Source organism: Callithrix jacchus, chromosome 6 (assembly GCF_049354715.1).
Source record: "Callithrix jacchus isolate 240 chromosome 6, calJac240_pri, whole genome shotgun sequence".
In the NCBI taxonomy this organism is placed as follows: Eukaryota; Metazoa; Chordata; class Mammalia; order Primates; family Cebidae; genus Callithrix; species Callithrix jacchus.
This window is the reverse complement of record NC_133507.1, coordinates 108,429,578-108,573,756: the sequence shown is the minus strand read 5'-3', so window position 1 is coordinate 108,573,756 and position 144,179 is coordinate 108,429,578. Positions and strand designations below refer to the sequence as shown.

General features: G+C 35.3%; 1 pseudogene; it reads right to left on the bottom strand.

The window, feature by feature from the left end:
* Nucleotides 1–42,329: 42,329 nt before the first annotated feature.
* On the bottom strand, nucleotides 42,330–122,286 carry LOC100388454 (26S proteasome non-ATPase regulatory subunit 14 pseudogene; annotated as a pseudogene).
* Nucleotides 122,287–144,179: the final 21,893 nt, after the last annotated feature.

Here is a 144,179-nt window from a genome sequence, read left to right as displayed (position 1 = left end):
TGTAGAGTTTCTGCCGAGAGATCTGCTATGAGTCTGATGGACTTCCGTTTGTAGGTGACCCAACCTTTCTCTCTGGCTGCCCTTAGTATTTTCTCCTTTATTTCAACCTTGTTGAATCTGACGATTATGTGCCTTGGGGTTGCTCTTCTTGCAGAATATCTTTGTGGTGTTCTCTGTATTTCCTGGAATTGAATGGCCTGCCTTGCTAGGTTGGGGAAATTTTTCTGGATAATGTCCTGAAGAGTATTTTCTAGCCTGGATTCATTCTCTTCGTCACATTCTGGTACACTTATCAAACATAGGTTAGGTCTCTTCATATAATCCCACATTTCTTGAAGGCTTTGCTCATTCCTTTTTGCACTTTTTTCTCTAATCTTGGTTTCTCATTTAATTTCATTGAGGTGGTCTTCGAGTTCTGATATTCTTTCTTCTGCTTGGTCAGTTCGGCTGTTGAAACTTGTGCATGCTTCACGAAGTTCTCGTGTTGTGTTTTTCAGCTCCTTCAATTCATTCATATTCCTCTCTAAGTTGTCCATTCTAGTTATTATTTTCTCGAATCTTTTTTCAAATATATTTTCAAGATTCTTAGTTTCTTTGCATTGATTTAGAACATGTTCTTTTAGCTCACAGAAGTTTCTCATTATCCACCTTCTGAAGCCTAACTCTTTCATTTCATCACACTTATTCTCCATCCAGCTTTGTTCCCTTTCTGGCGAGGAGTTTTGGTCCTTTGTAGGAGGCGAGGTGTTCTGGTTTCGGGTGTTTTCCTCCTTTTTGTGCTGGTTTCATCCCATCTTTGTGGATTTATCCACCTGTTGTCTGAGTAGTTCCTGGCTTTTCGATTGGGTCCCTGAGTGTACGCTCAGATTGTTGATGCTGAAGTATTTCTGTTACTTAGTTTTCCTTCTAACAGTGTAGCCCCTCTGCTATATGACTGCTGAGGTCCACTCCAGGCCCTGCTGCTGTGGGCTCTGCCCTGCTGCTGTGGGCTTTGCCCTGCTGCTGTGGACTCTGCCCTGCCATCCTGGGCTCCGCCCTGTTTCCCATGGGCCCTGCCCTGCTGTTGTGGGCTCTGCCCTGTTGGCGGATTCCCTCTGTTGTGGTGGGTTGCCTTTGCAATGGCAGACTGCATCAGCAATGGGCGTGTACCTCAGTAGGGACGCCCCTCCCCCATGGAGCTGGATTCAGCTGTGCCGGCAGTGAAACTCTCAACCCCGAGTGTTTTGTTTGTCCCTGTGGGGGTGGGACCTGCCGAGCCTAATCACCTGGCTCCCTGCCTCAGAGCCCTTTCTCCCTCTTATTTTTTTTTTAAGTTGAACGATTGACTCTCTCCCAGGTGTTTTAGTCGCCTGCTGGTAGGGTGCCGGGATCTGTGTGATTTCCCGTGCAGGGGCCCACTGCACCGGCTCAAATGTCACTTCCTGGGAATCTTCTTGTCTGGCTCACTGTCCAAGTCCCATTTAATCAGATGGATATGCTAATCTGCCCTCCCACATCTCAGATTGCCAGTTTAATAGGGCACTCAGAACAGCGCGTTTTGTGCTGGGTGTCGCTGCGCTGCGGCGCCGGCCTAAATGGCCCACACTAGCCGGGAGGGCTGCGCTGGCTTCCCGTGTCTCTCCTACACCTGGGAATTGCCCCGTTCTGTGGGCAACAAAGATCCGTCTGGAAATGCAGCTATGACTCACCCTCTGCGCCTTCACTGAGAGCTGCAATCCCGAGTTGTTCCTACTGCATCATCTTGGAAAACTTCAGAAAACTGCCCTTATACAATCTGATCTTTGTTGGTTTAAAGTCTGTTTTCTCAGAAGCTAGGATGGCAATCCTTACTTTTTTCTGTTTTCTATTTGCTTTATAAATTGTTTTCCATTGTTTATCTTGAGCTTATAAGCCTTTGCATATGAGATGAGTGTCTTGAAGATAGCATACTGATGGGTCTTTGCTCTTTATCCAGCTTGCCATTCTGTTTCTTTTATCTGGGGGCTTTAGCCTATTTACATGTAAGGTTAATATTGTTATGTATAAATTTGATCCTGTGATCCTGATCCTAGGTGGTTATTTGCAGACTTGTGTATGTGGTTGCTTGGTAGTGTCACTGGTGTGTGTAGTTAAGTGTGTTTTTAAAGTGGTTGGTAATAATCTTTCCTTTCCATGTTTGTTGCTTCCTTCAGGAGCTCTTATAAAGCAGGTCTGGTGATAATAAATTCCCTTAGCATTTGCTTGTCTAAAAATAATCTTATTTCTCTTTCACTTATTAAGCTTAGTTTGGCTGATTATGAAATATTGGGATGCAATTTCTTGTCTTTAAGAATGTTGAATATTGACCTCCAATCTATCCTAGCCTCAAGGGTTTTAGGTGAAAGGACCACTGTTAGTTTTATGGGCTTCTGTACCTAGGTCTTAAGTCATCTAACATTTCTCTCTAGCTTCCTTTAACATTTTTTCTTTCATTTTGACCTTGGAGAATCTGATGGTTTCTATGTATCTCAGAGATAATCTTCTTGTGTAGTATATTACTGGGGTTCTTTGTATTTCCTTAATTTGAATGTTGATCTCTATAGTTAGGTTGGAGAAATGCCCCTGAATGGTATCCTAAAATATGTTTTCCAAGTTGGTTCCATTCTTTCCATCTCTTTCAGGTACACCAATTAGTTGTAGATTTGTTTTCTTTACATAATCCCATTTTTCTTGAAAGTTTAATTCCTTCCTTTTTTTCTCTGTTCTTGTCTGCTTGTCTTATTTCAGAAAGGCAGTTTTCAATCTCTGAGATTATTTTCACCACTTGGTCTATTCTCCTATTCATCCTGTGATTACATTATGAAATGTTTGTAGTGTGTTTTTCAGCTCTATCAGGTTGATTACTTTTTTTCTCTACACTGGTTATTTTGCCTTAAAGCTCCTGCAATATTTTATATTGATTTTTGATTTCTTTGCATGGGGTTACACTGTACTTCTGTAGCTCCATGAATTTTGTTTCTGTCCATATTCTGAATTCTATTTCTGTGACTTCAGCCATCTCAGCCTCAACCCAGTCTCCAATCCCCATTGCAGAGGTGATGTGGTCATTTGGAGGAAAGAAGGCACTCTGAATTTTTGAGTTTGCAGTGTTCCTGGAGAATGATGCTTTCTCATATTTGTGTGCTTATCTACCTTCAGTTTTTGAGGTTGCTGACCTTTGTTTGTTTCTTGTTTTTTTTTTTTTTCTTCTTCTATTTAATGACTTGAGGGCTTAATTGTGGTATAAGATGAATTCAGCCACTGGCTTTATTTCTGGAATACTTTAAGGGGCTGATGGTCAGCTCCCAATTCCTAAACTGTGAGCTCTAATTCTGGGGTACTTTTATCTAGCCCCCACTCTGTTCTCTGGCTTTTTGAGATTTGGAATCTACTATGCTGGGGGTTCCAAGGCACGACAGTAGCAGCAGAGTGCTAGTAGTTGCCGGGGTACCTGACTTTCTGTGTACAAACACAACAGCACACACAATCTCAGGCAGGGGACCCCCACTCCCCTCCCAACTTCACAGTGGTGAGGAGAGGAAGTTGGAAGAAGTGGGGGTCCCCTCCCTGAGACTATGTGTGCAGTTGTGCTTGTGGTGGTGTTGATTTGGGGCAAGGTGCTAGAAGCACATGTCTGGTTGCCTTCTCTATGCCCTGAAAGCAGGAATGATCACTTTGGGTATGGGAGTATTCTCTGTTCTCTAGAAGGCATTACCACAAGGGTTGGTTGCTGGCAGGGTTGCAACCTGCTGGCTTTTTACCCTCCAAGGTCCCATCTGCAATAGAAGTTGGTTGAAGTGGCAGGAGGCTTACCACACTATCATGTGCTGTCTGAGCAAGTAAAGAAAAACGTTCCATGTAGACACATGCCAGCAAAGTGATGTAAGGAGTTTCCATGAGCTTAGAGAAGGCTGCACTATGAGGAGGGAACTTGTGGACTTGTGTGCACAAGTAGTATAACCTCACTGAATCTCTAGCGCAAAAACTATGGTGTGGGCCCTCAGTACACACAAGACTGCTCTGTAGGTCAGGTTGTGGCCCCAGGAGAGGCCAGCAGACCAGAGTTCTCAGGTTGAACCAGCCCCATCTGATATGCAAGACAACTGTGCTGACATAAAGCCCAGCAGTTTCCCTAGGGCTAAAGTCTCTTATGAAAGCAAGTTGAGCCCAGAGGAATGGTTGTTCCTGGTCACAAACTGCAACAGACACTGCCTCACCAATCTCTCTGGGCTCCACATCAGCTGGCTTGCTGCCCTATCACTTTGCTTGTCTCCTGGGTACACCATCCCATATAGATGCAAACTGGCTAAAATTCCAAACCCATGGGTCTTATCCTGTGATGCACCATGGAAGTGCGGCCTGCAGACCACCGCTGCTTGGCTCCCTGGATTCAGCCTCTTTCATTGAGGTATGTATAGAGGTCTAGACTCTTGTTTGCTGGAGTTGCAGCTACTTCTGTCAGGAAGCGCAGATAGTAACAAGGGCTTCCAAGTCTCTGTGCATGACTGAGCAGCTGCCCTGCCAAAACTCCACGTAGCACTATATGTCAGACTAAAGGCCCTGGTGGAGTGGGTTCATGACGGGACTTCCAGACCCAAGAGTTGGGAAGATCCATGAGAAAAGCATGGGTTCCTGGGGTCACACATTCACTCTCCATTTCCCTGGGTTGAGAAGGTTTCCTTAACTCCACTTTGCTCTGGGGTGGGCTGTCATTCTGCCTTGCTTTTCTTTGTTCTCCATGGGTTGAGTTGTTTCCTTGATTAGAAGGTGCTGTATTTTCTCACCCCTTCAATTCATCTCCATGAGAGCCACACATGCTAGCTGCTTTTGTTGGCCAACTTGGCAATTCCCCCTACCTTTTCATTTTATTTATGATGTCTTTTGTGGTTCAGCTGTTTTAGTTTTTCATATAGTCAAATCTTCTAATTTTTTTTATGTCTTTTGAATTTTTGTATTCTTGCTAAGGTCTTATTTGTTCTAAAACATGACACAATATACAAAATTTTTTATGTTTTATAATTCTGTTTCTAACATTAGATATTAAACCCATCTGCCATTTTTTTGGATTAGGGTGTAAAGTATTGATTTAATTTTTTAAAAAATATTTAGCTAAATATCGCCATGATACATACTGAAAATTCCTTTTATTTGCCAATAAATACAGATGTCACCATTTTGTGTAACCAAATCTACATATTTTCTATTCCCTAGTTTGTTGTATTGCTATATTTGTCAATTTTTAAGCAATATCCCACAATTGTAATTAATGTAGCATTATATTGTGTGTTAATATTTTATACAACTATTATATTTATTACTTTCCTTAAGAAAACTTGAATATTCTTACATAGATAATCATACAAATTTCATAAGTGAATGCTACAAAGATTTTAATGTGAATTTCATAAATTAATAGATTATTTTGGAATTCTTAATATTTTAGTATTTAGTCTTCTCATATAGAAACAGTGTTTTCCCATTTATTGAGTTCTATTTTTAGTATTTAGTAGCTCCTTAAACTTTCTTTTCAGTTTATTCTTATGCAATTTGCAACATTTGAAAACACTAATAATTTTAAATTTACTACAAATTGTGTCTTTTTGAAGTTAAAAATTCTAATTGGTTATTTCAGTAAGAGAACAGTTGATTTCAATTTGTTTTATAGACCGGTAATTTATTAAATACTCATTAGTTCTAATGGCCTATAGTTTACTGCCTTGGATATTATAGATGACAATTATAACAATAGCAATTAATAATGATAACTGTCTCTTATTAACATTTAGACCTCATTTCCTTTCTTCTCTAATTACATCAGTTAGCATTGCCAAGCAATACTGAACATCTATGTGAATCAACAGATTCTTTCTTATTATTTTGGAGGTTTTCTACCATTTTCTGGCTTAGTATGCATTTATTGTGAAGTTAGGATGATAGTCTTCATTAAGTCAGATGAGGTTTAAGTATCAGTTTTCCTCACTGATGAATAAACAGTGACAATTTCCACAATGTTGCATCTTAAAATACAGCTTAAATCTGCCTCCTATTTCCCCAAATTAAACTTACTCATCATTACACAAGTGAAGAAACTGAAATACAAAGAGTGAAAATAGTATCTCCCAAATGGAGAAATAAAAGAAAAAGTACTATTTTACCTGAACATATGCATTTCATAAAAACAAGGGCATACGTCCCATGAGAACAGTGACCTTTATGCAGAAAATCTTTCCTGAGCACATGGGGTGAGCCACATACTCTCCTGGGGCTTGAAAACATGATGTTAAAAAGACATTGGATAAAACAGGGTGAACAAAACTGTCATTTTAGAAAAGTTGCAACAATAAACACCTAAAAAGATAAATATACAGGAAATGACTAGTCTGAGAAAAAAAAATAAAGCTGTGTAAGAGCATGCATGCCCACGGAGAGTATGTGATATCATTTTATAAAAATGGGCCGGGCAGTGGTGGCTCAAGCCTGTAATCCCAGCACTTTGGGAGGCCGAGGTGGGTGGATCAGGAGGTCAACAGATCGAGACCATCTTGGTCAACATGGTGAAACCCCGTCTCTACTAAAATTACAAAAAATTAGCTGGGCACGGTGGTGCGTGCCTGTAATCCCAGCTGCTCGGGAGGCTGAGGCAGGAGAATTGCCTGAACCCAGGAGGCGGAGATTGCGGTGAGCTGAGATCGCGCCATTTTACTACAGCCTGGGTAGCAAAAGCGAAACTCCGTCTCAAAAAAAAAAAAAAAAAAAAAAAGACAGTAGATCATATATCTGAACAAATTCAAAAGTAAGCAGAGGAAAATGGAAGAATAGAAATTTCCAAGTTCTCATTCTTCCACAGAATGTAAAATATAAATAAAATAAAAGATTACAACAGGGAGACACTGTCTCAAATAGTATAATAGTTTTGGAACTCGAGAATCTATTTGAAAGCCTTCAGTTTCCAAAATAATAGTTTGAATGAAAAACCGTTTTTTATATTGGTCAGTCTTAGCCTCTAGCATGGGAGCACCCAAACAGCCCTCACCCCGCAGCCCAGTAGCAGGCAGCTATGGAAATAGCAGCTGCGTTTCAGCCACATTGAGCCAGAATGGACAATAAGAACTTTGTCATACAAATATCTCAGCTCTGGGTTCTGAGTGCAGATTTCTGTTTCTGTTTATTGTTGCAAAGATGCAGAAGTTCTCTGTCATTGTTTTTCAAGAGGCCACATCTGTTTTATTGCCTTTGCTTTTTAAAAGATAAATGTATGTAGACGTTTTAGAAAACCATAGTGTGAACTATGGTTTTCTAAGAAAACATATATCTTTAAGAAAGAACCTAAGAAGATTTTAACCTTTCATCTCAGGCTGCTCCTGGCACAGAGATATCCTAAAGAAATTTAAATAAAAAGCAAACTATGAGGAACTGGGAGAATATAATCTCTAGTGTTTCCACACTATAAGAGTCAATGTTCAGTTTTCAACAGTAGCAACAAAATTACAGCATACGCATAAAAAGAAGAAAGTTTAGCCTATTCTGAGAGAAAGAATTCAATAGAAAATATACCTGAGGAAGCTGAAATAATGAACTTACTAGAGAAAAATTCTTAAACAACTGCATTAAAGATGCTTTAACAGCTAAAGGCTCCAGCCTGGGCAACAAAATGATGCATGTCCTGTCCAATAAAAAAGAAAGAAGAAGAAGCTAAAAGAAGAGAAGCAAAATGAAAATATCAATAAAATGATTAAAAAAAATATTTTTAAAAAAACAAAAAGAAATGCTGAAGCTTAAAAGTTCAATAACTATAATAGAAAATACATAAGAGGAGTTCAAAAGATTTAAGCAAGCAGACATGAATATAGGACAACTGAAATCACAAAGTTTGATAAACAGAATCTTGGTAATATGATGCATCTTTATTGCTTCTGGGATAACTTGTATGCATATTTTCATTGTAAGTGACTTTGAACCTTTGGTGTTTGGCTTCTAGAGTTTTGGTGGCTGTGTTTACTCTCAGAAATTGTATTATGCTACTAAAAATAGGGTTATCTGAGATACAACTGGATCTTAGGTGCTAGTCAGAAAAAAAAAAATTTGTCACAACTTGGACCAGATTTGACCTGTGGGTTGCCAGTTTGCAACCACTGATTTAGTCCTAGTCTTACTGAGTTACTCACAGACATATAATTAGTTGGTGACAGAGGTGGATCAAAAACAGAGATTGCCCTAATTTTTAAGCTTAAATTTTCCCCACCATGTCATGCTCCCAATTTTATTTTATGTATTTCTTCTCAAATGGCTCTGTACCATTAAATTTTATTTTTAGAAAAATCAAATCTATCTGTGTTCCCGGTTGATTTCACTCAATAAAACTTGGGTTTATAAAAAAGAAAAAGATATGGAGAAAAATGGAGAAAGCCTAAGGAACTTGTGGGATTCCATAAAGCAGACCAATATATGCACTGTAAGTATCCTAGAAGAAAAAGTGAGAGATAACAGAACAGAAAAATATTTGAAGTAATAATGGTTAAAAAAAATTTCCAAATTTTGTGAAGGACATGAATCTACAAATTCAAAAATCTCAACAAATTTTAAGTAGAATAAACTCAAAGATACATGAAAACACATTATAATCAAACTGCTGAATGCCAGGACAAAGAGAATTATCAGTAACATTATCAGACAATTTCTCATCAGAAACTTCAGAGGCAAGCAAAAGTGAGATGATATAATTAAATAACAACACTGAGAACTCTATATCTAACAAAAGTAGTCTTCATAATTGGGGGAGAAATTATAACATCTGAAATAAATACAAGCAAAAAAATAAAGCAAACCAAATGTAAAGTTAGCAGAAGAAAGAGCACAATGAGAAATAGACCAAAGATAAGTGAAATAGAGAGTATAAAAACAATAGAAAAAATGAACAAACCAAAAGTTGGTTTTCTGAAAAAACTCAACAATACTGACAAACCTTTAGCTAAACTGACTAAGAAAAAAGGAAAATGATTCAAAGTATAAATCAGATATAATAGTAAATACCTTATTTCTGACCTTACAGAGATAAGAAGTATTCTAGGAATATACACTTATAGTATATTTTACTCCAACAAATTGGAGACTCTAAAAGAAATAGACAAATTTCTAGCAAAACACAGTCTACCAAATCCAATCATAAAGTAGAAAATCTGAATAGACCTATAATTACTAAGACATTTGCATTGAAATTTTAAAATAATTTAATAAAGGAAAGCTTTGGACCGAATAGCTTTACTCGTGAATTCTACCAAATATTTAATGAATTAGCATAAATTTTTCTCAAACTCTTCTAAAAATTCAGTGGGATGAAAAACTTTATAACTAATTCCATTAGGCCAGAAATAACTTGATATCAAAACCAGACAAAGACATCATTACAAGAAAAGAAAACTACAGAATGATATTATTTACTGAATATTGCTGTAAAATTCTCAACAAAATGTTAATAAGCAAAATTCATTTGTATTTTTTAAAAAATTATGCATCTTGGTCAAGTGGAATTTGTTTCTATAATACAAGGATAATTTGGTAAATGAAAACTCAGGTAATACATCCCATTAATAAAATGAAGGCAAAAATCCTACATGACATTCTCAATTTATGAAGAATAAAATACTTAACAAGTTTTTACACCCATAATAACAACAACAACAAAACTGCCTGACAACGTGAGATTATAAGGAAATACCTAACATGATAAAGACTACACATAAAAACTGACAACATCATGCATAATGAAGACTGAAACTTTTCCTTAGCTTCAATAACAAGACATATATGCCTACTTTCACACTTCTGTCCAATATAGTGTTAGAATTTCTGACTTTGGCCATTAGGGGGAAGAAAAAGAATTATGAACGGGAATAAAGGAGAGGAAGAAAAAAAGGCATTTGAATTAGAAATAGAGAAATATAATTATCTCTGTTCACAGATGGCCTGCTTTTACATCTACAAAACACTAAAGATTTTATAAAAATATATACACACAAAACTAAAGAAAAAAAATAAACTGTTGGAGCTAATGAAAAGGTTCAGGAAAATTTCAGGGTATAAATGTAAACACAAAAATCAGTTATCTTTCTAAGCACTACCAAGAAACAACCTGAGAAAAAAATGAAGATGTCAAAAACTGGTACACTGAAAACTATAATTTCTTAAAGATATTAAAGAAGGTATAAATAAATAGAAAGATATTTTACATTCATAGATTGGATGACTTAAAACTGGTACCATAAAATTATTACCACTAATAATCTACAGATTCAATATAATTCTTATCAAAATTCCAAAAGCATTTTGTGTAGAAAAATATAAAAACATTGTAAAATTCACGCAAAATCTCAAAGTACCCAAAGTAGCCAAGACAGTCTGGGAAAAGAGTAACAAAGTTAAAGAAACCATACTTGCAAATGCCAAAACTTATTACAAAGCTATAGCAGTCAATGCAATGTGGTACTAGAATAAGAAAAGTCATAAATATCCATAGAATAAAATAGACCAGAAATAAACCCTCACATATACGGTCAAATAATTTTTAACAAGTGTTAGAAGACATTCAAGGCAGAAAGGATAGTCTTTTCAACAAATGAGGTTAACAACAAAATGAAACAAAACCTATATATTCTCATGTAAAAGAATAAATTTTGATCCTCAACCAAAGGCATATACAAAATGTAACAGGAAATCAGAGACTAAAAACGAAAACTGAAAATACAACATTCTTAGAAAGAAACAAAAGAAAAAGTGTTCATGACATTGGACTTGGCAAAAATTTCCTGGATTTGACATCTAAAGCACGGACAGCAAAAGTAAACATATGAAAGTTGGACTTTACCAAAATTAAAATCTTTATATGTCAAAAACTACCAAATGAGGGAGAAAACAATCCACAGAATTGGAGAAAATATTTTCAAATTATGGGTATAATAAGAATTATTACTTAGACCATGAAAGTTTAATCTTTTGGCTTCCCTGGGCCACATTGGAAGAAGAGTTGTCTTGGAATGCACATAAAAGACACTAACTCCAGTGATAGCTGGTGAGCTAAAAAACAAACAAAAACGAAAAGGCCCATGCATAAATCTCATGTTTTAACAAAGTTCAGGAATTAGTTTTGGACCACATTCAAAGCCATCCTGGGCCATATATGGCCTGCAGGCCATGGGTTGGACAAACTTGGTCTACACTATATAAAAACTCCTACAACTTAACAACAAAACAGCAAACAAATGAAATTAAAAACTGACAGGTGTTTTAATATGCTTTTATAGAAGAGATACAAATGGCCAATAAGTACATCAAAAGATGGTCAACATCATTGGTCATTAAGGAAATGCAAATAAAGACCGTAATGTGATACTATATCATACTCATTAACATGGCTATTATCAACACAATGGAAAATAACAAGTGTTAAAAAGGATTTGGAAAAATTTGAACTCTTGTGAAGTTATTGTGAAAAACAATTTAGTTGTTTATCAATGAGTTAAATTTAGAATTACCATATGATTTAGCAATTCCGCTTCTAGGATATACCCAAAGGAGTTGAAAGCAATGAATGTGAATGCCCATGTTCATAGCAACAATATTCACAATAGCCAAAAGTTGGAAACAATCATATGTCCATCCACAGATAAATAGATAAATAAAATGTGATGTATACATACAGTGGAATACTATTCAGCCTTGAAATGAAATTCTGATACAAGCAATAATATGAATCAACCTTGAAAACATTTGCTAAGTAAAATAAGCCAGGCATAAAATATCCAGTATTGTGGGACTCCACTGACATGAATACATATCTAGAAGAGGTAAAGTCATAGAGACAGGAAGTAGTAGAGATTATATGACCATGAGGAAAAGAGGAAAATATACTGTTTAATTTGTGCAGTCTCTGCTTTAAATGAAGTAGTTTTGAAAACAGAAATAAGGACAGTTGCATGACATTCTGAATGTGTTTATTGCCAGTCAATTGTACACTTCTAAATGGTTAGAATGGCAAAATTTACATTCTGTGTATTTTATCACAACAAACAAAAAAAAAATCATTTTTTAAAACGTGATTGAAGAAGATACTCCCTGTGGAGAGTTTCCAGGCAGAGAGAACAAAATATGTAAAAGCCCTGAGGTGAGAGAACGCCTGGCCTGGGAAGCCAGAATAAAAAGGATGGTAAGCAGAAAGGAGATCCTTATGAGTGAAGTCAGAAAAGTAGGCAGGGACCAGGTATTTTGGAGGCTTAGAGACCATGATAGTGTCTTTGAGTAAGATCAATGTTTTAAAAGAGTTTTGAGCAAATAAATTGCATAATCTGATTTATGCTTTTAAAGCATAGTGTGAGATAATATGTTGAGAATAGATTGTAGGATGGCCAGGTTAGAAACAGAGATGTGTTTTCCTGCCAACAGTCCCGCAAAGTAATGGTGAGGTTTGGGAGTGGGATAGCAGCAGAAAAGACAGTGAAGAGTTGGCAGATGGAGGACACTTTTTGAGGGTAAAGGTGACAGGATTTGCTGATGGTTTTGGTGTTGGTTAGAGAGAAGGAAAAACTCAAAAATAACACTGTGTTTTTGGCTTGAAGAACTGGTGCAATAGAGTTACTTTTTACCAAAAACAGAAGGGAGAAGAATGGCAAAGGGAGAGTTACATTAACTTGTAAAATATTATCTACTGATGTTTATAGACTACAAACACTCATCTTAGTCACAGCCTCTTCTGTTGTGAAGCTTCAGTGCATAGTAGAAAAAGAACAGGACATGGTCAATCATATGTCCTGGTTAGCCCCTCTGTAGTTCACAGTGATCTCCACAGAATTGCAATTATGGACAAATTTTTTTAGAGGCTTATAAATGTTATAAATAGGCTTTCTTATTTTCTGAAAGAAAATAACATACAGAAGGCAGAACATAGCATTGGGAAGCAGTGGCAATTGATAACAGTTACTGGTACAGGTAAGTTTTCTGTAGCATATAAGGTGTTATTTAAGTCCCAAGGATAAAAAAAATGTTACTGTGTATGCAAGTTACACACAGAAGCCCACAAAGACTGTCAGTGTCAGAAGCTAGTCAATTCTCACTGCAGGTAACCAGAACTCAATCACCAGTCAGAAGCTTAAAGGTAGGACTCAAAACTCGGACAGGTTCTGGATACAGTGTGGCAGCCCATCATAACAAGAAAAAGCATAGAAACAGACAAGGATAAGGCTTGGGATTCCCTGACTTTTCAAGGATCTCTAACCTCATGTGAAAAAGGACTTTAATGTTATTCTTAATTTCTCCAGCCTCATTGCCCAGGAGCTCATGAAACACTGTGACTACATAACACCGATAACTGAGTTAAAAGAAAAGCAGATGAGACGTGTGTCTATGAGAAAGGGAATCATAGTTGTCTTTGGCTAAGAAAGAATATAAGGGAAAACTTTGGAATAGAAAATGGGAGAGCTCCACCCCTTAGAAGCAAAGGAACCAGAGGTACTACTAAGAGATGACCTTTTGTATTTTTCCATTTCATTTGTTTTATGTGCAATCAAGAATAATTCTAGTAACAGATCAAGGCCCTTTATCTATTTGATCCCTTGACATAAAAAGTTCCTTCTAAAACATTTATAGCTATTTAGACTTCTTAATTATAATGGCAATACTTTCTGTCTTTGTATGTATAGTGTGTATGTGTTCTAACTGCCTTCATTTGTTGTATTTATATTTTATTTATAATTGGGTGCTTGATATTCTTATCTGTAGAATGCAGATGGTGTGTGCAGAGCTAGTGAACTCCCTCTTCTGTAGATGCATCTTATCTCCTTTCCCTTGAAATAAAACAGCTTGGTGTTATTAATGGTAACAGCATTCAGCACAGAATGCTGCATGTCTAGGAGTGGTGCTATCTTGCAATGGCTGATGGGACTTAAGCTTAGGGTCTCCATGCAGTTACCCCCCAGGGAGGCTTGCTATGTCAAATACCAGCATAATGCAAAAATGCCACAGCTGATCTTTATAATGACAAGGGAAATAAGCCAGTGGGCATAGCAGTTGAAATTATGCAGCTGCTTGATATTACATGGCTTTGAACTGATGTCTCTTATCTGATGCCTGGCTATGTCACTATATTTACCAATGAAAGATCAACTGATTCAATTTTACTTGTTGTACCACTGGCTTTGTTTCCAACTTATCTGCCTGAACAATATTTCTTTTTGCCAGGCATGAAGTTAGTCAGCATTACTTATTGAGTTTCCACAGTGTGTACAGACACTTGAAGTGATATATGAGGATTAATCACAGTGGGTTTCTTTGAAGGAGATACTGAATAAATTATTATTTAATTAAAACTCAAATCAAGGCTGATAATAAAATGTCTGAGCAGTTGGACATTCCCTTCCTGAACCAATGGGGCTATAATTATACTCAACCATGGACAAATCACTTTACTGGAAGTCAGTTCCTGTAGAAGTGACTAGCCCCAACTAATGGCTATTGTAAATCAAGGGATGGTGATAGCTAATCAGATGGAGGCCTCCCCATGGTAGGAAGTTAAAGTGGTATGAAAACAATTTCCAACACTGGTCCAAATAAAACAGATTGTCTTCTGGTGAAACCATCATGAATAAAGTCTTAGGCAATGTCACCTTGAGTTTCCTCAACATTACCCTGAAGACATTGGCTTTTGCATGAATGGATAAAAACTGAAGCAGTGATTCCAGAGGGATAGGGGATTGGACTTGACATCACACAAATATAGACTAGAATCCAGGCTTTACTATTTATTTGCAGTGTAATCTTGGGTGATTACTTAAGTTTTCCAATACTCAGTTTCCACAATTGTTATGGAATAACAATTATATGAATAAGTGGTAACATATCCACTTATGATATGTTAGGCTCTGAATAAATGATGGTCTTGCTTACTGTGACTACTGTCAATGACAGTATTTATTGCTGAAAGTAGTCTAATAGTCTAAAATTGCAACAAAGTTCTATGATATTAAAACTCTGAGATTTGGAAGGTGATTTGGACCAACTCCTTCAGTTAGTTTAAGATATTTTAATAAAACTCATATTACATTTATTATGTTGTTCCATTACTATTATATATTTTATTAAGTACATTTGTTAGAATAATTGGATAAATACTCTCAAACAAAAAAATACTGGTTTAATGTCTAAATACATTCACTTTAATATTGTGACCTTCTAAATTATATGCCATAAGTATGTTCGTTATCATATGTAAACATCATTTGTGTCACCAGCCTAAGTTTATTGATTGCATATGCTGTAAAATATTTTTATTCTTAGACATTTAATTTATTTATACTCTTTATTATTGCTAATAATATCCCAAATAATCATGAGATTAAAAATATACTTGTTAAATAGATAAGTATATATTTAAAAATATTTTACGTATAAATATATTTTCTATCATAAAATATATTTGTTGAATTCATGAAATAAATATATGTTTTTGTATGTGGAAAAGTACCATAGTAGTAAACTACCCTTTTCTGGGGCTGTATTAGCTTTAGCTGCAAACTCTTAACTTTTGGAACAGAAGAAAAAACTGAGGATGGGATCTCTTCTTTCCTTCGGAATAATTTCCTTAGTATTTACGTCTTTCTCCACACCTTCTCCATCGTTATATCGGAAGTTTACCCACGTACTTCCTGATTTTCTACCCCTTCATGTCTTTTCACAGTTATACCTCCAAAAATATGTCCAATTTAATCACTACAGTTGACCCCAAGACATTTTCATCCTTGATTTGTCAATCATCAATGTTTCAGCAGTGTTCCTGTTACTGTTTCTATATTTGATAACTGTTTTCAACATTTTATGTTTTAAATGTTTTATCTAGATCCTTAAGTTCTTATGGTACCCAAAATCTCTTGGGGTCCACCTCCAGGTTAAGGGGGCTCAGCAGGCTCTGGTTGACCGTGACGGTGGTGATTCCTCCCATGCCACTGGCTACAACATAGCCTCCACCCAGGCCACCCTGGAAGCTGCTGCTGCCCACTCTGGAGAAGCTCGAGGAGCTGACACGAGCACCCGGCCCACTCGTGTAGGAGCGGCTGCTGAAGGCCTGGGGGCTTTTAGGACTGGATCACCCTGATGGAAATGGTGGTGGCAGGAGTTGAGGCCCGAGGGCTGAACCAGACTGAGATTCCAAAGGGAGCAGAGAAGCTGCTTCTTGGTCAATCTCTTTAGTTTTTAAGGAGATAAATATAATGTGCTTATCTATCCTGCCTCTTAAAGAACTTGGTAATGTAAAAGAACAAATATACTTTCCTACGTTACAATTCTTTTTTTTTTTTTTTTTGAGACATAGTTTCACTCTTGTTCCAGGCCGGAGTGCAATGGTGCGATCTCAGCTCACGGCAACCTCTGCCTCCTGGGTTCAGGCAATTCTCCTGCCTCAGCCTCCTGAATAGCTGGGATTACAGGCATGCGCCACCATGTCCAGCTAATTTTTTGTATTTTTAGTAGACACGGGGTTTCACCATGTTGACCAGGATGGTCTCGATCTCTTGACCTCATGATCCACCCGCCTCAGCCTCCCAAAGTGCTGGGATTACAGGCTTAAGCAACCGCGCCTGGCCACGTTACAATTTTTAATTTTACATCGGAAGGGAGATAGGCCTCACCCCTTCGTGTACTTCAGGACACTCCAACCTTAGTTTGTGCATATGGCACAAAGTAGGACAAGCATGGGTTGCCTTTAAATTGCACCAGAGTTGCCTAGTGCTGGGCAGCCTGCCTGCTGCTCATGGCTCTGCCTCTTTCCTGCTGTGCTCCAATACCTCCTGTAATGAAATACAGTGAAAAATGATTTACCAAACAGCACACTCAACAGAGTCTAGGAAAACTTGTTTGAGGTTTATAATAAACTAATATGAACATACCTGGCCAACTTAAGATCAATAATAATAATCAATCACATAAATAAAGAATAAACATGTTTCTCTTTAAGTTCTAAAAATAAACTACTTTCCTTAGTCATTGTATTTCTTTGCCCTCTTTCCAATATGACCTAAAATTAAAAGTTTATATAAAAAATAACTCTTCTGGATACATCTATTCTTGGAAGGAGCCTTCTGCCACAGTAGAAACAATAATACTGATTTTCAGGCACAAGAGGTTATTAGACTAAGAACATCTGGTGTATTTTGTAAAATGTCAGAAGATTCTGAACTGATCTTTCATTGTACAGGTCTATTAAGAATGATTAGCACAACATATCAAATCATTAAAAGTTTAGATTATTTTTCAACAAAAACAAATGCTAAATTTGCTTTTCTATTATCATTATTATGCTCTATCAGGAAAAAATGTGTTTATTTCAAGGTAAAATAATTTTGCTCAGGGAATAGTTTCTGTAATCAAAAAGCAACCAACCTTTGGCGTTTATATGATTTAGACACATAATCACAATAGTTTTAATATAAGAAAAGTGTTATTTTGTACCAAGTTACTTTAAATAACTTTACACCACAAGGCAGTAGATACATTATTGGCTTGATCTTTTAAGAAAGCATGGTAAAAGTGAGATGTATAGCAACACATGGAGTAAATGTAATTTAGAAACAATAAATTCTAGAACAAATTATTGATACTAGATTTAGTTCACACTATTAAGAGTAAGTTATACCCACTAATAAAAATCATATAATTTTTCTTTACAATGAAATAATTTAATTTACACTGTGGATATTTTTAGAAAAGTTTATTTTACTCTAACCAAAGCTATTATTAAGAACCAAAACTTATCACTTCACAAATTTCTCAATAAATAAAATTTAAAAAGGTGGTGATATTGATATCTAGAAATATAATGTAAGGCAGAAGGGCTCTTGTAACATGGTCTGACTTTGTCTTTCTCACTCAAATACTTATCTCTTCCATGGATATGAAGGGATATAGATTGTATTTGTCTGTTCTCTTACTGCTACAAAGAAATACATGAGATTTATAAAGAAGGGATATTTATAAAAAAGGTTATTTATAAAGAAAGGGTACTTAACTGGCTCAAAGTTCTACAGGCTGTACAAGAGGCATAGCAGCATCTGCTTCTAAGGAGGACTCAGAGAGCTTTTACTCATAGTGGAAGGCAGAGTAGGAGCAGGTGTCTCACATGGCAGGAATACCAAGAGAGAGCGGGGGAGGTGCCACACCCTTTTAAACAACCAGATCTCATGATACCTCACTCACTGTAAAGTACCAAAAGGAGATGACACTAAACTATTCATGAAAACTCTGCCCCGATGATCCAGTCACCTTCCACCAGGCCCCACCTTCAACACTGGGGATTAGAATTTGACATAAGATTTGGTGGGAGCACAGATTCAAACCATATGACTGATTGTTTTAAAAGTTACCAGAATAATAAAAATAGAGTAAACAATAAATCACAATGAGCTGTAAGAGTGAATATAAACCAACCCATTGACTTACATTGACACACATTATTAGGAACATAATTTTATTCATTGGCATAAAAATAGACTACATATAAACAAATACAAATATATATATTGTATATACATATACTATGTAAATACATGTCATATATTTATAAGCTTAGGTAGGGAAATAGAGATCCAATGAGAATGCTGAAAAGCAGATACAGATTCAGACTTGAGGAAAGCTTGGATAAAAGCATATGATGCCCTTATTTCCACCTCTGCAGCAATAACAAAGACAATGTGAACAGAAAAATTCTTACTCACTATTGAAAAGGTGGGAAAAGTGATATTGAGATGTTTCTACCTTTGAGGAAAGACGGACTGATAACTTACTTCTGAAAAGGCAGCTTGGTCTTTCAGGAAGTAATTCCATGAGACCTCTAAAGTTTGAAATGGAGAGAGGAGGCTGAGTTATCTGGAGAAAGTGCCACTTGGATCCAGTGGACAAAGGGCTATGAGTGGTAAACATGAAACTGAGAGTATATTCCCATAGTGGAAATGTGCTGTCCCACAAAAAGCAGTGCTCAGAGGGCTGTTTACAGTAATGTACACCAACATTCAAAACAAGAGATTTCAAATAAACAATCCAATTATACACTTCAAGGAATTGGAAAATCAAAACCAAACCAAATCCTAAATTAGCAAAAGAAAACGATAAGGAGGATCAGAGCAGAACTAAACAAAATAGAGACTAAAAAAAATAAAAGAATAAAAAAACTACAAAATTTGTTCTTTGAAAAGATAAACAAATTTGATAATTCATTACCTAGATTAATCAAGAAAAGATGAGATCTAAATAAAATAGAAATAAAAAAGAGATCTTTACAATACCACAGAAATAGAAAAGATCATCAGAAACTATTATAATCTACAATATACTAACCAAATGGAAAACCTAGAGGAAATGGGCAACATCCTGGAAATGTACAACCTACCAACACTGAATAAAGAAGAAATTAAAAACTTGAACAGGCTAATAATGAGTAGTCAGTTAATAATCAATAATTTTAAAAAAAGTCTGACAACAAAGAAAAACCCAGGACTGAATGTATTCACTACTGAATTCCATCAAGCTTATAAAGAAGTACCAATTCTCCTCAAACTATTTTTAAATAGTTGAAGAGGAGAAACTTCTCCAAACTCATTCTGTAAGTCTATGGTATACCCTGATACCATAACCAGACAAGGACACAACAACAAAGAAAACTACAGGCCAGTATCCCTGATGAATGTAGATGCAAATGCCTTTAACAAAATGCTTACAAACAAAATCCAACAGCACGTCAAAAATATAATACACCATAATTGAGATTTATCCCAAGGGTGCAAGGACAGTTTAACACACATAAACTCATAAATGTTAGAAATCACAACAATAGAATAAAGGACAAAAAACATATGATAATTTCAGTAGATTCAGAAAAACACATGTGGCAAAATTGATGAGCACTTTTACTCCTATTCAACACAGTACTGGAAGTCCTAGCCAGAGCAATCAGGCAAGAAAATAAATAAAAGAAATTGTAAAAGAGAAAGTCAAATTGTCCCTTTTTGCAGACAATATGATTTATATCTGGCAAAACAAAAAGACTCCACCAGAAATAAATTAAGTTTTAGGATACAAAATTATCATACAAAAATCTGTAGCATTTCTATACACCAATAACAAACTAGCCAAAAAAGAAATAAAGAAAGCAATCTCGTTTACAACAACTACAAAAAAAAAAAAAAAAAAAATCCGTCTAAGAATAATTGTAACCAAGTAGATGAAAGATCTTTACAAGGAAAGTTACAAAACACTGTTGAAAGTAATTGATGAAGACACAAACAAATGGAAAGACATTCTATGATCACAGATTGGAGGAATTAATGTTGTTGAAATGACCATACTGCCCAAGCAATCTATAGATGCATTGCAATTCCTTTCAAACTACCAATATCATTCTTCATAAAAGTAGAAAAAACAATTCTAAAATTTATAGAACAAAAAAGAAGGCCAAAGTGATACTAAACAAAAAGAACAAAACTAGAGGCATCACATTACCTGAGTTCAAAATAGATTACAAGCCAATAGTAGTCAAAATAGCATGATATGGTATAAAAATAGACACACAGATCAATGGAACAGAATAAAGAACCCAAAAGTAATGTCACATACCTATAACCAATTGATTTTTGACAAAGTCAGCAAAAATATACATTGTGAAAATAACACCCTGTTAAATAAATGGTGTTGTAATAATTAGAGAGCCATATGCAAAAGAATGCAACTTGACCCCTATATCTCACCATATATAAACATTAAGGTAAATAAAAGACCTAAATGTAAAACCTGAAAGATATTCCATAAGTCTATACAAATCCTAGAGGAAATCCTAGGAAAAGCCTTCTAGACATTGGTCTGGGCAAATAATTTATGACTAAGACCACAAAAAGAAATGCAACAAAACCAGAAATAGGCAAATGGGATTTAATTAAACTAATAGGTGCTTGAAATGTGAAATGGAATAATGAACAGGATAAATAGACAACCAACAGAATGGGAGAATTTTTTGAAAACAATGCATCTGACAATGGGTTACTATTCAGAATCAATTAGGAACTTAAACTCAACAATAAGAAAAGCAAATAACTCCATTGAAAAGTGAGCAAAGAATATATAGAAACATCTTTCAAAAGAAGACATAAAAGAAGACAACAAAACTGTGAAAAAACGCTAAACATAGCTAGCACAGAAATGCAAATTAAAACTACAATGAGATACCATCTTATACAGATTAGAATGGCTATCATTAAAAAGCAAAAAATCATCAGATATTGGTGAGGGTGTGGAAAAAGAAAATTCTTATTCACTGTTGATGAGAATGTAAATTACTACAATTTCTATGGAAAACAGTATGGGGATGTCTTAAATAACTGAACATAAAACTTCCCTTTGATCCAGCAATCCCACCGCTAGGTATCTCCTCAAAAGAAAATAAATAAACACTAACAATGTCACCCGTACTCATATGTTTATTGTAGCACTATTCACAGTGACAAAAGTCATGAAATCAACCTATGTGTATCAATGGATGATTGATTTAAAATGTGGTGTCAGTATATATATATACTAACATTATGGAACACTACTCAGCTGTAAAAATGAATGGAATAATTTGTTGCAGCAATAGGAGTTGAACTGAAAGCCATTATTTTCAGTGAAATGAGTCAGAAACAAACAATTAAAAACCACATGTTCTCACTTAAAGTGGGAGCTAAATAATGGTACACATGGACATACACCATGGAATAGACATTGTAGACTCCCAGACGGTGGGAGGGTGGTAGGAAGGTGAGGGATTATATACCAACCATTGGGAACAATGTACGTTATTTGAGTGATGGGTACACTAAAAATTCAGCACAATATATACATGTAACACAATTACACTTGTACCTCTAAATCCATAAAAATTTAAAAAATAATAATTTTAAAAAGTGAATGTCATTCCCTTACCCTAAAGGTGACAATACCAAGAAAGCAGATAAGCCTCATGACATTTGGTGCCTAGCAAGGGTCATGTATTTCCCCTTTTGTATTCCCCAAGTCCCTGTCCCATTGCATATGTCTAGAGTGAATATTCAAGAGAAAAAGCTAAACATAAATGTGAAGGGTCAAGGACAATTATTTTTAGTTTGTTTTAGAATAAACAGTAAATCTTACAGTTGTCTCCTTTTGATTGGATAAAGACAGGAAAGAGGGCCAGACGCGGTGGCTCATGCCTGTAATCCCAGCTACTCAGGAGGCTGAGGCAGGAGAATTGCCTGAACCCAGGAGGCGGAGGTTGCAGTGAGCCGAGATCGCGCCATTGCACTCCAGTCTGGGTAACAAGAGCGAAACTCCCTCTCAAAAAAAAAAAAAAAAAAAAAAGCAAATCAGTGATATAATGGACATTCGTGTGTGTGCATTTAAATTTGGGAGTGTCTAGCCAACAGGTGTGCTAGCAGTGACAGAAAGCAAGTGTTTGAATATTCAAATGAGTTTAGAAAGATTTGGATGAAGAACAGTTCACCAGGTTTCTCAAATACAGAGCTGCTCTGCCTTGAAATGCTAGTGTGCCTGGTGGTTCTTCAAGGATGATAACAATATATTCCACTTACCAAATTATTCGACCATGAAGACTTTTAACAAAAATATATCACTTGAGTATACTGTTTTACTTAACATATCAGCAAATGCTAAAACACACATATTTTTGTGAAAATCATCACCTTCAAAGTTAAGTAATTAATTCTTTTAGCACCAGACATAAAAAAGGCAGTACATTACAGAAAAAAAAAAAAAAAAAACACAGTGACATGAGACTTTTCAATAGTTTCACTGTCAGGAAAGCAATTAAACCAATTGTGAATTTTGAGAGGAAAATAATATGTCTCAAAAATGTTCTACCTAGTCAAGTTGTCATTCATATGAGAAAGGTACAGAGGACATTCTCAGATTTGAGCATTATCTGAAAATATAACACCCAACTACTGTCTCATATATTTGCCTGTCTGTGAAAGATATGTACAACACATTTTAGATAATCAAGGAAAGGCTTTATGTAATTGAATAAAATCACATATGTTATGGGACTCAATATATGCTGTAGTGATAGGGAAATTCAAAAAGTGATAATGCATCAGCCAGAAACAAAGCCACACACGCCTTCTCTTTCATGGGAAAACAAGACAATGGTTTGCTCACGTGGTCACGGCTAGGAGATGAATTAAGGGAACATTATATATCATTAATAGCCTGTGTATAACTTTAAAGACCCCTAGGCAGTATAGAAAAGGGACTCTGAGATTTAATACATCCAATAAGGGTTTGCTGATGCCAACTATCTAAGTAAATAGCATTGTACTATGCGCTATGAAAAATGTAAAACAGGTTGAAGACAATTTAAGTACCTCCCCTTGAGTACTTGAGAGGAGTCAGTCTGCAAACAATCATTTCAGCTACTTTCCTATATTAATTGCATTTTTAACAAATTGAAATGATGTAAAAATATATACAAATATCTCTCAAATTAATAAATTAACAACCTTGCAAGCTCTGGAGCACAAAAATGTAAGCAGATGGCTCAAGCATAGCCTTGTAGGCTGGTCTAATTTCCAGTTAGACAATCTCCTGACCATATGTAGTAGTCTCCCTCAACTCTGTTTTTATCTTCCTTTAGCAAGATATGACAGTCATAACAGACTTGTTTATCCAAACTGCTTTATCAGAGTCATAATTGATTATAACGAGGTTAGGCCAAGGTTGATGTTGTCAACCAAATTGAAAGTTAACAATGATCTGGTGCTAGATGATGTAAGATGTATATAAATAATCATTTTCCTGTTTGAAATGAATTTAATTAGATATTTTGACTATATTCCTTGCTCTGACTTGGATTATAATGTTATTAAATTATATAACTAAATAGCACAGAGATGTACTTTTTTATACAAAACTCTCAGAAGCAGAAGTGTTTCATGTATATATATATTATATATATATAATATATATTATAGTATACCTTTATGTACTAAAAATAAAACACAATAAATACAAATGTTATCTAAGTGAAAAAACTTAAAATGATAAATACTTTACATTATTTGCAGTCAATTTTCAGCACAAATGAGTTCAGATAGGGTGAGCTTCTTCGATTATCAATAAAAAGATGAAAGAAAATCTTCTAGTTTTCTGAGTTTACGGATTTCAGAATTCTTATAAATGGTTGTGGGCCTGTAATAAATTTTGGACAACTCTGTCATGTTCATGAGTGTACACATATACCTTATTTTATGCAGCAGCTATGTTACTAAGGAATAGTATCTATATAAAAATCTTTTCTTATACATTAAATTATCAACTCTTCCTCTCGCTTGCAACCAGAACTATCCAACCAGTTAACAGGGTATAGAAATTTTCTCTCTGTAGGTGCTTAAACTCCTATAACTTTGCTGACATGATGTTTTTCTAAAACACAAATCTGTGCACAGAATTTTTCTATGTAAACTATGTCTCTAACTTCTCACAAATTTGAGAGGTCCAGAACTTCCCTAGAACACAATACACTTTTGTAAATTGCCTTCATCACTTATGCTCTGCTACTGCTGGACCATGAACTTCTGACCTCAGTTTTAGCTTTTGTTCCTTTCCCCGCGCTTGGTTTTCTTCCACAATAGCGCTTCTATTTTCATCTGTTTCTACTGATTTAGAGTCATCTTCTCAATCATATTTGCAGTTCCCATTTCTGAGCTTCCATAGAAATGCATTTATCAAAATACTTCAACTTCAACTGCATATGTTTTTGCTCTTTCTCCTCTACCTTTGGTTTTATGTATGGTATTATATACATATGGCTAATGAAGATTATTATATGCCAGAAACTATTGTATATTTTTCATTTAATCTATGAAGTTGGTTTCTATTATTGGCTTTCTCATGCTGTTGTGCAAAGAAGAATTTGAAACTCAAAGAGACCCCAAATCATACAAGTAAATAGCCAAATTTGAATCCAGGTCTTCTCTCTCTAAAGCTTGTGACCTTAATTACTATATTGTTCCTCTCCATGAATACTCTATAACTGACTGCTTGATTAATATTCTCAACCAGAGGACATGATAATTGGTTGAAATGGAAATAGCACTATCTTTATGTAATCCCTAGAAGGATATTTAAAACTGTATATGCCTCCTAAAAAACTTTAAAATATTCCGTGTTTTATGGTGAGGCAATAAATTGTCACAAAACTGATATCAATAGATCACCCTTTGCAATGTGGTTCCTTCCACATTGAACCTTGGCTGATATCAAAACTTACTTAGATGAGTCGAATCTAAGTGTTTCACTGTGAAAGTTGCAATGCTTGGCCTTAAGAGGCATTGTACTTTATGCTTTGGTTCTATGGCTGCTCTGAGATTTCGTTTAAAGAAGTTCAGGCTAGCCTCCTGAAGGATGAGAGGCCATATGAAGAGGTAAGCCCTGGAAAAATAAAAGAATTAAAAAACAAAGAAAGGTCCAGCCAGATCCCAGCCATGCCAGTCATACCAGCTGAGATAGTAGATTTGTGAATGAGGCCGTCTTAGATGTTCCAGACAATCACTGGAAAAGCATGAATGAGCCAAATAGTAGAGAGGTAAGACCCACAGTTAAAACTGAATGCAAAATTGTGAAGACACAACTAGCAGTTGTAGTTTTAAGCCATGGAGTTTTTATGTTTTTTATGTGCTGTTACAGTAATTGGTGCCAGTAAATGAAGTGTTGACCTATTAAAAATCTAAAATGTTCCCTGGCTTTGGGAACAGGAAGTAGATAAAACCTGGAAGGATGGTGACAAAACTGATATTAGAGACTTGAAAAGGAGCAACCAGTAAAAAATAGTGGCAGAACAATTGGAAAATTGTTTTTGTGTTAGTGCAGAAGCTAAAATATAAATTTAATTGATGTGTGAAACTAGCTAAAGAGATTTCCCGACAACCTACTGAAACTGGCAAGTTTTTTTTCTTTCCTTTTTTTTTTCGGCTACAGAAATGATGCATGAAACAGAAATAAACTTATTTAAAAATGGTTTAATTTTCTAAATCTAATACATTTTTGATATATATTTTTTAAAAAGGTGATGTTCTGGAATGTCCCAAATTGGAAATAAAGCTGTTTCTTATCTAGAAAATATTCCCAAAGTGAGAAATGGCCCTGAGACAAAAAATAAATTAAAAGAAGCAGAAAACTTATTTTCAATATTCTGAATGTGTGAAAAATACCCATTAGAACTTCATGGCTTAAAAAAAGAAAATAAATAAATGAGGGTTTAATAAGACTAGAATGTCATGCTGCAGCAGTATCACTCATGAACAAAGTAGAGATGGTTTCCAAAACAATCATGGCTCTGTCTGTCAAGAAATGAAGAAAATCTCAACCATATTCCTAGAGCCAAGTTTCAAGAAATCAGAGCCAGAACCATTTACAATGTACTAAAAAATCACTCACAAGGAAAAAAATAGATCTTTATCAAGTACCATGCCCTGCTGTCAAGGTTGTGGGAACTGCCAATGTATGCCTGGCTGAATTTCAAAATTGCTACAAATCATTGATGGTTATGTGATCCCATTCTTCCTGTTTTTTAAATGTGTCTGATGGTTATGCTGTTCTTGTCTCATCATTGTGCATTGGGTGAAGAGATGACATAGGTAACCTGTTTTTCTAATTTGTAAGCCTCTGGATTAAGAGGAGCTGTACTCAAGAAGCCTATCTACATATAAGTCAAATTCAGATCATGACATCCTGATTTTGAGCACGATGCCATCATTAGGTAAAACTTTTGTGGTCCTAAGAGTGAGTGAGAGTGAGCATTGTGTGTGTGTGTGTGTGTGTGTGTGTGTGTGTGTGTGTGTGTGTCTGGATCTTGCTTTGTCACCCAGGCTGAAGTGCAGTGGTGTGATCAAAGCTCACTGCAGCCTCAAGCTTCCAGGTTCAAGCAATTCTCCCGTCTCAGCCTCCTAAGTAGCTGGGACTACAGGTGTGCACCTTAACAACGAGTTACTCTTTTTGTAGAGATGAGGTTTTCTTATCATGCCAAGGCTGGTCTCAAATTCCTGAGCTCAAGTGATCCTCCTGTCTTGGCCTCTTATAGTGCTGAGATTATAGGAATGAGCCACTGCACTGAGCCACAGTAAGTACATTTTTAGTGATAAAGATATGTGAAGAGTTCTAGTGAGATAAGGTTTAAAGAATATTTCAAAATTTGGTCACAAATTCTTCTCAATTTGGTATGCACAACCTTTTAATTCTGATTTGTTATTCCTCCAATCCAAAGGTGGAATCTGTTTACCTACGCCTTAGATATGGGCTGACTTTGTCACTTCTTTTAATCAACACTACTTAACAAATGTGATATTGTGAAAGTTCTGAGACTAGACCTTGAGTGGCTTTGCATATTCTGTTCTCAGTGTCTTGGAATGCTGTCCCAATATGCTCATGTGTAATGTATTGAATTACGAAAGGCCACAGGGAGGATAAACTGAGGCTCATCAGCCACTCGCCAACAACGACTTTTGGATATGTGAGTGAGGTCATCATTCCAGAAGCTACATGACTAAGCCCAAGAGAAACCAACAAAAAACTGACAGAACTGTAAAAGATTTGTTCTGTTTTTTTTTTTTTCTTTTTTTGTGGGAAGAGTATTATACAATAGAGAATATTATGTGAAAAAGGTAGTATCTTTGGCTAAGAATCACTGAGATTTACAAGAGATGTTGCTGGTGAGACAATGACAGAAATGTGAGCCAATTGTGGAGGTAGTGAAATAAAGTTGATGACTGCTATGCTCTACTGGGGCTGTTAAATTTGGGTATCTCTATGAAAGCGGCATATACTCTACCCTAACTAATACTATTTCAAAATTCTTCTAAAACTTAAATGTGATAATTTCTGACAAATGCTTGGCAAATAGGTACTCAACAAATTTAATATTATTATTTCACATCCTGCAGTTTTTCAAGACTCAACTAATTTTTAAAATTTTTATATAGGATTTCATGTAAAAAGTGTGGGCATTATAAATATAACAAATGTACAAAAATTGCTTATATTTGAGGAAACAAAACAAGCAACACTTATGGTCAGAAGTATTAGCTTAATCTTCCTGGTTATGTCTCAGGGAGAAAAATGAAAATAGCAACTAGAATACAGAGAACAGATAGGAGGTTATTCCTATATTCAGAGAGCAGATGGAGACTTTCAGAGATAGACCATTGCAATGTCACATGATGGAAAGTTCTAAAATAAGTGGTTTAAATAATATTCAACACAGAGATATAAAAAAAACTGACAATATCATTCCAAACAGGTGGACATTAAAAGTATGCTTTTGTGATGGTGCCAGTTTATCTAAAAACATACCCATCTAATTATTGCTAAGATGAAATATTATTTTAGAAAACAATTTTAAATATATAATAAAGCCTAACATTTCATAATTTAAAATTTTGATTTTTGACTTTTATAATTTTATTTTTATATAATTTAAATTTGGAGAGAACATTGTTTCCTGCTTCTCTTGTAGACATGTCTGTCACAATATTAGATATAATAGGGAAAAAATCAGATCCAGCACAAATCCCAAAAGCAGTAGCTATTTCAAACATGCTTTACTAACACTAGTAAATGCTATGGAAATATTGCAAACTGTGTTCCCAGCCATTTTAAATGAATACATTTTATTTTTAGTATAAATTAAAACGTGTTAAATTTAAACAGAAAAAATCTATAAAGACATACTTATCAACATTAATGGTAGATACTTCTGAATTATGAGATCATTGAATATTACTTTTCTTCTTTATACAAATTTAACAGAAATTAATACATGTATCTTCCATAATAATTTTTGTTGAATTAATTTAATTGAAAATAAGAAAATAATTTGTAGCAATGATAAAACTTAACAACAACACATTCCTAAGAATCTGAGTAAGTGACCAAACCTAAGGAATAAACAGAAATGAAAATTTTATCAGGAAAACAATTCCTCTTCTTAAGATGCAATATATTATGCAAGAAGTAAAATAGGAATTTCCAATAAATAATATCTCACATTTGTGAGTACAAGAGCTGGAGTAAAGGGTAATGTATAACAGAAATCCAGTGTCAATGGGAAGCTCCACAGAGACAGAAAATAATTTGTTGGGTATAATTTTTACAATTTTAAAGTAAGAGCAGCAAAGTTTATTTCATGCTGACAGCATATGCTATCCTCAAAGCAAAAAGACAGGAATTATCTTATTTTTCCCTGACTCAATTTCTCATTAACATAACTGGGTCATACAAAAATAGGAAATAAATACCAGTGGGTTTGGATGCTCATTAATATTTGCAAAGCTGACCCACAGTTAATTTAACAAATATTAATTCAACCATGGTGGAAGACAGTGTGGTGATTCCTTGAGGATCTAGAACCAGAAATACCATTTGTCCCAGCTGTCCCATTACTGGGTATATACCCAAAGGCTTATAAATCATTCTACCATATAGACACATGCGCACATATGTTTATTGCAGCACTATTTACAATAGCAAAGACTTGGAACCAATCCAAATGCCCATCATTGATAGACTGGATAAAGAAAATGTGGCACATATACACCATGGAAGACTATGCAGCCATAAAAAAGAGTAGGTCATGTCCTTTGCAGGGACATGGATGAAGCTGGAAGCCATCATTCTCAACAAACTAACACAAGAACAGAAAACCAAACACCATGTGCTCTCACTTATAAGTAATAGTTAAACAATGAGAACACATGGTCCCTGGGAGGGGCATAACACACAGGGGAGCCTGTTGGGATGTGGTGGGAAGGGGATGGAGAGCATTAGGACAAATACCTAATGCATGCAAGGCTTAAAACCTAGAAGATGGGTTGATAGGTGCAGCAAGCCACCATGGCACATGTATACTTATGCAACAAATGTTCACACTCTGCACATGTGTTCCAGAAGTTAAAGTAAAATAAAAAATAAACTCAAATAATTATTTTTTAAAAATGAATGACTTTAATAAAGATTTCTAAGTCTCGGATTTTTCTCAACTCCCACAAAAACTGATGAGTAGATGAATAGCATGAATTATAGAAGTGGTTGCTGCCATCAAAATTCCAACTTTGGATTTCATGCATAGCATTTACTGAGAAATGGCTGCCCACCCAGATGCTATATTTTCCTGGTCTCCTCCTGTCTAAATGTTGCCATGTATGAACAGAAATGGTATGCTAATAGCAGCTATGCCAGTTATCAACTCATTACCTCTCAACTGGGTCATTCAAAAATAGGAAATAAATAAATATAAATTCACTCTTTTTGCCTTTTTTGTCATGATAAAGCTAGGTTCTGAAAATATTTTCCCTGCCGTTGGTACAATGTCATCCTTTGAGTAAAAACTACAAGAGAAAACACTGGAGGAGAGAAGGGCTTTCTCTTCATGGCTTTAGAGTAACACACACTCGGCTGCTATAGGGCATACTTTTCTCCACTGACTAGCTCCCAGTTCTAAGTGTAGGCCACAGTCTTTCCATCATTTGGATACAACACTTTTACCAGCTCTTGACACAGGCATTTATAGAATACCCAGGGGACCCAGGTAGTAGGGATCTGTGCCACAGTCAAAGTTATTGCTTCTCATACCCTCTCCTCTAGCAAGAAGAAAAGTATCACAGATGTTAAGTTGGAAGCCTATCTTAATAAAAGAGTAAAATATTTAGTAAAAATTTGCTTGCTATAACTTAAATAACAGGTCAGATTAAGAGTATTGTCTTCTCATTATGGCCTATTATATAATCTATGTGACCTATTAGTTAAGCCCTATGAGATAGGGGAGAACAAAAAAAAAGGTTAAGACCTTAGTTTAGGTGTAAGTTGTAATTTTCAGCTTGGTTCCTTGGACTTTGAGTAGATTGGATGCAACTAGATCAAACGCCTACATTGCTCCTAAGGAAAATACATTATTAAATAAAACATATGCCCACTTTAAAAATCCTGTGATTTAATGTAGGCATTCTGCCTTTTTTTTTTTTTTTTTTTAAGAATGAATACTCTAGGTATGCATTCAGAAACTGGGGGAAGAACCACGAAAGGGTTCTGTGGACATACTACACTTTCTTTTATTTAAATTTGGGTTAAAATTCTATAATAAGCTCCACTGTAATTTGTGGGTCACAGTGTCCAGGTTCCAATACCCAGGAAGTAGTGACACAGAACCATTGTCCAGTAATCTCCGGAAGATCCACATATATCTTTTCCTTAGGCATGGTGCCTCAAGTAGTTGGCCACAGGCTGCTTAGAGAAAGGATTGCAGGATGATTTACGATAACACAGATACAACAAGAAGGGAATTGGCCTCTCCTACAATCAAGATCTCTGGTCTGCAAAGTGGCTTAGGTTTAAAAACAGGGTGAAAAGGTATGATATTCTGTTGTGTGACTCAAACCACATTTCTGGACACCAGAATAGAATTTTCCTGTTATAGCAAGAGATACTTATCTATCTAATTCGTAAAATTGCTGTCATAAAAAATAGCTACTGCCAGTCACTCTGCTCTTCAAAACATTGTGACAACCATTTAATCTCTGGTAACCATTAAGATAAATGTATTGGCCATATCTTTAATAGCTAAACACTGCCATTTGGGCTCTGCTGCTCTGAGATCTTGTCATTCCCATTGATATTGATAAGATCACTAGTGCCCTTTGACACAATAACCCCTGGCCAAGACAAGACAACACCACAGAACTTTCCAAGCACATCGATGGTCCCTTCACTAAAGGATTTTTAAATGCCTCAGTGAATGAAGTGGTCTCTGGGCTTTCTTGGGGAATGAAGTAGAGGATACATGGATCAACGCCTTCCAACGTTTCTTTCTCCATTAGCTGTTCATTTTCTTTTTCTATGTTTTGCAAAGGAAGTTCTGACATTGTAACTGCATTAACTATCAGTCATTTTTAAGTACAAGTTTCAGTCAACTAACCAACTAAAATGTTTGAACCACTTCCAGAGTACTTAGTAAGTGCATTCACGTCAATAAAATAGACATAATCCTTAGCTGCCAGCATTACCATACTATTAACTGACCGTAACCTGTTGAGGTCTGTCTCCCCTGTCTAATTCCTCTTGAGTGCATTGCATACACATTTTTTGGGGTTTTTTCTCATTTAAGTTAATAATGGCTTGCAATAGTTTAGAAGTATACACTGCTTCCCACTAGATCAGAATTTGTACTTGACCCCTGCAATATGCTTACCTCTGACTCTTGTTGTTGATCCAGTGGCAATAAAGAGTTGTTAGGGTGGAATCTTGGGGAAAATTGATACCTGTATATTAAGCAACTGGCCTATATAAATTTATTACAGGATGGTAAAGAAATAGAGGGCTAGTCTTCTTAGACTTGAAAAGGGAAAGGTCTTTCTATATGCAAGGAAAACTGAGTGACTTGGGATTTCGAGTCTTAGCTTCACATAAACCCAACCAGATGATTCTATTTCAAGTTTTAGGAATGCCCTAACTTCTACATGGAAGATTGATGAGGTTGTGAATTCGGGATAGATCATAATTCCATTACCGCACAATTCAACTGGTTTTGATTTTCAGCGAAATTATGTCTGTGGCCACACGAAAAAAGGGCATGTTTAGGGTTTTCTTAGGAGAATTCTGGTTCCTGTGACTTGAGCCCGAAGGCTAGTGACCTGAGCTTGTTATTTCCTTTTGGAAGATGCTCCAGTGTAATTTATGAGAACTGACTCTGTACCAAGTTTGCATTCAGCACAACTGCCATGAGTCAATGGTACCAGCCCATTGATTACTCAAGTCGCCTTCTCTAGTTAGACTTTACTACATTCAACCACAGATGAAAGTTTGATTAATCATAGTGCTGTGATATTCCATGAATTATCAGAATCCCATAACCCTTTATTAAAGAGTCAATGTTGTGTGCAAATACAGGAGCACAACCCAACCTATATCTCCAAACCGCATTGCAGAGGTTGTTTTTCCTAATACTTCTTCTGGCACAAATTGTCTGTGTTAGGCAAGGCCCAGGCAGGAAATGAAAATCACAGGAGTTATTTTACTAGAGAAAATGTAAAGAATGACTAATCAAGTAAAAAGTTGTTAACTGGCTAATTTAAAGGATTAAAAAGAGATTAAGACAAGATATCTCAGAGACAGTCATTTCAGGGAGCAGCTACTCTCACTAAAGATGGAGAAACAAAGGAGAGAGTCTGAATTTTTTAAATCTCAGAAGTTTTGTGAAGGGGATTTATTGAGCAATAAAACTCAGACCTGTGACCCTGAAGAGCTGCTCTGCTGGTGCTTGTGCCTCTGAGGGATGTGCAACATAGCTAATTCTGCAAGCGTTAGACAAAGCCCAAACTAGATTCAGCTGTCCTATAGGAAGGACTTGCTGCAGATGTGGTGAAGAATCATTAGTGTGGCATGCAGACAGTTAAAGAGCAAGTCTTTTCTCTCCCCTTTTTCCTAACAACTTATCTTTAGTGTCACTATTGGCAGAGAATAACAAGGGCTCAGCAGGCAAAACAAAAATTTGGTTTGTGTAGTTCCAGAATCAGTTTCACAGACAGGAAACAGAAGGTCAGCATTGGATTGAGAAGCACTTTTTTGGTAGTTGACATAAGGAGGGAGCAGTATATTATCCAAGAAATGCATATTTCCTAGGGATCACCAGAAAGATGGCTGGGGAAGAAACAAGGCAGCCTATCCAGGAAGGCAGAGCAAAGGCCATCTGGAGAGCCCTGGAGAAGGGAGTTGTTCCCAGGAAGCACAGCCAGCATCTAAACAAGGAGCCCCCACCCCTCAGCATTGCCAGGACAAAGGCTGTTTATGTCACCTGTCCAGCAGGTATTTATTCTCACTATGGAGAGGTGATGCTTACATTTCCTATGCTTCCCTTTTCTGAATGGGAGCTTTCATTGCACTTACTTTTTCTTCTTTCTACTACAGTGGTTGGGAAAGAGTGAAGGGGCAGACTCCACATTACCCAGACAGCCTGCACCCTGAGCTAGATGTTGTGCTAGATGAGGCTTTGAAGTGACTTCCTTAGAGAGGGTTAAATATGTATTATATTTGAGAAGGATCTTCACTGATAATTCTGCCAGAGGCACAGAAGATAACAAAATGCTAGCTATCCCTCAGCATATGCTCTCTCCCTCCTATTGCATAGAGAAATACATATAAAGAAGTTGCTCTGGCAGACATTACACTTACCTGCCCCCCACCACACTCCCATTTCTGGATGTCATTATTGGACTAATTTTGTCAATAAAGTGTTAAGGAATTTAATAAGTGCCACTCTAAGATGGCATTTTTAGCAGCATCTGAATCTCTATTTTCTTTTTTTTTCCTTCCCCATACTGGATGAATAAGCTATACAGCCTTGGGGAACAGGATCCTACAAGATGGAAGAGTTCCAGGTCCCTTAATGACCTAAGACCGGGATCGCCTACATTGGATTGTTGTGTGAGCAAGAAACAAGTTTCTTTTTTGTTGATCTGTTGAAATGTTGGGCTTCGTTTGTTGTACCTGATAGTATTGCCCTATATAATTTAGAAATGCATGGCCTTGTACTATAGTTGTGTTTCCAAAGGAATTATTGACATGATACAATAGTAAAAAAAGAACCAAGAAGAATCTTTTCAGAGAAGAAAGGAGACTTGAATAGAAATGTTCCTACTCAAAGATTAATAATCTAAACCAATAAACCATAGGACCTGTGAACATCTTTATAGAAAGAAAAGAAAAGAAAAAAATGTTAAGTAAAAAGAGAAATAATGTTAAGTAAATTTTTTAGAGGTGAATATAGTTAGAAAAAAAATCAGCTCTAGAAAATAGCATAATGGTAAGCAGAAACTATTATACTCTGTGAAGAAAAATAATTAAAATATTAATGCAATGAATCAATAGATAAAAGTTAAAATTTAAAAATGTAGACTAAAAGAGGAAGTATATGGCATTGAAAGTAACGAAGTGCTACAAGGAAGACAAAGAATTTATGAACTTGGAACTTCTCAGAGGACATAATTACAAAGAAGATAATTTTATAAAGCAAAATTAGAGAAAAAAAATTCTATGCTAAAGGAGTTTGTAGATATACATGGTTTAGTACGGCCCCAAAATAGATAGAGGTAATAGGCATGTAATTATATTTTGAGTATTTAATTTTAAGCACAATATTAAAAAAAATCCTACAAACATTTAATAATCAACCAAAACATTAAAGTAATAAAAATCCAAGGCTACTCTGACTTCTAAACAACATCATATTCATATTCCAGAATAAGAGAGAATATAGTCTTTGACTTTGAAAAGAACTCTGTGTTGCATTTAGATATTAATATATAGGGAAGTTGTTGTACACATGTGGACTGAAGGCAAAGACACCTCAGCTATGACAAAAACTAATTTCTTTATTGGAACTAATTTGTCATGAAGAAAACAGAACTAAACTGACAAATATGCACTTCAAACTGTGATTAAAAAATAAATTCTGTTCAAAGAAAAGTTAGAAATTTGCATATGAAAGAATTTACTGAAAACATTTTTTCATTTGAAAATGAAACCGTTTATACAACTATTATATAGTACACAGTGTAAATGTTACAGTTCTTAAAATAATAGTTATATGACATAAAAATAGTTTAACAATTAATACTTTGGCCAAAAAAAATCTCATTTGACGCTCATAAAACCAGGAGGTGTGGGGGTAGAACAAGTGGGAAGAATTGTAAATGTGCTAATTTCCTCATCTTTTATGAAGGGTAGTCAACAACTGTCATTCCATTTATGAAACTGATAAATGCAGAAGCATAAATTTAAAACTTTTCATTAAGGCCAGGCTCTGTGGCTCACGCCTATAAAATCCCAGCACTTTGAGAGGCCGAGGTGGGTGGATCACCTGAGGTCAGGAATTGGAGACCAGCCTGGAGAACACAGTAAAATCCTGTCTCTACTAAAAATACAAAAAAATGTGCCAGATGTGATCGTGTGCTCCTTTAATCCCAGATACTCAAGAGGCTGAGGCAGGAGAATTGCTTTAACCTGGGAGGCAGAGGTTTCAGGAGCCGAGATCACATCACTGCACTCCAGCCTGGACAAGAGTGAAACTCCATCTCAAACAAACAAACAAAAACCTTTTTATTAAAAAGCTTATCTAATTTAGTTTCAAAACAAAATTAATAACTTGCTTACATAATTGGAAGACTTTGGAGAAATACTGCATTATTTTTCTTTAAGAATCAGTTTGGATAAATACAATGACAAATTATAATTTTGAATTATTTATTTCATTTAGATGGTGTCAGTTAATAACAACATAATGCATTATGACTAAACTGCCCCGTTTTCACAGCTGCTCGTGGAACTCTCTTCAGCCTCTTTCCCTCTTCTTGAACAATGATGTAGAAGTAAAGATAATATTGTTGAGAAGTGTAAGACCATTACCCTATTTTAGTGGTTCTTTTCCATTTTTTGGTGAACTGTATGAATTTTACCAGTTTAGATGGCTGATCTCATAACACAGATACTGGGGAGATGTTAAACAAATATATGAACATATTGTGATATGATTTCCCTGCACTGTGGAACTTGACTATTGGATTTTTAATTCAGTTCAATGAACTCAAGCATTACATCCTTGTCATTTCATTATAGGCTCAGAAAGCGCTTGTGCTTTAAAATTTCAGTTTTATTTGCTGGCTTTGGTCAATTATTCACCGGCATGTTTCTCTACATGAATCCCAGTTGTAGTTCTATTTTCTTTCCTGGTAATCCCTAGGATTTTTTTTTTTTTTTCTGTGAGTTTAAGCTCTGTGTGACTTTTTCAGTCCTGGAGCCTACACTTTCATAAGGCTTGACTTATGCAAAAGTAGTTGTTCTTTAAAAAAAACTCTATTCCCACCAAAAATAAATGAAAAAATAAAGGAAAGAAAGAGGTGGAAGGAAGGAAAGAAGGAAGAAAGGGATGGAGGGAGGGAGGGAGGAAGAAACAAAAGAAAAGGAAGGAAAAAAGGCAAGGAAGGAGGGAAAGGGAAAGGCAAGGAAGGAGGGGAGGAAGGAGGGAGGGATGAAGGGAAGGAGGGAGAGAGAGGAATAAAGAAAAGAGAAAGGAAAAGGAAGAGAAGAAAGGAAGGAGGAAAAAAGATTAGAAAGGAGGAAAGAAAGAAAAAGGAAGATAAAGTAAGGGAAAGAAGGTAGGGAGAAATGACAAAAAGTGAAAAAGAAAGAAATAAGGAAAATACACTAATGATTTTGGCATCTTTTTATATACTTTGGGCTTTTTTGCATTTGGAAACATGTATATTCAAGTCCTTGTTGACTGTTATTTGCCCTTTTTATGATGGATTGTAAGAGTTCTTTATGGACTCTGGATACTAAACTACCTTAGTCAGTTGGGCTGCTATACCAAAATACCATACACTGGGCAGATAAATAAGAAGTATTTATTCTTTCAGTTCTGATATTGGAAGGTCCAAGATCAAAGTGCTGGCAAATTAGGTATCTAGTGATGGTCCCCTTTGATTGCAGTCACTTTCTTGCTCTAGCCTTACATGTTAAAGAGAGAGAGGGCTCTGATTTCTTTCTTTTCTTATAAGGATGCTGATCCCACCAACAGAGTTTCATCCTCCTGATTTCATCTAAACCTAATTACCTCTCAGGGGTCCTACTTCCAAATACTATCAGGATTGGAGATTCAGACTTTAACATATGAAATTTTAGGGGACAAAAACATTCAGCAAGATCTTTATTAAATATATGATTAACAAATATTTTATCCCATTTATAGATTTTGCTACAAAAAAAATTTGCAGGATTCACAGGCCCTCAGTTTACTTTGGGGAGCTGACTGAAGTTGACATGGATGCATTGCTCCAGAGTAAAACCCACATTATGCACCCCACTACCCTGTGTGGAACAAAGCTGCTACATCATGTTATCATCTTGAAACCAGAGCCACTGGTTAGACTGCACCCTGCTGTGGGGGCCAGTTTCTATTGTGTTTCTTCATCCCTGAGTGTTCACCATTATTTCATCATGCTTACACAGGTGGCTGCAAGTGCCATGACACTGACTTCTTGGAGCCTAGGCACATACAAATGGCTGTGATTCTGGTTCCTGAGCCCACACAATACCATGCCCACAGGAACAAGTGGTTCTTCACAGTGCTGAGGCCAACTCCAGGCTGGCTGAATCACCTTGAGCAAGCACCCACATCCTGAAAAATCAGTCCAGTAAGTCTATCTCTGGCAAGCTTGCCCCTCAACCAAATGAATGGCCATGCATGCACAACCCCAGCTGGAGTGCCAGCCTAGTGGTCTGAACCACTGAGCTCACTCTAGAGCCATTTGAACTGTTGCACACATACATCTCCAGCTTGAGAATCAAACTTGCACCTTACAGCCAGTAAGACCATGCCACTGACACAATTAACTCCTGTGTTCTAGCTCAATGAGGCACTTATAGACATTGCTGGTGTGTATTATAGGTGAAGAAACTGCATGGAGACCACACTGCTACTTTCACCAAGGATCAAAGTCAATGCACCATACCCAACAGACACCCTAGGATTCATCTAAAGGAAAAAACAAACAAACAAAAAACCTCTTTGCCTACAAGTTGCTTTAGGCAGTTACCCAAAGTGGACTTGAGGGCCTGTTTGGTTTTTGTAACAAACTCTAAAAAATGGGAGAAAATATTTGTTAATCATATATTTGATAAAGGTCTGCTGAAGAGACAACAATCGTTGGGTGAGATATGAGCATCCAGATCAAGGATGCACAAAGATCCATGAATACACAAAATTCACAAAGGTCCTGATGTAAGCACATTATAATCAAACAGTAAAAAGTCAAATATATGAAGAGAATTCTTAAAGCAGCAAAAGTATCAAGTCACATGTAAGAAAAGACTATTAGACTATAAGAATATTTCTTAGGCTATAAGAATACTTCTTAGCAGCTAATTCTCAGGATGATAATTCCTATAATGAAAACATGTAAAAGTGAAAATTCCAATAGTAGAGCTAAACATAATCAAACAGAATACTTCAGTACCATAATCATGCTATATAAATATTTCAAACCTCTACCATAAAGGCTACATGTCAGAGTAGTAAAAAATAATTAGAGCTACAATTCCTATGAAGAAACACACTACAAATAAAGATGTAAATTTAGATAACAAATATATAAATTATGAGGGCAGGATTAAAGTCTAAAATATTTTAGTTTAACCCAAATTAAGTTAGTATTGGATTACATAAGTCTATTATAACTACAGATTTTCTTATGTTAGTTTGTCAGTAACTACAAAGAAATAAATTGCAGCATATACAATAATAAGAAAGAGAACGAAATCAAAGCTTAGCAACACAGAAAAATACCAAACCACAAAGATAAACAATGGCAAACAAAGAGAGAAAGAAAAGACCAAAAGATCTATTAAAAAAAATAAACAGAAAATAATTAGCAAAATGGCAGAAGTAAGTTCTTACCTATCAATAATATCCTAAAATGTGAGTGGATTAAATTATTCAATCAAAAGATGTAAAGTGGTTGAATGGGTAAGAAAACTAAACCCAAAACAAAAATGAAACTTAATTATATGCGCCTACAAGAGAATTGCTTCATGGGTAATCACTACACAGACTGAAAGTGAAGAGATGGAAAAGAAATTCCATGCAAACAAAGACCAAAAGTGAGCAGCAGTAGCTAGAGTTACATGAGACAAAATAGACTTTGGGTCAAAAACTGTTAAGAGACAAAGAAAGTCACTGCATAAAGATAAGTGGATCTATTCAGCAAGATAATATAACATTTGTAAACAGATATCCACACAACACCTGAACACCCAAATGTATAAAGCAAATATTGCTAGATTTAAAGGGAATAATAAACCTCAATATAATGATAATAGGGAACTTCAACACTGCATTTTCAGCAATGCACAGATCACCTAGACAGGAAATCAACAAAGAAACATGAACCTTAAACTACCCTCTACACCAAATGGACCTAATTAATATTTTCAGAACACTCTATACAACAGCTGTAAAATACACAGTCTCCTCAACTGACATATTATATTTCCTAGAATAAATTATATACTAAGCCAAAAAAGACTTTACAGAGTCACAGTTATCATGCATTTTCTGACCTCAGTGGTATAAAATTAGAAATTAATAACAGAGAAAACTTCAGAAGTTTTACAAATACATGGAAATTAAACAACACTCTCACATGGCTCAATAAAGAAATTAAAAGATAAATTCAAAAGTTTCTTGAGACAAACACAGATGAAAATATAACACACTAAACAAACCTACAGAATACAGCAAAAAACAGGTTGTAAGAGGAAAGGTATAGCAATAAACACCTACATCAAAAAAAGTGGAAGGACCTCAAATTAAAAAAAACTTAGCATTTAACTCAAGGAACAACAAAACCAAAAGCAGGCTAAATCCAAATTAATAAAAGGAAAGAAATTGTGAAGATCAGAGAATAAATTAGAGACTAAAAAGCATTACAAAATATTAACAAGAGTTAGGTTAAAAACATAGAAAAAAAACCTTTAGTTAGATAGACAAAGAAAGAGAGATGACTCAAGTGAAGTCAAGGAAGAAAATAGTAATATTAAAATTCATACCACAGAAATGCAACAAATCATAAAATAATATGAACACTTAGAGTGTGAAAAATTGGAAAACACATAAGAAATGGATAAATTCCTGGACACATACTACCCACCAAGATGGACTTATGAAAAAATAGAAAATGAAAATCTAAAGAAATTACGAAGTCCAACATTACCCTGCTATCAAAATTAGACAAGGATACAAGAAGTAAATAAAACATAAATAGAAAAATTCTCAAAATAAATATGAGCAAAATGAATTCAGCAACACATTAAAATGATCATTCACTTATTATCAAGTGAGATTTATTACAGAAAGGTAATCAGCTTAACATATGCAAATTAATATATATGATACATCACATTAACAAAATGAAGGATAAAAACTTACGTTCGTGTCAATTGAAGTAGAGAAAGCATTTTTCAAAATTCAACATTCCTATACATGAAAAACTCTCAACAAATTAGAAATAGGAATTATATACCTCAACACAATAAAGATCACATATGATAAATCCTCTGGTAATGTTATATGAAATGGTAAAAAGTTATAAACCTTTCCTCTAAGGTCTAAAACAAGACAAGGATGCCCACTTTCATTACCTCAATTCAACACAATATCACAAATTTTAGGCAAGAGGAAGAAATAAAGGGTATTCAAACTGGAAAATAATAAACCAAATTACTCTGTTTTCTAAATCTTATATTTAGAAAAATCTAAACTGGACAAAAATTTCTTAGCTAAAAACTTATTCAGTAAAGTTGCAGGATACAAATCAACACACAAAATCAATAGAATTTTTAGACACTAACAGATTAGAAAAAATATTTTAAAAATTCCAATAGTTACAAAAGAAAAAAGATACCTAGAAATAAATTTAACCAAGGAAGTGAAAGATCTCTAGACTGAAAACTATATAACATTGATGAAAGAAACTGAAGAGAAAACACATAGTAGAAAAATATTCCTTGTTTATGAATTAGAAGTATTAAAATTGTTAAAATATCCATACTAGTTAGAGTGATTTATCACTCTCTATCAACTACTAATGACATTCCTCACAAAAACATATTTTTTAAAATCTTAAAATGGTTATGAAACTAATAAAAGCCCTGACTAATCAAAATAATTTTGTGGGTTTTATTTTAAGATAAACATACAAAAACAAAGCTAGAAGCATTGCAGTACCTGATTTCAAAATATACCACAAAGCTGTGGTAACCAAACAAAGTGGTATTGACAGAAACAGACACACAGATCAACAGAACAGAATAGAGAGCCCAGAAATAAATCCACACATCTACTACCAACTGACTTTTATGTTTTCAAATTGTAGATGTATTTTATTTTTTAAGCAACAATCAAAATATACTTGTACTACTGATTTTTTCAAATATTAAATGAAATATTTACAAAATGTGTCTACTTCGGTGTATTCTTGTATAACTTTAGAATCTGCAAAGGCCCTGACTAAAGAAACAGAAGTAATTGCATAGCTGAGACTGAAGGTGTTACCATGCTACAAATGATACCAAATGTCTCACATTTAACCAAATACATTTTCAGAGGTCCATTAATTTTGAGCATTAAGAATAACAGAGGAATGTATACTGAAACCATCACTAATAATTTTTTTGTTGCTTCACTGAAACACAACACTATTCAACATAGCTGCTAACAAATATTTGAAGTCATGACTAAATCCACTTGTTCCTCCAAGTGGTATTAGTGTTCTGCTAGCCAACACTCTTTATTGCCAGCTGTTTAGGTGTTATCTTCTTCATCTACAGCCTTTATGTGATTCTTGGCTAATTCCAGCATATATTTTCATGCTGATTCATTGTGTTTACAATGTTCATAGTAGTCCTGAAGTGTCAAACCTCCCATTAAACGCTTCCTATGAAAATTTAGCAATATCTTCTGTTCCAGTTTATTTGTTTTATAATTAATAGTAATAGAGTAATAATGTCCGTCCATCCATTAATTAACGCCTGGATAGATGGCTTGTTTAAGTGACCCATATTTGAATTTGTTAGTCTTGGTTCATGTAATAAGACCATCATATTAGCATTGATCAATCTGAAGGCATCACTAACAACCTTTCTTTTTACAGCTCCCTTTGACGAGGCATCAAATCTCTACTGAGTGCTGATACCCACCTCAGAAACCCCAACAACCAAGCCAAAGTTACTGTGAGGCCAACCAGTAACCATCTCAAGCTTTCCTGTCTGATTCAATATATGCACCATTTTAGCTTGGAACGCTAGATCAAATGCCTCCACACTGACACCGGTAGCATAGCAAACATGTCAATCACTCTGATGGTACAATAATCAACAAATTCTCCAAGCATCAGAACCATAATTTCCATTGGAACTCCAGCAATGCCATGCTTTAACATTTTTAACAGTACCAGGGAAAAGCTGTAGACTTGCTCTGCTGTTTCTACTGCAAGAGCATCTGTAGGTACCCACTGTCCTGTCCAGGCATACCTTCTCCAAGGCTAAGAAATCTGTCTGTGTGTCTGGACAGTAATTACAATGCCTAAGTCAATCAGGTTCAATGTCTTGTTCAACAAATTTCTTCTTAACGAAAGCTCTTGCTAATTCTGGCAGGGATAATTTGCCCCCAAGAAATAACTCTCCAGAAGGCCAACAGGGGTGCGATGTCCTGGTCTGGACTGTTGTCTTGCTTCTGCAGCAGTTCAGACTTTACCTGGCTGGCTCTTACTCCACAAACCAGAGATGAATCAGTCCAATACCATTCAAAAGAGAGTTGCCCAGGTTTTCCTAATTTTTTATATATATTTTGTCAATAAATATCATATGAGCAAATCAACATATCTATGCAGAATCCTCTCTATATACATCCTAGCTTTCCATTGGACTCTGGACAGATTATTTAGATTAAATGTAATGATTTAATATTTTAAGTAAAAAAATTTAAAATATATTTTTATTCAGAACTATTATTGCTTTTCACTATAAGGTTTGGTACAAATAGCCCGACTTGACTTACCACTAGAAATTGTTTTAACAATAATACTGTGACAGAATTTACATTTGCATATTAATATCATATAGGTAATGTTTAAATGGAAACTTCCAGACATTACTTATTCTTTCTTATAAATGCATAATAGTATATTATTTGAATTATTTGTGTATATTTAATTAGTGGAGTATTAATGGGGAAAGTCCAAACTATTTGGAAAGTTTTAGCAATGTAAGTCATTTAAATAAATAGAAAAAATACTTGAAGAAATATAGAACATTACTTAGAAAATTATGTATTATCATTATGATAAAGATGTAGCACAATAGCCAGCCAAAAAAAAAATCACTGCAAATTTAATATTAAATTTAACAGAAAATTTAAAGGAGAACTTATATAACTAGAAAATATTTGCATTACTTACTCAGAAATTTTGAACAACATTGTATAATTTCTCTAGAGAGAACTTTTCTATAACCATTAAATATCTCTTTAATGGTTACACTCAAAATAATTTCCTTGAACATATGGAAACTTTGCTTTCGATGGCCATGAAGGATGAAAAGGAATGAGCAAAGTCTCCAAGAAATATAGGACTATGTGAAAAGACCCAATCTACGATTGATGGGTGTACCTGAATGTGATGAAGAGAATGAATCCAAGCTGGAAAATACTTTTCAGGATATAATTCAGGAAAATTTTTCCAATCTAGCAAAGCAGGACACTATTCAACCCCAGGTAATACAGAGAACACCACAAATATATTCCTCAAGAAGAGCAACCCCAAGGCACATAATTGTTAGATTCACCAGGATCAAAACTAAGGAGAAAATACTAAGGGCAGCCAGAGAAAAAGGCCAGGTTACCCATAAAGGGAAGCCTATTAGAGTTACAGCAGATCTCTCAGTGGAAACCCTACAAGCCAGAAGAGAGTGGGGGCCAATATTCAACATACTTAAAGAACAGAACTTTCAGCCTAGAGTCTCATATCCTGCCAAACTAAGCTTCACAATTGAAGGAAAAATAAAATCTTTTATGAACAAGCAAGTACTCAGAGATTTTATTACCACCAGGCCTGCTTTACAAGAACTTCTGAAAGAAGTATTATACATAGAAAGGAACTACCAGTATGAGCCTTTCTAAAAATATACCAAAAAGTAAAGAGCATCAACATAAAGAAGAATTTACATCAATGAAAGGATAAAATAGCCAGTTAACATCAAATGGCAGTAACCCTAAACTTAAATTGACTAAATCCCCCAATCCAAAGATAAAGCCAAAACCTATCGGTATATCCAAAGATACAAAAAGACTCAAAACAAAGGGTTAAAGAAAAATTTACCAATCAAATGGAGAGCAAAAATAAATAAATAAACAAAAGCAGGAGTTGCAATTCTCACATTTGATAAAATAGATTTCAAAGCAACAAAGATACAGTGGTAAAAAGATCAATGCAACAATGAGATCTTAATACCCAGATACATAAGACCCATAATAAGATTTAGACTGAATGAGACAGAAAATTAATAAGGATATCCAGGACTTCAACTCAGATCCAGAACAAGTTAACTCAATAAATATTTATAGAGTTCTCCATTTTAAATACATAAAATATTGATCGGCCATTACTAATACCCATTTTTAGAATGAAGCAATATTCCTGTTCTCTCTCCCTCTTTTTCTTCCTCTTTCTTCCTCTCCTCCTCTCCTTTTTTTACTTTTCAACATCCTAGTTCCTCACCTCTACTCAATACATTCCTCTGAACACCTGATTCCTTGTGATTCTCCCGTCCCACTAAAACCTCCAATCCTTTAAAAAAAAAATAATAAAATAGTTAACTTAAAATTCCTGTCAGTAATTCTGGGCTTCCTAAGGGGTAGTTTCTATTAATTTATTTGTTTTTTTTCCTGTTGGATCAGTCATATTTACTTATTTATTTGCATGACTCTCAATATTTTGAAAACTGACATTTCTAATATTGTAATGTAACAAACCCAGAAATAAAATTATCTTTTCTCCTTGGTGATTATTTTTTCTGCTTGTTGTAACTTGTTTGGTGACTTTTATAAACTAATTCAGCAAAGCTTGTATTATTAGTTGTATGTGGCCAATGAATAGTAAGGTAATGAAATTTTCTCTAAGCTTTAAACAAAAGGAATAATAAAATAGAAAAAGGGAAATAAGGAAGGAAGGAAGGAAGGAAGGAAGGAAGGAAGGAAGGAAGGAAGGAAGGAAAGAAGGAAGAAAGAAAGGAAAAAAGGAAGGAAGGAAAGACAGAAGAAAGAAAGGAACAAAGGAAGGAAGGGAGGGAGAGAGGGAAAGAAAGAAAAGGAGGGAAGGAAGACAGAGAGAGAGAGCAGAAGGGAGGGAAAGAGAGGATCTTTCCAGGTGAACAGGAAGGAAGAAAGGAAGGGAAAGAAAGGATCTTTGCAGATGTTGCAGATGGGCTTGTTGGGCACATACCTGCAACATTTAGTCAGGCATTACAATTTTCACTTAGCCTTCAATTCCTGCCTGCGATAAGGCTGAGGTTTAACGAGAAGCTAGGGCTTAGGATGTTTTCAAGGATTTAATAAGCAACCAGCGCAAGGTATGCATATGTCATCTAGATTCCTATAAATTTTGGTCAGTTTTTAAAATATTTTAATCTTCAAATAACCACATTATCCACCTTTTCTTTGTAACTTCTGGTTTATCTATTGTTTGTTTCAATCATTATATCTTGTCCATGTAGCAGCAACTATATATGCCTTTAAATTTTTTTGACGAATACCTCAGTTATACTTTTCTAAGCCCTGGATGAGATCTGAGTTAGGCAAAATCAAAATTAGTTTTTTGAGTGAGTTCTTCAATAAGGCACCAAACATAAAAAGTAACCACAATTCTTTGAGAATAAATCTCGTCTGTTACCTTTAGTGCTAGTAACCTATACTGTATTTGGGCTGTTGTCTTCAAAGCTACTGTCAAATGGGGAGAAGATCATACAACCAAACTTAAAAAAATAATCCACAAAGTTATCTTATTGAGTTTTAGTTATATCTTTTTTCTAGATTGAAAATTTTATTGACTGCTGAATACTGTTGATTATTCCACAGAAATAGTTTTCAGTATTCTGGTAAAGTTGATTCTATCTTTTATCAACTTATTAACTGCTTTTGTGGTGGTACAATACTCTTGAATTTCACATGCATAAATTTTTGCTTATGTCATCAAATTATTCTTTTCAAAATTAACAATTTATTTTTATTTATTTATTTATTAATTTGAGACAGAGTCTCGCTCTGTCACCAGGCGCCAGGCAGGAGTGCAGTGGTGCAACCTCGGCTCACTGCAACCTCCACCTCCTGGCTTCAAGCAATTCTCCTGCCTCAGCCTCCTGAGTAGCTGGGACTACAGGCATGCACCATCATGCCCAAATAATTTTTGTATTTTAGTAGAGATGGAATTTCACTATGTTGGCCAGGATGGTCTTGATCTCCTGACCCCGTGATCTGCCCACCTCAGCCTCCAAAAGTGTTGGGACTACATGCATGAGCCACTGTGCCCAGCCAACAGTTTCTTAAACACCAACAAAATTACTTAAATATCAAGCCATTGGGAGTCATCCTAGGAATGCAAGAATATTTTAAAATTACAAATATATTTTATTCAATTTGCCACAGTATCAGAATGAGAGAAAAGCTAAATAAAATACAAATAGATTGCAAAGGTTGTTGATGAGATTCACCACCTATTCATTATAGAAATTTTTTTTAGAAAACTGGAAGCATTCTCTTTGAAATCTGGCACTAGACAAAGATGCCCTCTCTAACCACTCCTATTCAACATAGTACTGGAAGTTCCAGCCAGAGCAATCAGGCAAGAAAAAGAAATAAAGGGTATTCAAATAGGAAAGAAGGAAGTCAAATTGCCTCTATTTGAAGGTGGCATGATTGTATATCTAGAAGACCCCATTGTCTCAGCCCAAAATCTCCTAAAACTGGTAAGCAACTTCAGCAAAATCTCAGGATACAAAATCAATGTGCAAAAATCACAAGCATTTCTATACACCAATAACAGACTTAAAGAGAGCCAAATCAAGAATGAACTGCCATTCACAATTGCTACAAAGAGAAGAAACCGCAGCATTTCTGGTTTGGGTGTACAGTCCTGTGTGCCTGGTGAGAAGAGTATTTTCTATATTTTTAAATCATTTCATGTTTCTGTGTGGGGAAGGTGAGTTCAGTATTACTGATGGGGTTGAGACCAGCACTCTGTGAAACCTTGAAATGAGAAGTAAAGGCAGATGAAAAGAGAAAAAAAAAAAAAAAAGGAGAGCTACAAGCCACTGCTCAATGAAATAAGAGAGGACACAAACAGACAAAGAAACATTCCATGTTCTTGGTTAGGAAGAATCAGTATCGTGAAAACGGCCATACTGCAAAAAGTAATTTATAGATTCAATGCTATCCTCTTCAAGCTACCAATGACCTTCTTCACAGAACTGGAAAAAAAACACCTTAAACTTCATATGAAACCAAAAGAGAGCCCGCATAGCCAAGTCAATTATAAGCAAAAAAAAAAAAAAAAAAAAAAAAGAAAAAGCAAAAAAAAAAAAAAAGCTGGAGGCATTACACAACCAGACTTCAAACTATACTACAAGGCTACAGTAATCAAAACAGCATGGTACTGGTACCAAAATAGAGATATAGACCAATGGAACAGAACAGAGGCATCAGAGGCAACACAACATATCTACAGCCATACAATCTTTGACAAACCTGACAAAAACAAGCAATGGGGAAAGGATTCCCTGTTTAATAAATAGTGTTGGGAAAACTGGCTAGCCATGTGCAGAAAGCAGAAACTGGACCCCTTCCTGACACCTTACACTAAGATTAACTTCAGATGGATTAAAGACTTAAACATAAGACCTAACATCAGAAAAACCTTAGAAGAAAATCTAGGCAAAACTATTCAGGACATAGGCTTAGGCAAGGATCTCATGACCAAAACCCCAAAAGCATTGGCAACAAAAGCCAAAATAGACAAATGGGACCTAATCAAACTCCACAGCTTCTGCACAGCAAAAGAAACAGTCATTAGAGTGAATCGACAACCAACAGAATGAGAAAAATTTTTACAGTTTACCTATCTGACAAAGGGCTAATATCCAGAATTTACAAAAAACTATAACAGATTTACAAGAAAAAACAAACCCATTCAAAAGTGGGCAAAGGATATGAACAGACACTTTACTAAAGAAGACATACATGAGGCCAAGAAACATGAAAAAATGCTCATCATCACTGGTCATTAGAGAAATACAAATCAAAACCACATTGACATACCATCTCACACCAGTTAGAACAGCAGTCATTAAAAAATCTGGAGACAGATGCTGGAGAGGATGTGGAGAAATAGGAACACTTTTACACTGTTGGTTGTAGTATAAATTAGTTCAACCATTGTGAAAGACAGTGTGGTGATTCCTCAAGGACCTAGAAATAGAAGTTCCTTTTGACCCACCAATCCCATTACTGGGTATATATCCAAAGGATTATGAATCCTTCTACTATAAGACACATGCACACGAATGTTCATTGCAGCACAGTTTACAATAGTAAAGACCTGGAACCAATCCAAATCCCCAACAATGATAGACTGGACATGGAAAATGTGGCACATATACACCATGGAATATTATGCAGCCATCAAAAACGATGAGTTCATGTCCTTGGTAGGGACATGGATGAACATGGAAACCATCATTCTTAGCAAACTGATGCTAGAGCAGAAAATCAAACACTGCATGTTCTCACTCATTGGCAGGTGTTGAACAATGAGAACACATGGACACAGGGAGGGGAGCACTACACACTGGGGCTTGTCAGGGGGAAATAGGGGAGGGACAGTGGGGGTTGGGGAGTTGGGGAGAGATAGCAGGGGGAGAAATGCCTGATATAGGTGAAGGGAAGGAAGGCAGCAAATCACACTGCCACATGTGTACCTATTTAACAATCTTGCATGTTCTTCACATGTACCCTAAAACCTAAAATGCGGGGGAGGACTCAAGATGGCGCTGTGAGAACAACCCAGGATTGGAGTTCTCGTTGTGTCTGCGGAGAGGTGAGTCTGAGCTGCATTTCCAGACTGATCTTTGTTGCCCACGGAACGGGGAAATTCCCAAGTGAAGAGGAGACGCGGGACGCCAGACAGATATTCCACCTGGCGAAGCCGGCAGCCGGGGTGGCGGCAGCCGGCCCTACCCAGCGCTCCCCACAGGGCGCGCTTGTCCGGGTGCCCTGTTGAACTGGCAACCGGAGACGTGAGAGGGCTGGACTTGAGACTGAGCTAGACTTGGACAGTGGGCCAGCCCAGGAGATTGCAGGAACAGAGCGTTAGGGGTGGACCAGTGGGATGAAAAAAACCGCGATTTCAAACAAGCCCCGTGCAGACGGCCCAAGACGCTCTGAGGGGGAGGGGCGGCCACCATTACCGAGGCAACCCGCCCCAACTGAGATACACGCCCATTGCTGACGCAGCCAGCCATTGCCGAGGCAACCCGTCTCTACTGAGATACACGCCCACTGCTGACGCAGCCTGCCATTGCCAAGGCAACCCGCTACAACAGAGAGACTCCGCCGCAGGGCCTGGCAGAGAACAGCAGAACAACAGAGCCAGGGCGAGCCTCACAACAGCAGGGCGGAGCCTCGGCAGGCAAACAGTGGCTAGTCTGCATCCTAGCTGGACAGGACCTCAACGGACATCCACAAATAAAGCCCAAACCCCTCAACACAGAGCATTTGAGAAAAAAAAGGGTTTTTTTAATGAGCTCTGTTGCAGCAGAATCGAACATAGCAGCCTAACAGCCCTGAATGAACAACAGAGCTCACAGCTAAGCAATTAAGCCCCTATAAAGTACAAACTGTCTCCTCAAGCAGCTCCCTGACGCCTCTATATCCAAAAGACTGACATTAGGCAGGCACCATCCTGGGACAAAGATAGCAGAAAAAGAAACTGGTAGCATCCCTCTCTGTGCCACAGCTGCTAGAGGTGCAACCCAGACAAGCAGGGTCTGGAGCGGACCTCAGCAGTCGTACAGCGAAGGGGCTAGACTGGTAGAAGGAAAACCAAGCAACAGAAATACTTTATCATCAACATTCAGGGTGTCCACTCAGAGACCCAATCGAAAAGTCAGCAACTATGCAGACGACCAGCAAACAAATCCACAAAGATGGGAAGAAATCAGTGCAAAAAGGAGGAAAACACCCGAAACCAGAACACCTCACCTCCTAGAAAGGACCAAAACTCCTCACCATCAAGGGAACAAAGCTGGACGGAGAATGACTGTGACGAAATGACAGAATTAGACTTCAGAAGATGGATAATGAGAAACATTTGTGAGCTAAAAGATCATGCATTAAATCAATGCAAAGAAACTAAGAACCTTGAAAAAAGATTTGAAAAAAGATTTTAGGAAATGATAACAAGAATGGATAACTTAGAGAGGAATATGAATGAATTAAAGGAGCTGAAAAACACAATACGAGAACTTCGCGAAGCATGCACAAGTTTCAGTAGCTGAATTGACCAAGCAGAAGAAAGAATATCTGAAGTCGAAGACCAACTCAATGAAATAAAACGAGAAACCAAGATTAGAGAAAAAAGCTCAAAAAGGAATGAACAAAGTCTCCAAGAAATGTGGGACTATGTGAAAAGACCTAACCTACGTTTGATAGGTGTATCAGAAGGGGACGAAGAGAATGAATCCAAGCTGGAAAATACTCTTCAGGACATCATCAAGGAAAATTTCCCCCACCTAGCAAGACAGGCCAACACTCAATTGCAGGAAATACAGAGAACACCACGAAGATATTCCGCAAGAAGAGCAACCCCAAGGCACATAATCGTCAGATTCAATAGGGCTGAAATAAAGGAGAGAATACTAAGGGCAGCCAGAGAGAAAGGTCGGGTCACCCACAAAGGGAAGCCCATCAGACTCACAGCAGATCTCTCGGCAGAAACACTACAAGCCAGAAGAGAGTGGGGGCCAATATTCAACATTCTTAAAGAAAAGAACTTTCAACCCAGAATTTCATATCCAGCCAAACTGAGCTTCAGAAGTGAAGGAAAAATAAAATCCTTTGCGAACAAGCAAGTACTCAGAGATTTTGTCACCACCAGGCCTGCTTTACAAGAGCTCCTAAAAGAGGCACTACACATAGAAAGGATCAACCAGTACCAGCCATTCCAAAATCACACTGAATGCTAAAGAGCATCAACATAATGAAGAATCTACAACAACTAACAGGCAAAACAGCCACTTAGCATCAAAATGGCAGTATCAAATTCACACATAACAATATTAACCCTAAATGTAAATGGACTAAATGCACCAATCAAAAGACACAGACTGGCAAATTGGATAAAAATCCAAAACCCATCAGTGTGCTGTATCCAGGAAACCCATCTCACATGCAAGGATACACAAAGGCTCAAAATAAAGGGATGGAGGAAGATTTACCAACCAAATGGAGAGCAAAAAAAAAGCAGGAGTTGCAATTCTCATCTCTGATAAAATAGACTTTAAAGCAACAAAGATCAAAAGAGACAAAGAAGGCCATTACATAATGGTAAAAGGATCGATACAACAAGAAGAGCTAACGATCCTAAACATATATGGACCCAATGCAGGAGCACCCAGATACATAAGGCAAGTTCTTAAGGACTTACAAAAGGACTTAGACTCCCACACAATAATAGTGGGAGACTTTAACACTCCACTGTCAATACTAGACAGATCAACCAGACAAAAAATCAACAAGGATATCCAGGGCTTGAACTCGGACCTGGAGCAAGCAAACTTGATAGACATTTACAGAACTCTCCACCCCAAATCCACAGAATACACATTCTTCTCAGCACAACATCACACCTACTCTAAAATTGACCACATAATTGGAAGTAAAGCACTGCTCAACAACTGCAAAACAACTGAAATCATAACAAACAGCCTCTCAGACCATAGTGCAGTCAAGTTAGAACTCAGAATTCAGAAACAGACCCAGAACCGCACAGCTTCATGGAAACTGAACAACTGGCTCTTGAATGTTGACTGGGTAAACAATGAAATGAAGGCAGAAATAAAGAAGTTCTTTGAAACCAATGAGAACGAAGACACAACGTGCCAGAACCTCTGGGACACATTTAAAGCAGTCTCTAGAGGAAAGTATATAGCAATAAGTGCCCATATGAGGAGAATGGAGAGATCCAAATTTGACACCCTATCATCAAAATTGAAAGAGCTAGAGGAGCAAGATCAAAAAATCTCAAAACCCAGCAGAAGATAAGAAATAACTAAGATCAGAGCTGAGCTGAAGGAGATTGAGACACGAAAAACCCTTCAAAAAATCAATAAATCCAAGAGCTGGTTTTTTGAAAAGATCAGCAAAATAGACAGACCACTAGCCAGATTGATTAAAAATAAAAGAGAGAACAACCAAATAGATGCAATAAAAAATGATAAAGGGGAAATCACCACAGATTCCACAGAAATTCAAACCATCATCAGAGAATATTACAAACAACTCTATGCGCGTTAACTAGTAAACCTGAAAGAAATGGATAAATTCCTGGATTCCTGTGTCCTCCCAAGCTAAACCAGGAGGAAGCTGAAACTATGAATAGACCAATAACAAGGTCTGAAGTTGAGGCAGCAATTAAGAGCTTACCACACAAAAAAAGCCCAGGTCCAGATGGGTTCACAGCCGAATTCTAACAGACACACAAGGAGGAGCTGGTACCATTCCTTCTAAAACTATTTCAAACAATCCAAAAAGAGGGAATCCTTCCCAAATCATTTTATGAGACCAACATCATTCTGATACCAAAACCCGGCAGAGACCCAACAAGAAAAGAAAACTTCAGGCCAATATCCATGATGAACATAGATGCAAAAATTTTCAATAAAATATTGGCAAACCGATTGCAACAGCAAATCAAAAAACTTATTCATCATGATCAAGTAGGATTCATCCCGGGGATGCAAGGCTGGTTCAACATACGCAAGTCTATCAACGTAATTCACCACATAAACAGAACCAAAAACAAAAACCACATGATTATCTCAATTGACGCAGAGAAGGCATTTGACAAAATTCAACAGCCCTTTATGCTAAAAACCCTCAATAAACTCGGTATCGATGGAACGTATCTTAAAGTAATAAAAGCTATTTATGACAAACCAAAAGCCAATATCATACTGAATGGGCAAAAACTGGAAGCATTCCCTTTGAAATTTGGCACTAGACAAGGATGCCCTCTCTCACCACTCCTATTCAATATAGTACTGGAAGTTCTAGCCAGAGCAATCAGGCAAGAAAAAGAAATAAAGGGTATTCAAATAGGAAAGGTGGAAGCCAAATTGTCTCTATTTGCAGACGACATGATAGTATACCTAGAAGACCCCATTGCCTCAGCCCAAAAACTCCTGAAACTGATAAGCAACTTCAGCAAAGTCTCAGGATATAAAATCAATGTGCAAAAATCACAAGCATTCGTCTACACCAATAACAGACTTAAAGAAAGCCAAATCAAGAGCGAACTGCCATTCGCAATTGCTACAAAAAGAATAAAATACCTTGGAATACAACTCACAAGGAATGTAAGAGACCTCTTCAAGGAGAACTACAAACCACTGCTCAACGAAATCAGAGAGGACACAAACAGATGGAGAAACATTCCATGTTCATGGTTAGGAAGAATTAATATCGTGAAAATGGCTATACTGCCCAAAGTAATTTACAGAATCAACGCTATCCCATTCAAGCTACCATTGACTTTCTTCACAGAACTGGAAAAAACCACCATGAACTTCATATGGAACCAAAAGAGAGCCCACATAGCCAAGTCAACTCTAAGCAAAAAAAAACACAGCAGGGGGCATCACACTACTGGATTTCAAACTATACTACAAGGCTACAGTAATCAAAACAGCATGGTACTGGTACCAAAACAGAGATATAGACCAATGGAACAAAACAGAGGCACCGGAGGCAACACAACATATCTACAACTATACAATCTTTGATAAACCTGACAAAAACAAGCAATGGGGAAAGGATTCCATGTTTAACAAATGGTGTTGGGAAAACTGGCTAGCCATGTGCAGAAAGCAGAAACTGGACCCCTTCCTGACACCTTACACTAAAATTAACTCCAGATGGATTAAAGACTTAAACATAAGACCTGGCACCATAAAAACCTTAGAAGAAAATCTAGGCAAAACTATCCAGGACATAGGAGTAGGCAAGGACTTCATGAACAAAACACCAAAATCATTGGCAACAAAAGCCAAAATAGACAAATGGGACCTAATGAAACTCCACAGCTTCTGCACGGCAAAAGGAACAGTCACTAGAGTGGATCGGCAACCAACAGAATGGGAAAAAATTTTCGCAGTCTACCCATCTGACAAAGGGCTGATATCCAGAATTTACAAAGAACTCAAACAGATTTACAGGAAAAAAACAAACAAGCCCATTCAAAAGTGGGCAAAGGACATGAACAGACACTTTACGAAAGAAGATATATATGAGGCCAACAATCATATGCAAAAATGCTCATCGTCACTGGTCATCAGAGAGATGCAAATCAAAACCACATTGAGATACCATCTCACGCCAGTTAGAATGGCGATCATTAAAAAATCTGGAGACAACAGATGCTGGAGAGGATGTGGAGAAAAAGGAACACTTTTACACTGTTGGTGGGAGTGTAAATTAGTTCAACCATTGTGGAAGACAGTGTGGCGATTCCTCAAGGCCTTAGAAATAGAAATTCCATTTGACCCAGCAATCCCATTACTGGGTATATATCCAAAAGACTATAAATCGTTCTACTATAAGGACACATGTACACGAATGTTCATTGCAGCACTGTTTACAAGAGCAAAAACCTGGAATCAACCAAAATGCCCATTGATAATAGACTGGATTGGAAAAATGTGGCACATATACACCATGGAATATTATGCAGCAATCAGAAATGATGAGTTTGTGTCGTTTGTAGGGACATGGATGAATCTGGAGAACATCATCCTCAGCAAACTGACACAAGAACAGAAAATGAAACACCGCATATTCTCACTCATAGGTGGATGATGAAAAATGAGAACACATGGACACAGAAACGGGAGTACTAAACACTGGGGTCTATTGGGGGGAAAAGGGGAGGGCCAGTGGGAGGGGGAGGTGGGGAGGGATAGCCTGGGGAGAAATGCCAAATGTGGGTGAAGGGGAGAAGAAAAGCAAAGCACACTGCCATGTGTGTTCCTACGCAACTGTCTTGCATGCTCTGCTCATGTACCCCAAAACCTATAATCCAATAAAAAAATAAAAAAATAAAAAAAAATACATAAAATGTAGTTAAAGAAAAGGATTTTTAAATAATTAAAAAGAAATCATACATTTTTTAAAAATACATAATCATGCACACAAATACACACTTCTCCATCTAGAATCAGGACCTTATGGGTGGGACATTTTAAATAATCTCTCATTGAGATCATGAACACGCAAAGCCTGTCATCACCACTTGTATTCAGTAGTTTTTGATTTGCATAGTAGAATTAGAAAAAGAAATATAATATACAAATATTGTAAAAAAGAAAGTAAAATTATCATCTATTCTCAGACTATTACATATGTAGAAAAATCTAAGATTAATGTATTAAGAAAATAAATGAGAGTCTCACATATGCTAAACAGTTAATGCAAAAATCCATTTCATTTATATATATAAAATATTTACAAATAAATATTTAATTAATTATTTATTTTTAAAATGTCAGTTGTTTTCAAAGTACAAATAACTTTTGGCTTCATGGATGACTTGTATGATGGTAAAGTCTGGGATTTCAGTGCAATAGGTTTTATTTTCATCCTTTCTGACCCTTTGATTCTTCCCCCTTCTAAGTCTCCGGTATCCATTATCCCACTCTGTATGCCTTTGCATACTCATAGCTCAGTTCACACCTATTAAGTGAGAACATACGATATTAGGTTTTTGATTCCTGAGTTACTTCACTTAGAATAATGGCCTCTAGTTCCATCCAAGTTGTGCAAAAGACATTATTTTGTTTCTTTTTGTGACTGAGTAGTATTCTATTCTCTCTCCATATAATATACATACATATACACACATATATATATATATATAGTTTACATGTATATGTATTTATATAGAAAGCAAGCATAGATACATATATCACATTTCTCTATCCACTCATCAGTTGATGGGCATTTGGTATGATTCCACACCTCTGCAGTTGTGAATTGTACTGTAATAAACATACATAAGCAGGTGTCTTTTTGAGATAGGGACTTATTTTCCTTTGGGTAGATACCCAGTAGTTGGATTGATGGACTGAGTAATAGATTTAGTTGTTTAAGGAATCTGCATATGTATTCCATAGATATTGTGCAATTTATTTTTCACCATAATTCCTTTTTCACCACATCTACACCAGTATCTATTGTGTTTTGACCTTTTAATAATTACCATTCTGGCTGAGGTAAGATGATGTCTCATTGTGGCTTTAATTTATATTTTCCTGATGATTAGTGATATTGAGCATTTTTTCATTTGTTTTATGGCCACTTCTATATCTTCTTTTGTGAAATCTCTATTAATGTCCTTTGCCCATATTTTAATGTTTGTTTGTTTCATTGCTCATGTTTGAGTTCCCTGTAGATTCTGGATACTAAGCGTTTGTCAGATGTATAGTTCATAAATATTTTCTCCCATTATGAAGATTTTCTGTTTATGCTGAAGATTATTTCTTTTTCAATGCAGAAGCTTTTGAGTTTAATTAGGTCCCACTTACTTATTTTTATTTTTGTCGCATTTACCTTTGAGGTATCAGTCATAAATTCTCTACCTAAGGCAATGTCCAGAAGAGATTTCTTAGGTTTCTAGAATTTTTAGGATTCTGTTCTTAGATTTATTTTTAATACATCTAGAGTTAACTTTCACGTATGCTGAGAAATATTCATCCAGTTTAATTTTTCTATATTTGGCTATCCAATTTTCCAGCACCATTTATTGAACCGAGTGTCTTTTCTCCAATTTAAGTTTTGTATGCTTTGTTGAAGATTAGTTGGTTGTAGGTATTTGGTTTCATTTCTATTTTTTTAAATATGCTTCTATAATTTTTTATTGCATTTTAGGTTTTGGGGTACATTTTCACAACATACAAGATAGTTGCATAGGTACACACGTGGCAGCATGATTTGTTGCCTTCCTCCCCTTCACCCACATCTGGCATTTCTCCCCATGCTATCCCTCCCCAAATCCCCCCTGCTGTCCCTCCCCTATTCCCCCCAATAGACCCCAGTGTGTAGGGCTCCCTTCCCTGTGTCCATGTGTTCTCATTGTTCATCACCCGCCTATGAGTGAGAACATGAGGTATTTCATTATCTGTTCTTGTGTCAGTTAGCTGAGAATGATGTTCTCCAGATTCATCCATGTCCCTACAAAGGACACGAACTCATCGTTTTTGATTGCTGCATGATATTCCATGGTGTATATCTGCCACATTTTCCCAGTCCAGTCTATCATTGATGGGCATTTGGATTGGTTCCAGGTCTTTGCTATTGTAAACAGTGCTGCAATGAACATTGGTGTGCATATGTCCTTATAGTAGAATGATTTATAGTCCCTTGGATATATACCCAGCAATGGGATAGCTGGGTCAAATGGAATTTCTATTTCTAGGTCCTTGAGGAATCGCCACACTGTCTTCCACAATGGTTGAACTAATTTACACTCCCACCAGCAGTGTAAAAGTGTTCCTATTTCTCCACATCCTCTCCAGCATTTGCTGTCTCCAGATTTTTTAATGATCGCCATTCTAACTGGCGCGAGATGGTATCTCAATGTAGTTTTGATTTGTATTTCTCTAATGACCAGTGATGATGAGCATTTTTTCATATGTTTGTTGGCCTCATGTATGTCTTCTTTTGTAAAGTGTCTGTTCATATCCTTTGCCCATTTTTGAATGGGCTTGTTTGTTTTTTATTGTAAATCTGTTTTAGTTCTTTGCAAATTCTGGATATCAGCCCTTTGTCAGATGAGTAAACTGCAAAAGTTTTTCCCATTCTGTTGGTTGCCAATTCACTCTAATGACTGTTTCTCTTGCCGTGCAGAAACTGTGGAGTTTGATTAGGTCCCATTTGTCTATTTTGGCTTTTGTTGCCAATGCTTTTGGTGTTTTGGTCATGAAGTCCTTGCCTACTCTCATGTCCTGAATGGTTTTGCCTAGATTTTCTTGTAGGGTTTTTATGGTGCCAGGTCTTATGTTTAAGTTTTTAATCCATCTGGAGTTAATTTTAGTGTAAGGTGTCAGGAAGGGGTCCAGTTTCTGCTTTCTGCACATGGCTAGCCAGTTTTTCCAACACTATTTATTAAACAGGGAATCCTTTCCCTATTGCTTGTTTTTGTCAGGTTTATCCAAGATTGTATGGTTGTAGATATGTTGTGTTGCCTCCGATGCCTCTGTTCTGTTCCATTGGTCTATATCTCTGTTTTGGTACCAGTACCATGCTGTTTTGATTACTGTAGCCTTGTAGTATAGTTTGAAGTTCAGTAGTGTGATGCCTTCTGCTGTGTTCTTTTTGCTTAGAATTGACTTGTAGTACAGTTTGAAGTCCGGTAGTGTAATGCCTCCCATTGTGTTCTTTTTACTTAGAATTGACTTGGCTATGTGGGCTCTCTTTTGGTTTCATATGAAGTTTAAGTTAGTTTTTTCCAGTTCTGTGAAGAAGGTCATTGGTAGCTTGTTGGCGATAGCATTGAATCTGCAAATTACTTTCTGCAGTATAGCCATTTTCACGATATTGATTCTTCCTAACCATGAACATGGAATGTTTCTCCATCTGTTTGTTTCCTCTCTTATTTCATTGAGCAGTGGTTTGTAGTTCCTGAAGAGGTCCTTTACGTTCCTTTTTAGTTGTATTCCTAGGTATTTTCTTCTCTTTGTAGCAATTGTGAATGGCAGTTCATTCTTGATTTGGCTTTCTTTAAGTCTATTATTGGTGTATATAGGAATGCTTGTGACTTTTGCACACTGATTTTGTATCCTGAGACTTTGGTTTCATTTCTGTGTTCTCTGTTCTGTTTGGTTGGTCTCTATATCTACTTTTATACCTGTACCATGCTGTTTTGGATACTATGGCATTGTAAGATAATTTGAAGTTGAGTAATGTGATGCTTCCAGACTTGTTCTTTTTTCTAATATTGCTTTGGCTATCTCTGCTCTTTTTTGTTTTCATATAAATTTTAGGATTGTTTTTCTTATTCTGTGTAAAATGATGTTGGTATTTTGATAAAAATTTCATTGAATCTTTACATTGCTTTGGGCTGTGTGGTCATTTTCACAATATGGATTCCTCCAATCCATGATTGTGAGATGTATTTCCATTTGTTTGTGTAATCTATTATTTCTTTCATCAGTGTTTTTTAGTTCTACTTATAGAGAGCTTTCACTTGCTTAAGTATATTCCTAAATACTGTGTTTTTATTTTTTGCAGCTATTGTAAATGGAATTGAATTCATGCTTATATTCTCAAGTTGGTTGTTGGTATATAGCAGTGCTACTGATTTGTGTACATTAATTATGTAACCTGAGACTTTACTGAATTTATTTATGAGATCTAGGAGTTTTGGGAGAAGTCTTTATAGATTTTTTATTAAAATATACTAGTAAACAGAGATATTTTGACTTCTTCTTTTCCAATTTGAATGCCCTTTATTTTTTTCTCTTGTCTGTTTGCTCTGGCTAGGACTTCCAGTACTATATTGTGAATAGAATTGGTGAAAGTGAGCAATCTTTTCTTGTTCCAGTTATTAGGGGAATTCTTTCAACCTTTTCCATTTAGTATGATGTTGGTCATGGGTTTGTTCTATATGGCTTTTATTATTTTGAAGTTTATTTTTCCTGTGACTAGTGTGTTGCGTGTTTTTACCATAAAGTAATGCTGGGTTCCATTGAATGATTTTTCTGTATCTGTTGAGATAATCCCATTGTTTTGTTTTTAATTCTGTTATGTCATGAATCACATTTGTTAACTTGCACATGTTGAGCCATCCTTGCATCATGAGAATGAAACCCACTAAATCATGTTGGATTTCAAAAATTGATTATTTTTTTATGTTCTGTTGGATTTAGTTTGCTACTATTTTGTTTACATTTTTTGCATCTATATTTCATCAGGAATATTGTCCAAAATTTTCTTTATTGTTATGTCCTTTCTTGGTTTTGATATCAGGGTGATATTGGCTTCATAGGATGAATTAGCGAGTGCCCTCCTCAGTCTTTTAGAAGAGTTTAGTAGGATTGATACCAATTATTGCTTCAATATCTGGTAGAATTGGGTTGTGAATCCACCTCGCCCTGGGCTTTTTATGTTGGCAGTTAAAAAAAAATATTGATTCCATCTTCTTTTTTGTTATTGGTGTGTTCAGGATTTCTATTTCTTCTTGACTTAAGCAGGGAGAGTTGTATGTTTCCAGAAATTTGTCCATTTCCTTTAGATTTTCTAGTTTGTGTGCATAGAGGTGTTCATAATAGTTCTTCAATGATCTTTTGTACTTCTGTGGTGTTAGTTGCAATGTTTCCATTTACATTTATAATTGAACTTATTAAATAAATATTTTAAAAGAAGATATTATCTAAAATATCATCTGAAATACCATTACCTAGTTCAGTCTAATATAAGATATGGAATACATTGTCTTGTATTGAAAATATAAATATAATTAAAATAAAATTAAGTGAATGAAACTATTGAGGCATTATAGATTATCCAAAATATAATGCATAAAAAGATTTATAAATTTATAGATTATGGACTAAGCATGATGAGAGCATTAGTTCTCTCAAAATTGATTTATAGATTCAGTGTCACTACAATAACTTGTCAAGTCAGGTTGATATCAAAGTGCAAAAAAAAAAAAAAAACCCAGACACATTTGAAGATACAGAATAAATAGGATATGTGCTATCCTAGATTACACGAACTGTATTAAAACTCTATTGTTTAGATGAATTGGCATTGGTTCAGGGAATATAAAAAACAATGGCACCTCCCCTCTGCCCACTCCCCCACTCCCCCACACCTCTTTTCTCCCCCTCCCCAACACTTTCCACCTTCCCCTCTCCCCTCTCACAAAACATAATAATAATAATCATTATAGTGGCACAAGAAAAGAGTTTACATGGTACCACATACTTAAGAACTTTGTTAATGAGATATGTGGCACTGGCAGTTACTAAGAAAAGGACAGAGAAGCCTTTCTATAAATATTGATGAGGTATTTGTCTATGCTTATTTGTCTACTAAATATAATCTGAAGTTCATACCAATACACAAAACTCAAGTCCGAACAGACTGCAGAGCTAAGGTGAAAGAAAAGCTACAAAATAAAAAGAGAATATAGGAGAATATCTCATCACTGTCACATAAGGAATAATTTTTTTAAAGAAATATAAAAGCAGTAAGCTATCAAATGTGATAATAAATTCAGCCATATCAAAACTAAAAACGTTCTATTGATCAAAGGATCCTCAACAGAGTAAAAATATTCAATGACCAATATTCTACATAAGTATTTAAATGTATATAATATATAAATGTGTATATTGATATAATCACATACTATAATTCATTATATAAAGAACACAAAGAAATCAATAAGAATAAGATGGATATTTTAATAGAGAAAGTGGGCAAAGAAGATGTACAGCACTTCAAAAGTAGGACATAAAAATTGCCACAGACTGTATTAAAATGAAACAATACTGTGCACCAAACACAGAAAATGAAGAATTATGTAGAAAGGAAAATGGTTAGAATTGTAGGAGACTGAATTTTATTTTAGAGAATCTGTAGAAAATAACTTCTATATAAGAAATTAGGCACAATTTCAAAAAGCTGATAAATGCCATAAATTATATCCAAATCCAGAAAAAAATACATTATGATATGGTTAGGATTTTTGTCCCCACTCAAATTTCATCTTGAATCTCAATCCCCAGGTGTTGAAGGACAGACCTAGTGGGAGGTGACTGGATCATGGTTGCGGTTTCCCCCATGTTGTTCTCCTGACAGTAAGTGAGTTCTAGAGATCTCATGGTTTTATACGGCAGTTTTCCCTGCTGTTGCTCACTCCCTCACCTGACGCCATGTAAGATGTACCTCTTTCCTTTCCGCCATGACTGTCAGTTTCCTGAGCCCTACTTACCATGTAGAACTGTGAGTCAATTAAACCTCCTTCCTTTGTAAATTACCCAGTCTGGAACTAATACAGTGTGTGTTGTGTGTATGAACTAACTGCCTGACACACGAACTGTACACCATTTTTTCTACATGTTTTAGCTACATGCTTTTGATAGACTCTTATATGACATGGATTTTGAAACACTTTTCTGTAGATTATAAACATGATTCTATGTTTTCTGTGGCATTATTGATAAGAAATTTAGTTGATAGTTTGAAAATGCTTCTTTCAGTTTTATAATTTTCATTGATAATATTAAGTCCAAAATGGTAGATCTCTATTAAGTTTCTTTGATACATTAGCTATAAGACTTAAGGGCATCTTAAGACTTAAGGGCATCTTAAATGCACTTGCTGAGGAACATTTTTTTTCTACCATTTGTTCACTGATGCCCTCGTGGTAGCGTATTATAAAGCATTTTCTTATGTCATTATTCCAAGTCAAATTAATAAGATAGTTATCTTTTCTCAATGTTTATATGATTTGATATTTTTATTAATTATTTAATCAAGTAACCAAAAACCTTATTTATTACTTCTAGTGAATTCAACTCTTCCATTTACTTAAATGTACTTGTTAAATTAAAGATGGTCTCAAAGTTACCTCTTAATGAATTGAGGGAAGGTGTTTTCTTTCCGGGTCCACAAGGGGCAGAGTTTTAAGGACAAGAACTTCCCAGCACCATGCCCCACTCCCATCTCTCTCCATCCAGGAGATTTAATGCTTTCTGTTTTACATTTTGTGGGTGCAGGAAGAAACTAAGAGTCAATCACCACAGCGGAAGTGTAAAGAAACTCCTTTCATTGGCTAGAGGAACTTGGGGAGGTGGGAATTTCTCCCAGTATAAATTCTCCTGTTCCTTCACCCACACCGGATTTTCCAGCTCTCTGAAATCCCCTCACACATAGTGGGAGCTCTCTTTCCCCTCCTGGATTTCCCCTCTGGAATCCTCTTTCACACTCTTCGTGGAAGTTTCCTCTCTTCTCCTTTTTTTTTTCTCTTTTCTCTACCTAAATAAAATCACCTTTCTGCAACACTTCTTAGGTCTGGTATTTATGAGTTTACCGTGCACCTGCAGTGCTCCCCTTTCTTATTCTTGAGATAGTGGAGACCAAGGACCTACAACATTTCTTGGGGAAGCTGTGCCTCCCCGACGCCACACCCCCCAAAAACCCAGTTACAGAATCATCACTTTTGGTATAATCTGAACAAAAACTGGTGTTACAATATGCTTTTTGATATCAGAAAAATATGTATATATTTATTTAAACACCCATTTTCATTACTTTATTGTTTTGTTTACAACCAACATTTATTTCTGTTTTTAATTTTCATATTATTTCTGTTTTTAATTTTCAATTAACTTTTTTTTGAAATTATTCTTTATACACTTTAAAACACATGTAACACCCAGTGTCAGCTGTTTAGTACATGCTCGTGGTAATACTTTTGACTCAGTGTCCTCATGATGATCCAGCATCTACACAATGTGGTACAGGTAAATCAGTACAAAGTATTCATGAAAGTTATTTTGTACATACAGACAGCTAGCAATCACCTAATCCATACATAACAGTGATGGTCATCAACATGAAACATTTCCTTTGAGCATGAAAACTCATACTTCATTAGCTGCAAGGAATACCTGCCCCAAAGGATGTAAAATAAAACCACAATAATATACACCAAATTTGCAATAACTAAATTTTCATAGCAAAGGAAATTCTCATGCACTATTAGCTGTGAAAGTTAGTAAAAAAAAAAAAAAAAAAAAAAAAAAAGAACAACATTTGATTACTTAGTGATCTTAAAGATCAACTCGACATATTGGGATAGCCAGGTGGAAGGGTTTCCTGGCAGAACCTCCAAATGACCTGCACATACACAGGTGGAGACACAGAAATTCATTCTGCTCTTAGCAGGTGGGAACCTGGCCCCTTCTCTTCCTGGGTGGAACCTGAAATTGAGTCTGTGAGGCAGGAAGCCCACAGGCCGGAAGCATACCCTCTTGCTTCACTAAGAGGCTCTGTTCCCCCTTTTCTTCTTTTCACCCAATAAAACCCTGCCGTAGATCATCTTTTTAAAAAAATTTTATTTATTTTTTATTTTTTATTGCATTTTATGTTTTGGGGTACATGTGAAGAACATGCAAGATTGTTGCATAGGTACACACATGACAGTGTGATGTGCTGCCTTTTTCCCCATCACCTATATCTAGCATTTCTCCCCTTGCTATCTCTCCCCAACTCCATCTTTCAAATCGTCTGTGAACTTACATTTTTGCGGCCTTGTGACTAAGACATTGTCTTTAGCTGAACTACGGAAAAGTCCTACAACATTATGACTCAGCAATTCCAACTTTTAAGCCTCAAGATAACTAAATATATGACCACTAAAATACTTATACAATAATGTGTTTGGAAACATTGCTTGTAAAATCAACACTGAACGTAATATATATCATCTACCAAATGTCTATCCACATTGAATAAATAAACTGAAATAGTACATAGAGGAAAATAATGAACTAAAGCTATATACAACAGCATTGATAAGGCCCACATACGAATGTCGAGCAAAAGAAGCAGGTTGAAATTGCCTACGCATAGTGATTCCATTTAAGCAAATTTCAAAAGCAAGCAAAACTAACGTGTATTGGTTAGGAATGCATCTGCAGATATAAACATGAAGCAAACAAAAATTTAACATCCCATTTTATTTCAGGATTGTAATTTCCTTGGTTGGATTTGAGGGAGGAGTTTATGATTAGATAAAGTATATTGGGTGAGGAGATTCTAGGGTTCTGTCAATCTCCTGTTTCTTTATCTTGATGTAAATTGGTGTTTGCTTTATGGATATCTGTTTAAATGTACATATATATTTCATGTGCTTTTCTGTAAGTATATTTCACATTAAAAGTAAGGTAAAAATACACTCTGGGAATATGCTGATACTATCAATTGCTTTCCTGACCTTGTCTATCTATTTTTCATCTCACCAGCTCTTTGTTTAATAGGAACCTAAAAATTCATAGGCTCAAATCTCAACTTCTATTTCTCTCTATATACTGTCTTTCCCCCAGCCTGTCCTATCTCAGTCAAAGACAGTAATAATTCAGATCTCTGGCTCAAGTATACAGAATCATCTGTGATTATTCTCTTTTATTCATAGGCCACTTTCAATGTGCTAGAACATCCTTTTGGCTCTGCCTTAAAAATCTATTCTGAATCTGACCACCACCTATCATCTCACTGTTAACTTCCCTAGTCACTCAGTTAGACTTTTGTGATAACATTCTTTCCAGAGAGTAGAAACAGTGCATTTATATTTCTTCATTCACTTCTTTAAATATTCCTTAATCTTCTTGCCCTCCTTCATACTTCCATCTCTTGAAGACACCACATCTCATTTAGCCCTTGAAAACTTCAGTGTTCTCTCTCTCTCTCACTTCTTCCACTGGCCTAGTGAAAGAGCAGGTGCCCTTCTTAACATTTACACTGATTCTAAATCACTCTACTCCTTTTCTTAAAAAAAAAAAGAAAAGAAAAGAAAAGAAAAAACCACTTGGTTTGAATTGAGAGGAGACTCTGCCACTCAGCACTCCACATTTATTTAAATATCTAGGTTCATTAAGATTCTAACTCCTTGGGAGGCCGAGGCGGGTGGATCACGAGATCAAGATATTGAGACCATCCTGCTCAACATGGTGAAACCCGTCTCTACTAAAAATACAAAAAATTAGCTGGGCATCGTGGCGCGTGCCTGTAATCCCAGCTAATCAGGAGGCTGAGGCAGGAGAATTGCCTGAACCCAGGAGGCGGAGGTGGCGGTGAGCCGAGATCGTGCCAGTGCACTGCAGCTTGGGTAACAACAGCGAAACTACGTCTCAAAAAAAAAAAAAAATTCTAACTCCTGGGTGGCTGGGACTTCCTCCAACTAATACTGTGCAGATTCTTGGTGGTTTCACTGTTTTTGTACCCCCGCCCCACCTCATTTCCCCCACTTCTTAATAGTTTAAATCTTATGGTCAGCTATTACAGTCTACTACCTACAACATTAGCTCCTGTCTAGTCTTCATCCATTCAAAGAATTTCAAATCTCATTTAATCCAGTTTAAATCTTAGTGCTCCATATGATCGTCTGAATGCAGTGATTCTAAATGATTTTATCTTAAGCTCACACTAACTACCATAAAGTAGTCTCTTAATTCTTAACTCTATTGTCCTGATCTGCTATAGCTTCCAGTCTTTCAGATGATTATTTAATTTTTTTTCCTTCTCTTCAGTCCCCCAGAACCTCCTCTCACGATCTTCACTATTAGTCATTGACCTTATTCCTTATTTTGGTGAGAAAACAGAAGCAATAAGAAATTAACCATGATACCTCTTCCACACATATAGCCACCAATATGAATCTGGATCTGTAAAATCTGTATTGCCTTCTCTTCCCATGGATGAATCGTCTTTGCTCCAAGTTAAGTACTTTTTTCATATATTACTTGACAGCTTCAATATCCATTTTTGTAAAGTATCTTTTTAAGTATATCGACCATATTTCATTAGACTTCTTTCTAAATGTATAGACATGCTTTATATATTTTGTATATAAACTTTGTCTTTTAGTCTTTAGTCTTTTTGATTTATGCTTTGAACTTTATTTCATTGTCTTTTTGAATAGACAGGATTTCTTAAATTTCATGTAAAAGTAGTATCTAGATATAAGTTATGATCCACGCTGTTTGTATCCTATTTTAGAAATTGTTATTGTTTTGCCTTTTATAGGTAGTTCAGTTTGGGGAATGTGTAAGGTCAGTCTAAATTTTTTATTTTCCCCATACAATATCTAGTTGTCTCAGTATCTTTTTTCTTTTCCTTTCTTCTTCTTCTTCCTCTCTCTCTCTCTCTCTCTCTCTCTCTCTCTCCCTCCCTCCCTCCCTCCCCCTGATTGCTATTTTCACTACTATGCACAGGTATCTACATCTTTATGTGTCTACTTAAGTTTGGGTCTGTTTCTAATCTCTTTATTCTGTTTCATTGGCCTAGTTGTCGAACTGGTACCAATCCTATTTTGTCTTAATTAGTGTAGCCTTATGAGAAATCATTATATTTGACAGAACAGATTCTTCCTCCGCAATCTTCTTCATTAATGTCTTGGCAATTTATAACTTTACACCCCATATTGTTCTGGATCCACTCTCCACTTTTGATCATGCTGTTCTTTATCTTGAGAAATTGCTATGGAATACAACAAAAGCTCCCATGCTGTCTAACTTCTGGTTAGGTTTAACTACTTGGAGGGGCAGCAGAGTAGAATGTCTCAGAGTAGAGAATAGGTGGTAAGTGAGATTTGGGTACTTCTTTTCCATCATTAGTGATTTGGCTGCCTCCCCCTACTTACTGCCTCACATCCAATAGACAACTTTCTTATATAATTGCCCTTTCAGGAATTCAGTAAGTTTCTTCCCTTTGCTCTTTCAGGAAAGTTTTTTGGAGACCTAACCACAGCAACAACATCTAACACAAAAATTACAGCCTCATCTCTATATCTGATACTAGAAACACATAAATTAATAAACATTTAAGTGTTATGTTTTGTCCTTCAGGATAGTTGATTCTTTCAAAATTCACTGTCTTCATCCATTCATTCATTGAAGGCCAATATTCTTTTTCCTTAGATTCATGTTTTTTGTGCTCTTGTTTAAAATATTTTTATTGTATTGCCTTTTAAATTTAGATTTACAGTTTATCTACCTAAAATTGATTTGGGGGATAGTGTGAGGTAGGAATAAATTTTTATTTGTTTTTATGTTATATCTAATGATTCCTATGACATTTATTGAAAAGATTATCCTTTTCTTCTGTTCTTAATTCTATATGTTTCATACCTTGTTTACACATGCCTATATTTATTACCATAAGTGAAATAGAAAATCATAGAGGAATTTGGTCATTTATAAATAGGTGAAGTTTCAGGACAAGCTGAAAGATATAGAAGCAGCATCTATATGAGCAAAGGGGCAAAAAGTAATTAAACTGAGGGACTGTAAGTAGGTCCACAACATAAGTTTCTGGTGCAAATTGTTTCAAAATGAGGTTCAAGTAGAAAACCTTGTGAGAGATTTTATTTGCAGGTTCCTTATCAAACCAGTGTATACTATAGACCAGTATAATGCACTGGGTTTCCTTTTTGATCTCATAAATCCACCTGTATATATGTGAATATATATATTTATTCTCTTTACCCTCTTCATTTTAATACTTTTTTATTTGCATTGATATGCTTAGGTCTTACTTGAAATTTTATTGTAAAGTCCATTGTTGGGCAAATGGTATAGGTTAATCAATAACGTAAAAATAATTTTTTAAGTATTCAGATTTTATTCCAAAGTTTCTAGTTCTTGATATTTATTCTACAGTGAAAAAAATGCAGTTTGTAGGAAATAAATCAACATTTCAATCACTGAGCGTTTAGTTTCAAGGTAAAACAGCTTAGCAGTGTAATCATCTGTCTACCCAATGTCTACAATGTAACAGGCTGGCTGGTTTGTTTACATGGTTATTTCTGAAATGTTAAATTTGATTAAAATGAATTCTCCCTCTGGGTGACCTTGCTTGCCATAAAACGGGTACACTGACAACGATCAGAAAGTCAAATTCTATAAATAAGTTTAGAGTTACTGAAAGAAATACTGGACACTGTGAACATTTTATTTTAATATTTTTTTGCTTGGTGGCATATCTACTTATTTGAAGAAATCCATGTTTCTCTAAACCAGGCAAACATTTCATAGCTAATCATTTAAGACTCCTTTTATATAAACAAATGTTCTTAGGCAATTAACAAATAAAGAATATAGATCTTTGCATAAACCGTAAGAACATAAGATGTTGAAAATAAATACTTTCAAGCTCAGCAAGGAACTGGAACCTGAAAATATCAGAGTGGAACCATTCTATGTCTTTCTTTGTGTGTGTGTGTGTGTGTGTGTGTGTGTGTGAGAGAGGGGGGGGAGAGAGAGAGAGAGAGAGAGAGAGAGAGAGAGAGAGAGAGAGAGAGAGAGAGAGAGAGGCTCCCTTAAAAATGTATTCTATATTATAAAATGGAAATATTTTACAAAAAATTCTGATCGATTAAAAAATAATCTGCCACTGAATTTCAGTGAAATGATGTTGAAAATTAATTGATTTTTCTGCAGGATAAAACTTGATAATACTTAGAATTATTGTACTTGTTGAGGCTGTTGAGGCTATAAACACATTGTCAATGCCTGCCTACAAAAGAGTTATAAAGTTTACTTCTCAAAACTAGGTCTGTGTGTTTCGTATTTTTTCAACACTCTTGTTTAGACCTTCCAAATTCTATGCTATCATTAACAAGGTGAGGATCAGGAGAGAAAATCAGTCAATCTCTGGGTGTGTTAGTTGCTTCAGTTTAACATTACCTTTTCAAAGCTTCCAGCACCCCAATTGAAGGTTTGCTTTTTACTAGAGAAAATGAAAAAAATAACAAACTTTGAATGAGATAAATACAATTTCTGCATATTGTAACTTTACATATAACCTTAACAAATCATTGTGTATTTCTGAGTCGCAGTATGATTATGTGTGAAATGGAGATTATATTACTCCATTTATAATATTTTAATATTTATAATATTTAACATATATACAATACTAACATTTGAACATCCTGCCCAATATATAATATTAATATTTTTGCTTAAGTGATGAGTCTTAACTGTAGTACCTTATGTCCATAATCCCAGGAAATAGGTTTGTGCTGGTACAATGATGCATTGATAAGAAGAGAATAAAAACGTGTTTAGTAGATTGTCAGAAACATACACTACATGTCAGGTCTGACTCTTAAGCAGCAACTTGTTCAAGTTCTATATGAAAGAAAGGGAAATAATTTGCCACAGAAACCATTCAAAACTTTCATTTATTCATTGTTTACACATTCAACAAATATATGAACGTCTCTCAAGATTCAGGCTTTGGTAATAGTGAATAAGGCAGAATTCAGATAGTTCCCATTATGGAGGTACCACATACAAATACTTTATCAATTTATTATTCATAAAATAATATATAATGCACAATGGTGGATATGCCTCTGTTCATTAATTAAACTTGCTAATATAATTTTGAGATGACAATTATTTTAGATTAATCCTGAATTTTATTTTTATATTTATTTATATATTAATTTTATATTTATATATATGTTTTGAGATTTTTTTAATATCAAAGATTTAAATCTGAGCTATTCGACTTTTAAAATATTTTTGTTTGTTTTTTTGACTATCACAAAGTCAATAAGAATTACATATATTACTAGAAGAGGACCAGAAAACTCATCCTCAATGCAAATCTTAGCATGCTATTGAGCACAGGAGCACAGATTCCTTGTAAAAACCAAACATTAACAAGTATAGCTCCGCTTTTCTTTTAGCTATAACGAAATTAGGAGAAACAAGGTAATTTTATAAATCCATTGTAAGCTTGGAAACTTTAAAGAAATTGGGAACTAAGATGAATTTTCTGCTAATCTGGTAACAACAGGGGGGTCTCCCCAACTCACAAACACACTCTTCCCAGATGCCGATGTCAGAAAATACGCCTCTATATATTTAAAATATATTGCAGGCTTCATTTGTACAATGTGAGAAAAGAGCTTGCCCATTTGTTTCTGTGTAGTTGACACAAACATTGTTCTATGACAGTTGGCCATATTTTCAGATATTTTAGCTGGGAAGTTTCACAAATACTGCAATGATGATCTTAGCTACTAGTGAATAACTCATTAATGTCTTTTTTCTCATTTTCCTCTCAAATTAGATATTCTTAGACTTACTTAAAGTTGAGGTAATTAACCTATTTTTAAGGCTGTCACTTCAATTTTGTTGTAGTTATCCTGTAAATAGGATAATTACATGGTCCTAGCTTCCTTGGGACAGTTCAGTTTTTCTCCTGTCCAAATATTTTAACTGATTTAATATTTGTTTCATCATCTTTTACTCTTAAAAGCACCGTGTCTTAAACAATATGGGCTATATTTGGATCATATGATCACCTTATGACAATGAAGCATAATTCAAACTACAAATTCTTGGACCTAAGATATTAATTAAATCTTGTAACCGAATATGTTATATAATTGACATCTTAAAATAAGGGTTCTGTAAGTCAGACTGCATAAACTTGAATTTTCAGGACAAAAGAGATCGACTGTCCCTTGAGGAAAACCTGCAGGGTTATATGAATTGAACAGTAAGACATAATCTTATAAAGGAGATTAGAAATTAAGTCTCCTGACTTTGCAATAACAAGTTGCATGACCTTCACTTCTCTGAGCTTTGTTCTATCATTTGTAAAATGTAAAATCTCAATTATTAAATGGCAGATGTGCTGGCCACTTTAAAACATCATCTGTTTTAATCCTTAAAACAGCCTACTAGCTAAAGGCTAGTATCCCCATTTTACAGATTAAGAAACAGGCTTACAAAACTCTCCCTACAATGACACATCTAATACATGGTGGGGCAAGTTTTTAAACCCAGTTCTCCTGATTACTAAGTCCATATTCTTTCCACAATATATCAGTTCCCATTCAATGAAAACACATTATACCAAAGCTTATCTTTATCATGTACATGATGCCAGTTACTAAGCTATACTTTGGAGGCTACAATGATGACTGTGTCAGTGATGTTGTTTATCTCCTCACTAGTTGGGGAAGTAAGATGTAAGCAAATAGACAGTAAATAAGAGAGCTACATGGGAGCTTTATAAACACAAAGGGCGAGATGCCAAAAAAAACACAAAAAACTGCCTTTCATTCAGAACTCCAATATGCAATTCACATGTAAGCAAGATGATCTTTATGTGGTTTTTAATTTTCTTTTTGTTTTTTGTAAAATTCACTTTGATGAATCCTGTCAAATAGTTTCTGTGTAGAAATTGTTTTAAAATATACATTATTTGATGGAAGGAGTCAGAGCTGCACAAACTTTTATAGTATCAAGTCTCTGAAATGGTAGTTTATAGTAGGTAATGATTATTATATTTCTTATTCAGTGTATATAGATTTTATAAACGAATCTATATCATTTATAAAATATAACTAAAATGAGACTTTCTTGTAATAAATTAAAATATATTTTTCTCTCCAAGAAAGAAACAACAAAAATTTTTTATTTCATTTTCTTGGTTTTGTTTGTTTTCTGGATAGAGGGTCATGACTGTAAAATATTAATTGTGAAACTCAATTTTGTAAATCTGTGGATTCAAACTAATTATAAAATTTGTTACAGAGTATTATTTTAGGAGATAACAGGAGATAAAACCAAACTTAGATTTAAATTTCTAATTCTGAGTATTTTAATAATTTTCACAAGGTCCTTCAGGTAGCAGAATTTTGTGGGATGAGTAGAAGCTTTGAATTCAAACAGAAATGGCTGTAGATTCCACTTAGGATTACAGATATTTAGTAACTGCCAAACTACCATAATCTATAACAATACAGTATTTTATATGCAAAATATAGATAAAATATCTATTTAATATTGAGAAATAGATGATCTATGACCATAGGACACATATACCTAGTAAATTTTGCAATTGCCAAGTTAAGGAAGACAGAAACAAATAGCCATGATATTTTGGTTTTTTAAAACAACAAAAGGTTATTTTGTATTTATGTGCCATATCGTCTGAAAATAAGCAACGTTCTCTTTTCTATGCTGTCTTCATTCTACAACCCAGGATGCTGGGGCAGATCCTCTCTGGAACATTGCCTGTCTCCATGGAAAAAGGAGAGAAAGAGAAATGGTGATCCCTGTCAACAAGTAGGGTTGAATATTTTTGTCCTTCTGCTCACATTACATGGGCAAAGCTTGAAAAGAACGTGGAAGGGCAATCTTATCATGCGCCTCAGAAAGGCAGAACTGGAGTCCTTGAAGAGCTGTCAACATTTTACATCTATTCTGGCCATCTCCTGATTTCAAGAATCACAGTAAGATAAACTCAGAGTCTTAAAGGCACAAATACAACTACCAGAAAGTAAGACTAAAATGTTATCACTACCATTGCCTTATCAGCAGCAATCCAACCTTGTGTGAGGGAGCACTACTTTAAGTCAGTGCATAATTCACATTAACAAAGAGACATTTGTTTTTGTGATACAACCTAACTCGAACTAGCAATAAATGCTATTATTAACATGGCCCTGATAGTGTACATTTTCTGCATGCATCTGAAGTTGTATCTTGATTAACAAAATTAAAAACTTTTATGCTTTTTGAAGCACACCAAGGAACTCAAAATTCAGTTTACAGACTGAGAGAAAATACATTGAAATCATTTATGTGATAACTTAAATCCAGAATATATAAAGAACAATTACATCCCCAAAATATAAAAATGTATCACCTAATTTTAAAATGGGCATAGGAGTACAATACATAAACATTCAATAAGCATGTGAAATGATTTTCAACAGTATCAGTCACTAAGAACATACAAATCGAAACCACAATGAGATACCACTTTAGACCCAGTAAATGACTATAATAATAACTAAAAAATAATGTGTTGGCAAGATATGGAAAAACTGTAAGTATTACAATTTTCTGGCAAATATCTATAATGATATATCCACTTTGGAAAACCATTTCACATTTTTCTAAACTGTTCAACAAAGTTACATTAAGACTCAAAAATTTCACTCCTAGGTATCTACCCAAGAGAATGAAAACATACATTCAACAAAGATGTGTACATGAATTTCATAGCATTATTCAAATAAACCAAATGGAAGAACCCAAACATCCATTAACATTTAACCTATAAACAAAATGTCAAGCATTCAGACCTAGATTATTAAGCCATAAACAATTGCTGATACATTTTATAACATGTATACACTTCAAAAACATGATGATAAGTGAAATAACTAGTAATAATAGGTCACGCATATGTGATTCAACTTTTATGAAATGTCCACAATAGACTAATCTATAGAGATGGAAAGCTATACTATGATTGCCTAAAGGTGGGGTTGGGAGTGAGGAATGGAGAATAACTGCATATGGGTGTGGTATCACTCTTGTAGTGATGAAAATGCTCTAAAATTAGATTGTAGTTATCATGGCATAAATTTATAAATATGCTATAATCCATTAAATTTTATACTTAAAATTTTAATAGGAGAAATATATATATATAAATTCTCAATAAATATTCAAAGAGATATCTGGGGGGATTTTTTTCTTTTTGTTGTTGTTGAGACAGGATCTCACTCTATCACGTAGGCTACAGTGCAGTGGCACAATCATGGCTCACTGAAACTTCCACATCCTGGGATCAAGTGATTCTTTTACCTCAGCTTCTTGAGTAGCTGGGACTACAGGTGTGCACCACCACATCCAGCTAATTTTTTTTTTTTTTTTTTTTTTTTTTTTTTTTTGTAGAAATGGGGTCTCAATATGTTGCCCAGGCTAGTCTTGAATTCCTGGGTTCAAGCAATCTGCTTGCCTAGGCATGAGCCACCACACCCGGCCACGGGTCTTTCCTTCTATCATTTATTAGGAAAACTATTCATTTAATATCTATGTTACTGAGTCCCCAATACTATTATGCAGATCTTCTTTAATTATATCTGGTTAAAAACTATAATTTAAAAGCCATAAATAAAAGAACTTCTATCTGATTTGATGATCCATTATAATCTGATAGAAAGGAAGCAGTTTAAATGAAATCTGAATTTATCTACAGAATATTATCAGCTTACTTTCTGAATGCTAACATATTATTATTGAATTAGTTCATTCTTCATTAGCATGTTAATCAGAATTAATACAAAACTGTGAATTGAAACCCCTGAGGAATTCAAGAATCTGCCTTCAAATCTGCCTTCAATATTTATGGGCAACTGCTGTGAATTTTAGAATCCTAGAAATAAGAACAGAAAGTAATTCCTCTTTAATTAGTCTATAGTCTTATTCTGAACTATCTTTGAGAAAATTAATTTTAGCTTGTGCCCTCCCAATCAATGACATTATAAAATTCTCTAAAAATTGGTCAATTCTGACTAAAAAGTAAAAAAAATAGTCCCTTTAAATATAAACTATTTTAAGCATATAACACCTACTTTAACAGCTATCTAAACAGAAAACCTACATTTGAGGTCATATAAGATAGGGAAATTGGCTGTGCTTAAAAACAGAATTCTGAACATTTCATTATATTATCTTTATTTACCATTTTGTGAATCTCAAATTTAACCAAAAATTGTTAAATTATTGTTTATGTTATAGATGCTATTTACTCTGCTTAAGAGTACTGGAAAATCACTTAAGTTTGCCTTGACCTATACCTTCTATATTTAGCTTTTACTTTTTAAAGGGTTTGTTTTTATATTTTAGTTTTTAAATTCTTAAAGTAAAACTTTTTTTGTAAAAAAATTTTTTTTGTATATCTAAAAAAAAAGTTTTTTTTGTATATCTAAAAGAAAAGTTTTTTGTATATCTAAAAAAAAAGACTTTGATTAATTTCATCCCACTCATAGATTCATGTAGCACCATGACAATCAGAAACCAAAACGGTTTCCACCATTCTAAAAAACTCCTTCTTATAATCCCTTAATAGTTGTATTATGTCTTCTACTCATAACCTTGGAAAAGCTACTGATCTTTCTTCCATCACTGTAGTACTGTCTTTCTGAGGAAATCAAATAATGGGAAGGATACAGCATGGAACTTTTGGAACTGATTCTCAATTCATCATAAAGTCCCTGAGATTCAACTAAGCTGCTATGTATCTCAACACTGTAGTTCATTCTTATTCTATTCCTTAGCAGCATTCCATTGTACAGATGCAATTCAGTTTACCATTGAAAGCCGTGAGGGTTATTTCTAGTTTGGTGTTAGTATAAATAGAGCTACTTTAGGCATTCATGTACAGGTTTTTGTGTGAATGTAAGCTGCCTTTTCTCTTGGGTAAATACCCAAAAGTAGGTTTGTTAGGTTATCTGGTAACTGTATATCAAACATTATAAAAAACTTCCATCTGTTCTCTAGATTCGCTGTAACATTTTGCATTCTCACCAGTAAATGACAGTTTCAATTAATTTTCATTATCTCTTCATCCTTTGTAGTGTTGGCACTATCAGTATTTTTCTTTCTTCTCCTCACCCTCCTCTACCTTCATCACTCTTGTTTTTTTGTTTTGTTTTGTTTTTTGTTTTAGAGGTAGAGTCTTTCTCTGTTGCCCAGGCTATAGTGCGGTGGCATAATCTCAGCTAACTGCAACCTTCGCCTCTCAGGTTCAAGCGATTCTTTTGGCTCAGGCTCCTGAGTACCTGGGATTACAGGCATCTGCCACCACGCCCAGCTAATTTTTGTATTTTTAGTAGGGACAGAGTTTCACCACGTTTGCCAGGCTGGTCTGGAACTCCTGACCTCAGTGATCTGACCACCTTGGCCTCTCAAAGTAATGGGATTATAGGCATGAGTCACCACAACAGGTCCTCCTTCATCATTCTAATAGTTTGTAGGTAAGCTAATTGCCATATCTTGAACTATATACCAGGATGTATGATATTAGATTTACCACAAGCCTGGCTCCTTTTCATAGCCCCAGTTTCTGTATGTATCAAATGGAAATTGAGATACTCTTTCTAGTTCCTATAGAGTTATTTTGTGAAAACAAATTTGTCCCAAAATTTGTGGAAAAGGATAAAGTATACATATAAAATATTTGTTAACAATTTATAATAATCATTTTTGATAACTGCCAACTGTTATTTCAAGCTAGGTAGAATACTGATGAACCTTTAAGCACATCAAATGAGGTTATGTGCCCTTGTGGGGATGGAGAGAGAAAGTTTTAACAAGATTTATCATATTTTACCACGTTTTTATTTAATCCAGAATGAATAAATATTCCTAACATGTTACAGACTCTAAATGTGGAAGTGTCAGATATAACTGTGAAGGGTCTGCAAGTTTTAGAAATCGCAAATGAAGCTAACAAATCTATTTAAACAGTAAACAGACAAGGAAGAATTGCATATTAAGAGATCAGAGCTGTCTCATGTATGCATATTGCCAGTATTGCTCCATAAGCTTTAAGATAAATATGTACACACTTTTGTAAAAATATAACTTTGATTATTTTTTTCTTTCCACAAGAATTATTTTATGTGAAGAGCTAATAGGTATAATAATTTTAATAATCATAAACTCCATGTTTTATTTTCTTTTGAGGTGGATGATGAAGAGGAAAACCTCAAGCATACAATGTTGCTGTTTTCACCTGCATAGCAAGTTCCAAATTGTAACAGCTGAAATAAGAGCATTAAAAATTGTATACTCTACAAATATGTCTTTAAGAAAGCTTCTTCTGCATATAAATATTTTATAGAGGGCAACGGACTATGTCTACTAAATATTTTACTTTGTTATTCTTATATAACATCTTTCTTTTATGTTTCTCTAGCTTTGTAATTTATAGGAAAGCAAATGTTGTTACAGTAAGTTTGTCACTTTCCAAACTAGCTTTCAAAATCTGCTGCCACTTCAAATGGATACCACAATTTTATCTATCTTGCCATTTATCTCATTGAAAAGCTGTTTCAATATTTTGTCAGAAATGATGGCCATGTTAATTATAAAATGTCTAAATTTTGATTTAAATGTTAAAGTTGATTTTTTCTTTATCTTATTCATCCCACTGTTCTTTATTATTTATGCGTTTATTATTTGGTCAAATCGTTTATGCTCAAAACCCATTAAATGATAGCAGGGGCATAAAATGGCATTTCTTATAGAAGTTATTAATTATTATAGATATAGTTACTTCAAGTATTTTATGAGCAAGATTTCCATCTCAGATTGTCTATGGTATATCATCTAACAATTACTTATGCTGCTTTATTTCTTTAAAAGTATGGAATTGGAGTTAGAAGATGCGAGTTGAGGACTGGCTCTGAAATTGATGATCTGCTAAACACTGGTCCAACACGGGAATTCACTAATCTTAAGTATGCATAATAATTATAATTAAAAACATTAGTAGCATCTATTACACAGGGCTATTATGGGATGAAAATTATGTAATGCACATGCAAATTTGTTATGAAATACAGATTTTGTGAAAAATGTGGATGTTTAGTATTAATATAACATTATTAGAGTCTACAATAATTTTCAATTTCCCATTAATTCCTACCAATCTTTACTTAAATTGAAAATCAATATTTGTGAAACACATACTAGGATTCTAGTATTTTGTCTTCTTTTCTGTAAGTGATATATGAGACTCTTTTGTTGGATTTGTTCAAAGTCTAGGTTTTCAGGATTTGATGATGGTGGTAGAAAAAGACAAGCTGCTGAAGGAGAGGGAAACCAGTAAGAGACACGTGAAACAAATAAGAATATGTCACCAAGCATTTATGTTATTAAGATAATGATAAGAAGCACACCATGAGGACATTTATTTCTGATCAGACATATACTCTATGTCCCCATCCCTGAAATGCTTGGTGTGTATGGGCTGTGGGTCTGACTAGAGCTAACATGATAAAAGCATTCATTTCTTTGTTCTTCCTTTTTTACAAATTTGTCTAATCAGGAAATTTTTTGAATTGTTAATACTTTCAAACTTTATAGGGTCTCCCAGACATCCTCTTTCTTTATATAACTGTCAGGGAATATGAGCACTATAGAGAGTTAATATAAAATTGAATGAGCAATGACCTAATGAGTGAAAAGACTGGGTTAGCATTCCAAGATTTAAAATCTCCTAACTCTATAGGTCAGGATATCAGAAAACGTGATACAATTGGGAGGTCAGTAAGCTAGGCAGCAAATCTTGCCCAGTGTTACTGAGCAATATGATTTATCGGTCTCTGCAATAGCCTATGCTGCTGGCCTAAAAATATTGCATGCATTTGTAATGAATGGAGAGGAGAAAACAATAAACATGCAAATGTACCAACACATTTTAGAAATGCATTTTACATTTTTCAGTAGAAGAATGGAGAAAATAAGAACAGGGAGACAAAACTGAAGTTTAACATTCTCTAGAATGAAAAAAAGGAAACTTGAAAATTTATATAAGATAGCCTGGAAGTACTTTCGGAAATTATTAGAATCTCAGGATAACAAATATATCCTACATTATAATCAGTCATTGATTATTTTTCATTTTTATATTATAAATTTCAGAAAATATAAGTTCCCTCAATTGTGTTTTTGAAATATCTAATAAAATATAATAAGAATTTTTCTTAATTGTATTTACCCTATAAAACTTATCTGAATTCAAACCTTCAATTTATGAAGTGGCATGTTCAAGAAACAAAATACTTACAAAATGAAAACGTATTGTATCTCCTTGGCAAAGTTATGGAACATTTGTAGTGTTACTGGCAATCAAAAAATAATAATTTTCACATGTTATCATCCACTAATCTAAACAAGCCTTTAGAACAATGTTTTAAAAATAACTGTAAGAGAAGTGACATCAGCAAAATGTCAGGCTAGGAGCACTAAGCTCTCCACGACTTGGAGTACAAAGTGCTCCTTCATCCACTGAATAAACTACCAGAAACTAACTGAACCAACTTTGTAAGAGGTCTCGAAAATAGCCAAAGCTTTACATCAACCAAACAAGTTTTCAATCAAGACAAAGCTGTTTCCAAAACAGTCATAAAATTTTGTGGTATTTTTACTCATCCCTGCTCTACAATCTGCTCAGGGTGGCAGCAGTTTTGGTCTTGAGCAAAACTGTAGCAGCTGGCCACTATTTCCCCCTTGAATCAGAGGAAGCAGAGCAGGTCTCATTTGCAAATTATTGTGTAAATGTGTTCTAATCAGGCTGGAGGATAACTAAAGTACTGAAGCAAAATAATGATTTCTGTTTGTCTAACTCAACCAGGAAAAACAGCAGGCACTGTTCAAAAAAGCTACAAGGTGATACAGATGCCAGGGACAAATGATTCCAGGTGGAGATGTTTATAATAGGACATCTAAGGCCTAGAGGAGAAACTGGAATAAAACTTTTTGGAAAGTTAGACATTCAAAAACAACAACATAAAATATTGAGAGCTTAAACTTTCACCTTGGGTTGAATCCTAGGCCCAGATAAAACAGATCTAAGTGTTGTTGGAGTGCCCCAGCACAGAATGTGCTTTATGCCCCAACACAAATAATGGGAATGCCTGCTGTTATTTTCCTAGGTTTATTTTGTGTTTTGTTTTGTTTAAACTCATAGTGTTCCTGAAAATCTCTGTCCAAACACTAGCTGAACATGAGCAACAATCTTCCAGTATTTTGTGAGCAAGATTTCCATCTCAGATTGTCTATTTCATATCATCTATAAGGTACATATGAAGAGAGCCTTCAGATATCATAGTCTTTGTGAAAGGAAGTTTGAAAAAGTCTCAAAAGAACTACAGTCTTTTATAAAGAAATAAATAACTATATGTATACAGACATGCAAGCATGCATCCATCCATACATACATACATAAAACCTTTACAAAAGAAGAGAATCTGATTTCCAGAGTTACTACATTGTAATAGTTAAATGCTCAAGTTTCAACAGAGTTTGTAAGTCATACAAAGAAGACTAAAGCATAGCTAATACAATAGAACAAAATAAGGAAATAGAAACCACTCTTAACAATGCCCAGACATTAAAGTTAATATACAAATATTTAAAATTATTTGTCTTAAATATTCTAAAAGAGTTATGAGAAAAACATGGGCAAATAACTAAAGAAATTAGAAAAATAATATATGAACAAAATGAGGATACAACAAAGATGTAGAAGTTAGAAAAAGAAATCATAAGGAAAATCTGGAGCATAAAAATATAACTATTGAAATAAAATATTCACTAGAGGGTTTAATGAAAATTTAAACAAATAGAAAAAAAAAAGTGTACCTGAAGAAACAAAAAATTAAATAATGAGGATGAGTTAAAAAAAAAAAAAAGAGGGCCGGGCACGGTGGCTCACACCTGTAATCCCAGCACTTTAGGAGGCCGAGGTGGGTGGATCACAAGGTCAAGAGATTGAGACCATCCAGGTCAACATGGTGAAACCCCGTCTCTACTAAAAATACAAAAAATTAGCTGGGCATGGTGGCCCATGCCTGTAATCCCAGCTACTCAGGAGGCTGAGGCAGGAGAATTGCCTGAGCCCGGGAGGTGGAGGTTGCGGTGAGCTGAGATTGCGCCATTGCACTCCAGCCTGGGTAACAAGAGTGAAACTCCATCTCAAAAAAAAAAAAAAAGAGAGAGAAATGACTGAAGAAACATGAACAGAGCCTCTAAGACTTGTGGGATGTCATTAAGCAGACTAGGTACTTGCTTAAGAAATCTTGAAAATAGAAGGGAGTGTCAAAAGACTGTTTTAGGAAATAATAGCTAAAACTTATAAAATTTGAAGAAAGATATGAATCTGCAAATCTAAGAATGTCATTGAACTTCAAGGAGGATAAAGAAAGAGTCCACGAGTCAACTCTAGGATGTATTTAATCAACCCATTAAAAGCCAAAGGCAAAGAGAGAATCTTGAAAGGAACAAGAGAGAAGCAACTCACAAGGAGGGATCATTAGATTACCAGCAAATTTCTCAACAACCTTAGAAGCCAGAAGGCAGTGGGATCATATATTTAGAGTGCTAAAGAAAATAAAATTTGTATCTGCCAAAGATGTCCTTCAAATCTGAGGAAAACATTAAGACATCTCTAGAAAAACAAAAGCTGAGAGTTTGCCACCACTAGATTTAACCTACAGGAAAGATTGAAGGAATTCCTCCAAGTTGAAATGAAGGAATGCCAGAGAGTAATTTGAATTCATATGAAGACACAAGATTCTTTGGTAAATGTAAATACATGGCAAACATTAAAACCAATATTATTGTAGTTTTTCTTTTTAATTCAACTTTAACCTTTCTATGTAGTTTAACATATAAACATATAAAAACAATTATAAATCTTTGCTATTGGCATAAATGTATAAAGATATAACTTTGACATAAATAATATAAAAAGAGATATAAATATATAGAAGTAGAATTTTTCTATATAATTGAAGTTAAGTTGTGATTGATTCAAAATACATTCTGATAATTTCTTATTTTGTTTAATCTCTATGTTAATCAGACAAAATCTATAGAGTATGCAAAAAAAGAAAAGGCAAACAAAATGCATCACTATAAAATCTTAACTAATGCAAATGCAAGTATAAAGGAGGAAATGAGGAGCAAAGAAAACCTAAAGAAAATACAGAAAACAAATAACAAACAACAGAAGTCAATTCGTCTTTATTGGTAATTACATTAAATGGAGGTGGATTAAACTCTTCAGTTATAAATCACAGATGTGCAGTATTAATAAAAACACAGAGTCCAGCTGTATACTACCTTCTATGAGTATCTCATTTTAGTATTAAATAGGCAAATAAATTGAAAATGAAAATATGAGAAAACATATTTCATACAAATAGTAATCAAAGTGAGGGAATGTATTCTTTTTCTGCTTCCACGAGGGGGTGTAGTTTTAACAGCAAGAATTTCCCAGCATCATGCCCCACTCCAATCTCTCTCCATCTGGGAGATTTAATGGTTTATGTTTGAATTTCAAAGGTGTGGGAAGGAACTAAGAGTCAATCATGCCAGGGGAAGTTTAAAGGAATTCTTTCCATTGGCCAGAGGAACCTGTGAAGGTGGGAATTTCTCCCAGGATAAATTCCCCTGCTTCTTCACCCACACCAGATTTCCAGCTCTCTGGAATTCCCTCCCAGATAGTAGGAGCTCGCTTTCCCCTCCTGGATTTCTCCTCTGGAGCCCCCTTCCACACTATTCATGGAAGCTTTTTCTCTCTTTTCCTCCGTTTTTTTCCCTCCTTTCTCTACCTAAGTAAAATCACCTTTCCGCAACATTTCTTGGGTTCAGTATTTAAGAGCTTATGGTGCACCTGCTGCATTCCCCTCTGTCATTCCAGAGAAGGTGGAGACAGAGAACCTACAACATTCTCTCAGGGAAGCTGTGCCTCACCAGTACCCAAAAAAAAACCCAGATACAAAAGGAGAACAGGGATGGCTATACTACAATAATTTCAGACAAAATAGACTTTAACTAAAAACTGTTACAAGACAATTTTAAGAAGCCCATTATATATAAAAGGTGAATCGATTAACCAAGCAGATAGAACACCTATTAACATATATTTACCACATATAAGAGTCCCAACAAATGTGAAACAAATATGTCTATAATTGAAAGGAGAAATTACATAATAATAACTGGAATCTTTAAATCTTCAATTGCAATAATGAATAGATCATCTAAAAAGAAGATTTTCAAAAAAATAGAAGACTTAGACAAACTTTAAAGTAACCGGGCCTAACAGAGATATATAGAAAACTTGACCTAGTATCAGCAGAATACATATTTTTCTCAAGTGAATATAAAACATTTCTCAAGATACACTATGTTTTAAGGCACAGGACAAGTCTTAATACATTTATAAATATTAAAAATATGTAAAGTATTTTTTTCAATCCCAATGGTATGAAACTAAAAATAAATAACAGATAGAAAACTGAAAAATACACAAATGGAAATTAAACAACACAAGCAACCAATGAGTCAAAAATAAATCACAAGTACAATTGGGAAGTACTGCTGGGAATATAAAAATAAAAACACAACACAGCAAAACTTATGGAATGCAGTGAAAGCAGTGCTAAGAGGAAAAGATATAGCTGTAAATGTGTATGTTTTTAAAAATGTCAAATCAAGAATCTAACTGCACTTAAATGTGACATGGCAAAAGCCCCATAAAACTGCATACCTCAACTATACCTCGGCTTTCTATTGAAACTGCTCTCTATAACCCAAATGTGACAGGCAAGCAGTCCAAAACCACTCCATCTTGGCCCCTGCGACTTGTAATAAGTAATTAAGGTCTGTAATTTCCACCCTACCCAGACAATGTGTAAACTAATCTTGACTTTTATGAACCACTTAAGTAACAAGAGGAATGTCAAAAGTCCCCTGGCCTTATGTCCTGAGCCCTTCACCCTCATCTCCGCCCAGAAGGTGATTTACAGCATCCACTAGCCCTTGGGATGTCTGAAGCCCCTCACCCCCACTCCCGCCCCTCACCCTCAGCCCCGAGGTGGTTTTACAGGTATAAAAGGTCTTGACACCTCCTTTGGGGACAAGAGTTGTAGAGACATGAGTCCTCCATGGCTGCCAGCAATAAAGACCCTGCAACTTGGCATACTTTTGTCTTGATGTCGACTTTCTATGCTTGGGCCAGTACAACATAAAGAACTACACAAAGAACAAACTAAACTAGCATTGTTTATTGGAAAAGATCAAGAAAACTGACAAATCATTAGTTAGATTGTTTAGAGTAAAAGAGGGAGATTCAAATGAATAAATCACACATAAAATTTGAGATATTACTGCAGACTTTACATAAATAAATAGTATGAACAACTGTATGCCGACAACTTGGATAACCTAGATGATGAAATGAAGAGCTTCCTAGAAGCACACTATCTCCCAAGACTGCATTATGATTACCAGAAAACCTCAACAGACCTTTAATTAGTAAGTAGATTAAAACAGTAATTGAAAATCTCCCAAAAAGAAAGTTCTCCACTAGATGCTTCAATGGTAAATATTACTAAACACATAAAAAACTAACAAAACTAATAATGTTTCTTATCACTCAAAAAATTGAAGAAGAGGAAATTATTTTTAACTTTTTTACTGAGACCATTATTACCCCATACCAAAATCAGAAAAAAAAATGCTACAAGTAGAGAAAACTACAGATTACTATCCTTTATGAGTACTGATACAAAAATCCTCAACAAAAAACTGATAAATTTTGACAACATACTAAAAGGATTGTATACCATGAGCAAGTGGAATTTATTCTCAGATTGTAAGACTTTATTATCAGATTTAAGATATGAAAATTAATTGATATAATAAACTACATTATTAGAACAAAGGGAAAATTATTATCTCTAGAGAGGTAAAAAAGTATTTGGAAAAATTTAACACCCTTTCATGACAAAAATACTAAATAAACTAAAATCAAGTAAATTACTCAATATGATGAAGTCAGTACATGAAAAACCCACAGCTAACATCATAGTAATTGCTGAGAGATAAAAGATCTCCCCCATTATGATCAGGAACAAGATAAGAGTGCCCACATTTGCCAGTTTTACTCAACATAGTACTGGAAGGTCTTAGAAATAGCAATGAGGCAAGAAAAAGAAATAAAACACATCTATATTGGAATGAAGACATCAAAATATTCCTGTTCACAGATGGCATTATCTTCTATGTAAAAAAAAACTAAAAATTATGTATGCAGACACACACACATTTATTAGAACTATAAATTCCCCAAAGTTGTGAGATACAGAATCAATACACAAAAATCAGTTGTGTTTCTATAACTAACAATAAGCTATCAAAAATAAAGTACTTAAAAAAATAAAAAAGAATAAGAAGCAAAACAAAAGTGGCAAAAAAATTCCACACTGAAAACTACAAAACTTTGCTGAAAGAATTTTCAGAAGAAATAAGTAAACGGAGACAAATTTCATGTTTAGGGATTGGAAGACTTGATATTGATAACATAACAATGTCATCCAAAGGTTTCTACAGCTCAATGCAATCTCTATCAAAATCACAATGGTACTTTAGCAGAAATAGAAAAAGAATCCTAAAATGTATTTGAAATCTCATGCAAACCCTTATAGCAAAAGCAATTTTGAAAAGGAAGGATCAAGATAGATTCTCAACTTTAAAAAGTATTTCAAAGCTATGTAATAAAAACAATGTTGTACTGTCATAACAACAGATATTTTTTTAAATTGCAGTTTAGGTTTTGGGGTACATATGAAGAACAAGCAAGATTGTTGCATAGGTATATACATGGCAGTGTGATTTGCTGCCTTCCTCCCCCTCACATATATCTGGCATTTCTCTCCATGCTACAGGAGACATTTTGTCCAATTAAATAGAAAAGAGAGCCACAAAATAAAAGTTCGTATAAATAGTCAAATTATTTTGAAAAATGGTTCCAAGACAATTGAATGAAGAAAGGGCAGTCATTCTAACAGATAGTGCCAGGAAAACTAGATATCCATGTACAAAAGAATGAAGGTTAACTCATTTTATACCATATAAAAAATTAATACAAAGAACATCAAAGACATAAAAGTAACAACTAAAACGATAAATCTCTTAGAAGAAAACTTGGTAAATGCTTAATGTCATTGGAGTAAGTGACAATTTCTTGAATACAACACCAAACACATAGACAACAAAAAGAAAAATAGATAAATTGGATTTCATTAAAATTAAGTTTTTGTCAAAAGACACTATCAGAAGAGTTAATAAATAATCCATGAAATGGGAAAATATTTTCACATTATGGATTTAATAAGGGATAGCATACAAAATATATAAAGGGTCTCTACAATTCAACAGCAAACAAAACAACTCAGAAATGACCAAAGGTTTGAATATACATTTCTCCAGGTAAAACACATATGGCTAATAAGCACATGAAAAGACGGTCAATAACTTGAATCATTTAAAAACTGCAAATCAAAACCAAACTGAAGTATCATTTTTTTAAAGGAAAATAATAGGTGTTAGTGAAAACTGTGGAAAAATTGACCCTTTTGTTTTCTTTATTGTCGAAATTTAAACTGGTGCAACTGCTATGAAAAACAGCTCGGTGAGTCCTCAAAGAGATTAACATAAGATTATCATATGACCCAGTGAATTTCATTTCTCAGTGTATACCCAAAAATTAAAAACAAAGACTCAAACAGATAAAATATTTACATCAGCATTATTCACAATAGCCCACCGGTGGAAACAACCTAAATATCTATTAATAGTTAAACGAATAAGCAAAGTAGTATCTTAGACACAATAGAATATTATTCAAACTTAAAAAGAAACGAAATTCTAGTACATGCTACAACATGGATAAACTTTGATAGATTTATTTGTAGACTTATTTGTTTGAATTTTTATGAGGCATGGACATCAGTTGTTGTATGCTGGCTTGATTCACATCCTGGGGACAATGAAATTCTATTTTCAAATAAATGAAGTAACATTTCAAGCAAGTTAAGTGATCATGTTGATCCTTAAATACTTAATAAATGGAAGCGTCAGGAATGCATAGGTCCTATATTAGTGCCTATCATTACCCCAGAGTTTATGTGTTATGCACCCATGTTCTTATCTAAGAAGAAGCAAACTGTTTAGCTAGTGAGTCATGCAATCTCTCTCCTTAGCCACAATGAAAGGAAATACCTTTTCACATTACAATTCTAGCACTGGCTTCCAGGAAGTTTGGGACAAAACGTCTTTAAAACCTCTGTAATTTTTTATGACTTGCATGCCAACATATTACTTTCATCACGTTCTGTTCAAATTGATGTTTTAAATTGAATATATATATTTAAATTTATTATATTTTATAAGTTTATTTGGAATATATTTTTAGTATTTATATATTTTATTAAGTTTGTCTTTTAAAAATCAGGCTCAAATCTTTCATGAAAGATAAATAGATATATAGCCATATGTAATTCTAAAATCCCCAACACAAAACCGCTTAAAGATTTAATTATATGATGCTTTGAATGGTATTAAAATCAGCAACTGTCTCTGAGGGGTCTGTAAGTAAACATACTCATAATTACTAAACTCCGACATGTATAATATCACTGCAATACACATGTTTTTTTTTTCTAAAGAAAAAGCAACAGCACTTTAATACAGTTTTAATTTCTTCTATATTTTTGTACAAAAATACACTTGAACATACACACATATACACCTCAACAGTCTCGTTACTTTATAGTTCCACTGCACTTAATTTTAGGCTATTTATGCAGTTGCACATATCAGATTATTGCATGTTCTCTTGCTTTCTGAGAATAATATTAACTTAGGTCTATGGTGATAAGTTATACAATGTATTCAATTAGAATGCATTTCTTTAACTCATTTCTCTATGCATTTATTGTCCTTGCTGCAGCAATTTCAGTCGATCTGCCTTTTGGTAAGAACATTTGTTTATTGTGCTTATTAGCAATTACTGCACAGTTGGGAACTTCTCACCTCAAGTACTGCCTGGTTTCTGCCTTATGTTCTAAGAAGAAATCATAGATTGGGTCTCTTGAATCAACTGGCTAGAGAGCTATGCTTTATTTGGTTTAAAGTTCCATTTCTCAGCTCTACTTCAACTTGGAATTTTCAGTTAACTATAAAAAATTAGGTTTGTTAAAGTGCATAATTTTTTTAAATACATATTTCTCTAACATATATTATATTAGAGAAGTTTCACTGACACCTTCAGCTTTCTTTTGTGCTGCTTGACTATTTTCTATTGTTTCTCTTGTTATTTTTACATCTTTTCAGAGATGCTGAGTTGATGCCTCTTGAATCTCCTTAATTATCCCTGGAAAACTTTGAGAGGAAAAACTGAATACTGCCACTGTCTGTAGGGAGGACAATAACAGTAAATGCCACTAAATCATTCCAGGAAAAGTTGAATTAGCACTGCAATGTTGTCATTAAAAGATAAGGCTGGATGTAATGGCTCATGCCTGTAATTCCAGGACTTTGGGAGGCTGAGGTGGGAGGATCGCTTGACCTCAGTAGCCCATGATCAGCCTTGACAACATAGTGAGACCTCATCTCTACATATTAAAAAAAATTTAGCTGGGCATAGTGGCAGGCATCTGTGGTTCCAACTACTCATGTGTTAAAGCAGGAGGATCTCTTTAGTCCACCTGGTTGAGGCTCCAGTGAGCCATGATTGCTCCACTGCACTCCAGTGTGGGCAACAGAGTGAGAATCTATCTCAAAAAGATAAAATAAAAAATAAGAACACATGTTAATGAGTATGCATTGAATTTTGCAGAAGATTGTTTTCTGTATTGTAAAAAATTGTTATCCTGATTTTCAGGATTTCTTTTTCCAGTAGAAATATGATTTAATAAGCCTGTATTATGCCTAATGCTTATGAGATGTGAGAGTTATTTTGTACCCAAGCTCCATTTTAATTCCTAATGGTATTCAACTCATTTTAGCATCTGAGGGCTTGCCTTATTTTGGAAATATGTACCCAGATTGGACAGTACATTGGACCATCTAAATCATAAAAAAGTAACGAGATTGCTAAGGTGCATGTATCTCTGTGTGTGTGTGTGCTGTAATTGCCAAAAGGCAGTGGTTTGAAACAGCATTCATTATCTCACATTTTCTGTGTACCTGGAATCTGGATGTAGCTTAGCTGTGACCCTCTACTTCAGGGTCCAACAGACTGTGAGCAAGGTGTCAGCAGGGGCTGTGGTTTCATCTCAAGGCTTGATTTGGGAAGGACTTTATTCAGAATTACTCATATGGCCTGATGGTGTATCTTGTGAGCCATTCGGCTGAGGGCCTTATTTCTTTCACTGTTAACCAAAGGTTGCCTTCAGATCCTTGCCAGTAGGCCTCTCTGTCTAGCAGTTGGCATCATTAGAGCTGGCAAGCTAGTTGACCAGAGAGAGTGTTCCAGACAGAAATCAGTCTTTTATAAAATAATCTTGAAAGTGACATTCCATCACTTTTGTCTTATTCTTTTTTCTTCACTTTAAAACTTTTATTTTATTTTTAATTTACAAAAATTGCATATATTTGTGAGGCCCTTCCATCACAGCCCATGAATGCTATTTGTTGAATTTATAAGGTGACATTTTGATAAATGTGAAATGTATCAAATTTATAAGGTGATATTTTGATACATGTGAAATGATCAAATTAGGGAATCAGTATATCTATTATCTTAATTATTATTTCCTTGTGGTGAGGACATTTCAGTCTTCTCTTTTAGCTATTGATTTATGTACAAAGCACTTCAAAAATGTGGAACTGTGCTATAGTCTATAGTGATTACATTTTTTTCTTGTATCTTAAAATAAATATAAAAGCCAAAACTATCCCATAATTGCCTTTTACTTCAATGAAATGCCCTTTCCTCTCCCTTTCCCTGACACATCTTTGAGTTTGCCATTTCCCCAACCAGGTCTCTATTCTTCCTTGAAGAGGCAGCATCTCACGAAGAATAAAGGACTGTGAGTCCAGAATGCCTGCCTGTTTCACAGCAGCTGTGTGAGCTTGGTCTTAGTTTTTTCATCTGTACGATGATGACAAGTACTATCCACCTTGCAGTGCTGTGAAAATTGGTGAGATAAGTCATACAAAATATCTATATCCATCCTTAGTGCCTGGCAAACAGTAGTAATCTCCCTTATTCATCTTTAAAGTTCCATATTCCAAAGCCTTCCCTGATTGCTTTAGCCTGCAATTCTCCCTCTTCTGAGCACATAGAATGTGTTCCAACTGTGTCTCAGATTTGGCCAGTACTTTATATATTTTTAAGTATTCCTAAGCCTTTTTTTGTATATAATTCTTAAATATAAATCCATAAAGGGCTTATTTTATTTGTTTTTATATATCTCTCTGTATTCTGTCCTTGAAGGATCACTTACGCCAACTTACATAGAATGGATTTACTTTTTTGTCCCTCTTCACAGATAAATGGATACATAAATACATAGAAAATAGACTAATGGATAGATTATAGGTACGTACTTAGGTAGTTTATTAAATATGTGTGTAATGTTGGCTATGTGCAAGGCACTGTTAAAGCACTAAAATTCATATAATGTGTCTGTTATTTAATTGTCTTTCATTTTTCTGAGAGGTTAGAAATTAATTAATTCATCCTATGAGATAATGGCAGCTAATTTTTAAGATGAAAATGAAATTGGCCCTCTAAAAATGACACAATGACTAAACTCAAATAATGCATGTAGAGAGCACTGAGAGGGGTATTTTCTGTGTAATTTTCATAGCACTCCAAAGCAGGTATTATTTGTCACTTTTTACAGATGAATGGAATCATGGATTGAAGAGGGATAAAGGTCAGCTCTTTTCCCACAATTTTATACATTTATTTTCCCAACAGACTGATCAGGCCTGGGCCAGGTGAGTGATTGTCTGAGGGTTTAGATAGAAATTAACTAATTCATCCTATGAAATAATGGCAGCCAATTTTTAAGAAGTCTTGCAGGGTTAGGAAGGAGAAAGAAGGAAAGCATGGGTGAAGGACTCTGAGCTGCTCATGGCTGACTTGCAGCACCTGTGGAGATCACAGGTGAGACAGGTTCCTGGATGTTCTATGTCATGTGATCCAACTTACCAGCATGGGCTTGGTATCAAAATAAAAATTATGCATTTGATTCAGGTGATTCAAATATAATAACTTTTATTGATCTAATTTAGGATTACCTTTAGAACAAGGCATAGGCATAGTTGAAGCAAGACAAATGCTTACAATGATTAACATGTGTGTAGTAAGACAGATGAAACCCATAATACTCTAAGAGTTCAAATTATGAAAATTTCAAAAGGTGAAAACACAATGTTGAATTATTGTTTTAGAGGAGCCCTTGGCAAAGCCCTTCCATTACAGCCCATGAATGCTGTTGAATTTACATATAAGGCAAGACCAAGAAAGCCTTCTGGTTTTGTTTATATGTGTATGTTTGTGGGAAAGCAAGGCAGTGGGAGGAAGGTGAAACAAAGAAGCCAAATAAACATAAAAATGTAAATCATGTCACCTCAGGAGATGTGGACTCAGAAAAACCATCTAGACTTAAATGCTTTTTACTTGTTTGATATTTCATATTTTTTTCAATGTGATACTAATATTTGTCACTTGAAAATTAATACAGTGAAAGCTGTTCATGACATGGAATACGCAAAATGCCTTGTACAGTGTGGGGCACAGACCACATGTTCAGCAGGGATTTGTCCTCAACCCCCTTTGCCCTCGTGTTCCTTTGGTTCCACATTAGTATCAGTCAAATAGTATCCTCGTGTTCCTTTGGCTTTATATATATAACTGCTTAACTGACGTAGAAACTGGACAAGCTCAGGGGAGTCATGAGTGGAGGCCTCTGGTTTGGTGTGAAGTGGCGACAGCATGATAAGGATTGGGCTCACAGCAACTCTAGTTAGGGCACAAAGTTCCCCAACTTGTTTGGAGTATGAATCTCCGTGCTCTGGCTCCTCTGCAGAGGGAGAGGAAGGTGGTTGGAAGTAGCGAGGCTTTCTAGGGTCATTTGTTAAAATGACTTTTTAATAATGGTACAAACTGTTTTCACACCTTAGGTATACTGAAAAAAAGAAAACATAAATAAATCACATTTTTGATATCTTGGCACAAAACCAATGAAAGAACTAGAACTACTTTAAAAGTGAAGGGAAAAAATTATGTAAAATTTACATTTAAATACACTCACTGATTTTTCATTTGCATACAATTAACTAAAGAACAAAGATTTCCGAAGGTCAGAGGACATCTTTTAAAAATGCAAAATTCCATTTTTCTAATAATTGTAATTTTTTTAAATTATTGATTAATATAAGATTGGCTTACTGTATTCTAAAATTAGACTTGGTGATTTCCAAAGAAATTTGGGAAAGAGAAAAAAAATATTTGTATTTATCTGTGTTGTTTTAAGCTGCTACATGGGATTATTTAGTCATATCTTAAAAAACAAAAATACTTAACTAAAATAGATATATCTTAAGAGTCTGGCTCTATTTCTACCACATTCAAGAGAGAGTCTGTCCTCACTTTGCCTCCATGAACAGCTTGACTGAGATCTGAGTCTTGCATTGTGAATTGTCAGTAATTCTTTTATGTGCTTCAGCCATACTGCCTGAGTTGGAGAGACTGATGGTACCAATCTCATCTTCTCCCTCCTTTTTCTGTTCTCAAAGGTGCTGCACGTTAACTCAAGAATGGCTTCCTATGCTCTTTCAGTGCTTCTTAGATTTTAATTCATTTAGGAGGAGAATGGTTTGGTATGATCATAAGGGCATTTTTATTTTTGTGGGCTTTTGCGTGGCTACCCCAATTCAGCAGCAGAATTGTTATGAAGAGACACTTGGGATTACCCAGGTAATGTTTTTCCTCCTGTAGGAAACTGAGACTATTTAAATTTACTGAAGTCAGAGCAGCCACAGTTAACTTATCAGAGCTTCTTACAGCTTAGGGACGGTGTTAGGGGGACTTCTCTTCCCGGGTCCGCAAGGGGCGTGATTTCAAGTGCAGGAATTCCCCGACTTCCTGCCTCAGAGGGCTAGGGCTCTTTGGGCACCTTCCTCCCCATGAGCCAGGTAAGATCTTTGTCTATCATCCCTGCAGGAAGGCAAGCCAGGTGTGGCTTTTGTCCCCAAGACTCCTACTGGCAGGTTCTTGGAGGAGGGGGCTCTGTGACTCAAAATTGTAATACAAGTAGCCACTGGAGTAATGGAGTCAAAGATCAATCAATCCAGAGGTTTGAAAGAACTTCTCTCATTGGATGGGAACACGAATGGGGAGGGAACAACTCAAAAAAAACACTTCAGCCTCCCCTGCCCAAGTGGATTCCCTCTCTAGGTCCCCTCCCACAACAGCGTGGGAGCTGCCTTTTCTCTCTCTCTAATAAATCATTCTTTCACAAAACTCTTTGGGTTCACAATATTTGTTTGAATGGTAAACTATGCGAGCCTCTGGGGCCACTTTCCCCATTCTTTGGGGCTATAGAGTCCAGAGGCCTGTGAGACAGCAATGGTTTCCATATCCATGGTGGTCTAGGGGTTAGGATTCTTGGTTTTCACTCAGGCCACATGAGCTTGACTCCCAGTGTGAGAACCAGGCAATCAGGTTGAGGTTTTACTCTCCTGGTAACACAACTAACATTTTGTAATGAAGAAACATGGATATTTGTAGTGAATGGGGACTTTAGAGCAAGTGATTTACCTCTTTTAACCTCAATTTGTTCCCCTGCAAAATAGAAAAATTTGTGCCTACCTCAGAAAATCCTAACTGGAACTGAAATGTGGTCTTTGTATGCAAAAGGCACAAAGGCACAGTACTTGATGGCCCAGTAGATGCTTAGTATATGTTGATTTAATTCTTTTTCTCTGATGGCCTAAGAAATACTGAATTTCATGCCAAGAGGAGATTTGGCCTGGGGAGGATGGCACAGGTTATCAAGTTAGCCTAGACAAAAAAAAAAAAAAAAATCTAGGACAGTTGTAAAATAACAAGGAGTACGGTATTATATATATTCTTTAGAGAATCAGAGATATGTTAAATGGATTAAAACAATAAAATCTGAGCTATCATTCCAGTTTATGTTTGTTGGTGGTTGGTTCTCTTGCTTTTTCAGCACTTTAGAGGAGAACTTTCCTAATAAAACCACATACCTTTTTAACCAATCTCAAAACATGAAACCAATATTTTCCACTAATCTAAGGAAGCACATATTTGAAACCACTGAATTAAGGAGTACGGCCAGCTTTTAAAATATCCAGATACTTGAAGCTATTCTGGGTATCTTAGCTTAGGATCAGACAGATTTATCCATCTGGCAAATTTCTTCATTCCAACCCTGTCTCAGGGGGCAAGCTTGAGAGATACTGTACATCACAACCTGAGTCCTATAATTTAGGGTCACCAATGAGGTTTTACCTAAAATAAAGAGGATGCCATGTTCATGGGTTTCATCCGACTGTCGTCAGGGAAGTTGGAGAACATTTTTGATCATGACAAAAATCTTATGCTAACAGCTCAGTTTTCCACTGTGGCTATTTGAAGAACAGTGCATAGTGCAAATTAGGGTCTCTCAATAAACACTATTCTTAGTCATTGGAGTCAAAGGTCAAAGGTGATTGAGCTGCAAGAAGGAATTAATGAGGATCCAGTAAGCTGTCTATAACATCCCTAGACACTTGTAGTCTCAGTGAAGGTAGTCGTTCCATCTTCAAAGCCAGCAATAGAGCATATTCTTCAGGAAAACCTCAGTGCTATCTAAGGTCTTATCGGGTTGTGTCATGTCAATCTAAAGTCTCCCTTTTTTGACATCAACTATGAGGTATAACATAACTTCCTCATGGACTGTCTAATCATATTCACAAACCCAGGACTAATGCAGGGCACATATTTCATGGAGTGGGAATCTTGAAAACTATCTTAGAATGCTGACTCCCACAGATGGGACACCTGAGACTGCCTGCAGTAGACATTGCCATCCTCAGCTTCACAAGGTTGCTATTTAAAGGACCAGGAGTAGAAACTGGATTTGGGAATTATCTTGACACAAGTTACACAAAAGTGATTGATTTATTTTTTGAAGGCAAAGCACTTCTTTTATTTATTAGGATTTTTGGGAAATGGGATTTAGAAAAACTTTAAGCATAACCGAATTTTTGAGATTCCCAGATTATGCAAAGGTAAAAATAAAATTAGTTCTCAAGGGCAACAGAGATGCTTGTGAACAAAGCAAAGGAGACAGCAAATCAAGGACCTCCTGCTGCAGCTATAGAAAACAAGGCTGAAAGCAAAGTAATTCCATGAAACTGAGTTACTTGTAGATATACAGAACACATATACAGTGGTAACTGAGGATGGTTAAAATACACAGAAATATTATAAGGAGGAATGTGACCCCATTTTTTGATATCTAATTGCTGGTGGCTTTTAAGTTTCCCCCTCTTCTCCTCCCCTTGTGCTCTACAATGGTCAAGCTGATGAAAAAGGCTAGGTGTTTCCATCTTTGGTGCCAGTGTGTGAGGGTTCAGTCAGGCCGGTGGGAGAAATTTTAGTTGTAGAGAATATACCCAAACTCTTTTGGAAGGCCTGGAGGTTTTTTACTATAGTATTTGGCTGAAGGCAGCCTGGTCCCCTTAGATAAATAAATTAGAGTAGAAACAAAGGAATGTGGGGAGTTTATCTGAATAAGTTGTCTATTCATGTGGTCCTAATCTTTTATCCTTCCAGATGGCTCTCTCAAGGGAAGTCAGCAGAAGTATATTACCCACTAATGATGTTTGCTTTAGGCCTTGGAACCTGGGCTTTAATCTTTACCCTCTAGTGGTATTGACTCACAGCCTTTGTCATTTAATGTGTGCAGAATAAAGGCCAGCAAGTCCAGGGAGTCAGTGCTGGCAGCCATTAACTCCTGGCCACAGACACCCCTAGTCCACTCATTCACTGAATATTGTGTCCAAGTGAATTTATTCATCTGTCATGGAGCTGGGCTTTGTGGGGCAGACACTGGCACCAGTGGGTGCACCTCTGACTGCACCAGAGGACTGTTCCATACACTAAATTCAATAAACACCCAGGCCTTTCTTGCTCTCCCAAGATATTTCAGAACTGCTTAAGGGGCCTGCCCTCCTCTCCTTAAGACCTCAATTATGTAAGTAAAACCTTTGTCATAGCCTCTTGGTGTGTCTAGTGTCATCAGGCTGAATAAACTTTAGGCAGGGCCCCTTCTTGTACTTCCAGGATGACCATAACACATGCAGGTGTATCTGATCAACTCCTAGTTCTCACAAGAAATATTCTTCAGTTGAAACCCTGAGTCCAAGAATGGCTTATTTCTGCTTGAAAATTTTCCCTTTCATCCCTTCTTCTTTTCAGAATTGGACCACATGAAGATTTTCTATTGTATTTTAAAGTGGTGTTCAAGGAAATAAAACTGATAATACAGTTGAACATTACAGATTGAGAGGCAAAAAGAAAGATGAAATCTAGTAGGCCTATATATGAGCATATTCATGAAATACTAGTGGAGGTTTAAACTGTTACACATGGTCTCAGATATATATTAAAGCATGCTGTAAAAACCCTAAACAGTGCATGGCACTTTGTTTCAGAAACTTCAAATCTACAGATTTAAAAATAGGTAATAATTTTTAAAAATGCAAAGTCATTGAAAACTATGATATTGATTGATTGATTGATTGAACAATATATTTACATAGTTATTTATTAAACAGTGGGTTAATGTGGTTCATACTAGCAAAGACAGAATAGAGAATTTATATGTGGCTTTAGTCTCCCATTCAGATAGGAAATGTGATAATTAATTATATGTGTCAGCTTGATTGAATCACAGGATGCCCAGATATTTGGTAAAACATTATATCTGGGTATGTCTGTGAGTGTTTCCAAGAGAGATTAGCATTTGAACTGGTGGATTCAGTAAAGCAGATTGCTTCCCCCATGTAATTCAGTGTAATTCAATTCCTCAAGGGCCTTAACAGAACAAAAAAGTGAAGGAAGAATGAATTTGCTCTCTGCCTAACTGCTTGAACTAGGGCATCAATCTTCTACCCTCAATGTTTCCAAAGGGCTCTCAGGCCTTCAAACATGGACTAGAATCTATATCATCGACTCTCTTTCAGGCTTTGGACCTACATGGACAATTTTCCTGGGTTTCTAGCTTGCACACTAAAGATTGTATAGATTGTGAGACTTCTCAGCCTTCATAATTATGTAAGTCAATTCCTTATAAAAAATATCTGTGTGTGTGTGTGTGTGTGTGTATGTTTATGTGTTTTTTTGGTTCTTTTTCTCTGGAGAACCCTGATTGGTACAATATCTTTATTTTTCCTTCAAATACACATACTTAAATAAAATTTTGAAATAAACATGTTCTCAGAAAAAAATCTAATAGTTAAGTGTAAATATTGTAAAATGTATAAAGCAGGTTAAACATTATCTTAATTAATGTATTGGAAATCTAAAAAACGTAAATTATCATGGCCTTTTCCTCCATCTGAGAAGTGTGTTTGACTAGAAGTGCACTGACAGTATGATATACTGTATAGTAAAAACCAAATTTAGATTATATTATGTATATGCTTTGTTATTGTTGTTTTGTATTGTTTTGTTTTTTTGAGACAGAATCTCACTCTGTTGCCCAGGCTGGAGTGCAAATAGTATAATCTCAGCTCACTGAAACCTTCGCCTCCTGGGTTACAATGATTCTCCCGCCTCTGCCTCCCAAGTAGCTGGGATTACAGGCACCCACCGTTGTGCCAGTCTAATTTTTGTATACTTTGTAGAGATGGGGTTTTCACCATGTTACCCAGCCTGGTCTCAAACTCCTGACCTCAAGTGATCCACCTGCCTCAGCCTCCCTAAGTGCTGGGATTGCAGGCTTGACCTATCATGCCCAGCCATGTATTTGATTTTATACAGACCACTTCTGTACAAAAGAAACTTCCACCATGATGAAAATACTCTGTATTTGAACTTTCCAATACAATAGATATTGGTCACATGCAATTCATGAGCATTAAAATGTAGCTGCAGTGACTGAGAAACTGACTTACTTTTATTTAATTTTACTAATTTTAATTTAGGTTCAAATGATCACATATGGCTAGTGACAACCATTTCATATGATATAGATCTGTGGTACATGCAGTCTGTGTCTGTGTGTGCTCCTTATATGTCAGTCAACAAATACTACTATCTACTATACTCCTCTTCAGTAAGTGTTTATTTGAGCTTGTGACAAAAGCCACAGGGTCTGCTATTTTTTGTTTCCTGGCACAACACCATAACTTAAGAGAGTTCCTTTCTCTTGCTTGTGAGGCTACAACGCAAAACCTGTCCAGTTGTCAATATCATTAAAAACATGACTCACACGAACTACCCATACATGCAGATGTGAGTTGAGATATAAGGCAACACCATCAATACACAGTTGTCAGCACCACAGGATGGGGCACAGTGGGAAGAATGTCCTTATTTGGGCTCTATGAGGAATTAGGCTCAGGAGACTGGTGCCTGTATTTTTCATTAATGGTCAAGATTAGAGAGAACAACGAATATAATGTAAGAAATTGTTGGTTTTATGCCTTGCTATGATTTTATTGATAAAATAGGACTATCTCAGCCTATTCAATACAGATTTTAACACCTATGAGATGAAACTTTCACTTTATTCATCAGCAGGTATTTACCAAATATCTCCTCTGCAGAAAACCCAATTTTAGACAATTTAGAAAATATAGGGCTGAGTGAGGTGGCTTATGCCTGTAATCCCAGCACTTCGGGAGGCCGAGGGGGGTGGATCACCTGAGGTCAACAGTATGAGACCCGCTTGGTCAACACGGTGAAATCCCAGCTCCACTAACAGTACAAAAAATTAACAGCCAAAGGGATTTGTCATGTGTGATTAAATTAAGACCTTGACATGAGGAGACTATAATGAATTATCCAGGTGGGGTCAATGTAATCTCTTCCATCCCTAAAAGTGATGAAACTTTTCTGGCTGTGGTAAGAGAAAACTGAGGGGGGCAGGAAAAAGTCAAGCATTTTGTGGCTTCGAAGATGGAGGAAGGGAACCCTAAGTCAAAGCATCCAGGAGGAAAAGGCAAGGAAACAAAGGATTGCCTTCTGGGGCCCTCAGAACAAAATGGACCTCTGCCGATATCTTGATTTTAGCCCAGTAAGACTTTTGTTCTCCATGATGGTGAGACAATCGACGTGTATTGCCTTAAGCCACTAAATTTGTGGTAATTTGTTATAATGCCAATAGGAAACACTGTTTTTCAAAGATGCAACAAATCCTGTTTTACCCTATCCTTTACACAATATAATCCTAGCAAATGCATCCATTAGCATACATTCCTATCCACTAATAACCTCAAACAAACCTCAATTAATCCCTCTTTTTGAGCACCTCATGTTTTGGGTCACGCCTTTGTTATTTTAACTTTGTTCTAAGTTTAGCAATATTTATTTGCGAGGCAATTACCTCGATTGAACTCATTTCTGCCAGAGCACACTGTTGTTCCTAATTTTCGTTGTTACCATATAGCATAGTGCCTAGCACATAGAAAGTTTCCTGCCATTAAACTTTCATAAAATTAACTATCTCGTAATTTAAGACTGACAAAATTCAGAAGTTGTACATGAAATAATCTATGTATATTATTTTGTGATCTATAATTTTATAATTATGTCCACATAAATCTCTCTTTAAACTTTCCATAGCAATTATTGTTTGTTGTGTTTAGTATTGGTATTATTTGTAGCTGTTTACTGTCTTCTAGTTGGCTCAAATATTTTGATTCTCTAGCTGAAAAAACAAACATCCTGAAGATAATGGAGCACTTTACTTCTCTTAAATTATTTCACTTAAATGTTCATAGATGAATAAATACATTTGTTTGAAGATTTCTAAATCAAAGCGAACAGAATTCAAAGATAGTTTCCTCCTTATCAAGTTCAATTTAAAGGTATACAATAATTCATGTTTTTCAGAATGTTCCTCATCCTATTGAGCCAAACTGTTTGAGAAATAGCTATGATTTAGTGAACCATTGCATGTCCAGTAATATAATGGCCCAATTATTTGTGGAAAGACGTTTGAAATATTATCTGATATTAAAAGAGGCAATCACTTAATACATTATGAAGATTACAGAGTAAAAACACAACTTACAGTTACAGAGGGAAATACAACATTTAAAGCTAAAGAAAAATACGGCCTTTGTATTTATAGAGTATTTTTATTGAGGGTGCTCTAAGTAGGAGAGTAAGAAAAAATGTCATATGGATGCCAGCTTCCCATAATAGCTGCCAAAGAAATTAAAGAAATGTATTAGAGGGGCTGCCTCAACTTCTTACGGAGTGTGATCATTAGCCTTCTAATGAGTACTTGTAAATTATTCAATGTTCTGCATTATTGATATAACATAATCACTTTATTGGATTTCGATAACATGTCAAAACATCTTGAACATCATCTGTCCAAGGAACTCCATTCACTACTCTTTTTCAGTTTATGCATCACTGGTTGACTTCATAAACATGACAATATCCAAATGTTTTCATCACATTTAAGCACCTCCACAGTCAGTCATCCATCTATCTTCCCTGGGTGAGTATCCCTTAAAAGAAAGGGATATTTGGGAAGAAAGCATGTTCGGGGGTTGCCTTCAGGAAGGCGAGGCTATTGGGTGTTAGATAAAGCCAGGCACTGTTTAGGGTGCTCCTTAAATTGAGAGTCCCTTTGGGAATGCTCTTGACACACAAGATGTTTGAGTTTCGTGAGGGAGTTAGGGTTGTTTTGCATCTTCTTTTTATAGCTAGTAAATATGCTCCTTCACCATACAAACCATGCATTTGCATGATATTTTTTAATCTTGGAGATTGCTTAAACAGCACCTCATGTATAAAAAACAATCAATGAACACCTGTTAAGTGACTTATTTTGTTTGACTATAGGCATTATTCTTCATATACAACTTTAAAATGCTACTGTAGTGAGACAGATCTGTTTCTATGTTCACCTCTTTCAGCATTTATTTCATCCATAAAAGGTGCTTGGAAAATAAGGCTCTGTGCTAGTGAATTGAAATAAAAGCTTATCTAGGAGAAAATAATTTCTGCTTTCATTTAATGTGATTTAATAAAGAGCAGAAGATAATAAACTGCTTTGTTGAATAGCACCTCACACAGCAATATGCTGGGTAATCTTAGGCAATTGGTTTAACCTTGCTGATTCTCACTTTTATTAAAAAAAAAAAACTCAAGAAAAAGCTGAAAAGCAATTTAATGGCACTAGCCAAAGGAGGCATGCATGGTGACCATTGCATGAAGAGGAAACATGTATCCACTTGCCGCAGGTTAATATCCCTTTGGCACTGTGTTCATATATAACCCCAGGGAGAAGAAAGTACTGATTATTGTCTTGGAGTAGCTTAGATGGGGCAAGACAGTTTAAAAAGAAACAGCTGGAGTGTGATCTAATCTTCATGTTCCAATTTACTTATGTATAAAACATGCATAAAAAATTAAACTATGCTGAACAATTTGTGTGCTCTCTGTTCCTGGCATGCCTCCACTCTGTCAGAGCAGCAGTCCTGGCTTGAGAGAACCCAGGGATGCCTTTAAAAAATAAATACATTATTTATAGAATACAGCTCCCATAAATTTAATATTAATTTGACTACATCATTATAATTATGTCTGAACCAGAAGTATGTCCTCATGTTCAGGCCTTCTTTGTCAAGGCCACTTGACCTTCTTAATCATGACAACAGGAATGGTACAACTTTGCAACAGCTTTTGGGAGTGACATCAGATTAAATTAAGCACTCATGCATTTATGGATAAGCATAGAAAAGCAGGAAGGCATCCACAGGGAATTAATAGTGCATCAGGAAGTTGTTGTGTAGTTCTTGGTCATGTGTAAATAATGTGAATGTGAACTTGTGGTCCTGCATGGAACGTTCAATGTGTTCATATACCTCATAAAATTTTATTATATATTTCAATCTTTTTGTCCAAATTAGTTATTAACAAAGGAATGTTTACTCCACTGGTATAATTTGCTAATAGTGATTTTTTGGTTGATTTAATTAACTACGTATTATGAGTTCAAGACTGTGCTAAGAACATGAAGCCAAAAGGCTACATGTTACTACGGGGCTGGGTGGGTTACTGTCAAATTTAAAAAGCAAAAACAAAAAACCCAGAAAATAACAAATCTTGGTTAGAATGTAGAGAATGCGGAATGCTTGTAAGAAGGCAAAATGGCATAGCTGCTATGGAAAACAATATAACAGTGTCTCAAAACATAAAAAAAAAGAATTATCATATTATCTAGCAATGCCACTTCTGGATATATATCCAAAAGCATTGAAGAAGATTCTGGAAGAGCAATATGCACACCCATATTCATTGAAGCACTATTCACAGTAGCCAAGATGTGGAAATAACCTGTGTGTCCATCTACAGCTACATGGGTGAACAAAATATGTTACATATATACAATGGGATATTATTCAACCTCAAAAAGAAGGGAAATTCTGACACATGCTGCAATATGGATGAAGCTTGAGGAAATTGCATTAAATGCAATAACCCAAACACAAAAAGACAAATATCTGATTTCATGAGTTATCTATAGTAGTTAAACTCATAGAAACAAAAGTCTGTGGGGAGGCAGAATTGGGGAGTTATTTAAATGTATAAAGTTTCAGATTTACAAGATGAAAATATTCTAGAGGTTTGTTAAATAACAATGTGGATGGACCTAAAACTATTGAACTATACGTGTATACATTATTAAGATGGTAACTTTGGTTTTATGCACTTTTTATTCCAACAAAAGTTATTAAAGCCTATATAGATAAATTGATTTTATATAAACCTGGTATAATTATGGAATTATGACTGAACAAATAGTTAAATAGTGAATATACATGCATAACTGGTATTTATAGAGACAATACTTAACTGGTATATTCTGGGATAAGAGGAACAGCTGTTCTGATTGGTCAGCCATTCATTCTAGGCTATCTAATCTGATGGGTTGCTGCTGACTCCTCTTTGAGTACACAAAAGGACTAACACACACATTAACTGTGCACACTCACTGCCTCCCACCCATAAAGAGCTGGGGAGTAGAGGGAAGAGGTGGCACAGAAAGGAACAGAGAAGCTTGGTCATCTCAAGTACAGCAACAAGGTTTGTATTTATACATTCTCTAGAAGAAATCTGCATATGGCATAATTGATGAGTAAAAAATAGAGCCACCTGGTCTCCATTAGTCCAAAAGCACAAAGCATCCAGATGCGGAGTTGAAATTCCACTTTCCACCAAGAGGTAAAGAGGTAAGGCTTGGGAGTGAGGTGAAGATTTGAGACATTTAAAAATGAGATGAACAGTCCTATAATCCCAATACTTTGGGAGGCCAAGGCAGGTGGATCACCTGAAGCCCGGAGTTTGGAATCAGCTTGGCCAACATGATGAAACTTCATCTCTGCTAAAAATACAAAAATTAGTCTGGTGTGGTGGCAGGTGTATGTAATCCCAGCTACTCTGGAAGCTGAGGCGGAAGTGGAGGCTGCAGTGAGTGGAGATTTAACCATTGCACTCCAGCATGGACAACAAAAGCAAAACTCCATCTCAAAGTAAAATAAAATAAATAAAATAATATAAAATAGATGAAGAGGTACTAGAAAAGCTGAAACATGTGAGGGAAATGGACAAGAGAAGGGCAGGCAGGGGGCAGGAGTTGGTGGGGTAAGTGAAAAAGGGGAAAGAGGAGAGAAAAAAATATGTGTTGAGGGGGAGAGATTGCTTCAGCATATCCAGCTTCATATTTAACAAACAGATAAGTAGTTTGTTGTAATATAAAATTATGTTTGGCCACTGAAATTTTTTTGCAGACTTTATTCTCCTCAAATGTTTATGGAATGAGTAACATGGGTGTTTAGATGATGAATTTCTGACAGTGTTCCCTCCTCTTACTATTTGCTGAATGTTTTTATCAAGAAAGTAAGTTGAATTTTGTCAAATGTTATTTCTACATCTACTGGTATAATCACATGGCTTATCTTTTTTACATTAATATTGTGATACATGGATTTTCAAATTTTAAAACAATCTTACATTCTTGAAATAAATCACATGCAGTCATTGTATCTTACCCCTAATAATATGGTTGGATTTTGTTTGCTAATTCTGTGTTATGTTTTCTTTTTCTTCCTAAAACTTTTGCATATATATTCAAGAGGAATATTAGCCTCCATTTTTGTTCATCTGATTTTGATAACAGGATGATTCTATTCTCATATAATGAAGCTGGAAACATTCTCTTCACTCTAAATTTTTTGAAGTTTTTATACAATCTACATTATTTCTTTCTTAATTGTTTGGCACACTTCAGTAGTTTATTTTGTGGAAAAAAATTTAACTATGTATTTTGTGTCTTTAACAAATATAGGATTACTCAATTTATCTATTTCTTCTTGAATGAGTTTGGTAGTTTTGTCTTTAAAGGAATCTATTTTATTTTTTATAGTTGTTTGCATAAACTTGCTAATAAACTGCTTTATGGTCCCTTTAATGTCCTTTCCTTAGAATCTGTAGTGAGGTTACCTTTTCATTGCTGTTATTGATCATTTGCGTCATCTCCCTATTTCATGATTAGCCAGCTTCTGTAGTCACCAGCAATTTTTGATATTTTGTATATTCATTTTTAATCAATTCAAAATACTTTTTAATTTTTTTTTTAATTTTGTTTGTCTCATATGTATTTGACAAAGTCTTATTTAGTTTTCTATATTTGGGGATATGTCAAAAATCTTTGTTATGTATTCCTAATTTAATTTCATTGTGGTTAGAGAACACACTTTTTATGACCTATGAGACTATTGATAGGCTTTTTGTTCGAAAATATCCTTTGTCTTAATAAATCTTTTATATGCACTTGAGATAAATGTGTATTTTGCTATTCTTGGATAGAGTGTTCTACAAAATTAAATTAGGTCAAACCACTTGATAGTATTGTTTAAGTATTCTATGTCACTGCTGATGGTGTGACTACCTATGAAATCCTAGGCAGACAGTTTACATTTCTTTTCACACTTTAAAAATCTTCCTTTACTGTTGTCTCCTTTTCATTGTCTATAATAAAATTTGCATAAATGTAATGTGTCTTTTTTCTTTAGTTGTTTTTAACATTTTCTCTTTTTTGTTGGTTTTGAGCAATATGATTACAGTGTACTTTGGTGTAGTTCCCTTCAGGTGTCTTATGCTTGAGGTTCATTGAGATTTTTTTCCCCACTTTTTCTACTTTTATTTTATTTTATTATTTTTTTAATTGCATTTTAGGTTTTGGGGTACATGTGAAGAATATGCAAGATAGTTGCATAGGTACACACGTGGCAGTATGTAGCTGCTTATAGTTATCCTACAGTTATGAAGCTTTAATTATATTTAAAAATTCTTTTTCTCCTGCTGTGTTTCATTTTGTTTAGTTTCTATTATCATGTTTTCAAACTCATTAATCTTTTCTTCTGTAATTTTTGATCTTTATTTACTCTTATTCCGTGTTTTTTTCAACTTGAACATTAAAGCTTTTATCTCTGTAAGTATATTTTCGTCTTTTTAATATTTTTCATATCTCAATGTTTTGAACGTATGAAATGCAGAACTAATGCAGTAACTACTTTGGTGTCTTCTTATGAGAATTCTAACATCGGTTAGTCTGAATTTTGATTGATTGATTGATTGTTGTTGTTGTTTTTTTCCACTTTAGCAGAGGTCATATTTTCTAGCTTCTTGAATACCTGATAATTATGCATGTATGCCAGATATTATAAATTTTAGACAGTGGAATATTGGTTTCTCAATAATATTCTAGAGCTTAGCTGTATTATGCAGTTCAGTTATGAGGAAACAGTTTCATCCCTTAGGTTTTGTTTTTAGGAAGTGTTAATTAGAGATTATCTGACTGGCACTGACCACTTTCCCCAATTTTTCATCATGTATGAGTCTTCCCATTTATTTCTGTTGGAACAGGCACAATTCCCAGCCTTGTATGAGGACTGAGTACTGTTTACTCTAACACTTTTAGGTGCTGCTTTCTCAAACATGGGTAGTTTCTTTACATAAGTGCTTTTATCAGGACTGTGCTGAATACCTAAGGAGGACCCTCTGCAGATTTTTAGGACTCTTTCTGTGCAACTTCTTCTCTTCTGGTGATGTATCTTGCAAATGTTAGCCACTTCAGTTTTCCCAGACTGTCAGCTATCTTTCCCTAACCCAGGTATACTACTTGGTTCTTCCTGGGTTCCCACTTCCCTATGCCATAGTCCTGGATAGAATCTTAACCACTTGACCCAAGATTAATAAATATGCATTGTAGCAAAGAAAGAGAGGTTATTTTCAGATGCAACTCACACAAGTAGGTTTTATCAGGTAGCAAGCTTTGCCATTTTTCTTCAGTTTTCTAAACTCTAATTTGTTAAAGTTTTACCTAATCATTGAATATACAAAAGTTCTAAACAAACTTTTTTCACTCTTCTTATACTAGAATCTGGCTTTTAGAGTCTGTATGTGAGCCAAGCTCCCTGAGTTAACTGGAGAAGTGATAAAAAAAAAAAAGAAAACTGATTGGATACATGTATGACTACACACAGATTGTTGACTTAAAAATACACTAGCTCAAATAAAAGAAGAATTAAGCATTGTGAATGCTATACTTTTTCAACATCCATGGTTAATTCTACAATAATAACTTCTATGAGACTAAAAATATTAGACTTCAACAAATAAAATTATAAATCTATTGCAATCAATAAAATAGAGAAGTGAACAAAATGTTCTGGAAGAAAAGAAACGCGAGCAACAAATTCTTCATGGGGCAAACGAACATTTAAAGCCTTCTTGAAAAAAATGTCTTTTAATCAGGGCTTTGGAGAATGATTGGGCATTTAGTGGGCAGAGAGAGTAGGCACAGACATTTCAGTCACAAATGAAATAACCACTAAATGTAGAAAGTATGCAATGATATAGATTACTAAGTTTATTAAGATGAAGCTCTGGGCTTGGCGCGGTGGCTCACACCTGTAATCCCAGCACTTTGGGAGGCCGAGGCGGGTGGATTACGAGGTCAAGAGATCGAGACCATCCTGGTCAACATGGTGAAACCCCGTCTCTACTAAAAAGACAAAAAAATTAGCTGAGCATGGTGGTGCATGCCTGTAATCCCAGCTATTCAGAAGGCCGAGGCAGGAGAATTGCCTTAACCCAGGAGGCAGAGGTTGCGGTGAGCTGAGATTGTGCCATTGCACTCCAGCCTGGGTAACAAGAGCGAAACTCTGTCTCAAAAAAAATAAATAAATAAAAAGATGAAGTTCTTTGATTTTTCCCAATGGTAATTAAATATATGGAGCCACAACTCTCTTCAGCATTGAACCTTGAGTGATAGATGTTCTTCTGTCCATAATTCTCTTAGAAGAATTATGTTTTTCACTTAGAAGAATAATATTCCTGCAAGCAATTCCTTTAAATAAAAACTAAATATTACACATTCTAAAAGGCATGAAGTTAGGCCTGAGCAGGTGGTTCATTATCATTCAATCTGATACACGCATAGCCTATGGACCTGACAGCAAAACAATCTGATAAAATGTCTGGAATTATCATACTATTTAATAAATAATCTTAATATTTGCTTAGTACTTATTTATGGCAGGTATTGTGCTAGGCCTGGTAATGCAAGACTTAACAAGGAATACTTGTGGCCTGCTTTCAGGGAGCTCCTGGAAAATACTGAGTAACTACTCTATAGGTTATGTATAAGGACATGACAAGATATACAAGATAATGAGGAACATATTAAAGGAACTCTGAAGCATTCTATCCCAGTGGTTAAGCATTCATATGGTAGAACCATATAGCTTAGATCTAAATTACAGCTTTGCCAATTACTTAACATCTCTGAGCTTCAGTTTCCATGAAAATAGAGCCTGAATCGAAATGTATAATCTAGAAATTAGATGAAAAATATATAATCCCAGATAAACCACAATAAAAAAACAATAGGGGAAGTGATGAGGTAGAGAAGGAGGGAAATGAATACAAGATGATGGGTTACTGAGGTAACCACACTTCTCAGGAAAACACCATTTATCAGTCTATGACACTTTCATAAAGATAGTGCACTGAACCTCAACATATGTGTAACAATTTGTCTGAGGGATGTCATAGAAGAAACTTATCTGCCACATTTTATCTCCTATGATATCCACGTTTTATCTCCTATGACTAGGTTTTACCACCATGACGAGTTTAACCGCTTAAACTTCTAGGTTGTCTCACCTGGACCCTTTAGAAAGTGCTAGAAAATTAAGCCAATACCCTGGGCTGTGACACTTTCTCTGAATTCAGAAGTAGTTGGAGAAGCCAGACTCCCATAGCAGCAGTCTCAGAGGTGTGAGTATACAATGAACATAGATAAGCAGCTGCAGTGAAAGGAGGGTGGAACTAGCAAACAAGTTGCAGATGCATGTGAAGACTTCGAGTTCTGCAGCTGAGCATTAGAGAAGTACATGCTGGCAGATGCAGGTCAGTAGGAGATAGCTGGTGTGAGAGTAAGTAATTTCTTTACAGAAGAAGCAGGGGTACTATGTCCAGAGATTTTATGTAAGGTCAGTTTTTGGAACAAAATATAATTTTGTATGGCTATATATAGCACAGTTCAAAGGAGATCTGAAGAGTACAAATAAATAATATTGGAAAGATGAGGCTGTATGAAAAAATAGACAATGAGGCTAGGTGTAGAAGCTCACACCTGTAATCACAGCATTTTGGGAGGCTGAGGCAGGAGAAAATCTTGAGGTTAGGAGTTTGGGACCAGGCTAGATGACATGGTGAGACTCTGCCTTTGTAAAAACATAGTAAGTTAAATGGACATTGTGGCTCAAGTCTGTTGTCTCAGCTACTAAAGAGGCTTAGATGGGAGGATCACTTGAGCCCAAGGAGGCTGAGACTGCACAGAGGTATGATCATGCCATTGCCCTCCAGCCTGGGTGAAAGAGTGAGACTCTGAAAAAAGAAAAGAAAAGAGAGGAAAAGAAAAGAAGAGGTGAGAGAGAGAGAGAGAGAGAAGAAAAGAAAATAGAGAGAAAGAAAATAGCTAATAAGTTACAGTGAAGTAAAGTGAGTGATAATGAAGCTAAAAAGTACTGCAAGGTAAAATAATTACCCATAGATGCTGGGTACAAATATATTGTGAATACATACAGCAAGCTACTTAAGGCCACTGAAAAAAGTTGAGAGAGATTCATTGGAGATTTAAGACATTCAAAAATACCCCTGTATTTGGGAATTTAGAAAACCACATACATACCTAAAGAAAGATCCATCCTCAGAGAAATCTGAGAAGATGATAAGCTTTCTCCTTAGAGTGATAGCTAGATTCAGTGCAAGCTGAGTAGTGTTAGGAGTGATCCAACACAGAGTCAATGTTCAAAAACTGGGAGAGGTTTTGTGTTTGCTTTTTTCTTCCTGTTGTTCAAGCAAATTTCTGTCAAACGTTAGCTGAACACAAGCTAAGGGATAGAGACTTCACTTACCACACATGACAAGGCATACACTTTATGCACAAATATTTTAGGAAAGTTGCTGAATAAATGGGCTAATATATGATTCAACATGAAAGACAAAACAAAACAACAAACAGCACACTATTGTTTTTCCATGCCTGTTAAGTAGAAGAACCTGATTTCTAGAGGGGACACAGAGTGAGAGATGTTGAACTATACGTGTGTTGTCTATAGATGACTCAGATTAGCTCCAAAGACACATTTAGATACAAAAGAAAATATGAATAATCATATGCTTTGCAAATATTAATGAAAAGAAGGTTGAAGTCGATGAACTAGTAACAAACTGGACTTTAAGTCAAAACTGTTGCAGGAGACTAAGAAAGGCCTTATATATGGATATAAGGTTCAATTCATCTAGACAATATATAATTATAAACATATTTGCATCAAATAACAGAGTGCATAATCTTAGAAGTAAACTGACAGAATTGAGGTTGCTAATAGACAGTGATGCAGTAATAACTGGAGACTTTACTACACTAGCATATATCAAGGGACAAAACATGTCTCAATCAATTTAAAAATATCAAAATCATCATATATATATATTTGGAGACGGGGTTTCGCTCTTGTTTACCCAGGCTGGAGTGCAATGGTGTGATCTCGGCTCACCGCAACCTCCGCCTCCTGGGTTCAGGCAATTCTCCTGCCTTAGCCTCCTGAGTAGCTGGGATTACAGGCACGCGCCACCACGCCCTGCTCATTTTTTGTCTTTTTAGTAGAGACGGGGTTTCACCATGTTGACCAGGATGGTCTCAATCTCTTGACCTCGGGATCCACCTGCCTCGGCCTCCCAAAGTGCTGGGATTACAGGCGTGAGCCACCGCACCCGGCCCCATCCAAGATACATTTTATGACTAGAATGGAATTAAGATAGAAATCAGTAAAAGAAGAAAATAATTCCCAAATATTTGTAAAATAAATAAACAACAAATGTGTGTTGGAAGATATCACAGGGAAATTTAGAAAATACTTAGGCACAATAGAAAATAAAAACACCAGCCAGCTGCGGTGGCTCACGCCTGTAATCCCAGCACTTTGGGAGGCCGAGGCGGGTGGATCACGAGGTCAAGAGATCGAGACCATCCTGGGCAACATGGTGAATCCCCGTCTCTACTAAAAATACAAAAAAAAAATTAGTTGGATATGGTGGCACGTGCCTGTAATCCCAGCTACTCAGGAGGCTGAGGGAGGAGACTTGCCTGAACCCAGGAGGCAGAGATTGCGGTGAGCCGAGACAGTGCCATTGCACTCCAGCCTGGGTAACAAGAGCGAAATTCCATCTCAAAATAAATAAATAAATAAATATAAAAACACCGCACCTCAAAATCTATAGGCTATGGAGAAAGCAGTACTCAAGGAAATTTATAGCAGCAAGCATCTACATTAAAAACAAAGATTTAAAATCGATAGCCCTACTTTGCCTTTTAAGAAACTAGACAAGGAAGAGCATACTGAAGTAAAACCTAGCATAAAGGCAGAAATAGTAATGAGTACAGAAGAAACAGAGAACAGAAAATCAACAGAGTGAATCAAGAAAAGCCAAAGTTTGTTCTGTGAGAAAGATCAATGAAATTGACAAACCTTTAGCTATACCAGCAAAACAAACAGAGAGACAAGGCACAATTAATTTAAACAGAAAACATTAGTATTGACTTTACAGATATAAAAAGAATTACACAACAATATTTCAGGAAAATTGTACACCAACAAATTTGTTAAACCAAATGAAATGGATAAATTTTTAGAAACACATAAAATTACCTAAAAGGACTCAAGATAAAGAAAATCTTAATGAAAACATTGAATGAGTAATAAAAAGTCTTCTAAAAAGCCTTGCTCCCCCCTCCAAAATAAAAAAAAGCCCAGGACCAGATGGCTTCATGTGTGAATTCTATCAAACATTTTCCTTTCTTTACTCTTGTGCTTTAACATCTGGGGACTTACTGGTCCTGGAGGAATTGCTCTTCCCAGAGTTGACTGGTTCCTTGAGATAGTAAGCAACTCACTCGCAATCATGCTTTTCAAACACCAAGCAACCAATCCAGAACCCATACCTTCATTTTTCAGGCCCAAACACATCTGACCACTATCCATCAATCCTAATTACCCCAGAGCCAGCTATCAGACCACCAGGGACAGTCCCTGATCCCATTGAAATTATTCAAATTAGCAAGTCCTAAACCTGCTTACTTTGCTTTGCCCATTCATTTTCATACAATAAAGTCTCTTGTCCATGGCTCCTGACCTTGCTCTGCCTCCTGAGAGACCCTTGATACCTCTCTGTACATCCCTCTTTAGAACCATAACATATTTTCTTTTCAATGAAAAATATCTTCTGATCTGTTGACCTTATTATACCTCAATTGCTTTTATTATTACACTACATTTTATAACACATTTAAAGCAGAATAAATGGGAATACTTCTCAAACTTTTCCAAACAACAGCAAAGTAGGCCACAGTTCCTTACACCTTTGGTAAGTCCAACAAGACTCAGAAACAAAATATATCAAAAGAAAGAATATTACAGATCAATATCTCCTATAGATATAAAAGTAAAAATGTCCCTCCCAAAAATAATATTAAATTGAATCCAACGGTATCTTAACAGTATTATACATCATCATCAGGTGAAATGTATTATCCCAGAAAATAATGATGGTTCAACACAGAACATCAATCAGTGTGATGCAACGTTAATGGAAATGATGAAAAAAATCATCTCAATTGATATAAAAAGGCATTTCAAAAAACCAAATACTGTTTTATGATAACACTCTGAAAACTAACAATATATTGGAACTTTCAAAATATGATAAAATACATTAATGTACTTTTAAAAAAATGCATTACCTACATTATATTCATTGGTCCATGACTGCAATCTCTACCCCTAAATCAGAAAAAAGACAAGAATACCTGCTTCTGTCATTGCTATTCAACATTATATCAGATGTTCTAGCTACAGCAGCTACAAGTGGAGAATATAATGCAAAAATCTAAATTGGAAAGAAGTAAAACTATCTCTATTCACAGGTGGCAAATCCTATTTATATAAAATCCTGAGTAATCCACAAAAGAAGCCTCTAGAGCAATTGAATAAATTCAGCAAAGTCAAATATTATGAAACCAACACATACAAAAAAGTTGTATTTCCATATTCCCATAATGGACAATCTGAAAAACAAAATTAAAAAGCAATGACATTTACAATAGTATATAATAGCATAAAATATCTAGAAATATGTTTAACCACAGGGTTAAATACTTGCACAGCAAAAACTAGAACATTGCTAAAATAAATTTCAGAAGACCTAATATTAATTGAAGAATAACCTGTGTTCATAAGCAGGAATACTTAATAGAAGTAAGGTGTCAAAACTAATTAAAGTATCAGTCTGTATATTTAATATAATCCCTAAATTTCTAATTTCCAAAAGCCTTTTTTTGCATAAATCCAAAAGCTGATCATTAAATTTACATAAAATTACAAACCAAGTTTACATTATGGGTAAACAATAAAAAATGTGGAATATATATTCAATAAAATACTATTCAGCCATAATAAATGAAATTTATATACATGCTAAAACATGGATAAACCTTAAAAACATTATGCTAAGTAAGATAAGCCACACACAAAAGAATATCCGTAGCATGATTTCACTTATATAATAAATATCTAGAAGAGGCAAACTAAGGTTAGAAATTACCAAGGGTTGGATATGAGAATGAATACAGAGCTTGTATTTGGAGTGATAAAAATGCTTTGGAAACAATGGATAACAGATACACGACATGAGAATGTGATTAATGTATCTAAACTATTCTCTAAAAACTGGTTGAAATGGCAAATTTTATGTTTATATATATATATATATATATATATAATGAAAATAATTGGGAAAAAATATATATAATGAAAAATTAAACAAACAAGTCTAGGTTTTAATTTTTAATATTATTTGTTGCAGTTTTGATATTAGGTTATTCAAACTCTCTTACTGAATTTATTAATTTAAAATTTGGAAATAGCCATGTTCTTTTTATAAAGTTATAAGACACAAGTAGGCAAATTCCCTAATATTTGCAAAATGTTTAGCAAAGCAACTTGGGCATATTATATGATCCACATACTTCAATTTATATCCTTTCTTTCCCTACATTCTCACTTTTATCTTTTTTGCATTAATTGGTTAATTTGTTTTTATGAAATGACTCAAACTTCCAGTAACTTTTTCATAAACATTTTAAAGAATAGTTTTGGGAGGCCGAGGCGGGTGGATCACGAGGTCAAGAGATCGAGACCATCCTGGCCAACATGGTGAAACCCCGTCTCTACTAAAAATACAAAAAATTAGCTGGGCATGGTGGTGCATGCCTGTAATCCCAGTTACTCAGGAGGCTGAGGCAGGAGAATTGCCTGAACCCAGGAGGCGGAGGTTGCGGTGAGCCGAGATCACGCCATTGCACTCCAACCTGAATAACAAGAGCGAAACTCCATCTAAAAAAAAAAAAAAAAGAATAGTTTTACATTTTTATAAAAGTTGTGTAGGGAGTTGTCATTTAACTCACAACCAGTTTTCCCAATTATTAACATTTTAGGTTAACATAGTACATTTGCCACAATTAATAAACTAATATTATTTTTTTATTTTTTATGTTTTTCTAATATTAGTTCTTTAGTAAATCTTCATTTACCTTTATTTAGTATTTACTTAATATCCTTGTTTTACTGTAGGATTATATTGAGGATACTATATTACGTTTAGTCATCATGACTCCTTAGGTTCTCTTTGGCTGTAAAAGTTTCTCAGATGTCCCTTGGTTTTGATGACATTAATAGTTTTGAAGAATAATGGTCAGGTATTTTTTAGGATGCCCCTCTCATGAAATTTGTCTGCTTTTTTTTTATGACCAAAATAGGGTTTGGGAGTTTGGAGAGGAAGACCGGAGTGCTATTTTCATCACATCCTAGTAAAGGCTCATACTATTGACATGAAATTATAATTAATATCAAACTTGATCACCTGGTTGAGTTTGTCAGATTTCTTCATTATAAAGTATTATTTCTTCTCATTCTCATTCCCATCGTTTTTAGACGGAAGTCACTATGTGCAGCCTACACTTATGGGGTTGGGAGGTAGGCTCCCTCTTTTGAAGAACAGAGTATTTACATAAATTAGATTGAGCACTATATGGAGCAGTTGTCTATTTTCCCTGATTTATTTATTTACTCAATCATTTATTTATATCAATATGGATTCATAAATATTTATTTTATGTTGTAATCCGATAGTGACTTGTATTATTCACTTGAATTTATATGGCTTTGGCCATTGGAAGCTCTTTTAATGGGCTTCTGTGTTCCTTTGAAAAAATTCCATAATCATGGTTTCTTTGAACGCTTTCTTACTTTCTGGTATTAGAAGATACTCTGAGCTCATCTTGTTTATTCCCTGTCTCAGCCCTAAAATAATATGTTTCTCCAAAGTATTCTGGATCTTTTTAACTGCAGAATGATGTTAGGAACCAAAATCTGAACTCTAGCTATGCTCATTGCTACTGGGGTGTCTTTTCTTCGAGGCTCTTAGCTGACAGAGTAAGAATATATATAGTATGTAATCATGGGTCTTTATGCACATATCTAAAAATATATATTTGGTGTATTAATATGTTTCTATACTAAGCTAAACATAAGTTTATATTGTCACCAACCCTAATTAATTACCATATAGATTATTCTAGTCTTCTCCCCTTCCTTATTCTAATATTCTGCTCCGACAGCAAGAATACAGGCTCCTGCCATCTGCTATCTATTATATAATTTTTTCTTCTTGTACACATGCATGTTGGTTTTATAATTGTTAACACATGCCTTTTAGAAAACACCTTTAATAACTACAGCAGTACTTATGTACAGTTCTTTCATCTTTAATATTACAATTTTTTTTCCTTTTTAAACACATGTCAATCAACACCTTTTCCCCTCACCCTCTGGTAAAGCTGCTTCATACATTTCGGGAGGATTTCTAGGTCAAGAGTTCCAGACCAGCCTGACCAACATGGTGAAACCCCACCTCTACTAAAATACAAAAATTAGCCAGGCATGGTGGCATGTGCCTGTAATCCCAGCTACTCAGAAGGCTGAGGCAGGAGAATAACTTGAATCCAGGAGGCATAGATTGCATTGAGCCAAGATTGCAACACTGAACTCCAGCCTGAGGGACAGAACGAGACTCTGTCTCAAAGAAAAAAAAAATAAATATGGTCACATACATTTGTCAAAGTCTTTATTCTGTCTTTGGATTTCTCAAACTCCTACATTGTTGTTCTTAACCTGGACACATTGGATGTAAATCTTTTTGCTGTAAAGTTCTGTGAGTTTTGACAAATGCCTAATGTCATGTATATATCATTTGAGTATCACACGGAATAATTTTACTATTCTAAAATATTCTCTGTGTTTCACCTGCTAAACCTTCTTGATTGCCAAATGTGTAATACTTATCTGTTTACTTTCTCTAGAGTTTTGGCACTTACAGAATGTTATGTAAATGGAATTATACATTATATAGACTTTACAGACTGAATTACTTCACATAGCAATATACACTTAAAATTCATCCATGTATTTGCATTGCTTAACTGGCACATTCTTTTTTTCATCATTGTTTTCACTGTATTCCATTGTATAGACAAACCACAGTTAATCTACTCAACCACTGAATGGCACCTTCATTGTTTCTACTTTTTGTCTATTACATATTATACTGCTGGAAAAATTTGTGTGCAGGTTTTTGTGTGAAAAAAAGTGTTTCAAATCATTTGAGTATATTCCTGGGAGAATGATTGCTGGTTTCTAAGGTAAAATTATATTTAACTTTGTAAGAAACTGTCAAAGTTTCTTCCAAAGGACTGTACTAGTTTGCACATTCATTGGCAGTGAGGGAGAGTAACTTGCTCTTAGTGAGTGAGAGTCACTCGTTTATTGAGTGAGAGTTATTCTTCTCATTTTTGACAGCAATTTTAAGTGTCCTTTTTTTTAACTTTAGCCATTAAAATAGGTCTTTAGAGGTATCTATTTGTTGTTTTAATTTGAATTTTCTAATGAAAAATTATACTGTTTATATTTTCATACTCTTAGTTGAAGTCTAAATATCTTATCTGGTGAACTTTTTATTCAGATATTTTGTCTATTGTAAGTGATTTTTAAAAATATGTTTATCATGTATGTTTTTTGCAAATATTTTCTCCCAGTCTGTGCTTTGTTTTCATTCTGTTAATAGCATCTTTTACAGAACAGAAATTTGTCGTTTTAATAAAGTTCAGATTGTCTTTTTTTCTTTCTCTTTCTTTTATGGATTTTGCCCTTTCGGTCTTGTATCTATAAACGTATCAGCAAACTCAAGGACGCATTTAACTTATTTTCTATTTTTTTCTAGAAACTTTATAGCTTTGGATTTTACATACAAGTCCACAATCAATCTTTGAGTTGATTTTTTATTCAGATATAAGTTATTGGTACGTGTTCATTGTTTTTGCATGTGAACTTCCAATTGTTCCAAAACCATTTGTTAAAAAGTCTAACCTTTTTTTTTCAGTTGCCTGTGACTTTGTAACAATTTATTTTACTACATTTGTGTGAGTCTAATTTCTAGGCTCTTCATTCTGTTCTATGTGTCTATTATTTTACTAATGCCACGTTTTCTGAATTACTATGCTTCATATTAAGTCTTGAAATCAGGTAATGTGATTCTTCCAATGTTGCTCTTCTGCTTCAGTATTTTGTTGACTATTGTAGATAATTTATGTTTCTATATAACTTATAAAATCCAGATTGTCAATACCCAAAAAATGCTTGCTGCAATTTTGAGTGAGATTGCATGGAATCTATAGATCAAGTTAAGAAAAATTAATATTTTAACAATATTGTGCCTTCCCACCTATGAGAACAAAATATTTCTTCATTTCTTTAAATCATCTTTGATCTTACATCGGCATTCTGTTGTTTTCAGTATATTAGATATTACATAGATAGATAGATAGATTTATCTCCAAGTACTTCCATTTTTGATACTATAGTAAAAAATATTTCTAAAAATCCCAATTCCAGAAATTTATTGCTGGTATATAGGAAAGCAATTAATTTTTATATGTTGATTATATATTCTGTGACACTGCTATAATACTTATGAGTTCTAAGGGTATTTTTGTAAATTTTGGGGGTTTGCTACATAGATAATCATGTCATATTCAAATAGAGTCTTGAAGCAGATTTTGAATTTTCAAACTTTAAATTCTTGATATTTTTACATTTTTGCAGATGTAAGGATGTAGTATTGCTAGTAGTATTAACAGCAATGGTAATAAGAACAGTCAGAACATACAGTACTTACATGTAGGCACTATTCAAAACACTCTTTATATATCACTATTTTCATCTAATTTCTTCCATTCTATGGTTTTTCCAGTAATTACTGTGATATATAATCAAATATCAGGCTGGAAGAAGACAATGTATGTTACCACTTGCAAGTGAAAAAAATATTTGCATTTTTGCCTAATAATTATTCTGAAGAAAGTACATTTGTTAAATCTCTACAATCCTTCAGTTCTCAAATATGCATCCTAAATATTAACTCATTTTAATTAATATATATGTATTCATTTTGTTCATTCAATAGTCATTTTCTTGGTACTACTATTTTTCAGGCTTATGAAGATATACATTATTTTCTGACTGTTTACAAACACAGGTGAGGTACCAGTTATAAATGTGGACAATCCTAACATTTCTTTTGTAGCCTGATTTGATCAAGGTAATTTAACTTCTTGTCAACATAAATGGTTTGAAACTAGAAATTTAAAAACCACAGTTTTTTATAAATAAGCTAAAACATACATTGTGGTTCTCTAAATAGAAAAGTACAAGGGACATGACCTTAAAAGTCATCTATTTGAGAGGTATTTAAGAATAGATACAAATTGCTTATTGTGTGTGCTGTTGAACTTACAGTTATATGTGGGAAATATCATTTAAAGCAATGGTGCTAAAGAAAATTGCTAACTAAAAGTACATTCAGGCTGGGCACAGTGGCTGACACCTGTAATCCCAGCAATTTGGGAGGCTGGGGTGGGCAGATAATGAGGTTAAGAGATCGAGACTATCCTGGCCAACATGATGAAACCCTGTCTCTACCAAAAATACAAAAATTAGCCGGGAGTGGTGGCACGGGCCTATAGTCCCAGCTACTCGGGAGACTGAAGCAGAAGAATTGCTTGAACCCAGGAGGCGGAGGTTGCAGTGAGCTAAGATTATGCTACTGCACTCCAGCCTGGTGACAGAGCAAGATTCCGTCTCAAAAAAAAAAAAGTGAATTCAGACCCAAGAATCACTTTTTCCAAACTACCTTTGAAAAATTATGACTGAAGAATCACACTTTTAAGTTTGTTCCTTAGTATGTAAACTATCTTCCTGAATAGACTTCCAGTTTCAAAGAAAGTGTGGCTTTTCATTTTGCAGTTGTGAAAAGTATACTAATACTATACTCATTAAACACAGGGACTCCATAAATACTGATTTTCTGGTTGTCAAGGGAGGACACAATATAGTCATTAGCAACTATTTATAACTGGTATGAATCCCATTCCACTAACTTAAATATTCAAGAAATATAGCTTTCTCTATTCATCTGTATGACACAACTTTATTTTTATATTCAGCTCTTATTCTATTAAGATAGAAAAAATCCAGTTATACTTAACTTAATGTGCCCTCATGTCTCGTTTATTTCATTTCTTATGTTTCTGAATTCTGGTAATCTTAAGTAGAGCCAAGGTAGTGTACGGTGATTGGGGCACATCTGGTGTTGACATCTGCTGAGAATATGTTTTAAATTCCACCCTGTATGTCTTCCATTATTATTCTGCATAGGCTATGGTTGAGTTATTGCACCTCACTTTGACAATTCCCTTTGGGTTCAGGGGTCTAACTCTGATAATAATAGGTTCTACATAGTCACATATTTGAAGAAGAAATTACAGAAATAGCAAAGAAAAGTGAAAAGAAAAACAACAAAGAAAATAGAAGTACAATAGTTTCATCATCTTTTAAAACAGAACATGTAAATTAATGAGAGGAGTTGCCCTTCTAAATTACAAGCTAATAGTAGAAGATGAACTGGAAGGGGTCCTGTGTATGAATTGGCTACCTTTATGTTTTTGATAGATAAAAGACAAAAAGGACATAAAGTTACATATCAAAGCAAAAAAGCAAAACCAAAAAAAATTGCTATATATTTGCACACACGTACATTATCATTCAACACATATCTATTGATTACTCACCACAAACCAGATCAGGTATACAAAGATGAATGATGCAGGACTTTGTCCTCAGAGAGGGTGGGACATATGCTTATCAAATAGTGTAATGAGATTGGTTTGAAAAGACACACAGAGGCTGGGCGCGGTGGCTCACGCCTGTAATCCCAGCACTTTGGGAGGCCGAGGCGGGTGGATCACGAGGTCAAGAGATCAAGACCATCCTGGTCAACATGGTGAAATCCCATCTCTACTAAAAATACAAAAAATTAGCTGGGCATGGTGGCGCATGCCTGTAATCCCAGCTACTTGGGAGGCTGAGGCAGGAGAATTGCCTGATCCCAGGAGTTGAAGGTTGCGGTGAGCTGAGATCATGCCATTGCCCTCCAGCCTGGGTAACAAGAGTGAAACTCCATCTAAAAAAAAAAGAAGAAGAAAAGACACACAGAGAAGTTAATGATTAAGAGAACAGTATTACTCATACAGACCTGCACTTCAATGGACACTATATGATTTAAATATGCATATAGATAGATTACGTATACACATGCACACACACACACACACACACAAACATATATCTCAAACATATATACAAACATATATATCAATAATTTGTTTGAGTCAGAATCTCACTGCTTCCCAGGCTGAAGGGCAATGGCATGATCATGGCTCACTGCAGCCTCAAACTCCTGGGATCAAGCAATCCTCCTGCCTCAGCCTTCCAAGAAGCTGGGATTACAGCCATGCCCAACCATACCCAGTATAATACTTATAGTATAAATACAGTCTGGAGATAGTTATTAATTAAAACTATGTCTTATTGTTTACAAAGAAGCAAGCTAACAATAAAAACATAATTTAGCTTAAAATCCTCAATGAGACTGAGGCTTCTCCTCTTCAGAATTCTGATACTTTCTCCATGCAGGGAGACTGGTTATGGAATAGAGGGTCACAGGTGCAGGATTCAGAACCCACACAATTCCACAAACAAAAGACTTTACTCTCCTTTGAAAGTTCCATTCCCCAACCGCCGCTTGTATTTCTTCTTTGCAAATTCCATCTCCAAGGCAACTTCTCATTTTGTCATGAAGAGAATCTGTTCTTGAAATCATGAATTATCTTAGACATCATCCGGGCAATTTTCTTGGCAGTCAGTTACATGCTGCTGACTGCCCTCACCAAATAGATACCCCTGATGCTCAGGCAGGCACAGACTAGTCTCTGAGGCATGGGGATAAAGGAACTGCTGCTTCTGATGCTGTTGGAGGAAGCATGACTGCTTCCTGTATGATATGGGACTGGCTGCATCTTGACTTTTGCGGATCAGCTGCTCCTCCTGTTCCAAACTTCTCTTGCCCTCTTCAAACATGATAAGGTGGTTTGGCCATAGAGTTGACAGAGACAGTTTTTTCTTGCTAGCTTTTGGGCTAATTGGTATGTGGAGATGAATATCTATTCATCTCAGCAATAACAGCTGTTGCTCTCGGGCATCCTGAAACACAAGTACATCCCCTAACAACTCATGGTTTTCCACCCTTTCATGAAAGTTTAAAGTTTTGATGACAGTGAATTTTTAGTATTTGATCTATTTCTTCAACTGGTTCATGATTGTATTTCTGGTACATGATTGTATTTCTCTAGGTGATAAAGCTGATGAGGCATAAAAAATTGGTTCTAGAACAAGATAGGAGATTCATTTCATTTCAAAGATTGAACCAATGCTTTTAAATATTGAGATGCAAGGTTGATGCCTGGTCATCATTTTGGAGGAGTGGAATATTTAGAATGAGAACATGCCTGAAGGTTAGAATTAATTCAGTTTACAGTAGATCCAGCTTCTTCTTCTTCCCAAGGTGAAGAGTACTTTTTACTTTGCTTTGAAGGACGACATGAGTCACAAGGTGGATGGAAGTGAATGGTGATCACCCTGTGTCCTGAGAAATGGGAGGTCTGGAAATACTGGTATAGAGACCATTTTTAGCTTGGCTAAATGAAGTTCAAACTGCTGCAGCTGACTTCTTTTTATTTCCCTTAGTTAATTTCTGAACTGATCCAAGTTTTACTAGTGTTTTTTTTTTTTTTTTTTTTTTAAAGAAGGAGTTTCGCTGTTGTTACCCAGGCTGGAGTGCAATGGCGCGATCTCGGCTCACTGCAACCTCCGCCTCCTGGGTTCAGGCAATTCTCCTGCCTCAGCCTCCCGAGTAGCTGGGATTACAGGCACGTGTCACCATGCCCAGCTAATTTTTTTTTTTTTGTATTTTTAGTAGAGACGGGGTTTCACCATGTTGAGCAGGATGGTCTCGATTTCTTGACCTCATAATCCACCTGCCTCGGCCTCCCAAAGTGCTGGGATTACAGGCATGAGCTACCATGCCCGGCCTTACTAGTGGTTTTAGAATCATTCTTTCTTCATTTTTTCCTAAGCGTAGTGTCTAAATTTTTCACGGTCTTTTTATTCTTCTAGGACTAGTCATGGCTGAGATACACACAGTTGGCTGCTCAAATTCATTATTCATATCTGCCTCCTCAACTTCACATAGGAGTCCATTTGTCTATTTACCCAAGTTAGAAGTTCTTAGTTTCCCTTAATGAGTCTTTATGTTATTAGAAATCTTTTTTACCTTGGGAAACAGGCATCCTGTCCCTTTCCAATGTCTATGTTGTCTAGACTTGACTTTTGTCTGATTTGGTTTTCTCTGAGTCTTTAGGCTTTGACTTTTTAAGGTGTTTTTCTGAAGCCATCTCCAAGAGGGGTAAAAACTTATTGACGCTGCTGTCCTCTCTTTCTTTCTCATTGTGGACAACACTAGCATGTCATTTCTGTTTTGTGTCATCTTCTCATGGTGGCCTTTCATTTTCATCTTTGTAGTGGGCCCATGTGATTTCTCACTGGTCAAAGCAGGACTTCTCACCAGTTTTCACTCATGAAGTACGTTGTCTTACGGAAAGATTTATGCTTCTTGCTTTGAACCACAGCCCCTTCTTGACTGACCCTTGGTCTTTCCTAAAGGGCCTTTCCAGGTTTCTGGTGTGGAATAATGGGTCCTCCACCAGGAATCCCTAATAGTCCACAGACAGCGATGGGATCTGAACATGGCCATGAACAGAAGATTCCCGGTTTGAAAATAAGCTGATGACACTTGGTGGCAACACATTCTTTCATTTCTCTTCTCTCAACTTTGAAACACTTTGGAGATCTCTTAATCTCTGAAAGTGCTCTGTGCTTTTTTTTCTGTCTGTGGTCTGGGTCTTACGACTGGACATCTCAGTTGTCATTTCCCCTCCTTCTGAAGAGCAATCCTGTGGCACTTTCTGGAGTTGCACTTCTTCAATTCCAGTTCATCAGGCTCACTGTTTCATTGCACAAAAACTAACTTCTTTCACTGCCATGCTGAATCTCTGGCAAAGCTCCTAAAATGCTTGTGATTTGTTTTATGAAGCTATTCACTATTATCTTAACTTCAGTGTCTTTAAGGATGCCTACTATAACAGGCAAGGTAGAGAGTTATTGCGATTTTTTCTATAGGTTCTTAGGATACAGGTTTGTGGCCATGGCACCTGCAGCTTCTCCATCTCTTGGAACACAAACTCCACCACCACATCTTCTGCACTGGTGTGAGTGCCTCACAAGAACTGGAATCCTGTCTCATCCTTGGGAGGTAGCACTGCTCTCTGTGTGTTCATCCTATGGGTGGCTTCTCTGGTGTGCAGTCCAAGACGGAGTGAAATCCTATGTCAACACTGGCCCTATAAATCTTGACGGGCACCACCCATTCCCCTACCTTTCTCTGGGGTGAAGAGGTACACCTTAATTAACACCCATGGGTGGTCCACATAGGATGCCTAGAGTTAGCAGGAATGAATCAGTAACCACTTTAGCTTGAGTGCTACACACCAATGGTCAACTATCTTAATTTCAACTGTGACACAACCTGAGAAAATAAGTCATATCATACCAGTTTTACTGATGAGGAAACTGAGGCTCAGAAAGCTCAAATTAACTTGCCTGTAGTCACACAGAAAAAGCACAGATAAAATTTTAATCTAGTCTAGGTCCAGAGTGAGCACATGCCTCTAATAGGACTAGAAATGGAAACAGAGAGAAAAAAATTACTGTAAAGTCAAGTAGCTTAGCCTCAGACAGTAAAAGTTCATGTGTCTAATTTACTCCCCATAAAATGTCTGCTACATAGACGTCAAATAAATTCTTCTTCAATGAATAAATGAATGGTCATTTGCTCTAATGACCTGTCCATCGGCAGAAGGGCTTGAGTCAGACTAGTCTAAGACACTATATTTTAAGGTAGTTATTTTCTTCCTAAAGGGCTAAATTAGTCTGTTACTATTATTACTACTAATGATAACAAATAGATAGTCTCTATTTAAAGTTTTAGCATTGATTATATCTTATTTGATTAGATAAGACTAGATTATATCTTACACAAATCTCAAACACTAGTGCTACACCTATCTTGGCTTCTCATCCAAAGCCAGAAAACCCAGTGGTTGATCTTCCTTGATTTCTTTTCCTTTAAATAGAATAGTTTCATAGAGCAGTTTTAGGTTCATAGCACACTTGAAAGGAATATATTGAAATATTCCTTATATCCCCTTTATCACATACATACACAGCCTGCCCCAATATAAACATCCCCCACTAGAGTGGTATAATTGTGACAATTGATAAACCTACATTGACATGTTATTACCCAAAGACCATAGATTGCATTAGGATTCACTTTGGGGATTGTAACTTCTATGAGTTTTAAGAAGTGTATAATGATAAATCTGCATCATGGTACAATACAGAGTAATTTCACTTCTCTAAAAGTCTTCCGTACTTTGCCAATTCATCCTCTTCGAATAGCACCATGTTGCTTCCTACTTAGTGTAACTGTCCAATTTTCCCCACCTGTCATTTGTGTCATTATTGTCATTTATTCCACTTTTATACATATGTTATACACATATTTTGTACACAAATTCCACTTTTTACATATTTACAACAAATATGCATATATTTGTTTTTATAAAAGTGGTGTAAGAATGGTGAAAGTTTTTATTTATTTTTACTTATTTCTTATGCAGTGCCTTTTCTTTCTTTATATGGGTTTGAATTTCTAATCTATACAATTTACTTTTTTTTTTTGAGGAGCTTTTTTTTGTTAAACACTTCATGCAAAGCAGGCCTACAGACAACGAATTCTCTCAGTGTTTGTTTGTCTAAGAAAGTCCTTGTTTTTCCATGTTTAATAGATAAATTTGCAGAATACAGAATTCTAGGTAGTTGGGATTTCCCTCCCAATCCTTTCAATATTTCACTCCACTCTTTTCTTGGTATGGTTTCTGTGAAAGCGTTGAATAAAATCCTAAAGTTTATTCTTCTCTAGGAAGGTGTTTTTTTTTTCCTCTGTCTTGTTTCCAGATTTGTTTTCTTATTGTTTATATTCTGCTGTTGGAATATGATATGACAAGGTGTAGGCTTTTGTTTGTATTTTCCATTTATCCTGCTTGTTGTTCTCCGAGCTTCCTGAATGTGTGGCTTGATGTTAGACATTGATTTAAAGAAACGTTTGGTCATTATTATTTTCTTTTATATATATAAATATAGATTTTTATATTTCATATATATATATATATTACATGCATGTTACAACTTTTGTAGCTATCCACAGTTCTTGGATATTCTGTTTGGTATTTATTTTTCAATCTTTTTCTTTACTTTTTATTTTTGAAAATCTTTGCATGCCTATCTTAAAGTTTAGAGATTATTTATTTAGCCATGTCCATAGGCCAATGCATTCTTCATTTCTGTTACAGTGCTTTTATTCTCTAGTACTCTTGGGGTTTTCCTTAGAATTTCCGTCTCTCTGCTGCTTACATTACTTATTTGTTCTTCCATACTGTCTATTTATTCCATTAGATCCCTTATCATACTAATCATAGTTATTTTAAATTCATTGTCTAATAATCCCAACATACCTACCATAGCTGAGTTTGGTCCTGAGGCTTGCTTTGTCTCTTTAAACTGGCTTCTGTTTTTCATTTCCCTATAATATGCTTTGCAATTTTTTTGAAAACTAGACATGATGTACTGGGTCAAAGGAACTCTGGCAAATATGCCTTAGTAATATAGTGGTGAGGACTGTGGGTAGGTACTATAATTAGATATTAGTCATACAGTGTGCCTATGCCCCCTTGGCTGTTAACTTTCAAATGCCTTTCCTTTTATTTTGTTTTTCAAAGTCTTTGGTGGGACATGGCTGGAGAAACTGTAGTTGGGTATTGTTCTTTCCTGCAGGCTGTTTAGGCTTTTTTTTTTTTTTTTCCTCTGGTAACATCCCAGTAGGGAAGCACATTAGTAAAATAAATTCTCTTGAGGGAAAATCTTACTAAGAATAGAATGCTCTGTTGTATTTCAAACTAGACACTTTTCCCTTATCCCTTCTGGAAGCATAAGGGGAATTTTCTCTGATTTCACTATGACAACCTAGCAGAACTCCAGGAAGTAAAAATTCTAAGATGTGGCTGCTCACACCCCCATCTGCAGAGTCATTACCTCACAGATTTGTCCATATCAGGCCTCCAGCAATTTATCAATTACAGCTTAGGTTTTCCTACTCCAGCACTGTCTCAGCAGTCAGATATGTTTTCACTACCATATTTGATCCATGCTTTCACAATGCCTATTTGTGTTTAATTCCATTGAGAGTCCTCTTATAATATCCAAGTTATTTGTGTTAGAGAGTTTAGGTCAGTTTATCTCGTGTGTGTATTAACTAGACAAAGACACTAAAACACTACCTAGATGATAGGAAGAAATCAAAGAACAGTTTTTCAGAGTTGACTGCACATCAGCCCTGAGGGTAAAAGGCCTGCTTAGCATGTGGCCTACTCAGTACATAATCAAGAAATATTAGGATATGTATGCTTGGTGATAATAGGAATGGGTCTTATGGAAAGGAGGGAGGAATCACTGAAGTAATTTACTAAAATTCTGGAAAGTGAGGCTAGGTCCACAATGTGGAGAAAACTGGGCAAGCAAAGCAATGGGAAGCTGTCGAGATTTGTGTGCCTACTCACCACCCCACCTAAACACCAGAACAGGGTAAGAGTCCATATTTTCCAATGATCAAACTAAGATTTTGATTATACTGTATTGCCGCAAAAATGGTTGCATTTTGCTTTTATCTCATTTTAATGGCAATAGGATTGCCTGCAAGAAGTGCCCATTTGTGTGAATAAGTGATATTTTCAGCTCTGGTCAGTACATTGGGTCGTATTTATGTATATGAGAGCCCAACTTTTCCAGTGTCCTGGGATTTCCATAGGTGAGTTCACATTCAGAAGGCTCTGGGACACCAAATAGATGCAGGCAAATGCTTGGCTTGCAAATGAACTTGGATTGTTTGTGGTAATTAGTAGGGCTAGCACATCATGTATGACTAACAGAAGAACTTGGAACAAAACCAATAAATTATATGTACAGTAAGAGAATTACATCCAGAAAGAAAATTCCAGCACCACTGTTTATCAGTTCTAAGCAACAACAACGAAAACAAAAAAATAGATACAACAAAAAACAAAGAACCATGAAAGTGATATGGTCCTCGAGTCTACTAAAGTGAATTAAATAATAATATTTACTTTTACTTCCCAGAGCCTTTAATCAATGATAAGGAAAATATATACTAGGAACCAGATTTTCTAACAATTTCAAATCTGAAAATAAATCAAAATTTGTCTTCCAAATAATTTGACAAATCAGCATTTGCCTTTCAGCAGGCAACAGACTTTGAGTGAAAAAGCCTTTCCAATAATTCAGCTTCCCAACATATTTCTTCATCATAACTAAAACTCCCTTGAGGTAAGGTGCCCTATGCTGCCATCTCTGTGTATGGCACAGTTCAGAGCACCAATAAAGTGCTCAGCAAATATTTTCAGTCTAAAATAAATTGAACTTAAATTAAGGTACAGAGACAGGGATGGTAGAATCTTGATAATTTATTTAATGAAAGCAAATGGAATTATTTATTTCTGATGTGTGGGCCAATCATGCCAGAAGGAAGGAAAAGAAAAAGTTCTAGTAAAATTAATTTAACAAGCCAAAGCTTATTTATTTATTAGGAGACCTTGGTGTCATTCCTCCAACAAGCTCCAGGCTGTGCATGAAATTTTTAAAGCATAAAATATTCAAAAATTGTACTGAAATGGTTGGGGGAAATGTCAGGAAAAAATTAGTGATGCTTGAGAAAAGTTGGGAAGAGCAGGACACAGCAACTTTTAAAAATTGACTTCACACTGACAACTCTAAGGTACGTGGAAAATTTTATAAACATATATGTAACTCAGTAAATTGCTATAAAGTTAACAGCTACTTTATATAACTACCTCCATAAACGGAAAGAGCATCACCAAAACTCCCAGTGGCCTCTGAGCACCACTTTACCCTCTTCATCCATGGAGGTTAACTAACTATGCCAGGTATAGAAAAATCTTTTTCGCTTTGTTTGTTAGCCTTACCATATTATGAATCATCCACAAATAAAACTATTTAGCTTTGCATGTTCTTTATTATTATATAAATTGAATCATACTGAGTATATTTATATATTTTTAGTTGATAATAGTCATATTTGAAAATATCATCTAATTATGATATATTTTATTTTTTAAAAATAATAAATATATTTATTAGCTCTGTTCAATGGCAAGGCTTAAAAATAACAACCAAGCCAGTAACAATCACACCTTGAGACAGATAAAAGAATATTCTACCTAAACAAACCAAAAGGCTTCTTAAAAAAATAAATGGCCAATCTCTGGTATAGAGCAAGAAATATACTAGGTAAGTTTGAAATGACTTGTTAAGTCTGAAAATGTGTCAAGGACTATGGAAAAAAAATATGCAGGTCTTAGAGATAAGAAGGAGCTTGTTAGTACAAGTAAACTCAGCAATTAATAAATGATAGATGCATTAGTGGATGAAGGAATGTATGTAAGGTCAGGCAGATGAATTGTTGAATTCATATATACTTAATTAAATGGCATTCAAATCTGCCTTTGACCTTGTTTATCTCATGCAAGTTTTAAGTTCGAGTTGAGGCTTTAAGGTCCAATTGAGCTTTTTCTTTGAATGACAGCTATCAACTCCATTTATGTAATTAGAGTGACAGACACATGAAAAATTGAAAATTAAAAAATAATAGGCCATACTTGTAAAACAAATTTACTAGAAAAAAAATACAAGTCCATCAAAAGGAGAGTAAAGAATATGAACAGACACTTCTCAAAAGAAGATATTTATGCAGCCAAAAAACATATGAAAAAAAGCTCATCATCACTGGTCATTAGAGAAATGCACATCAAATCTACATTGAGATAGCATCTCACGCCAGTTAGAATCGGGATCATTAAAAAGTAAGGAAACAACAGATGCTGGAGAGGATGTAGAGAAATAGGGAGTGTAAATTAGTTCAACCATTGTGGAAGACAATGTGGCGATTACCCAAGGATCTAGAACCAGAAATATCATTTGACCCAGCAATCCCAGTACAGGGTATGTACCCAAAGGATTATAAATCATTCTAAGATAAACACACATACACACATATGTTTATTGCAACACCATTCACAATAACAAAGACTTGGAACCAACCCAAATGGTCATCAATGATAGACTAGACAAAGAAAATGTGGCACAGATACACCATGGAATACTATGCAGCCATGAAAAAGGATGAGTTCATGTCCTTTTCAGGGACAGGGATAAAGCTGGAAACCATCATTCTCAGCAAACTGACAGGAGAAAAGAAAACCAAACACCACCGCATATTCTCACTCATAGTGGGTGTTGAACAATGAGAACACATGGACACAGGGAGGGGAACATCACACACTGAGGCCTGTCAGGGTGTTGGGGGCTAGAGGAGGGATAGCAGGGGGTGATAAGGGAGAGAGAACATTAGGAGAAATAGCTATGTAGATGACGGGGTGATGAATGCAGCAAACCACCATAGCAAATGTATAACTACGTAACAAACCAGCATGTTCTGCACATGTACTGCAGAACTTAAAGAATATATATATGTAAAATAAATAAATACATAATATATAAAATTGCAGAAGATAGCATGTTCTTAATATATCCTAATGGCTATTTGTAAACTTTTGGTCATTAGTTGTTTTGCTTCATAAACAATTATAATTTTTTATGTTTGATAATATAATTTCTTGGTGACAATTTTCAATGGCTCCACGTTACCCCCAGAATATAATTTAAGTTCCTTATATAGCCCTAATTCTCTGGTTTCTTCCTCCCTCTCCTGCTTCATCTTTCTCCTGTCTTTTCCTTCACTGGCAGCAATTTGAAAACACTTTGTTAGTTTCCTGGGTATGCTGTGCTATTTCTCTTTTGAATGGCTTTGCTGGGAACAGTGTCCCCTGCACTTAAGTGCTGCCCTTTGCCTCTGTTGGTTAACTCCTAAGACATCTTTAACAAGCAAGACTTACTTCTGCAGTAAACTTTGCCTGGTACTTTGGTTACTGACACTTGACACAAAAGATGGCATGTACGCTTCCAAGGCCTAGCAAAGGGCCAGAAATAGGGCAAGTATTCAACCAGTATTTATTTATTACGTTTTGTAGTTAATGGTACATAGCTTTTCCCCACTGCCTGTTTTTTTTTTTTAATTTTCAATCAAGACAGGTAAACTTTTATTATTTCAATCAGGTTTTGGTTGACTATAAGAGAACTTAAACAATTTATATAGCACATACAATTATTCATGGAGTGCACACATCTATATTTAAAATATCTTTACATTCTAACTCAGTTTTTTAAAAATGATTGTATTTAGGGAGGCTAGTAAGTATCTCTAAAACAGAAAAGTCTTACTTACAAGAGTAGAACTGTAAACAAGCACGTGGATTATTAGTAGGTGAATATTTGGCCACTATTTTTATACATGAGCGTAGGGTGAATCTTTAACCAGAGGAGGCACATTTATGTGCAACCATTTATATAATCACCAGAGAACTTTATATTAAATAGATGTTTTGTGTAGCACAAGGTGAATAAACTGTCTTCAAAATGCATCTAGAAATGAAGTAAATTAAGCACACTTTTGGGCATCCTGTAGAAATACCTCATAATGCTTTTTTCCTTGCCTTTAATTTCATACCTTTTTAAGCCCAGTAGGAAATATCACTTTAACTACGTTCTTTTTTCTTCTCTGGTAACATTTATTATAATTGTTTTTATGGAAATTTGTTTTACTTCCTGAAGTGCTGAGATACTGGCTCTGTGTATCAATCAAAATTTTATTGCATTATCTTGTAACCTTTTAAAATAATTGATCAGACAATAAAAACAAAAATGGGCATTAATTATGTTGAGGAAAGTTTTACTTCCTTTTCAACTTGGTACATTTTTCTTCCTCAAATGCTTTGAAATTACTAAGAGCTATGTGATGATACCAATAATAAATTTGGGGAACTAAGTTGAATGAATATAAAATGACAAACTTAACTGCATTTATATTAAAGCATTTTTCTGCTCATCAGAACGATATGAGAAAATTAATAAGTGAACCAGTAAGTTATACCCAGATATATTGTGTTCTACAACTGAAATTGATATTTGATGATATTACCACCAACATTTTATTCCAATCTCTAAGAAAAATGCTTTAGAAAAATAACTTGACTACAATCAAAAGATGTTCATTAAAATTTTATACATTTTGAAAGACATAATCAATGAATTACATGTTACCTTGTATTCTATACTCTTTTTAATGTATTTTACATATTTATTAATATATATTTTTCTTTTCTTATCTGATTTTTATAACATTTCCATTTATAATACTGAAGAGTGTATAATCTAATTCATCTAGGAAAATTTTAATTGTCTAGGTTTTCTCATTGATTCTTAACTATCCTGAAAGTAAAATTAACCTTTATGATTAATTTGATGCTATATTTAAAATTTTCTAAAACACTCAGCAATTTATTTATGCATTGGATAATTTTATGCAATTCTCCAATCAGATGTTGAAATCAGATGCCTGGCAATTTGACATATTTGAGTAACTGGTGGGACATTTTTGTGCTTAAAGTTTCCTGTTTATAATATTAGAATGTATTAAATAATATATCTCATAGTTGCACCATTATGAGGTTACTTAGACAAATCTATCTTTCATCTGCTTTCGAGTATTATTTATACCTGGAATAATGTTACAAAATACAGTCTATGGGATCTCATTCTTCTTGACTGCTGGAAATCCAGCTTTTCACGACACCAGATATTTCTGGGTACACACTAAAGATGGCCGTAAGTGAAATCTAAGTACTGCTTACCCCTTGACCATCCATCTGGTTCTGGAGACTGATCTTTTTTTCTCTTGGAAGTCTTTAGTTTGCTTTGTATGATCACCTCTAGGTGCTCCTAAATTGCCCACAGGGCATGTTTATTTTCTATATTATTTTCAAGCTTGGATGGCTGTTTGGCTAATTCACCACAATCTCACCTGAGATCCAGTTGTACCATTTGATAAAGACTTTGTGATAATGAAAAGGAAGTAAAACCCACACATAGCTTATAACTAGATTTGACATTTTTGAGGATCAAAAGGCCCAGGCATGAGATTAAATATGTAGTTAATTATACAGCAACCTCCACTCAACTTTTAAGATTAGGGTTATGGAGAACCTACTGTAAACCAGGCACTGTCATAGTTACTGGAACTACATTAAGCAAACAAATAAAAATCCATTCTTTTTCAAAGCCTACATCCTACTAGGGAAATAGACAAATATAATAAAATATATTTTTTCATTGTCATGTTGAAAATGTCAGTACTATCAAAACTATGTTGGGTTCAGGTTGCTTTAGAGTTTTTAGGCACAGTCTTATTTTTAATGGAATGTTTGGTGTTGGATTTATGAAAAAATTACATTTGAGTAAAGACAGGAAGCATTGAGAGAATTCATTGCGTAGATAAATTTGGACAAGCACAGAGGAAACAGGCAATGCAAAGACTCTGAGGTAAGATCTCGCCTGCTTTTTTTTTTTTTAATTGTGCTAAAATATACGTAGATTGATTCTTTTAACATTTTTTAAATCTACAGTTCAGTAGCATGAAGTCCATTCATGTTACATAAATGTCATCACCATCTATTTCCAAAACATTTTGTTTTTATTTTGTCAAACTGAAATTACAAAAAAATACTTAGTACTCAGTGGCAATAACTCATCATTATCCCCTTTCTCCAGTGCCTGACAGCCACAATTCTATTTTCCATCTCTATAAACTTGAGTATTAGGTACCTCATATAAGTGGAATCATACAGTGTATGTCCTTTAATGACTGCCTTATTTCATTGTCATGATGTCTTCAAGGTTTATCCATCTTGTAACATGTATCAGGATGTCTTTCCTTTTTAATGTGAAATAATGTTCCAGTGTATGTATTTCCTGCATTTTGTTTATCCATTTATCTGATAATGGACACTTAGATTGCTTCCAACTTTCACCTTTTACTTGTAATGCTTATATGAAACATGGTCATACAAACACAAGTGTGAGTCTCTGTTTTTAATTAGTTTTACATGCACTCAGAAGGTGTCAACCTGGATCATGTGGTAGTGTTACTTTGAAGTTTTTGATGAATCACAACAGTGTTTTTCATAGCAACTGGCCCATTTTACGTTCTGACCAGCAGTACATAAAAGTTTAAATTTTGACACATCATTAACATTTTCTGGGTATTTTTTTGTTTTTAATTCTTAAAGGTGTTATTTTTAAGAGAGATTTTAGGTTCAGAAGAAAAGAGGAAGGTACAGATATTTCTTATATATCTCTAGGCACATACAGGGATAGCTTTCTTCATTATCAATATCTCTTGTCAGAGTGGTACATTTATTGCAACTGATTAACCTATATTGACACATCAAAATCACCCAGAATCCATAGTTTATACATTAGGTTTCACTCCTGGTGTAGGATAGGTCTGTTTGCAATCAACAGCTTAAAAAAATCTGATGAGAACGTCAATTTCTTTTCATTTTGAAGGATATTTTCACTATAAAATTCTCTGCTGACACCATTTTTGTTTGTTTGCTAGGTTTCTTTCAGCAGTTTAAATATATAATTCCATTGCCTTGTGGCCTGCAACATTTCTGTTGAGAAATCTGCTCATCGTCTTATTGAGGATCCCTTGTACATGATTAGTTAATCTTCTTCGCTGCTTTCAGGATTCTCTTTGTCTTTTGCTTTCAACTATCTGATTAGAATTAGTGTCTCCTTGGTTTTATCCGAGAACTTGTGTTCCTTGTATTTGTATATTTATTTATTTCTCTAAATTTGAAAAGTATTTGGCCATTATTACTTTCAGTAAGCTTTCCACTCCTCTTATACTTCTTTTTCTAGAATTTCCATAAAATGTATATTGGTCTTCTTGTGGTGTTCCATAATATTTTAAGCTCTATACACTTATCTTTATTGCTTTTTCTTTTCACCTCTCAAGCCTGATCATTTCAAATGGCCTGTCTTTAAATTTCCTAATTATTTAATGTGCTGGTTTAAATCTGCTGTTGAATCCATGTAGTTAAAAATGTCAATTCAGTTATTACATTTTTCAGTTCAGGAATTTCTGTTTGGTACTTTAAAAATAATTTTTATTTGTTGATATGCTCATTTTGTTTCTATGTATTTTTTCTAATTACTTTTAGTTATTTATTTGTTTTTCTTTTGCTTTTTGAGCATATTTTAGACAGTTGTTTTAAAGCCTTTTCTGGTAAGCCTAAAGTTGGTGTTTCTTCAGGAACATTTTCTAAAGATGTATGTATCTGTTCCCTTAAGTGGATCCTATTTTTCCTTTTTTTTGTGTGTGTGCCTTGAAATTTTTTGTTAAATTGGGTGTCTTAGTCCATTTTGTGCTCTTATAATACCACAGACTAATTTGTGATGGTCACAATTATTTTGGTTTACCGTTCTGGAGGCTGGAAAATTTAATATCAAAGTGCTGCCAACTTATGAGGACCTTCTTGCTGTGTCACCACAATGCAAAATGCAAAAGGGCATAGGAAGAGTCAACTCCTAAAAGCCCAATTATTAAGGTATTGAATCTACCTATGAGGGAGTAACCCTCATGGCTCAATCACCTTTTACAAGTTCTATCTCTCAATACTATTTTGATTGGCATTTAAATTTTAACATGAGTTTTGGAAGGGACAAATATTCAAACCATAGTATTAGGCATTTGAAGAGACACTTACCTTTCCTTATGTTTGCAGACTGGCTTTTGAATGGGAAGACATTTTTAATCAACTGGCATGGAGTCTTAAGTTCTTCTCAGGCCTTTTCTATGCATGTGTCTTTAGTAGACCTTAGTGTGTCTGTTTTCTAGTTTGTTTTTTGGTTTGTGTGCTGTTTTTTTCCAATTCCTTAGTATACACAGTTGCTTTTCAATATATTAACTTCCCTAACAGTCTTACCCCTACCCACTGTTTGTTTTTACTGTCTTTGCTATTCTGTTGTATTTCCTTGCCTGAAATAACTTGTACCCAGGCATTTGCAAGTCTGTAGTCCATTTTCAGTTTTCACAACCTGGATCTGTTGCTTCTCTTGGCTTTTAGCCTTTTGAGATCTCAGTTAGGTGAAACAGAGACAAATCCCTTAGCCTTCATACAAGGTGGAAATTGCAAATTGGATCTACTCTGCTTTCTATGATTTCTTGATGGGGAGTGGGGCCAGCTTGTCAGTCCCCTAAAACTGTGACACATTGTGCTAGGGAGAAGAGGAAACAAGGGCAACTCATGTCACAGTGACATTTCTTGTATGTTTTTAAGCTTTTTCTTTGTTTCTTCACTTGGATGCTGTAGACATTTGACGAATTTTCAGTCTAATAATTATTCTAGTCAGTTTCTACTTGTTTATTTAGTGTCTCCATAGAAGAACAAGAGCCTAAAGACTGTATGTGCAGTGTGAGTAAAGGAAATGAATCCAAGTCTATTGGACTGAGCCATTGGAAGGATTACTTGTCATTAATCTCAAGTAAGTTTTAAAAGCAAAGAACATCAGGAATTATTTTAGATGAGTTATTCCCATTTTGTGGGTGGTTAACTAGTGCCTTTTGAAAATAGCCATACTCTAGGAATTCAACTATATTTAAATTTCTAAGAGAAAATATTTTTCTCCATATAATCTAAGTCAGGCTTCCCCATTTCTCACCTCACTTCCAAAATTAAGCCACATTTTAGTATATTCATGCTGGAAGTATTTTTTTTCTTTCCCCAAGGAAAACCTCATCAACAAGTCATGTCCTCCCACACTGATTAAATATAACAATGACATAAAAATATTATAGTCTGACATTACTTTCATAAATAATATCCTGTGTAGGACATTAACATTCCCATCCAAGTTGAATTTTGGCAAACTCTTTAAAGCTACTTATTATAATCCTCACATGTCTTTTATGGCATTTTCCAGCTATTTCATCTTAGCATCTCATTTCCCTGGAGTAACTGCTCAAACAAGAACATCCAAATATCTCAAGATCCAGCGACAGTGCGTTGGTCACAATGCAAGCTGTGTATGTCTACCAGACAAAAGAAAATCTCAGGCAAGTAGAACCAGGCTTAGCTATAATAGCTAAAATATTTAATTTTAATTTTTGTAATTTATATTTTCATTTTATTTTGTTTTCTTATTATACTTTAAGTTCTGGGGTACATGTGCAGAATGTGCAGGTTTGTTACATAGATATACACATGCCATGGTGGTTTGCTGCATCCATCCCCACATCATCTACATTAGGTATTTCTCCTAATGTTAGCCCTCTTCTATTCCCCCATCTCCTGCTATCCCTTCGCTGTTCCTCCCCACCCCCCATAAGGCCCAGGTATGTGACAGTCCCCTCCCTGTGTCCATCTGTTCTCCTTGTTCAACACCCACTTATGAATGAGAACATGCAGTGTGTGGTTTTCTGTTCTTGTGTTAGTTTGCTGAGAATGATGGTTTTCAGCTTCATCCATGTCCCTGCAAAGGACATGAACTCAGCCTTTTTTATGGCTGCATAGTATTCCATGGTGTATATGTGCCATATTTTCTTTAGTCTATCATTGATGGGCATTTGGGTTGGTTCCAAGTCTTTGCTATTGTGAACAATGCCACAGTAAACATACACATGCATGTGTCTTTAAAATAGAATGATTTATACTCCTTTAGATATATACCCAGTAATGGGATTGCTGGGTCAAATGGTATTTCTATTTCTAGACCCTTGGGTAATCACCACACTGTCGTCCACAATGGTTGAATGAATTTATACTCCCACCAACGGTGTAAAAGTGTTCCTGTTTCTCCACATTCTCTCCAGTATCTGTTTTCTCCTGATTTTTTAATGATTGCCATTCTTACTGGTGTGAGATGATATCTCAATGTGGTTTTGATTTGCATTTCTCTAATGACCAGTGATGATGAGAATTTATTTATGTTTGCTGGCTGAATAAATGTCTTCTTTTGAAAAGTGTTTGTTCATATCCTTCACCCAATTTTTGATGGGGTGTTTGTTTTTCTTATAAATTTTTTTAAGTTCTTTGTCGATTCTGGATATTCCCTTTGTCAGATGGGTAGATTGCAAAAAATTTTTCCCATTCTGTTGGTTGCTGGTTCACTCTAATGATAGTTTTTTTTGCTGTGCAGAAGCTCTTAAGTTTAATTAGATCCATTTGTCTATTTTTTTTGCCATTGCTTTTGGTATTTTACTCATGAAGTCCTTGTCTATGCCTATGTTCTCAATGATTTTGCCTACATTTCTTCCTATGGTTATAGCTAAAACACTTATAAAGTGATGCTTCCTATCAAACCCATCTGGACTCATCAACAGTATGCATCCTTTGTTACTTAATCTGTCTTCCCCAAGGAAGAACAGATGAGTAATTTTTTGACATATTTATTACTGTTGTTACTGAAAGATTTATTTCAACCATGGTCCAATCTCAGATTAAGAAAAATTACTCCAAGTTTAGATTTAATTTATATTGCTTACTACATAGAAACTGCTTAAAACTCTTGGGTACTGTCTTTTTACTCACCATAATTTACCAGAGTGTATTTACATTTAAATTCAGGGTTTACTTTCAGGGAATTACTTTTTCTATAATAATTAGCAACATTATTTGGAAAGTTCATAACATATTTTTTGTTAAATAAGAGGTACTTGCATAATATCATATAAGTTTCTAGTTGTTTATTTTTGTTTTTAAATAAAAGCTTTGTGGGCTGTTTTGCCTTCTTTTAATTTGATGAAATAAGAATTGGAAGATATCCTTTCATCTTTAGTAGAAAGTGAGGATTTCAGTGTGTTCTTAGAGGAAGGTTTATCCCTAGGATTCTATTTCTAAGTTATGGGTATTAAATAAAAGGAGTATGTGGCCAAGGATTCTATAACAAGCTCTAGAAAATTAGGCAAAGAACCAGCCCTGGTTCATGAGTTTACATGAAGACTATGACCAAGAATGTCAGCAGTAGAGGTAACAGTTAGCAAATAAAGGGGCAATCATCTCTGCATCAGCTAAACAACAGAATGCAGCTATAAAGGGATGGCAAACCAGAAAGTCCATAAAAATTGGTGAGATGGGACAGGGGAGGAAGGACAGGTGTAAATGGCGCTGAGAGAGAGAGACTCAGAGCTCAAGGCATGGCAGATTTCTAAGCCATGGTATCCTGTGTAGTCTACATCTGGGTGAGAGGAGGCTTATAAACAAGTGGGGAGACAGGGAGAACCATGCAGTTCCCAAAAAGATGGAAGGCCCAGATCCTGGGAAATTCCTAAGACCATAAACACACTCTTTAATCTGTTTGTGACTGCCTTCCCTCAGGCCTTGACATTTAAATTCTTACCTCTTATAGAACTGTTTTTAACATTGCTTTTCTATGATTAAAGTGTATAAAATACTTTGTACAATAATTTGTTAGACAAATCTTGAACAAAATAAAATTTGGCAATATTACTGTCACATAGAAAGTGAATGGATAGAAAATATTGTAAACCATGTATTTTTATGGTGTGACTATTTAAATGCTTAGATTTAATCTCCAAATGGAGTAAAGTTAAGCCATTCACTTTGATTTAGATTTGATTAATGGTCTTCAGTCTTTCATTTAGAGAGTATGTTACCATTGATCTGACAAAGTATTTGTGCTATTTAAGTGTTTTGTGGGGGAAAACAAGACAATTTAGTAGGATATGTTACAACCACCTCTCAAATTGCTTGCCAAATTGCCTTACTCACACAGAAAGGTTTGAAATAAAAGAAACAGTGAAGCTGTGCTAAACAAAGATAAGTGAATAGTCTCACATGTAATATGAATCACACAAAGGCAGTAGATTTGTTATTGCTGTGCTCTTTTACAGTATGTTTAAATATACTTATAGATCTCTTAATCACTGTTCTTTTTCCCATTTTTAATTCTTTCTAATTCCTGCAGTGATTAGGCAGCACCATATCTTCTGGATTATTTTATGTCATGTAATTTTGAATGTTTTGCATAAATGCTTGGTAACTTTTTGAAAAAATAAATGCATTATAATATTAATCATGTAATTATATTCTCATTTGCAATTCTCAGTGTTTTTCAAAAATAATGCTTTCTGGTAAAGGTTTTATATAGGCTTAAGCAAACTTTAAAAGCTTTTAATTTGCATGAAATGTACTTCCATTTTTAAAGAATTTGGATGTCTATTTTCAATGCTACTTTAAAAAGTTTATTTTTTTCCAGTATTCTTAAGGCTTTATTATTATTCTTCCACCTATTGCCTAAGGACAATAGGTTATACGACCCAGCCTAGGTGTGTAGTGGACTATACCACCTCGGTTTGTGTGAGTACACCCTATTTATGATACACAATAAGGAAATCATCAAATGAACACACTTCTCATAATGTATTCCTGTTGTTAAGCGATACGATTGTATATAAAAATGTTTTCATATAATCTATTATCACCCTTAATCTACACCAAATATGATTCAACAAAGATTGTGGCATGTTGATATTTATATCATTTTCTTTTTGTTTTTAGAGATGGAGTCTCACTTCGTCACCCTGGCTGGAGTGCAATGGCGCGATCTCGGCTCACTGAAACCTCCAACTCTCGGGTTCAAGCAATTCTCCTGCCTCAGCCTTCCAAGTAGCTATGATTACAGGCAGCTGCCACTACGCCCAGATAACTTTTGTATTTTTAGTAGAGACGGAGTTTCACCATGTTGGTCAAGTTGGTCTCAAACTCCTGATTTCAGGTGATCCGCCTGCCTAGGCCTCTCAAAGTGTTCGGATTACAAGCATGAGCCAATGCACGTGACTGATACTTAAATCATTTTCTACTATAGAAGGCTTTCTCTCTCTTTATATATTTGTGTGGAGATATATATATATGTATATGCACATTATATATATATGTATATGCACATATATATTTTTAAAGAATATATTATAAATACACATATATATACACATACACAATTTTAATTAATAGAAACAATGAACAAAAATATACATATAAACAGATACATACAATTCATATTTTAATATCTTGCATAATGGCAGCAAAATCATGTTTCAATTAATTGTGTACCTGCAATTTTTTTCTAGGCTAAACTCGGATAACTTAAAAAAATTTTAGATATTATTTGGCTCTCTTTTTCTTCTGCCAGAAAGCAATATTTAAATTCTCCCTTTAATCTTGTCAAATTCAAATAGCTTATAATTAATTTTTAAGATTAGCGTTTCGTTTTGCTTGGTTTTTGTTCTTATTGGATGTTGGGCAACTTAATATCTTTACTCAGATGGAAACATATTTATCAATAATGAAGAAAGTCCATTAGCAATCATATCTGGGATGTTCAGTCTTTTGGCTTTTATAGGTCACTTATTTGTTTTCCTCAATTAAATTTAAGAAAAAGAGTCATATCTGCTAGACTCTCCAGTATTGATTTGCCATGTATATCACTCAGAATTCTTTATATTTCAATTGTTAAAAAAGTGAACAAAAATATACATAAGCAAAATGTAAGATTTATTTTTTTTAAGAAAAAATTCTGTATAATAAACTTCAAGACTGGTTGATTCAAATACCCAAAATATGTCAACAGAATCTAATTTCTCTCTCTCTATCACTCAGCCCAATCTTATTTGTGTTGTTTTACTTTTAGATAATTTCTCTGCTTTTATTTTAGATAAAATCTCCTGGCAGAGAAATTGGACACACATTCCACATGTCTTCTAAGCTTCAAAATCAACAACAACAACAAAAAACCCAGAAACTACCATAATCAGCAAAAGTCAAAAGTTTCTAACATGACTCTTATAGGCCCTAAATGGAGTATATAATCATTCTTAATCTATTGTAATTATGCAAAGTATGGAATATATTGATTGGCTTATGCCAATTAATCCCTGTCCCTGAAGACTGAAGGAAGATCTGTTCACTCCAACTGGAGCGTGAGAGAAAAAATGTTGTCACACTGTTTTGGCAGGTTACAAAAGTAACAGATGATCCTTAAAATCATGTAATTATTTCTTTTGATGAACTTTTTGACATTGCTAGATAAACTGGTAATCTTGGGGTACACACTTTCAAAGAAAAATATATTGAAAGATGAACTTGGCCAGATATGGTGACTCTGCCTGTGAGCCTGTGATCTCAGCACTTTGGAAGGCTGAGGTGGGTAGATCATGAGGTCAGGAGTTTGAGAACAGCCTGACCAATGGTGAAAGCTCACCTCTACTAAAAATACAAAAATTAGCTGGGTGTGGTGCTGTGCACCTGTGGTCCAAGCTACTCAGGAGGCTGAGGCAGAAGAATCGCTTGAACCCAGGAAGCAGAAGTTGCAGTGAGCCAAGATGGTGCTATTGCACTACAGGCTGGATCTCAAAAAAGAATATGAACTCAAAGAAAATATACCAGCTAGTAAATGACAATGCTACAGACTGTTAATATTCATGTCTCGTATTCTGGGACATGAAGTTGCCCTGGGAAGAAGATTCTCAGTTCACAAAATTAATTTTTCAGCCTCCCCTTGCATATAAGTTTGGCCCTGTAACTAGGTCTCACCAAAGAAATAACTCAAGTTACGTATATACTATAATCTTGAAATAGACCCAATAGTCTCATAGACATAGAAGTTCACCTTTCTGGTCTTAAACATAGAAATTGACCCTTCTTTGGGGAAGCCACCAAGATGGTTGAGAGGAGGCAACTCTGAAGTGCAGCTCCCGGCGAGTGAGAGGCAGAGAACTAGAGGACTCCACGACTCTAGGCGACGTGCTGGGTTCATTTTAGTGGGACTGGTAGGACAGTGAAAATAGCCCAGGGAAAGCAAGTCAAAGCAGGGCAAGAGCAGTCCAGGGAGGGTGAACTGAGACAGGGTGAGGCGTGTCCTCACCAGGAAAGTGCAGCTGACTCAGAGGGTCAGGGGCTTCACCCCTCAGCTCTCCCATTCAGATCCTGCACTTCTCTCATCACTTCTGCAACCCATGGTCCAGAAGCAGTCCCCTGCCAGACTGAGGGGTGCAGTGGGTTGTCAATACAAATCTGAGCGATGGCTCTGGCCCACTTGGCACAGTAAGTTGTTGGCATGGACCTGGGCAGAAGTTTAGACTAATGCCAGCAGGACCGACTGTCTCGTCACAGAAAAAGGCAGAGTTGAAAGCAGGGAAACAGGCCTTATGGCCTGGAAGATCTCATCCCCACAAAACCCAACAAACTGAAGCCTGTGAGCTAGAGAGTTTTGCAGCAAATACATAGGTTTGACCCAGACCAGGAAGATCAAGCACGGGGAAGGAAAGACGCCAGCCATTGGGAAGGTGGGGCTAATCTCACCTGCCTAAACAAACTTCAGGGGAAGATCCCCCCAGCAGCCTGATTGAATCTGAGGCA